Source organism: Bactrocera oleae, chromosome 3 (assembly GCF_042242935.1).
Source record: "Bactrocera oleae isolate idBacOlea1 chromosome 3, idBacOlea1, whole genome shotgun sequence".
Lineage (NCBI taxonomy): Eukaryota > Metazoa > Arthropoda > Insecta > Diptera > Tephritidae > Bactrocera > Bactrocera oleae.
Window position 1 is genome coordinate 3,687,085 of NC_091537.1, and position 144,179 is coordinate 3,831,263.

General features: G+C 35.5%; 8 protein-coding genes and 2 long non-coding RNA genes across 16 annotated transcripts; 4 read left to right on the forward strand and 6 right to left on the reverse strand.

Annotated features, from left to right (window-relative positions):
- Window positions 1–10,149: 10,149 nt before the first annotated feature.
- On the forward strand, window positions 10,150–11,060 carry LOC138856129 (uncharacterized). The gene is made up of 3 exons (XR_011395180.1): window positions 10,150–10,369; window positions 10,486–10,871; window positions 10,934–11,060. It is a non-coding gene; the product is annotated as an uncharacterized lncRNA (long non-coding RNA).
- An 886-nt stretch (window positions 11,061–11,946) lies between these two features.
- LOC118680082 (uncharacterized) lies at window positions 11,947–13,699 on the reverse strand. 2 transcript variants are annotated; one of them, XR_011395587.1, is made up of 4 exons: window positions 13,493–13,699; window positions 13,288–13,414; window positions 12,443–12,565; window positions 11,947–12,379 (listed from the first exon to the last, which is right to left on the reverse strand). It is a non-coding gene; the product is annotated as an uncharacterized lncRNA (long non-coding RNA). The 2 variants fall into 2 exon arrangements; XR_011395586.1 differs by having other exon boundaries at window positions 13,201–13,414; window positions 13,493–13,697.
- A 944-nt stretch (window positions 13,700–14,643) lies between these two features.
- RpL40 (ribosomal protein L40) lies at window positions 14,644–15,551 on the reverse strand. Of its 2 annotated transcripts, none has more exons than XM_014247781.3 (2): window positions 15,444–15,551; window positions 14,644–15,200 (listed from the first exon to the last, which is right to left on the reverse strand). In XM_014247781.3, the coding sequence occupies exon 2, from the start codon at window positions 15,185–15,187 to the stop codon at window positions 14,801–14,803; it is 387 nt and encodes a 128-aa protein (XP_014103256.1). In that variant the 5' UTR covers window positions 15,188–15,200; window positions 15,444–15,551; the 3' UTR covers window positions 14,644–14,800. The 2 variants fall into 2 exon arrangements, with proteins under 2 accessions (XP_014103256.1, XP_014103257.1); XM_014247782.3 differs by lacking the exon at window positions 15,444–15,551 and adding an exon at window positions 15,347–15,443.
- Window positions 15,552–15,846: 295 nt separating this feature from the next.
- LOC106627606 (putative lipid scramblase CLPTM1) lies at window positions 15,847–18,376 on the forward strand. Its single transcript, XM_014247780.3, has 3 exons — window positions 15,847–16,103; window positions 16,171–17,130; window positions 17,207–18,376. The coding sequence occupies exons 1-3, from the start codon at window positions 16,056–16,058 to the stop codon at window positions 18,113–18,115; spliced, it is 1,917 nt and encodes a 638-aa protein (XP_014103255.3). The 5' UTR covers window positions 15,847–16,055; the 3' UTR covers window positions 18,116–18,376.
- Window positions 18,377–19,255: 879 nt separating this feature from the next.
- brun (trafficking protein particle complex subunit brun) lies at window positions 19,256–24,989 on the reverse strand. Of its 2 annotated transcripts, none has more exons than XM_036369272.2 (10): window positions 24,891–24,989; window positions 24,364–24,580; window positions 23,474–24,301; window positions 22,329–23,411; window positions 21,713–22,266; window positions 21,108–21,637; window positions 20,840–21,033; window positions 20,575–20,766; window positions 20,293–20,500; window positions 19,256–20,217 (listed from the first exon to the last, which is right to left on the reverse strand). In XM_036369272.2, exons 2-10 carry the CDS (start codon window positions 24,554–24,556, stop codon window positions 19,947–19,949), a joined length of 4,053 nt encoding a protein of 1,350 aa, XP_036225165.2. In that variant the 5' UTR covers window positions 24,557–24,580; window positions 24,891–24,989; the 3' UTR covers window positions 19,256–19,946. The 2 variants fall into 2 exon arrangements, with proteins under 2 accessions (XP_036225165.2, XP_069963396.1); XM_070107295.1 differs by having other exon boundaries at window positions 24,364–24,606; window positions 24,891–24,906.
- A 291-nt stretch (window positions 24,990–25,280) lies between these two features.
- Window positions 25,281–28,166, forward strand: LOC106627563 (eEF1A lysine and N-terminal methyltransferase homolog). Of its 2 annotated transcripts, none has more exons than XM_036369301.2 (11): window positions 25,281–25,473; window positions 25,551–25,673; window positions 25,754–25,990; window positions 26,058–26,271; window positions 26,326–26,455; window positions 26,511–26,640; window positions 26,712–26,892; window positions 26,955–27,135; window positions 27,192–27,381; window positions 27,439–27,578; window positions 27,646–28,166. In XM_036369301.2, the coding sequence occupies exons 1-11, from the start codon at window positions 25,382–25,384 to the stop codon at window positions 28,053–28,055; spliced, it is 2,028 nt and encodes a 675-aa protein (XP_036225194.1). In that variant the 5' UTR covers window positions 25,281–25,381; the 3' UTR covers window positions 28,056–28,166. The 2 variants fall into 2 exon arrangements, with proteins under 2 accessions (XP_036225194.1, XP_036225195.1); XM_036369302.2 differs by having other exon boundaries at window positions 25,308–25,454.
- Window positions 28,167–28,517: 351 nt separating this feature from the next.
- Window positions 28,518–31,829, reverse strand: Sf3b2 (splicing factor 3b subunit 2). Its single transcript, XM_036369291.2, has 5 exons — window positions 31,721–31,829; window positions 30,324–31,664; window positions 29,380–30,144; window positions 29,063–29,307; window positions 28,518–29,007 (listed from the first exon to the last, which is right to left on the reverse strand). Exons 1-5 carry the CDS (start codon window positions 31,730–31,732, stop codon window positions 28,638–28,640), a joined length of 2,733 nt encoding a protein of 910 aa, XP_036225184.2. The 5' UTR covers window positions 31,733–31,829; the 3' UTR covers window positions 28,518–28,637.
- A 1,043-nt stretch (window positions 31,830–32,872) lies between these two features.
- Window positions 32,873–83,764, reverse strand: LOC118682154 (SUN domain-containing ossification factor). Of its 3 annotated transcripts, XM_036369269.2 has the most exons (6): window positions 83,281–83,763; window positions 82,653–83,165; window positions 41,310–41,491; window positions 38,807–40,983; window positions 35,367–36,855; window positions 32,873–34,387 (listed from the first exon to the last, which is right to left on the reverse strand). In XM_036369269.2, exons 1-6 carry the CDS (start codon window positions 83,337–83,339, stop codon window positions 34,377–34,379), a joined length of 4,431 nt encoding a protein of 1,476 aa, XP_036225162.2. In that variant the 5' UTR covers window positions 83,340–83,763; the 3' UTR covers window positions 32,873–34,376. The 3 variants fall into 3 exon arrangements, with proteins under 3 accessions (XP_036225162.2, XP_036225160.2, XP_036225163.2); XM_036369267.2 differs by having other exon boundaries at window positions 32,873–36,855; window positions 83,281–83,764; XM_036369270.2 differs by lacking the exons at window positions 82,653–83,165; window positions 83,281–83,763 and adding exons at window positions 42,068–42,241; window positions 64,585–65,006 and having other exon boundaries at window positions 32,873–36,855.
- A 363-nt stretch (window positions 83,765–84,127) lies between these two features.
- phr6-4 ((6-4)-photolyase) lies at window positions 84,128–86,071 on the forward strand. The gene is made up of 2 exons (XM_014247711.3): window positions 84,128–84,938; window positions 84,996–86,071. The coding sequence occupies exons 1-2, from the start codon at window positions 84,275–84,277 to the stop codon at window positions 85,931–85,933; spliced, it is 1,602 nt and encodes a 533-aa protein (XP_014103186.3). The 5' UTR covers window positions 84,128–84,274; the 3' UTR covers window positions 85,934–86,071.
- Window positions 86,014–87,406, reverse strand: LOC106627560 (uncharacterized). Its single transcript, XM_014247712.3, has one exon. The coding sequence runs from the start codon at window positions 87,152–87,154 to the stop codon at window positions 86,159–86,161; it is 996 nt and encodes a 331-aa protein (XP_014103187.3). The 5' UTR covers window positions 87,155–87,406; the 3' UTR covers window positions 86,014–86,158.
- Window positions 87,407–144,179: the final 56,773 nt, after the last annotated feature.

Sequence of the window (144,179 nt, forward strand, 5' to 3'; positions counted from 1 at the left end):
AATTTGGTCGTTTTTGTCCCGAAAATTCGACTTTTGATCAGCTGAAAAGATTTGGAAAATCATTGTATAGAGAAAAAATTTGAGTGAACGGATAATTTTTCTTCGAGTATCACTGCAGTAAATTCAAAAAATGCTGTTTCGAGAAAAACACGTTTAAGGGTAAAAAGCGACTACACTTTAAAAGCCTATAACTCATAAAATATTTGAAATATTCATTTAAAATTTAAGTATGGTATTTTTAAAGGTATAGACTGTCGGAAAATATAAAAATAAAAATAAATATTTTTTTCCAATATTTCACACTAAGGACGCGTATACACCATATTGATTAAACATGTATAACTCCATTTTAAAAAAATAATTGCTCTCAACAAATCTTCTAACATCTTTGTACTGTACATAAATAAAACAATTACACTATAAATTTATATTTAAGGCATTGCGTAGGCCAATAATATAATAAAAAGTGAATTCGCAAAAACTTCTATGAATAATTAACGAACAGAATAATTGACATGATGATCAGACGTGCTCTTTAACTGAATTCAAAACTGAATTCAAAACTGAATTCATAAACAAACAAGCCAGACTGTCATCTGCGGGAAAATTACAATTTTTATTTAGAAGGAAAATGAACTTATACTAAAAAGACCGTATAGAAATAGCGACTAATTATTCAAGATACAAGTTTAAGAACTCCTAAGAATAAAACGCTTCATACTAATTCTATATTCTAGAAGCGGGATGTACAGGGTGTCGATTGACACAATTACACGGAAAATAGCACGCATGAGAACTGTCAATGCACTGCTGTATTTTCCTACAGGGTATGCAAGAGCATGATAATTTAGAAATATACTCATATAAATATTTTACTCATCACCACATAGAAATTTTACTACAAAAACACTATTAAACAATAGCTACAACAACATTTAAAATTGCATACAAACAAAAAGTATTTTAACTTCAAGTTAAGAAAAGTACAAGACGAAGAACAACAATATCATGCAATACATACAGACACTGCTAATCAACAACTAAAAACTTGCAAGCATAGAAAACATATGCAACAACAAACCGGCACATTTCGAAGCAACAAACAATGATGACAGGCAGCAGCTGGCCAGCCAGGCTGGTAAAGAAATGAAAGTCACAGCTCATTGCAGCACGACGCCGAACCTTAAGATCGGACATACACGACTACAAGTGTACTTCTAACTGATTACTGCTTTGTATACTTTTATATCAAACTACGGCAAAACTAAACTGGCGAGTCGCTGGTGTGTCGTCCGCAAGCTGAATGTCTCTCACTTCTCAAACCCCGACAATAAAAAGTTGTTATCACAGCTGACATGCTCATGCAATTGTATATTTGGCTGTGTACCCTGCAGTGAAATTAAATTGTTGTTAACTACCTCACAACTAGCTGGAAACTAACGATATTAACTTTAAGGTCAACGAATCACCGGATAATCGTCTCCTAGTATAAGCAAAATCTAATTCATTTTAAACCTAAACCCAACAGCAACTTGAATTATATGCCTCTACATATTCCCTGATATAAACTAAAACCTTCAAAAATAAGGCTAATTATAAATCGATATTTCACAGTAGGGAATCAATGGCTGTAAATACACTCTACACATATATTCGTTTAACGTCCTATAATTGTAGTCTTTACTCTCTTTCTAATACACAAAACATCTTATATGCCTCGTTGCTCAAAATGGAAGGCTGTCTTTATTGCTAATATGTCCATTTTTGCACGAAATTTATCGTATTTATGCTATCGTTTAGTTTTTAGTAGCTTCCTGTTGACTCGGCACAATTAACTTTCACTTTTTTGTATGTGCCATTCACTTCTAACACTTGATCCTGTGCAAAATGATGGAACATTCGAACAGAAGCAGTTAACAGATTTAGAAAGCCATTTATCAGTCATGTTTCGAACCTCCGATACTATACAATATATCTCTTAACATGCACTTCGATTCCGATTGTTGGACATATAGATAGTCAATTATGTTGAGGTTCTTATAACACCTAAAAAAGGTTTCGGCATTAATACCGAAATCGGCATTAAACCAAGAAACATTTCAAAGAAAATTGAAAAAAATCTCATAAAAAATAACAGTATTTTAATTTTGAAATTTTGTTACACTTTCTTACAGGGTACTCTACTGAATACACCTGTAAGCTTAAGCCACGATTTCATATGTTTATACCAGTTTAATAATAAGAATCTACAAGCATAACTTACACACATATAAAAATATACTCTTCCTGTTAATAGTATTGTAAGAGACCGATTCTACTCATACCGTTATATCGTTTTTATTTAGCCTCTCAGCTACCTAAGATGCCACGAAGACTTCCAGCCACACTGCCGCCTGTTTACTCTGTCCTGCGTCTATTTTTCAATATTCTTTTTCTAGCTCAACTTTATTTTCCTTACCAGCAATGTCTGTTAAGTTTCTCTTGTTTACCTGCTTTTAGTTGCAGCAAAGTTGGTACTTTTGCAATTCTCTTAGGGGATTTTTCCAACTCCTCTGTTTTCGTCATTTTCTGCAGCCTCAGTTAAATTCTTACTCAGCAATTTAGTTAATACACAAGCTAGTATTTTTTATACTCTCGCACCATGTTGCGTAGAGTACCACAGGTTGATTGGTATTGCAACTAGGCGAAATGAGACAGTTGCCACGCCCACGAAAGAACTTAAGCCAACATTTGAACACTTTGTTATCTAATAATTAACTACACCTAATACCTATATGCCTACCAATGTTTGATGTCTTAGTAGTCTAGTACTAGCTGTCTTCAATGCTTTAAAAGTTGGTAAGTGGCGAATCGTACAAACAGCTCTCATAAGTTAAAAGAATTCCACAATGAAAGAGAGTAGAGAAATGCCTACCCCTTATATAACTCAAATTTACAAGAGCATCCAATATTAAGTTCCATCCGGTGTAAGTGCTCTCCTACTTGTTATTAGAAGTCAATGGTTACTGTTGTTTCAATGGTTATTATAAAGAACTTTTTTTGGCTTGTACGCCAAGTACATGTGTAAGTGATGCTAGGGCAATTGGTCAAGCTGAAAGTTGCAATTCGTGTTATTGTAGCATTTTAGGAAAAATTTTATAAATTTTAATTTATTGTTGTTTTTCTTCGATTCGCATATTTAAATTTAACATAATCGCTAGATTATGAAAAAAAATTGATATGTTTATCTTTGAGAGTTTCTGCAAAATATTAATGGAATTTCTTATTTTTCGCAACTATTCCACCTTTTCTACTAATCCCCTTTCACTTTGTTACATAATACATGTCTGTAAAGTTTTGAAGCTATCCAAGTCATCAAAAATAAGCTTTGTTGTTGTTTTGAAAATTTTTTTTATAATAACTTTTACTTAACTAACAAATTTAAAATAGATTGGTAAAAGTTATCAGTTCTCCATCATCCATAAATTTTCATTGACAGTGAGCAACAACTACTCAAAAATATCTATTATATTAAGTGGTGCTTAAAAGATTTAAGTTTGAAATACCACTTGAGAATAGATATGATAAAAATAGTTAATTTTAAATTTAAGTGAATTTGCAATAATCAAAAAAATTTCGTTGCAAAAAATACACATGAAAAAAAAACGTATACCAGCTTCTTCCAAATAATAACTTTTTTTCAATATTTTTGTTGTAAATTCATTATTTTTTTACAAGCATTAGAAGAACTCACCCAACGAAATCGCTTTAAAATTACAACAAAACAAGCATGATTACAATAGCTTGAAACAAAATTTAACAATAACAATAATAATAGCAATAAAAATGCTTGCCACAAATTGACTTCCCTTGCAGACAAACTTTCAATTAAGATTACGATCTGGGGTATTGCAACCCTTTTCGACAGCCGTTTCCAGCGATAAGCCAACTACAACTTACTATGTATGTGTAAGCATGGTTTTGTGCCTCGTGCCTTGCGATTGTTCGTCGAGCGGCTGCGAACAGATTTTTGCCAACTTTATTAATTTTCTAATAACTTGCAGGTGACAATATGTTGTATTATATAAACAACAAACAGCAAAGGGAGAGAGGGAGCGCAAGCGAAAGATGTAATGGGATTAAGCACGAATCGCCATTTTGAAATGACGGCGGAAACATATTTGCGCTTAGTGTGTGCCAAAAGCTGTACGAAGTCGAAATTAAGGCAGTGCAGAGTTATGAGCAAAGGAAGGAATGAAAGAAATTGTGAATAAAAGAAATGAGAAGCGACAACATGGCCGCTTTTATGAGATTAGAAGAATCGTAAGCAGACAAAAGGCTACTGTACTCATACAGAAAAAACTCCGTGGTAAACAACACAAAAAAGCAAGCGAGAAGCGAAGTGCAAAAGGTTATAAAATGCGGTAAAAGTATGAAAAGTGTGCTGCAAATTAAAAAAATAACAACAACTTGCGCTCGAAACCAACAGCAACAATAACTTCACCGACAAAAGAAAACAAAAGCAACGGCGAAAAATAGTGGAAAGTGCGCAGAAAAACAGCTAAAGAGAAACGGCAAAAAATAGAAGACAAAGTGGCAAATATGCCGCCAACGAAACAATGCCTATTGTAACCAAAGGAAGATTTTCGGGTCCGTGTTCTTTTAGAATTGTTGCGGCAACAAACAATATGCGGAGGAGTCCGATGCTGCCAAGTCAATACGCGCGGCAAAAAAAATAAGGAAAAACAACAACAACAATAGCCAAACAAGGCACAATTGTTAAGGCGCAAATATGCGGTTGCAAAATTAATTAAAAATCATAACCGACGAGCAAAAACAAATATGGAATGTTAATAGAACAGAAAATTGTGGCGTCGGCAAAAAAGTATGTAACAAGATAATTGTAATTATACAATAAGAAAAACGCAAAAAAACTCTATAACAATAATTTTAAAAAAATTGCATAATGTTAAAAAAAACACTGGTGTGCATGAACTGTATTAAAAAATTAAATTTATGCATTTTTTCGTCAACAGCGTGATTGAAACATTGTCATATTTGATGGATAAAGCTACATGGTGAATAATGAGGGGATCTCTATATTAGATTTTATAATATATATAGTATTACTTTATTAAAGAAGAATTAAAGGATTGGTGTTTCGGCCACGCTTATCTGGATCAATAATCCTTTTAACATAAAAAGTAGAGTATATAAAAATAGAGTATATAAAACGAGCAATTCAAGAATTATATGTTTGAACGAATCAAATGCATAAAAAAGTTTAGACACAAACAATCCTTTTAATACGATGGTAAGCTTCTTAAGGGGTTACATGGGTTTCGTCGAGCAAAAACCGCCCTATATTCAATAATTTTTTCTTCATATAAAAAATTAAATATTATATTCAAACTTTTTATTACTCCGAAGATACATATTTTATAAAGATTTTGTGAAATTTTCAAAGAAAAATATACAGTCTCTCGGAAAAAAGGTGCTTCCGCGTTGACAGCAGAATTTCTACCAGTAAAACCATTAACTAGGTACGGAGACAGGGAAAAATCAAATAAAGTGAAAATTGTTTTTATGGCAGACGTTTTTACAAAAACATGCAAATTTGTTGTAATTGAACAAAAGAAAATACTCCGCGGCAAGACCTTGTAAATTTTTAAGTGACTATATAATTAACCCCGAGCGCGCAACTTTTCAAAGCTGCTTCTCCAAAACCATTAATGATATCAGCTTGAGAATTTAGGACAATATTGTAGAGATGTTGTAGAATAAATAAAACAATGAAAAATAAAATTTTTTAAGCCGCGAAACCCTTGTAACCCCTTAATCAAATTTCGTTGATCAATTTGGAATGTGTTCAAACGAATAGTCGTGGCGTATATACTGAAGAACATTAAAACACCAGTTTTTTTGTCTCGATTGTATGGCGAATTGTTTTTATTAAACAAAATTAACCACTTTTTACGCAATGACTATAGGCTGGGTTTATTATGAATATCATGATAACCTGACTTATTATATTCTGAACAGGGTATATTAAGTTTACCAAGTAGTTTGTAAAACAGTGAAGGAAACGTCGAAAACGATCAGCGTGCTGAGCTGAGTCGATTTTAACATATAAAGCTGCCACTCAGTTTTTGAGATAGCGATCTGAAATTTTGCACACGTCCTTTTCTCTCTAAATAGCTGCTCATTTCACGGAACTTTTTTATTTGACGAGATATCTTTTTTTATTTTTAAGGCAATTTTACCTTCTCCGCACAAATTGTTCAGATCGGACCACTATAGCATATAGGTGCCATACTAACCGATCAATCAAAGCCAAGTTTTTGTATGGAAAACTTTTTTACTATATTTGTTAACGATCTTTAATAATGCTTTTTCTTGTTTAATTATATGTTCGGTATTTAACTAAATTTTTCGATATTGCATACAAGTATTTTGAGAATATTGTGGTTATCTCATGGCAAACGTTATATTCATTGCAAGGGCAGCGATCCAAGCGATGACACGTACATAAACTAGGCAATGATTTGCATTAACAGCTGTGACTACACTAACAAAGCAAAGTAGTTTGTATGTAAATATGTATATATAATATATATTTGTAGATGAATGATGTTAACGAAATCCCTGCAACTTCTTACTAACGAAATCATTACTAAAGCAAAAACACAGCAGACGCAATGGTGGGACCTCAGCCGGCACCCAACTGCGCTGAAGTGAGCAAATGAAGTGGCCGAATCAAGTAGCCACTGGAAATCAGTGAATATTCAATCGCACTAAACTGAGTTAAACTGAAATGAATTGCAATTTCCCCGCTATAAAATGCCTCAATTTGCACGAAAATCAACAACATCTGGAAGCGAGTCAAGGAGAAGACGTGAGAGATAAAAAAAAATAAAATCCAAAAATGAAGTGAAATTCATCTATGTAATGTATAAAATACGTAAATATGGCTTAATACTACTTTTTTGCCATCGGACGCCAGCGACAATTACGTTTGCAACATTTTTAATTTCAGTAATTTGAAAGTTGCACTTTTCAATACCCAATACTCAGCTCAATTCCACGCGCTGCATTCGCTCAATATTGCCAACGAACGCCCAGCCAACTAGACGGTAATTTCGAGATTTTTTCTTCGCACCATTTTTTTGCGCTTTTCTTTTGCTCTTTCGGCTGTGCTCTTCACACAAACTTGCACTTTATTGTTTGTGCAACTTTTAATCCGCGCTCAACTAATTACTGCACTAATCGATTGAGTGACAGCTGGCGCAGCAGTGTACCTAATAGCTGTGGCACTAGCAATTGCACATTGCATGTTGCATGTTGCAAGTATAGCAGCGAATGGCAGCAGCATTGGCAAAACATTAGTAATAGTAGTGGCAATAGTACTTGACAGCAGCAAAAAAAAACGCCACGCTAGTTTCCGTTAGTTCCGACGAAGCGTTACGACTACTACATGTTTTGTTGTTGTTTAGTGCTTAATTGTGTTTTACACTTTTCACTTGCTTACTCTTTCTTGATTTCAACGTTCTTCAATACTAAAAAAGAGCTCAATATTTACTTAGATTTTTAGCACTGCGTAAACTCTTCGGAATTTTTCTAAAAATAATGAAAGAATTATTAAAATAGGTATTAACTGAGCTCCATTTTATTTAAGTGGCAGCAAAGAAAATATTTTAACTCTAAATTTACTTCAACCAAAAAGAAATTGATTTGTTATTCGGCAACAGCAGCTGCCTTTGGGACACAGCAAAACACACAGAATTTATAGAAAATAAAATCAATGCAGGTTTAAACTTTTTTGCCACCTCTTTCCCTTACATAGCGGCGATTTACAACCAAAGCTTGCTTCCTTTTTTCATTTTTACTGTTTTTTTTTTTTTTTTGTTTTGTAAATTACTTCTGTAGCTTTAGTGGTGTAGTGTGTGTACAAGTTTGTGCATTCCCAATGTGCCCACTCCACGTTACGAGTGTAGCGTTGTAGTGCACTTAGCGCAATGGCCATATTTCTTCTTCTTCACTAGTAACTTCGTCGAGTATAGGAAATATATGGCAATCCTTTTGACCTCTTCCATCTGACAGTTTTCGCTTGCAATTTTTTATGTCTATTTTTTTTTTTTTGTTTTGGCTTTCATTAATTTTTCTCTGCCGCTGTTTTCAATTTCTTAATGAGTGCATTAGTATAATTGACCGGGACCACGTACAGCCAGAACGTGCTGATTTTGTTTTTATCATTTTATCTGGTTTTTTTTTTACTTTCTACTTTACCGTTTCCATGCTTTCAGTTTTATTTTATTGTTTTTTACCCCCCGCCGGCCGCAATCAATTCATTGTTTCTCGATATTTTTACAATTTCACACTGTTTGCCCAACAAAAGTGTTTTGTTGTTACAAAAATATTGTTGTTTGTGTATCGTTGTTGTTTGTATTGCTTGTGAGATATTTAATTAATTTCCGTTGAGCATCCAACTCGCCACGCCTCCAAAGCACGCCCACATTCCACCTGTCGTCTCTGTGCACTCTTCGAGCGTTGCGATAATTAATCGTTTTGTATTTTTTATTTCCGATTGAGATAACCGCGAAATCAACTGAGATGGGCACATAAACGAGTGTACATAAGTACGCTTACTTCGCTTACATAAGCATTGCGTTCGGCCCATTGTGTCCCCTCGTTTTTATGTTGTTTATATTTTGTAATCTTTTATTTATTGACAATGCATTAATCACGGTTTTAAATTTTATGTTGCTTCTATTTATTTGAAAGCCATTCTGGGAAAGCTTTAATGAAAGCTCAATTAATCGCTAAATAGGCGAGTACGAGCAGTGATCCTATATAAATCTCTTCGAATTACGAAGGAAAATTCTTTCAGACTCGTATTACTGACACGCAAAGCTTGTTATATTTATTCTTATGTATTTCTATAGCAGGATGTCATGCACATACCATATTTTTCTTGCATACGACTTACCGCCCACTAATACACGATTCAACCACCCAGCTAGCCATATAATCAATGAAAGTATTTTTAAAATAAGCCATAAAAGCAATTTGAAAGCAATATTATGGCATCAACAAAGCTTTTTAAGGATTGGTAATAGTTGTATCCGGTTCATGTATGTGGAACAAATATTTCGTAAAAGCTTATGAAGCCTTAACTTAATAAAGCTCCACAAAGTTAACACATACTTACTCATATAATATCTTATGAAAAATATGACTAACACGTGCCTCAAGCGCACAAGTAAAGACAGTTTTAATGTTTTTCATCATGCTTTTAGTTTTAATGCACACATGTGAGCTTTTCACACTCCCTCTGTCTCTTCCGAGTATATAATTGACCAAGTAAGAAGTTTGTAGTATACGGAGACTATTAAATAGTGGTGGGATAGATTGTTACTGCGATCTTTGGTCCTTTGTGCCTAACGGAGTATTTACACATACCATACATACCTAACCGATAGCACACCGCACTTCACAAGTCGTGCTATAACCAATATTTAACTAGTCACAGCGACGAAAAAACATTTTTATTTAATTATTTTGAAAAAAAAAGTATTGAAGTCTTCATGATGGAAAAATAAGGAAGTCTGTGAAGAGCTGCTTTGGTAGTCGTTGTCATTGCGAAAACAGTAACTTCACCAGAGTATTAGTAGGTAAACAGGAAATACCGCAGTTATTACAACATACTGTTCGTGGTACACATAAAAAATATTCAGAAGCATAAAACAAAGCTTACTATTTCCTATAACTGTAATATTACAATTATTACACATTTTTTGTACAGCGAGATTTTCAAAATGTATTACTTTTTTATATATTTTTTTTTACGAAAGTATAACCAAAACAACAAAAAATATTTATTGTATATGCTTTTATTAAAAGAGTTAATCAATAAAGATATACACCAGATACATACGAGTATACAATAAAGCTTTTAATCTAACATTACAATATGATTTTCAGTGTGAAGTGAATTGATATATATTTTTGAATATACAAAAATCAAAATTTGATTTCAAAGTGGTACTGCATGTCCGAGACTGCCACTAAAAACACCACAATTAAAATACTAATTTCTCCTCAAACACACGCTGCTGCATATATGGTACAGGTACCATTCCATATTTATATGGTAGCTTGTCCACAGTATTTGTACTTGTAAGTAAGTATTGATCTATGGTCTGTAATCCTTCAATTCCTTTTTCGGGCGCAGATCGCTGGAATGACAGTCTTTCTTCCGACAATTGGTGGCCCTGGGAGGCAGACGAGCATAACACTTTCGGCAAATCATTTTATTCACATTATATTTCTCGGCCAAAGCAACCAGATTGGGTTCAATTCGTCGGATCCTCATGTTGGAAGTTTTGCAGAGGTGAGAAATCTAAGTTTTATGTTCTATTATTGAAAAAATTTATTTTAATACACTGAATATAAGTTTATTTTCTTCAAAAACTTTTTAATTTGTTTATTTTTTTTTCGTAAATTAAGTATGAACCGTTTTGCGAGTACTGGCTGCATTGCTGACATGCCTTCAGATTTATACAACATTATTTCGCCATTACTGAAATCACAGATTGTGAAATACCGAATTTCATAGTTTTGCATTAGGCATATGCTGGTGAGAGATGGAAAATGTATGAAGGCCTATTGTGAAACCTTAAATACACCCTACAAACGAGTCAATTAGTTCTAAACTGCTTTTCAACTTGTATGAACCTGAGCCAGCCATTTTCAAATTTTACTATTCAAGCAACTGATATTATTATTTTACGTGTTGATAACCTACAAAGTGACAATTTTCGGAGACCGGTCAAAAAATAGACAAACAATTATTTCTGTCAAGTTGGATTTCAGACAGGAATTTATAGCTATTAGTATGTACTATTCATATGTATATTGTATATTTGTTGACTAAATCAATTTTTCTCGCTGCTAGGTACATACTGCTCCTACATACAAAAATGAAGTACAATATATAGATAGATCCTTCGATTTAATGGAATTACCTTAACAAACTTACAATAAATCTCTCTAGAGTTTAACAATTCGATAATTACATAAAATGGTCCGTTAACATTTAAAAATTAGTTTGAGTTCTTTATTCATTTGTATTCTTATTGATATATCCCTACGTATGCATGTATATAAGCACCGACATATATTATTTATTTGGCTAGAACCAAATTTTAATTCCACATATATACCAAGTCTTATACCAAATTGTTATGCTACCATTATTTCACAATATGCAATCTTTCCCTACATGCGAAAACGAGATAGCTGCTCCGTGTTAAATAGAGGATGACCATTGCTCTCAGTAATGCCAACTCAGAACTCCTCGCATGAACGGCATAATCACCAGCTAGATTAGTGAAAAGAGCGCAAAAACTCAAATGCTCTTTATTTTAAATCATAAGTTAAGAAGCCTAGAGTCAAATTCCGAAAAATCTAAATCCCATCGTACACGAAAAGCCTTTTAGATATATTGTATAAACCAGTAATGTAGTCTACACACACAAATTACTAACACAAGTACTTGAAAAACAAACCATAAAACCACGCCCATTCTAAATATTTTATACTTTCTTAGAGTAAAATTGTATGCTTCTGATGATCTTTTTAGCGAGTTAGTATTTTCAACATAACCTTTGTATGTGTGGTGTACGTGATTATTATCTGATTTCAATCCAATTTTACACTGTATTAAAAAGTCCTAGAAAGAAATGTTTCCAACAAGTTTGGTTGATATTGTGTTTGTAGTTAGTAAAATATGTGCATAAAGCCTATCAAGGAGCAGAGTCCCGCCCACTTTCTAAAAGAAAATATAATCACAGATGCCACTCCCTACTTTGATCTTATGTACGTAAACAAATATTACAGTTTACTATTTATTACAAATCCCAAGACCAAAGGGACTTCCCATTGACACTTTTTATATAAAATATTAAATATTTTATAGTAAAAAATTTTATTCAAAAAGTAAAAAATATACTTATACAACAAGTAAATATATAAATTTTTTAATGTGTTTGTTTGATCACAAATTTTATTCTAAACATTCATTGTGTGGGACTGCCTCCAGTAGTATTTACGGTAGTATAATTTATAATCCCATTTTACACGTGCATATTTAAACATATCTATACGTGTATATGTATCATTCCATATATACATATGTGTATGGTAGTTTGGGCACAGTATTTATAAGCAATTATTTAAAATCCTTTAATTCCTTTTTAGGGCGCAGCTCTTCCGACAATTGGTGGCCCTGGGAGGCAGACGAGCATAACATTTACGGCAAATCATTTTTTTCACATTATATTTCTCGGCCAAAGCAACCAGATTGGGTTCAATTCGTGTGATCCTCATGGTGAAACTTTTTCTGTGATGGAAAATTTATTTCTTATTTTTAATTATTGCAAATATTAAATTCAAAACTTCTTACTACGCTTAAAGTTTTGCTCAAAAATGAACTGTAAACCGTTTTACTCGTACTGGATCCATTGCTGACATGGTTTTGGATTTATACAAGACAATTTCATCATCGAAAATTTGAGTTGTGAAATACCTAATTTCACATAGTTATGGCCGCCATAAATTGCATTTAGGCAAATACGGGAAAGAGATGGAACATGTATTGAAAATCATTGTGAAAATTAGGTTCGATTTGTTTAATTATTGGTCGTACATATGTATATTGTACAATGTCGGGTCATTTGTATGAGTTCGACGATGCACACATATAAACGTAAATTCACAATCGCTCACTATCACACCCTACAGTCGTTTCAACATGGTATACCCTATTTTATAACCTGTCAGTCCACTATCCTTTCCAATACAAGGAAGTGCTATTTTTTAAATGTTGATATCCTACGAGGGACAATTGTCAGATTTCGTTCAGAACCCCGGCCTGTTGTCCGTCTAATTGGATTTCTGACAGGACGATTAATGTTTAATAAGTTGGTATATTTTGACGCTTCTTCGTTGCTAGGTTGGGAGATTAAAAACACTGCTTAGGCTTATACTGCATTTAACATAATGCGTGCATTTCATGCATTTCGTTAAAAAGGAAGAAGCTTAAAGCGAGTGCCTCTCGAATTTTCCAGTCCTCCTAATAAGTGTAGATATTAATTGTGCGTTTAAATTTAAAAATAATTTGCCTTATATTAATTATGACTACAATTTAAAATATATACGTACATATTTATATGTTCGTATATATCTTTACACATATAAGTATGCACAATCATTTGGCCCGAACTTTATTTTCACAAATATTTCACATACATTTTTGAATGTTTATTTCACAACATGCAATTTTTCCTCCATGCGAAAGCGAGACAGCTGCTCGGTGAAAAACTGAAAATGACAGTTGCCCTTAGTATTGCCAACTCAAAACAGCTGGCATGAACGGCTGGAATAATTGAAATTTATTTAAATAACATTAATACATAATTATGGTATAAGTTTAGATATACAAAAGTTCACCTACATTCAACTTTGGCTTAAGATGCATGTCCTCAAATTCTCTTTAGGGCGGATGTCGTAGCAACGACAATTTTTTTTCGTCAATGGGCGGCCATGATAGGCAAACTGGAATAGAATTTTCCGTTACTCGAACATTGAGTATGGCCGTTCAACTAGTACATTATCCCTGACTAGTACTAACGCCATTGCAGACATACATTAGCGTTATGCACCACGATTGTGCGATTGCTCGATTGAAAAATTGTGAAGTATCTTTTGTAGAAGCTTGATTCGGTGTGTCTGAACTTTAGTCATAGATACCTCTGTTTATTCATATGGGAGTTTGACATTGCTACATTCCTGTCTATATGAGCGTCATACCATTTATTAATAAATGTGTTAATAGCACATCCTGCGGCTATTTTATACATACATATATATACACTTGCGTAAAAGTGGAAGCGGAAATAAGCGATATAATATATCTTAGTAAATACATATATATATCTTACTTCTAAATTTTTTAATTTCACATTTCAAGTAGTCGATGTGAAAGTGAGACAAATGAAATGTATTAAAGTAATTATATGTATATGTAATTTTGTATAATACCATACATTTCAGATTTGTGGGCGAAATGTTTAAGATTGTTGGATAAAACATATTTATATGAAATAACCTCACCGAGAAAAAACTGAGATGGTATTAAACCGGTTGTCTAAAAACTATGTATTTTATTTTATTTGATAAGCGGGTAGAACTTACTATATACAATTTTTGTTTTTGAGTTAAGAGCTATATATACATACATATGTACATGTACATATATACCAAGTTTAATACGAACAGTTACAAAGTGGATATGTGTTTGGTCGAATTTTACTACTATTTATGATCCATCTTTTTAGATAGAAATTTTTAAAAGTAAGGTTTGCCCTTCGTCTACCGTCCCTTCACATTTTCAGTGTATCGTCGTACCCCACGTCTCTATTATTGTACTTTAGAGTAAGAGTGCTCATGTTCTCCCATTTCGCATTTATAATTTCGAGCGTAGCACAATCAAAGGATGCTTGATGCCAGTATTTTAGCAGACAGTTATTTAGAAAAACATAAGTATTGATCGGAAACAACTGAACCACATGTTTTCTCTCACTCCCGAAATAAAAACAAAAATACTTATTTTTGGATTTTATTTTATGCTAATTCCAAAGTAAAATTTTCACTTCAATTCATACATAGCTGATGTACACATAGAAAAAAATAAAAGGAGAATGCGTTTGTTTGTACGCATTTTTCCCCCCGCAAACGACGAAATCTTCCATATTCCAGTGGTCTACTTCAACTTCTTCTTGGGGCGCAAGTTGTTGGTGTGTCCACACTTCTTCTTGCGGCAATTTGTCGCACGTGGGTGCAGACGAGCGTAGCACTTGCGGCAGATTACCTTATCGCAATTGTATTTTTGTGCCAAGATGCGCAAAGAAGGTTCAATGATACCACCTCGAAGACGCAGAACCAAGTGGAGTGTTGACTCCTTTTGAATGTTGTAGTCGGACAAGGTGCGACCATCTTCCAATTGTTTTCCGGCGAAGATCAAACGCTGTTGATCTGGGGGGATACCCTCTTTGTCTTGGATTTTAGCTTTGACATTTTCGATGGTGTCAGAAGGCTCGACCTCTAAGGTGATGGTCTTACCAGTTAAGGTTTTGACGAAAATCTGCATTCTGCTCGTCTATCTAAAAATATCACAAACAAATAATTGTAGTTTGATTTCCATTATCGAAAAACGAGTTGTGACGTGTGAGTTTATAGGTTAGAATTGGAATCGTGCAAACTTTTTCACTTTATACCTCAAATAATAATAAAAACACAACACAATTACCTCACACGATTATCGTATGTGTGAAAATATCTAATTTATTATTTCTGAATAAAAACTTATATTAAAACACAAATTTTCCAAACAGAAATAATCTTACCTCCAAAAACGTGTAGAGAAATGCTAGAAAAGAAATAAAAAGGGAAATTTTTGATATGGCAGGAAATTTTTGACATTTTATTTAAAGTACTGCCAAGTCATGAAAACATGTCTCATTCACAATTTACTATTGATATCAATGATTGCTTCATATCTTACAATTATTAGAATTTGTTTTAAAAAATTATAAAATTTGCAATCTTTTGCATATTTTGTGGCAAAGGGCTTCAAATTTTATTCTAATATAATTTAATTCCACCCATTTATTGTTCACCAGAGCAAATATGTAACAGGAATGAAGACTCTACTCATTCATATGTCTTATTTCAATAAATTTTTCCGGAATTTTAGATGCAAAAGAAATGGCAGCTCTATTAAGAATCTTTGTCTTTTAAATTGGAAGCACTGCCTCATTACAAAAGTCAAATTTTTTCCACATCATATTTTCATAGTCGTGGGAATTGATTGAAAAAAATTAACTTAAAAGGTCATGTGGTAAAAAAATCGTACACATATATCCAGAGGAGGCATTTGTTCAGAACTTCTCCAATTGAAGAACATCGTTACTAACACATATCTTAGAAGTTTCGCCTTTAAAGTTTATTTGTTTAAAATGTCAACTGACGCACAGCCACAACCAGCTGCGCAGGGAAATGGCGAGGTAAGAAATCCTACTAATTAAAGATTATATACTATTAATTGATTTATAATTTTGAAAACCAAACTAGCTGGCACCAGCAGCTGATGGTGTTGCTGACCACACCAATCAAGATCAACAACAACAACGGCAACCCTCTAAAATGGAGTCTTTCTTTGCAATGACAAAATCATTGATATTACGTGCTCTTATTATTTATTTCATTAGTTCATTTTTCCGCCGACCTCAACAGGCAACTAATGATGCAACTGAGCAAAAAGCAGCAAATCTTGCTCCGCGCGTGAACGCATGGAATTATTTTGAAAATGGTACTCTTTTTGATTTGCACGTTTGGCTGTCGGAACATGCAGAAGATGTAGACTTTAAACAAAAATCGAATTTAATATGGTTGCAAGAAGATCTTGTATATGGCGATTGGTCATCGGGACCAAAACACGATGGTATTTATACGCATAACTTAAAAGTAAAAGCATCCAAATCGTTGATGAACAATGGCAGCATTTATTTGCACACGTTTGTTACACGTGCTGGAGATAGTCCTGACCCGGACGCAGATAATTACGCTAAAAAAGGAATGATGGGTTACCAGCACAGAATTCTTAATAAATACAAGCGGATACGCGTTAACCGCAACTATAATCTTCTTGGAGGAGAAAAAGAAAGATTGGCTAAAGAACTGGAACAAGCAAACCTTAAAGATACCATAGTTTCACATTGGCATCCAAATATAACTATAAACCTAGTGGTAGATCAAACCAATTGGGCTGCGGGTACAGTGCCACCACCTTTAGATGAGTATGTCAAGTTTGTAGATGGTGGTAAAACGTATTTGCCTATTGTATTTATCAATGATTACTGGAATTTGCAACGTGAATATTTTCCGATAAATGAGACCACCCCCGATTTAGATTTGCATATAACTTTCCAACCTTTGAGTATGTTCAAATGGCAATTATATGCCGCACAACAAATGAAGAACAAATGGGGTGGAAATATGCTCGGTGAACTAATGACAGCTGGCGCTCCTGAGGTAATTTTGTAAATTGAAATATTATATATATATATATCTATACATATGTATATAATATTACACATTAATTTTTTAGGAGTCTGATGAAGATCAAGATTCTTTGAAGGAAACACTCCTTGACACAAATATATATTTGCTGGGACTCACAATTGCTATATCAATTTTGCATTCAGTGTTTGAGTTGTTGGCTTTCAAAAACGATATACAGTTCTGGAACAACCGTAAGTCTCTGGAGGGCCTTTCAGTGCGCTCCGTCTTCTTTGGAGTATTTCAGTCGTTAATTGTGCTACTTTACGTTCTGGACAATGAAACCAATTTCATGATTCGAGTTTCATGCTTTATAGGATTAGGCATTGAAATTTGGAAAATCCATAAAGTTGTCGATATCGATTACAACACTGACCAGAAAATTTTGGGCATACTCCCGAAAATTAGTTTCCAAGATAAAGGTTCATACGCGGACAGTAATACAAAAGAATATGACAATCTTGCCTTCAAATACCTAGGTTGGGCATGTTTCCCTCTGCTAATTGGATATTTTATCTACTCATTAGTGTATAACCAGCACAAGGGATGGTATTCATTTGTGCTGAATATGCTATATGGTTACCTATTAACATTTGGCTTCATTATGATGACGCCTCAGTTGTTCATCAACTATAAACTAAAATCCGTAGCACATTTGCCGTGGCGTATGATGACATATAAATTCCTCAACACATTTATAGATGATATATTTGCTTTTGTGATCAAAATGCCTACTATGTATAGGTTAGGATGTTTCCGTGATGATATTATATTCTTTGTATTCTTGTATCAGCGCTGGCAATATCGCGTTGATTACAAGCGTGTGAATGAGTTTGGTTTCTCCGGAGAAATGGAGGAAGAAGCGTCGAAAAAGAGAGTTGAAGCTGTGGCACCTGCGTTAGAGCAGCAAGCAATCGAAAATACGCCGAAACCAGCAGCCGAAAAGAAGGAGGACTAAGTATTGTATCGCGTATCTGTAGATGTTAGATAATTTAAACCGAGTTTTCCAAATCCACACAGAAGTGGATATTTCATGTATGAATGAGATTTTCTGTGAAAAAGTCATATTTTTGTGTTCTCTCAAAATTTCATTTCCTATATGTTAGCAAATTGATTTAGAGATAAGTTGCTATTCGCAATTGTATATTGAAACGCAAAAGGCAAAATATTATATTCATTTAATAAAGACATACTTACATATGTATGTACTATTCTTAAATACTTGATATTCTTCCATACACTTTAATTCCTTATCAGTAGTTTTGTTTCCTAAAGTTATCGTTTGGATAAACAAGATTAAATTGCTGAGTAAGCAATAAGTATAAGACACTTGTAGATAATAACCGTCGTTATTTAAAAAGATTAGTTTTATCAACTGTTTGAACGGTTTACACAATAGTTAATAAATCTTTGAAATATTCGTTTACAGAAACTTTATGTTTGTTAAAAAATTGTATTTAAATTTTTTAAACCATATTTATTCTTTTTTTGCACACTAAAATATTTCGCAAAATTTTATAAAACATAACCAAGCAAAAGCATTACATTTTAAATAATATAAATATTTTAGCCGCAAATTATACAATGTTCGGTAATAAGCTAAAATTTTTTACTTAAGAATTCTTTAATAATAAAATTATTGCTTACAAACTTCTAATTTCATTTAAAAAAAAAAAAAAAATTTAAATGTGTTAAAAACACAAAAAAAAAAGTGAATCACCCTGCATTTGATTGGCACTACTTATAAAATTTTATATAGTGCTCAAAAAGTTTCAAGTATCAAAGGTATTTAAATAATGTATTGTTTCAAAACATTTGCTACTTAAATATTTGGATATTACTGTTGCTCAAATTATACCTACCATAAAGTAGTAATATATACAATACATTGTTTTATTAGGCATAGGAAATTTTTTCACCCCAACTCAACACAGAGAAAAAAATGTTATCGTTTGGCACACAGCCTAACACAATTTTAATAATTTGTTTAGATATTTCGTTCAGAGAAGAATGTAGCATTAACGTGACGTCTGGCAACGATGCAGTTGTCAACTAATCACAAGAGAATTTTATGCGCAAAAAAAATAACACGAAAAACAAAATAATGCAAAACATTTATTCGCAGCGTAACTAAAAACATTGTTTAATTTATAAAGTTCAGCCTGAACTAATATATTAAGGATATACAGATTTATATACTTTTGATATATACAAGACAAGCGTTTTTTAAACAATTAATGTTGGTTATTGTTCTCTACGAGCTAAACTAATGCTGGACAAGTAATTGACGCGCTTCACAAACATAATTTAATTCAATTTTACAGCTTAAATCCGAAATTTCAATATCTATTAACATTAATAACAAATAACTAAATTAACTTTTACAAAAAGAGAATTCTAATAACAAAAGAAATAAAGAGCAGTAGCAGTTTTCTATATATTTTTAAACTGTGTGTGTTGTTTTATGTAAATAGACAATTATTTCTACACGCATCCAGCTCATGTTGCTAATCGCAAAGCTCACTTATTTTAATTTTCTAAACGCATTCAAGTGAGCACTCTAAATACATACAATTGAAACAAGAAAAAATTTATATGTACATATGTATAGATATATAAACAATAAGCGGTTGATACATATTTCATCGTAATTTTGCGCGAAATGCGAAAGCTTGACTGTCTTGGTCAGCGCGTAAAGCCAACAAACAACGCAGCAACTACCAGTTGTTGGGCACAACCGTAGTAGACTTTTTACCTATAAATACTATTTTAACTATGCATATATTGCATTATTGCTCGATAACGGTAACTTCAATAGGCGGTATAAATTTCCAGATGTGCTCCTGCTGTTCATGATAGCTAGCTGCGCTGCCAACAATGTCGTTTGCTTGTAGAGCGGGCATTTTATAGTCCAACAATTGGCCACGCGCTGATTGAGTTGAGGCCTGTTGTGGCTTGGAGCAGCATTGTATGCTTGCCTTGAAGCGACCAGGTGTAAAAAAGATTGCGGTACATTCGTGTTGAATTTGTGCGTGTTTTTGTAGAAGCGGTATTGATACTCTGTTGACAAAAAAAAAACATTGTAGTCATGACATACATACATTTAAAGAAACTTATAGCAGAGCTTCGACTTACCTGCTCGGACCGGATATGGCAACGCGTGTATCTAAATTGTAATTTTCCATGCCATTCAAGTAATCCTGGTAGAATTTGATGGTGAGCACAAGGTTGCGTAGCGGTTGCGCCGACTGATTGCTTACGCTTACATTCAATATGGCGCTCTGTCCGGCGGCGCAGACAATTTCCGATTGCGGTTGGACGGGTGTGTTTTGGAAGGACACCGCTTTAAAATAATGCAAAAAGTTTATATATAATTTAATATAGGTTTTATGGAGTTGAAAACGCCATCAGTCTTACTCCATTGCAGCGGTGACACGGTTGTCAAATCGATCATGGTTGATGTCAGCACGATGCCGTGTAATGATGCTATGCCCTGTATGTCGGTGCCGGTGAGCAACCAACTGATTTTTACACGCTCTGCTATATGTTCCGAGCATAATTTACTAATACTGTCGCTGAAAGAGAGCAGTTGGGTGCGATAGCAGAGGTCTGCAGATTGTAGATAAATGTTATTTGGTTATTTACATTTCATTGAGTACATTTTATAAATACATGTACATACCTTTCTCCATATTCTCAGCGTATTCAGCTTCACGTGCGGCCACTACTTGCTCCAAAGAGCAACGATCGACTGGTATTGGCACACGGCAACTCTCTTTGGCTTCAATCAGTATACTCTTATTGTTGGTGTAATTGAGCGACATTTCTTGAGCAGTTAAATTGGACACATCAAGCACCAAATAGAATTGTGAAGGACTAAAAAAAAAAGTGTCGTGTTATAAATGTAAACGGCAAATATTATAAAAATATTAAAATATATATATATTTACATTTCTGCTGGTAGCACATCCCAGCTGGTTATTTGCGCGCTCGGCAACAATTCAATATTAAACGATATCGCACATTGACGACAATAGCCCTGCTGCATGGCATCGCCACCTGAGTATTTCACACGAAACTGTGCCTCCACATGTTGTCCATAGCCATTACTGCTGCCCTGCGTACCTGCAGGTGGCAAACTCAACGCTGCCAATGATGGCGCGCCGCCCGACGTTGAGGAGCGAAAACTTAGATTATTTGGTTCATTACGACGATTATATGACGTTTGCTGTTGATTAGGCGAACTAACACGTGACGGCAAGCTCGCGTGACCCGATGATGAAAGTGTCGAGTATTGCAATGAATATGGTCCAGCACCAATTGTTGCGCCCGCATAATCTGCTTGCGAAGCAGCTGTCACTGTGCTATTAGAATGCACTGAGGCAGCGCGTTGACTTACTATGGGACAAACGAAGTCAGCTTCGCCATATATATGCACCGTAAAATCGATTGAGCTATTGGGTTGTATGGGAAGTTTTGACTGTTGAGAGAAAATTTGTTTAAAATTCTTGCTTTTGGCACAATTCTGTGGGTTTTTTTTTATGTGTATACTCACTTGCAAGTCTTTTTCATCGATGATGAAAATTTTCTTCTGCACTTCCTGTTCCACATTCGAATTGATGCTTATCTCCAAATGTTCCACTGGTAGTGGACTGTCATTTGTAATAGTCACTATGCACGTTGATGACTCGCCGTTGTACAGTGTTAAACTGGCGGATGTTATAACAATGTCGGAACTTGCTAATTGGCTGAATGTCGCCGTTTGTGGTAATGAGGTCTTTACGGAAATTCGCGGCAATGCCGGTATCACATCCACTAGATAATTGGGCGGAAATGTGCGTGCGCGCATGTTTTTCAAGCGACAATTGGACTTGACGCCGAGCGCATGCGTGCTGTAGCCCTGTATCTCTAACTGGCCCACCTCAATAGGAGTGCCATGTAGTGTTACAGTGGTTGGTACGTGCGGTTGTAAGATTACCGTTTGTGGCAGCGATTCAAAAACTATGCCATTAGTTAGCAGACGCATATCGCTGACAGTCAACTCGAATGGCAATGGATTACGCAGCCGTAGTGTTACCTCGCTTAGATTGTTTTGCACCCAGAGAAAAGCTGCAAACAAATGTTGTACTAGAAATATGTACCAAATTAGAAATGAGCTATTTAAAACTCACCAATTTTATTCTTTTCTTTTTTCTTTTCACGTCTATCCATCGAGTTAAGATGTATGGGTGTGAACAGGAAAGGTCCACTATCTGCTTTGACGATTTTTATTCGCTGCGGCCGCATATGTGCCGGCAAATCACGCACAACCAAGTCCATGCAATAGGGCAAATCTGTTAGATTGGCTGGTGGTATGACAGTGCCATTTTCTAGCACCAAAGGCACAGGTGAACCTTCACATTGCGCACTTAAATTCTGTAATTGCACAGACAATTCACTCTGCTCCGTTGGCGTCATATGCGCCCACTGTGTTTGCAGCAGGAATGTCATGTGACGTGTAGCTAACGCAGATTGACCTAAGCGGCGTGCCGCTGCGATAACACCTTGCAGCAAATCTATTTGTAAAGCTGGCCAACCTGCGGCATTATCGATGACCTCCATGGGATCGAGCGAAAGTAAATAACCGGTAAAGCTTTCCAACATTAACCGATATGTTTGCGACCAATCGGGATTTGGATTGCCTTGTTGTACATATTTGAGTGCTGCTAGGCGCTGAAAGAAGGCCGCTTTGCGTCTATAGCCGATTTGGTGATACAAATCGGTAATCACTTCGAAACGTTTTACACGCTCCGGTTCGCTCATGCTCACAATTAAATAGAGTATATTTTGCAGGAACATAGCTACATCTAATGGCCGATTTTGTTCAATTGAAATACGCGCTGCCTTTAGCGCCGCCTCAGTCTCGATTACAGCGGCAGTACCATATTTACTATAATTTATAATTGCACGCCTGTAATAACAGTGAAGTTCGTCTGGTTTTAGTATGTTGCTTGGCAATTCACTTGCTCGTGCACCGTGTTGCGCTGCTGAAATAGTTGATGTAGAAGACGACGTTGATGGTGTACCGGAAGTTGAAGAATTTGTTAAAAGGGAAGATACTGAAGAGCAAGACGACGATGCCGAGGTCATTTGCACCGTAGAGGCCATGGCTTGGGCGTCTGGATGCGAATTATGTTGATGTTCAGGCGCATGCACTTTGACTGTTGCATCGCTGGCTCGCCATTTTTCAGGTGTGCTGCGCAAAGGTGAAGGGCCTAAAATCAATTTCATGAGTTATTGATATGTAAATCAATAGTTTATACAAATTAACACTTACCATCCTGTAAGGAGGTGTTTCGATGTAACGTTTCGCTTTCACGTAAATGTGGATATAAAAGTATTGCTGACGCGGAACACAAGCCTTCTTCCGAAGCGCCCACCCATAATAAATCGCCTATGGCACGCAAAGTTTCGCAGGCGCTATGGTATAAACCTAGCGCATCTACCACTAGACCAGCTTGTAATGATAAGTCCGCTAAATTCTTAGTGACACGGCCAACACAGCGTTTGCGATTACTGCGTGAATCCATATCCAGACCAACAAAATCGCGTTTTTCAAAAGGTGCTAACAGTAAACTAACTTTTTCTACTTTTTCGCGTGATCTATCCAAACGCTTTGATTCTAGCACCCAGAATAGCGCATGTATGAACTCAGCTATGTGTGAATCTAAATCATTACAAGAATCCTGTTCTCGATAAAAAAAGGCTTGCGCCTTAAAATTTGAAGGTGTGGTATATTCATCCTCAAGCCTAGGACAATGATTCGTTACACTGTTAGAATTCAAATTAACACTATCATGAAAAGTAGGGTTGCTTGCATTCGTGAATTGTGGATCGCCACCGCCGGAATTAATGTTTTCAGCAATGTGTGCCGATGATGGACCGAAAAATATTGCACGTGAGTCATACAGTGTACCACTGTAGCGAACTTTGAGCGATTCATGTTGCCTACAAAGCTCATTTAATTCTGTTTGATTTTCAAATTTGCCAATAGTAATTAAACCCAGCAGACGACGGTGTGTTTGAAAATCACCCCAATCATTATTTTCTACCGGATGGTCATGTATATAGCGTACCCAAATATCACGTGTAATACCTGTTGAGTCTGCATTATAAAATAATTTGCAAATTATATCAACACTAAATTTGTCTACTACAGTAACTTGCCATTTATTTTCACATTGCTGACGCGGCGAACCTTATCAAACGCCTTCTGCAGCGACCGTGGCTTGGATGGTCCCACGCCCCGCAATAGCACCAATAAACAACCGTGATGTAGCGCATTTTGCTCGTAATCCGGGCGGGACATAATCGGTTCACTAGCTCCATGCGTCAACATCAGACTTACATTTGCACGCATTTATCCGTTTTTTATTTGAGATCCCTGTCCAACGAAAATCATTTGTAGTGCTAAGGACGTTAATGTGAGTGTCAATATAGTATCAGAAGAATGTTGACGTATGTGCTCAAAATTGTTAATTAATGTGGAAAGTTCATGAAAGGAATGCTTTGGCACTTTTCACTTGAACAAAGTACCACTTCCAGAAAACACACACATGCACATACGCCCCTTCAATACTTTCACTAGCAAAGAGTACTTTTGTTTTTATGTAGTACTGCAGTTAGATGGATATTTTCGCTTAAACTTTGCACTTAAGGAAACCAAATGTATTATTTTATATACTATTATGTACCATTGTTATTGCAATAGTTTAATTAATAAAAATTTTAATTATTTAGCCAATCAGTATTTTTCTTATCCGCTGCCACTAAACGTCAAATATTTGTTGTCGTATGTGAATTTTTTTTTTATAATACAATTTCGATTAACATAGGGTGTGCTGTATAAAGAATACATATATATTTAATTGTACATTGTAATATTTGCCCACTGATCTTGTATATAAATATATACATTTTATATATTGTTGTTTATATATCTTCAAATGCCTTTTCTGGGTAAAACTCGGATTGTTTTAAAAATCTTTGTAGCTACGTAATTATTTAAAATGTTATTGCTTATTTAGAAGCATTACTCTGTTCTTTTGAAAATTAATCGATCATTACACATCTCCATAAGCAGCTGTTTCAGTCTATTTGTACATGTTTGGTTGTAAACTTTTTACATTAAACATTTTATTTTAGCACGTGAGGTAAACAAATTTAAGTTTTATAAAAATTAGCCATGAATTTATTGCCAAAATCGCACGAGGAATTCGCGCAACCAGAATACTGGAATTCCTTCTTCACGAAACGCGGTGAGAAGGCCTTTGAATGGTCGGTTTACGTGAATTAACCGCACACCGGTTAGCAACTATAATTAATGGGTTTTCATATTTCTTCCATCCGTGTAGGTATGGCGAATATTTGGAATTATGCGAGCAAATACACAAATATGTAAAGAATACAGATCAAATTCTAATGCTGGGTTGTGGTAATTCACAGCTTAGCATGGATATGTACGACTCAGGTTTTAGGTAAATGTAACTTCCGCTAACGTATGGAGTATTTGAATAGTCAACATAAACTCTTTGTGCTTAATTCTTTTATTTTTTAGAAATATAACAAACATTGATATATCAACGGTGGCGATTCGAAAAATGTTAGAAGTAAATGCGCATAAACGTGCGAGTATGAAATTTCTGCAAATGGATGCCACGGAAATGACTTTTGAGGACGAATATTTTTCTGTTGCTTTGGATAAAGGCACCTTGGATGCGCTTTTCGTTGACGACTCGCCGGAGGTACATGCAACCGTGGAACGCTACTTCAACGAAATTAAACGTACTATGCGGTAAGCATATACTATACATGATGCTTGGTTTTTGAACACTAAAAACTTATTTATTTTAATATTCTAGCAACGGTGGACGTTACTTGTGTATAACACTATTACAAGAACACATTTTAAAATACATCTTAGATTATTTCCCACGTAATGGTTTTATGTTACGTGTGGTGCATTGTGCTGATGCAGATCGTGCCAATCAGGAAAAGAATGCCGATAATCCTGAAGTTATGGCAATGCCCGTCTTTATTGTCGTTGCAACCAAATTCAAGGCATTACCATTACCGGTAATTAATTGTTTTGTTATAATTACGTCATTTTATTTACTTATTTTATTTTAGATACTAGAATTTAGCTTGGGCAAGGACAAAATGCAACGTTTACCAAATGCTAAGGAATTGACAAATGCTGTGACGGCTGTGCAAAGGGCGGCGTTGATATGCAATGGTTTAGCTCGCACAAATATTGCAGGTTCATTAATTTATTTAGAATGTTGAGTCAAAAAAAATTATACAATGTCTTATAGGACATAATGAGGTTGTAATGGATTTGTGTCAACCAGGCGAATCCACGCCACGTTACACTGTTCATGTCCTAGATCAACCACCGGCAAGGGGTCAAGGAAAATTTGCTGCATTCATAGTACCTCAGGGCAGGTAAAATCCACTAGTAATACAAAAAACTTACAACTTTATCATTTTACACCTTTAATACCTTTGTTTTACAGAGAAATCGAATGGCTCTTTGCCACAACTCAGGGCCGTAAAAAATTACAGAGTTCCGCGAAATTCCAGCGCCTAGCCGTTGTGACACTGCATCGCGATCAGGAATATGTGTCATTGGATACCGTTAAGAGTGAACTAGCAGACAGTATCAAGAGCCTAGCGCCTATTGGTCTCATTGAACAGGTTAGTTAACAATTTGCACATTGAAATATACTTTATAGCAAACTAATTGCTGTGCTTCACAGATTCCGTTCCTATCACTTGGCGCTGATGTTGGCAAACGTGAAACTCTAGTTAGTGGATTTTCCAAAATATCTGGCGAATTTCGCATTGAAGAGGTGGAGGGTAATGATGGAAAAGTATTTCGGCGTCTGATCTTCCTCAATAATCAATTTGTAGTACAATCGGAAGCTTTGGTCAAGACAAGTAGGCGCTAAAGTTATACTGTTGAATTTATTAATTAATAATAATTTTTTTTGCAGTAAAACTGAAAGGTAAAAAGGAGCGTAAAAAAATTGATTTCGGTTATTTGGCATGTCAACATCACTTATACATGTGTGCCGGTGTACAATTGGCTACTGGTCAAAAAAATGCTGCCAATGAGTTCAAGGATGTGGTGGTGGTAGGCCTAGGCGGTGGTGGTCTTTGCAGTTTTCTACATGCAGCAGTGCCGTAAGTTGCTATTTTTTATAATCACTATTAATATTTTGTACAATAATTAATTTACAGTAGCGTGCGGTTAACAGCCGTTGAAATAGATCCCATCATGCTGGAAGTGGCGGAACAATATTTTGAATTAAAGCAAGATAATCGATTTCACGTAGTAATCGATGATGGCTTGTCTTTTTTAGAAGTTTGCAAAATTGAAGGTAAAGTTGACTTTGAATAAATATGCATAACTTTTTTTTTTTAATATTATATACATATTTTTTATAGAGATCAAATTCAACGCAGTGCTATTTGATGTTGACAGCAAGGATCTTTCGCTTGGCATGAGTTGTCCGCCAAAAAGTTTTCTTGAACCTGCAGTGTTGAATAACATTAAGTCAATTATTGGCGATAAGGGTTTATTCATATTGAATTTAGTTTGTCGTGATGAAGCGTTGCGAGACGAAGCCTTACTACAACTACGCAATGCTTTCAAAGCGGTTTGTTGTTATAAGCTGGAAGAGGATATAAATGAGATTATTTATTGTTCAAATAGTGAAAAGTACAAAAGTATAGTAGAATGGAAGAAAGATTTGGGCGCGGCAGCTCGACGCTTAAATAATGCGGCAAAAGCGCAAAAATTGCATAACGACGATATGTTAGAGATTACGGAGTTTTTAAAGGAATTAAAGATTTAAATGAAATTTATAAAAACAAAATTGCTTAATAATTAAGGCTTTGTATTTTGATGAAGCATGTTATAAATTAAAAAAGAAACAATAAAACTCGACTTGCTATTTTGAATTAAATTTTGTTTCTTTTTACAACCGCCCCGGGTTCATATCCATATGATTCGTTAAAACTTTTGTGGAACACTTCTTACCGATTTTTCGCTATTGACACAGTTTATAGTTGTTGAACTAATCTAATTTCTTTGCTCATTATTTTGGCTATTAAAACAAGAAAACCCGTTTTCTTCACCTGCACACGTGCATTAGTTCGTCGAACAAATACAAACATGGCTAAAACGACTCAGCGCGTCACGCTGATCATATATAATATGTATAAACCTTATAAGGTTTCCGATGTTTCCTTGTGGGTGTTATAAACTCCGTGGCAAACACAATATACCCTAATCAGGGTATAAAAACAACGATGCGTTTAATATTAGCTACGAGATGTAAATTGTTGTTTATTTTATGCTTTATGCGCCAAATACAAATGCCATCGAACACAATGCTCATATTACTTGGCTTATACAAATAATTGCTGGGAAATATTCAAAATTTAAACTCTTTATATTTCTTGGTTGTTTTGCTAGTGGTGTCGGCTTGTTGCCGTTTACGCTTCGATTTCTGACGTGCCACATGCTCAGCCAACATATCGGAGAGATCCTCCTTCTGTAGATGACTTTGTTGTTCGCGCATTTGTTGCTCATAACGTTGTGCCATTGCCTCATTGTCCAAATCCAATTCGGATGGATCCAAAGCCAATTCGACGGTACCCTCACGATCGACTGTGACAGCGGCACGTGCAGCCGGTTTGTTAACACCACTTATATCGTAGACGTGGGTAGAGCCCATCATGGAAGCACCAACACGATCGGTACGCTTTTCGGGCAATACTTGATAGAGCACTGGAGTGTCATTGCTGCGAGAAAAAAAATATTATTGAATAGTTTTAAGCAAAAAACTATAGTACTTACTCTTCTATTTCGGCTTCGATTTTCTTCTTACGCAACTCAATCGTTTCTGGCGTCTCCATGCCGGCTGGTACGCTAGTTAGACCCGACGGTGTTACCAAACCTTCAGCTGGTGTTACGAGACCGCTATCATCTGGCTGATTACCCAGATCTTCACCATCCTCCTCCTCTTCTTCAGATGACTCCTCAGACTCGGACTCAAGTTCACCCCATTGATTACGCTCAATATCGCCCTCGTCAATGCCACTCTGAAATGAAAGAAAATAGAGAGAATTACAAACGAAAATATATATATATATATACGTTTTCTTAAGGCTTACATCCAAGTCCATTATATTTGTGCCGAATACATCACCGTACAATGGTTTGCCATTTTCATCTACAGGCGGTTTACCCCAACCACCTGCATGGTAGCCAAATGAGGTGCCTTCGGGTATGGGTGCATTCAAGCCGGGTATTTTCAAACTAGGATATGATGGTGGCGGTCCGTAACGTTGTTGGGCAATAAGCCATGGTGGTGGGATTTTATGTGAATTGGGGCCCACCGGCATACCGAGTGCTATGCGCAACTCTTCGGACAAATCGCCTGGTTTCTTCTCTTTCAAACGCGTCTCATACTCTTTGCCCTCATAGTATAGATCACCATGTATGGTCATGCGCGGCTTGGTCTGCCACTTGAAGAAGGCATCGTGCAATTTCTGATAGTCTATATCGATTTTGCCCATTTTAGGGCGTACACGTTCGCGCATTTTCGATTTCAATGACTTGGCATCGTCCTTCTCCTGAAGCGATTCACGCATTTCCATAATGCCAGTCTTCTTGATGAAGGCTGGCAAATCGAACGGTGGCTTCTCTATGCCACGCTTACCTTGCAAATATTTTCGCTTGAAACACCAGTGACGTGGCACTTGCACAGTGTTGCGATAAGCTTTTAGTTGTACAAGTAATTTGGGATCACGCGCAGTGACGTCGTGCATTTCCACAACGTCGGGGCGTGAGACCAATTGTTTTAGCTCAGCAACGCTCAAGCGTGTGAGTTTCTTCAGTTTGCGTTTAGATAGTTTCTCCTTGTCCTCTTTGGTGTCCTGTGAATTGTCAAAAAATATATAAATAATAAAAATATTTAAATAATAAAAATATATAAATAATAAAAATACATAAATAATAAAAATATTTAAATAATAAAAATATATAAATATTAAAAATATATAAATAATAAAAATATATAAAAATGATTGGTTATACACAAATATGAAGAAAATACCTCATTATCTTCGTCGTCATCATCATCTTGCATCTTGTCTATTGGCTTTTTGGGCACAGCTGCACCTTCATTCTCCGTAGTTGTTTTGTCCTTCTCTGGAACCTTGGGTTTATTCTCTAATTTAAATATTTCGAAAACGCGATAAAATTGCCTATACATTGGCGCTAAATCGGCGATTGTTATGCGTTCCGGCACATATTCTATAGTCACATCATCCTCACCGACACCCTCCGATTTATCTTTCCTGTCAACAGCGCTTTCTTTTCGTTTGTGTTTCTCTTTATCCTTATCCCTATCCTTACCCTTTCTGTCCTTCTTATTCCTGCTCGATCTATTTTTTTCTTTTTCATCAATTTCTTCATCCGAGTTCCTTTCATTCGGCGCCGTCTTTGCGTCGTAATCAGCTTCTGCATCATCGGTTTTATTTTCAACTTCGACAGATTGGTCATTGTCAGCGTCATTTGTGCGCTCGTGGTCACGTTGCTGCCTAAGTTTGCGATTTTGCTTCTTTCTACGTTTTTTCTTCTTATTTTTTTCGGCACGGCTTTGTTTACCGTCCTTCCCGGTTATGCCACCATTCATTTGATTCTCACCTTCATCATCTGAGTCATCACCTGCATCACCATAGTCATTACCTATAACGCCAGCATTTCCCACGCCACCACTGTTCGCTTCATTCGAAGTAAAATCTTCCGCATTCACATGGAATTCAGCCGCGCGCTGATCTTTTAATGCTAAAACATCTTCCAGCGCTTTCGGGAGGACCACTTCGGTAGGCTTTTTATTTTTGTCGTCATCATCGACATTATCAGTGCTTTCACCAACTTCACTTACATTATCCGATGCTGTGGAATTGCCCGTTGTATTATTACCGTTACCACTCATAGGTTTCTCAACCTGCATAGACATGAGTGGCATGGGTCGACCGACTGTCTCATTTTTAGCTACCTCCATACGTGATGGTGGCGGCCCCTGATTCCATGGTTGTGGTGGCGCTATTTGTTGATGCGGTGGTGGTGGCATCTGTTGAGGGTTCATTTGTTGTATGGGTATTTGCTGAGGATTTATTTGTAATGGCGATTGTAGAGAATGCTGCGGCGGCGGTGGCAACTGCTGTGGTGGCGGCTGCAATTGTTGTTGAGTTGGTGGCGGTATTTGTTGTGATGGTGGGGGCATTTGTTGCGGCGGCGGCAGTTGTTGATGCGGCATATTAAGTCCGGGTGGAAATATTGGCGGTGCCGGTGGTCCAGGTAACAAACCTGGTGGTGGCCGCATGCCAAGCAATGGTGGTGGGCCGCCTTGCATAGGTCCGGCACCGGGCGGCATAGACATTTGTGGAGGCTATGAATTTTTGTTATTATAATAGTTTTCTATTTAACTAAATCAAATAGAAATACCTGATCACCCATCTGTTTATTAATTAACAACTTTTAATACTTTTACAAACACAGCAAATAATTTTTGCACAGCAGCTAAAAACCTTTTAGAAACAGTGATGGGAAAGTCGGGTTTGAGCATTTACTATGCTCATGTTTGTTATCGATTACCAGAATAATCGATAGCCAATGTAATTTTTACGGTGGGCTAATAGTAAATCCTATGATGCAATCTTCACTATACATACTTTATATGTGTATAAAAGATTAAGTGGTATGTGTAGAAAAAATATTATGGGTCGAATAATTATAAATAATATATAGAGAAAATTGTTATCTAAATAGTTTTTAAGCATACTTACCCGAACTAGTCCCTAAATATTAGAGATACCGTGTGAAATTTTGTACATGCACTTTTCTCTCTATGAACCTGCTGATTTGTCGGAATCGCAGAAATCGGACGACTATAGCATATAGTTTATTAGAAAAGATGTCTTTACGAAATCTGGCATATATTATTGTCCAAGGTAACGCTACAATCTCCGACAAAATTGTTTAAATCGGAACATTATAGCATATAGCTGTCATACAAACTGATCGATCAGAATCAAGGCCTTGTATGGACAAATTTCTATTTGACAAGTTATCTTCACGGAATGTTGCATAGATTACTGGCAAAGGCAACGTTACAATCTCAGACACAATTGTTCAGATCGGATCACTATAACATATAGCTATAATACAAATAAACGGTCAGCAAAATCAAGATAAAGATAGGTCTTATCACAGAACTATGTGTCAATGATCGGGTTTTGTTGTTGTTGTAACGATTATCTAATCCCCGTTTGGGTGATAAATTCTAGATTCGTTGTCGTCGAGGTCATCTAACGGAAGGCCCAGGAAACGAGCTGTTTCGACGGGGTCGGACCATAGGGAGAGGGGTGTTAGATGAGTGGGGGTTTTAGATCGGGTTTTATTTTATAAGGGTGACATGCTCCAATTAACTTTAAAAGCAGCAATTTTCCGCCTGATGGATTTAGAATAAGAGAATGTTAATGAATTGATAACATTGTTAACAGCACTCTCCGTTCAAGCTAAGTTTTTTATTGCCTGCATCTTGCGCCAGAAGCAAACTTCCCAGTAGTCGCTATATGGATTAATAAAAAATACATCTTTAAAATTTATTTGTATTTATTCTTATATGAATGTGGCAATTTCGTAAAGTCCAATGTATATTTATTTTACCTAAAATACTACTACATCCTTTTTTATTAAATACATAACGCCTATAGACAAAACAGCTTTATGGCGTTGCATTATTTTATGCTATAAACGCAATATCTCTTACAAATACATAAATGTACAACTACAAGTTAGAAATATACACATGAAAGAATATTTAAGAGCTTACAATCAATAGCAATTTTAAATAAATTAGCCATTGAATTTACAAATTAATCAAAAATAATATTTGAACAAATAAACTTATACCTATGTACTTACATATGTATAACAATTGCTTTAAAATACATTTCATATGAATAAAATTAGAATTTAATTTACAAACTAATGAATGCATGAAATATTTACGTTATAATGAAATGATATAACAATATTTTATGATTGTATGAAATAATGCAATAAAGGAACTTAGAAATAGTATGAAAATAAATCTCACAATGAGAAAAATGCGAAACTGAATTTAAACAAGCTACCAAATTGGCAATTGCGAATGAATAACAAGTACAATTAAGGCTTATTCCAAATATTTGTATTTATATGCACTTGGGTGTGTATGCCTGGAAAGAAAACATGGTACTGTAAAAAATTTAAAATACAAATGTTAATGAAAAAAAATCTACGTGTATTATTATTGTCAACACAATTCTTTAATGAAAATATGTGTTGATTTATCGTTGTGTTTTCTTCATCTAAATACAAAATAATTCAATATTCTATGTGTAACTACTTACATTGAAAATTTATTTTGCAATAATATTCAATTTTTAAGTAACTAGGTGACTCCATTTAGGTGTACATATGTAAGTCTTGCGAAACGGATACTTTCGATTTTTTTTTACTAAACAGCCTACAAATATGTTTGAGTACATATATGCACTGCACATTTTAACCACTATATACACACAGGTACATATTGGTATGTACATACATTTGCTTATATATAACAATAATCAGGCGATTTAAACTTTTTGTTAAATAATTTTCAAAAATGTACTATCTTTTTGCAATAATAACAATTTTTCGCCTCGTACAATGGCTACTTACAACAGTTCATATAAATAGAATATTTCCTTCATATACATGCTTATAATATTATATATACAAAACTAAAGTATTCATGACATATATTAAAAATACGACAGAAATAGGATTTGGAAAACTTTAGAAAAATATTTAAATCACAAAATTACATTAGTTTTTTGTTTAAAATTTCAAATGAATAAATTTTACATGTTGTCGGGTTTAATTACGAGCAGTTGTAAAATAAGAAAATCGTAAATTTATGCAGCACAGCTTTGAAGCTACATTCCCTTCTCTCTCTCTCTTCCCATCATTTCCATCAAATAGTTGACTTAGTTATATTTTCTCTTATTTATTGCAATCCATCGAATTGTCAAAATTGTTGATCGTAGCCATATAGTTCTTATGAACTCTCTTAACCAAAAACTAAATTAAAAACAAAATTATTTTGTATAAAAATATTGTTGCAACAACAAATAATATTTTTAAAGAAATAAATTTATTACAAGAACATCGGCAGGCAAGCACAAAATGGCGTATATTAAGTGTTTGGTAATTGAACATGCTTGAACTGAAGAAAATGTGCGATAAAGCAATGCAGACTTTTCAAAATATGTAGAATTCTTTAATTATATTTGCAAAATATATGACAAGTTTTAAATTATGCAAAAGATTGTGTTGAAATAATAATGTAAGGATGTTTAATTTCCCTTTGAAAAAAGTAATAGATTTTATGATAAATTCTAAACTAAAAAAAAGTTGCAAAAGAACGCTCTAACATGCTGAATGTTTTGTTTTTTGAAAACTACAAACTGAACTCTCTAAAATTAGCAACAATTTTGTAATTGGACCACCCTATTATAACTTCGTACGCAACTACACGAATATGCACGAAGTGATCGTTATTTCATATTTGTAAATTTGTGTACAATTTCAGACTTTCGGCTTTGCGTTTTATGTAGAAATTATTGTAAGAAATATAGATTTTAGTGGGGTCACAGATTTTAACAGTATTATGCAATATCATGCGACTGAACTCAGACTATAACTACTTTGCGAGTCTATCATAGATAATTATCTGATATCCCTTGGCGCTCTATTCGTAAGCACTTGTGTCGGAAATCATTGCTTAAATGCACTCCAAAAGGCGCTTGAATTTCAAAACTTTAACTACTTCTAACGGTTTCTCTCTCGTTCTCTTAAGCGCACTGCTTTTAATCAAACACTTTATATTAATTAAGAAAATAATAACTACGCAATTACTAAAACCTCAAAATGGTCTAAAATACTTTGCGAAATATTTTGTTGAAGCTGCGATTTTTCTTTTTCGTTGATGTAGAGGATGTGGAGCTGCGATTACTATTGCTAGCGATGCTACTGCCATTACTGTGTGTATTACCATTACCGTTATCTGTGGCACTTGTGCCAGTTGTTGCTACACTGCTCGCGGCTATGCTCTCGCCCGATGAAAGTATGGCCTCTTCGAGTATGCGAAATGAATTCTCTGTACGACTGTTCGGTAGTAAAATTTCCGAGAGTGATGATGAGTCCAAACTAACGGTTGGTGATGCGCGCATAAAACCACCACTTGCCGACACCGAACCACTTAACGGCTTCGGCTCAGCATTTTTCGAGCGATACCATTCCCAGGAGGTGGATTCATGCGGATGCTTTGTCGATTTACTGTTACGTAGTTTGTTGCGGCTCTTGCCAAATGGTGATTTAAAGAAACCCGGCGCTGTTAGACGACTTAGCTTTTTGCCCGATTTCTTGCTATCTGCGTTGACGCCGTCTACAGTCTCCACACCATCGTCCACTTGATAGCCAGACGGACCTTCAGGCATAAATTCGTTGTACGCTAGGTCAGATGTGGGTATGAAATTGTCCAGGTCATCCTCTTCGAGACGTAGACTTTCATCGTATTCAGCTGCACTGTCTATATCCAGGGATGCAGTATTATTTAAATGCGCGCTGCCCATAAAATCATGCGATACGGAGGCTTGTCGGCGCGGCAGTTGCGTTTTTCGTCTCGATTTATTGCCAGTGGTCTTATTGTGGTTTTCACCACCCGACGTAAGTGGCGGTGCACGCGGTGGTCGTCCATTAACTTTGTCCAAATTTTCCATGAGCTCTGCAGCAGTAACGTTTGTCGCATTTAGCTGGGCGAGATGACGTCGTGCCTGCTGTTGCGCATGTTCGGTATTTGGCCAGGAATGTTTTTCGCCTTTGCGTCGCTGCCTGATATTTTGAGCACTCGACTCGCCTTCCGTACGCGCGCTAGTGGCATCATGCGAGAGATTCGTTCCGCCCATATTGTTGCTGTAACAAATGGACATTTTCCGTTCACGCTGTGTTATATTTTTCGCGGTATCGCCAACAGCTTCGACAGCTTTACCATCACTGCTTTCCTTCAGTATCATAAGCGCCTCCTCACTGGGTCGTCGCATTTTCTCCCCGCTCTGCTGATGATCAGAGAAATCTTCAAATGACTTACGTCGATTGAGTTTTTTCTGCATTGCAGCCACCGCACTAGCTGTCTTCTTTCGATTCGCGCTGGTGTAGAGTGCTAGCACTTCCTTAGTTTCACGACGCATTGAACGATAGAAGAGTATACTAACCAGAAGTACGAGAAAGACAAAGGCGCCCACAAAGATTATGACTACGATGCATGCGTGCACCTGTAGCGACAGGTCGTCCAGTTCCTCCTTCAGTTGGGCATTGCGTTGCGCGAGCAATTGTTGTAGCTCGCTTTGGCGGCGATTCTGTTCCTCCAGCGTGCGTACTGTTTGCACCGTTTGCGTGAGTGTGAGTTGTAGCTCTTCAACTTGTTTTTTATAGCGTCGTGATAGTTCTTCCAGGTATTGACCCGACAGGGACATATTCCGTTCAAGCGCCTGCAGAATAAAATAGTGACTATTAAAATTAATTAAATACGTGTTGGAAATAAATTTATGTATGTAGTATAAATATAGTTAAATATAGTGCAAAGGCACCTGAAGTCGAATAGCAACTGAAAACGCAAGGATAGAATTAGTCAAGTTAGAGTGTGTTTTCATCGAAAGGCAAGTTTGAACTCACAAGTAACGAAATAACAGTGTAGCAAATTGTTAAAGACAAAATGTATTCTTAACATAAATATTTTCTTAATGTGACTGGTGCGTGACTTCGATGAAAAATTACGCCTAATTGTAGGCAACACTTTATTTTTAAAGATTTATTGTGGGATTTTAGGGTATTGATCAAAACAAGGGTTGCTCGGATAGACTTCCCAATAATATAAGCAAAAGTTACTGTCTGTACTCTACTCCACTTTTCAGAAAGCTCAAGCGTAAATTATATATATTATTTTAAGATCTTGTTGTTGTTGTAATGACAAAAGTTTCCTGTTTCTATTTGAGGAATTATATCCAAAAGACATTCTTTGAGTGGCGATAAACTCGGATCGGTTACTCTTTCTGTACAAGTGTACAAAAGAATAGTACTTTCTTAAAGCTTAATATGATTTAAAGTGTTTTTACTGATTATTTTATATACTCGTATACCCGTAAAGCACATACCAAGCAATTAGCGGAAGGGTTTGGTCAGCATTTTTTATTTTTATGCTAAGTTTAAGAATATTTGCTAACTTGGCGAGGAAAACGATTATATACACTTGACTCCACTGTTCTCTACCACCGATTAATTTCTAGACCTGCGTAATACTAAGAAAATAAAAATACACCTACGAGTACAACAACCAATCAAACAAAAAAAAAATGGATTACATGAAAAAATCAAAGAACCTTGCGTTAGTTAAGCTAAACGGAGCAACAACATCGAACACGCAAATTCGCCATTATTAATGCCCACCCACTGAAGCCACATCCAAGATATGGCATTAGATGGACGAAAAGCTTGCTGCTGCACCTTGTACATATGTATATAAATTGCAGCGCTTACTAACTTAAATAGACGTATGCCTCTGTACTTCAGTTTGTCGATCAGCTGACCTGACTACAACAATAATAAGAAGGATACTATAGTTAAAAGTAGGAGTCAATCAGTTGGGTTAATAAGTCGCATACACATATATTTTATGTGCAGTTTGCATATGAAAATAATTCTGATTTAAACCCAACCCTTTAAAAGAGAGAATATTAAGTACTATCTAAACTCGTATGTTTGACAGGATAATAACGAACCAACAAGGTTACTAAGTAAGATTTACGAAGACGTTGCTGGTTTATATTTTTTTTTAAGAGCAAAGGCACTGTTTTAACCGAACTTTTAAAAAACATCAGCTTCATGTTTTCTGTTTGAATTTTCTCTTTTGTACTTCAAAAAACCGTTTTAGTAGTGTACACAAGCTTTCCATACAATTGTAAAAGCCTTTATCTTCGGCTGCAAAGGGCATTTCTTATAGCATAAATGGGTGTTAATTTTGATCGGTCAGCTTGTATGGCCGCTATATGCTATAGTGGTCCGATCTTAACAATATGTTCAGATGTTGTAACGTTGACTTGGACAAATTTCCTTAATATATCTTGTCAAATAAAAAAGTTTTACAAGACAAAAACTTGATTTTGATCGGTCAGTTTATACTAGGATAATCTCGAAAGTATCCAAAAAGAACTTTCGTGAAAAACGGATAAACAATCTACTTTATAAGGAAGACAGTCCCGACAGTTAATATTCCAAATAGCGATAATATATTTATAATTTTGAGTGAAGCTTTGAGCCGCTTAATTTGCGAAATTTAATGAGGTCAGGCCAGTCGGTTTGGACGGTTGAAATGCAGCGAAAATTTTTAAATATAACAGTTGAACCTTAATAAATATTTAACAAAAAATATACCCCGAAACATACCTTAATACGATTGGACAGGCGTATGAAGACGCTCTCCGATTGTGGACCACTGGGTATTTTCTGCTGTAGGTTCACGCCAGGCTGATTGCCATGCGCGCTCGCCTCGCCGCCACTCGGCGCTGCTGTCGTAGAAGTAATCAAATTATCGATGTTCTCCCAAGAGGCGGCATCCTCTTCACTGCGTGTGCCCACTGAGGGGTTGACTGTAGTTGTTGGCGTTGGTTGAAGCGTCGGTGGCGCGTTATCGCTGCCCGAGCTGTCGGCAAGCACTTTGACAGTGTCGCCGTTTACAGGCGGTATCGAAGTCGTTGTGCTGCTTGGAGCGCTGTTGTCATCACTTGAGTCACCGCTGCTCTGCTGCTCCTCTGTGTGGCTGCCAATGCTTGGTTCGCTGGGTTGCGATGGTTTTTGCAGTTCTTGTTGTTCTTTATGTGCAGGTACATTAAATATATTTACATCGGGTGTTGGTTCCTTGCTATCGCTCGTATGTGGCGCATGTGTAGTTGTCGTTGCGTCGTCTATGTTCGCTTGTGGTGGACGTGCAATTTGCTCTGCTTCCGCTGTCCCACTTTCCGTTGTGCCTGTTGTTGTTGTTGGTGGTGGTGCACCATCACCGCTAGATGTTGCTTCAGCGCTTTCAGTTGCAATATCGTCACCGAGATTTGTGGTTTCGGTTGTAACTAGCTTCTTTTGCGTGCCGTCGATGATTCGGAAATCGTCTTTTTTCAATTTCTTGTCGATAGTAAGATTTAAAGGCGGTTCCGTAACCACATTTTCGTCTTGCGTGTCGTCTGCTGCAGCTGTTGTTGTTGATTTCGCTTTTGCTTGCGTCGCTAACATTTGGCACAGTGCACCTACATATTCTCTTGGCAGCAAATTCAGGTAATAACTGTTTTTTACGTCCGTTTGTTTGCGCGTACCCAGCTCGCCGATAGATTTCGCTTTCAGTTCAATGCCATAATCCTTGGCACAAATGCGCGTGCGCAGTAGATCTTTCAGCAGCCATGGCACTCTAAGCAACGCTTGCAGAGATTGATACTCACAGGAGAGTGCATTGTTGATGCGCGCCACTAACGATTGGCTACAGTCGACGCAGTTATAAGGTCCCGTTGCGGGTGTACGGCACTGCGTTGTATGTGTTTGCGTGCGCGTGTGTGTCGTATTCTGTTGGTTTGCGGGTTTGACAAGCACTTCGGCCGCTTTTTTGACGATCGAGAGTACAGCGTCCGAAGCGGACTTAAAGAGATTCGTATCAGCACTCTTCGCATGCACTTGTTCTTGCCCGAAATCATCATCAAAATCATCCAAATCGGTGTGAGGTGTATCCTCTGTTTCGAAAGCTTCGAACTCTGATGTGCCGAAAACGCGAAAAAGTGACACGGGACAGAAATGCTCTTTGGAGTAGTGTGAGTGTATGTCAACGCGTACGAATTTGCCAAACAAATGTGGATGCAAGTCAAAACTTTGCACATTCCGCTTATCTTCCGCTATGAAACGACCCACATTCGACCAATCACGTGTGGGAAAACGATTTGAGACAGCAACAGTGAAATTTTTCGGCGACGAAGAGAACAACTCAAAATTGGCTAATTCGACTTTTTGAGCTTGTATCGCCTCGCAGAGTTCGACGACAAACCAAATGCGATTGCCACAGGGACTCAACATGTACTCGTCCTTTGAGGAGCTCAACACTGCACCCGTATTGCTCGCATCTGCATTGGAGGCGATTATTTTGGCGCCACAATCGGGCGATGCATAGTTCTTGTTGCGCATTTTAAGCGGCGCTGCACGTTTGCCATCCCCATTGGTTGATTCTTGATTCTTTTTCAGCGTGGCGGTATTAACTACCTCCTGCTCTTTTGCCTGCTGCTTCTCAGCAGCCTCCATTTGCTTTTGGGCCCATTCGGAGAATACCGGTATGGGCACCTCTTCGACAGTAAGATTTACGGTATTACCGGAATTGTTATCACCAGTCGGGGTGTCTCCTTCGGCAGGGGCGGCAGTAGCTTGGCTAGCGCTCTCATTTTGCGTTGCTGCAAGATTCTTCATCGCCGCTTTGGTGGCATTAACAATTGGAATGTTTTGTGGAATTTCGCTAGAAGTGAGCTCTGCGTCCGTCAGCGTTGGCTGCTTGTGTTCACCGCCACCAGAGTCGTCAAATTTGATGATTTCTTCGTCTGGAAAGAATTTTTAAATATTGTAATTTATTTTTATATAATTAATTATATGTGAGCTCAGAGAGAAGAACTCCGGGGTAACATTTATAGCTTTATGACCCTATGGTTCATCAAGTAATCTAACATAGGTATGTATGTGAGAGGTAAACCAAGTACCAAAATATTAAATCAGTTTTTAGACTGTAGTAGTGACAGCATGCTTGGAAAGAATTGGCAAATTTCATGTTACTTCAGCGAAATAAAAAAAGAATGAGTAAAGGGTTTAGGGTTTACAAAACCTAAGAAGGCTGTAGAACAAATAAAGTAGAAAAACATTTGATACACACCCTTTCTTATAACCTCACTGCTATTCTCCAACACATCCAATGTATGATTTTCATGCTCACGCGCAATGGTCTCTTTTGCGGCATCAATGATGAGTGCTTCGATATTGCCGCGCGTGGGCTCTAGTATTTCCAATGGCAACTCAGTCACAGTGATTGTGGGAATCTCGGTAATATCCGGCAAGCTAGAAAAGCGCAAAGAGAGAAAAAATAATAATTTAGTTTAATTTTAGAATTAAAACTTTAATAAATATATACGGATTTTAGGCTGTCGTACCAAATATAATCTATCTAATATAAAAGCTGCACATCTGAATGTAACGTCGTTTTAGTGGTCTGACACATTTCGGTGGAGTGTTATGTTCGTAAAGTCCGCATTAAAGACAACACCTTTTATTTGTTTTATATATAGAAATATATAACTTTAGTTGTTCTTCACCAAAAACATAGCGATTTCTCTCAGAAAAGAACTTTTGACCGACAGAAACAGCGGTCTTTTGTGGAGTGGTCCATTGAGAACAAACGGTATGTGACCCACGATTGAAAAGCGGTTTACATTTCTAGCATAGGTTTTATAAATACAAAAGCGTATTTGTAATTTTGGGGAATATTTTGCAGAGCAATAAAACCATTTCAAAACTCGTTTCTGTCATTAACGAAGAAATATAAACAGCAACCGATGTTTACTTACAATATCTGTGTGTTTGTTGTTATATACAAAAATATTTGTATTTATAACACATTCATATTTTTTTATTTACCTGAGAAACATCGTCGAGATGGCAATCAACTGCGAGAACCAAATCACCCAGAAGAAGATCAAGAACATCGTCAAATTAGTTTTGACTTTCTTCAATTCACCACAAACGAAATTCGTTACGATTTTCAGCAACATTATGATTTTTGAATTATTTGATTGCTAATTTGCACAGATACTAGGTAAATAAAGCAAGTACAGATATACGCACACTGGTTTAAACTTAATAGTAACCGGGTAGTAGTGAAAAAAATATATTTCTGAGTGTGTTAAATAAATAAAGAATTTTTTTTTGGAGGCGTCTATTATTTTTTGTATATATTATTTAGTAAAAAAAAACATAATCACTCAACAACAACAACACTTAATTTAACGCAATTCGTGTTACGGTGCGTATGTGAATTGTCAATGTCATTACTAATGAGTAGCTTATCGACTACTTTAATGATGCATAAAAACAAATATATAAGAAGCAATAATATGCACCCACTATTTGGCAAACAAATCAATTAAAATGCTAAAAATCAAATTAACAATTCCTATTAGCAAATACGAATTCTACACCGCCTCGTACAACCGTTAGATTTCACATGAGAAAACTGTAGAAACTAGTCAAGTTGCTATCAGCAATGAATACACATTCAAGTATTATTTAATAAGCAATAAAACAATCAGTCTTCGAAACCATTGCGCCAAAATAAAATAATAATAATCACAATGTACAACTGATTATCGTTGTGGACGTTGCGAGCAGTAGTTTTGAAACACGTCAGCGTAACTCTTTAAATGCCAACCTACTGAGTAGATAAGAATTGAGTTAACGAAATTTCGAGTACAAAATTCTTTTCAGTCCACGTTACAAATAATACATATATTATGAATGAACAAATACATTTACATTACACCTATTGGTGCATTGAGGAGTCAAAACAATGATAAAATACACTAGCAACAACTGTTGTTGGTGCAAGATAACAACTTGCGACGCCAAATTGCGGCAGTACATTACCAAGAGACAATGCCAAAAGATATTGAGTAATTTACATGCGAGCACTTGTACAAGTGTTTACATATGTAAATGCCAATATACCGATGCGCATATAGGTGCATATGTTATTGGCAATACAGAATGGAAGAAGCATGCAAATTTAAAGTGAATTTTTAATTAAATTTAAAAGCGGAACGTATTTATAATATACATGTATAAATTATCAGGTGTTACGAATGGAAAACAAGTACTAAAATAGTGAATGCATTTAATTTTATTTCCAAATAAGTATTCGAACGCAAACGGAAACTGTTTAAAAACGTAGATACTTGCTACATTCGTCTTAGCTCGATGGTTTATCGAATTGCCGAGCTCAAGCAGATATTATTCGATAAATGACAGATGGAACAAGTTCTAAGCCGCTTCCTTATAGACCGAGTAATTCAAAAACAAAGCAGATGGAGTGATAGACACGCCTTAATAGTAGAAGAGATGTCATCTGGTTCGACTGCTTTTATGCTAGGATGAAAGACAATATAGCACAACCTTTAGCTCAGATTGGATATTGGTAGGCAGTGCGATGACCATAATGAAAATTTAAAATATCAAAAATCGAATGCTGCTTGTTCACATTTTCAAGGGTTAGATGTTTAAAAATATCTCCCCAAAAGTATTTTTCAAAATTCAAATTATTTTGAAAGTTGTCTATAACTTGGTGTCGTGGCAACTAGACGACGAAACTTTAAACGCGTTTTTATCGTAAGTGCAACACTTTTTCCGATGCGGTCGTTACGATATCTCAAGCTCGATTCCTCGAAAGTCGATTTACTTGAAATTAGTTATAAATAGTTTTTAAATACCTCTCTATGCTATGAACGAACCAAAATTTTAAATTTCTAATTTTTATGTAATTTTCAAATATTTGAGAGAGAAAAAATTGACCTTTATGTTTTAGTAGCTGCTATTTCTTGAAAAATATTACCGTTTTAGTAGTAATAAAGAATCGCCATTGCTTTATTTTTCAAATCACCATAAGTATAGAAATTGTGTAAAAAAAGATTTCTTATACAGAGCGACAGATGTGGTTATAACCGTACTGTTAACCTTATATGCACAGTAAATATAGTTATTAAAAATTATGGTGGACTTGGTGTAGTAGTTAAGGGTTAACCTTAATTAGTCCCTTAGTTAATCTTATACAATAAGTCCAATGGTTTGTCGAATATAATCAAGGCACATACCATAAAAAAGCATCCAAGTAAAAATATATAAAAATTTTCAAAGGAATTCAGTACACATTAATTATTGATCTTGCTTCGACTATGAATTTATAGTTGGTTAGCTTTTCAGAAAAAAACGTCATTAAGTCATACAATTTTATTCAAAAGAATTTAACAGGTAATAAATAGCCGTTTTTCGTCAGAAAAATTTTATGGCACGTAGGGACATAGCAACTTATTGTTGCAAGATTTTACATGGAAGTCATTATTTAAATTACTTATAAATATGATTTTTTATTAATATTTAAAAATAAATATATAGCAAGAATTGTGTGTGGAAATTATGGTAGGAGATTGTGAGTGGTCAAGACCACAAGATTATCGTATCTTAATAAGAATAATATCTATGTCTGTTCTTCCATGATAAAAAGTGGTTAATAATATCGAATAAAATCCAAAATATGTTTTGTATTCTCAGTTTGATAAAAAAAAATTATTTTATTTTGTTTACATTTTTGGTTTCTCTCCTGAAAAAAAAATGAAATTAAGGATGACAAGTTATTTACGACGCATTACATACTGTGTAACTTGGGAATAGAACCATGTAAAGCAGACTGTCTAACTTATATGGTGAATCTCATGGTGAGCATTTTTCACCTGCTTTATAAGGTAAAACTTGCTTCCAATAACTATGATCTGTTTTTTCGAACGCTGCAAGCTTAATAGGGAGTTATGTGAGGTTAGAATGCGTAATGCGGGTGATAAACAATATGTATATGTATTTGAAATATATATTAAAGCTTATAGTTGAAAGCTTCATAAAGTACTATGTAAGGTTAGACTGCATAATGAGGGTCTTTAAAGCTTAATTTATTTCAATGCAAAATTACAAACAAAAAAATTTGCATTCACCATGTGATTGCAAATCTATTTACACTCATTACACCTACTATAAATTAGTTTAAAATAGTTCTAGGTTCTTTAAAATTATACACCCACGCATTTGCAAGTACTGCGCATATGAAGCGTGACATTATTTCCAACTATTTATAACATTTTTGTGAAATTTTCACATTCGCACGTCAAAAGCGCATTGTGTATGCTGGCATGTGAAACAGTTTTGACACACATTTTCGACTGCCCACACAAACATCACAACTGTGTTGACATATAATTACATATTTTTCAGACATTTCCCCACACAATGCCAACATTTACGCATTTCGCGCATTTTCACCCATAAAAAAAGCGGCGAGAGAGATGCATAAAATAGAAAACAAAAATTCAAAGTATTGTAGAATGCAACATTGGAACATTGGTCACAAAGTCATTAAATGTGTCCAAGCGAAATTGTGTGTTTTGTTAAATTTTCTTAGAAGCGTTGTTGTGCATAAAATGCGTAAATTATTCGTTATTGTTTGCACGTTGCATTTGACAATGAAATTTCGTTAGAAAATTTCTTTGTAATTTCGCAATTTGTTTACTGCTATTTTTTGCTTTACTTTTTGTTCCGACTTACAACTGATTGCTTGCTTGTGTTTCAATGACAAATATGTAAATCTACAAGTTTTTGTTTTATTCACCAACGTACACCAAACCACACCACAGCATCACCTGCTGTGTATTAACGAATTACATACAAACACCTTAGCTTAAGCTGCACTTTTTATAGTCACACTTTGCACAGTTTGTTAGTTTCGCATTTTGCAATTTGGCATTTCTTCGCAGCTTACAATTTGCATTCGCGCATAAAACAGTGCTGGTGAATGCTGTGTGCCTAAGTAGCTTTAACGCGAAAGCATTTAATTTGTATGTAGATAAAGAGCCAAGATAAAGCGTCGCTTTTTTTCAAAACACGCACGGTTAATTGCCTTCACCGTCGCGACTTGCGTCACCTCACCTAAAACGGCTAAGCGCCAATTAAGCGCAGCGGTTGTCATTTGCATTTAGTGTTACAATTTTTAATAGCTTTTGCCGCAGCTACATACATACGTACATATGTCAATGCAAGCTTGCAATCTTTATGAGTTGTCACATTTTTTGCGAAAATCATTATAAATTGCATGAATAGAAAAAAGTTGCTGACAAAGTTATTTAAATATGAATTGTTGATATTCGGAAACGTGCAGTATAACGTTATTATTACTTTTGCTCATATTTTTTTAACTGAGTTAATTAAGAATGCTATTTTCTTTATAAATTGTGGATTGAGTTCGCTGAAACCAAAAGCTGTAACATTTTTATTGCTTTTAGAATTAGAAGATGGCTCACAGATCACAAACTCACGTTCCGTATGGCAAACTTATAGAGTACTTAATAAACATTAGCGATTTGGAGTCCAAAAAAATTCTGAAGAGACTCTCTAGGCTCCCTCGCACACCGAAAACTCTATAAGTGAATCCTGTAGAATCGTTCGTCTCTATGGCAAAAAACTGGCACAATCGATATTCACAAACTTTTCTTGAGGTGAATTTTCAACCAGAAAAATTATTCGTCACATTCAGGAACATGTAGTAACCACTTGATGTCAGGTCTGGACTATAAGGTGGATGCATAAGAGCCTCTCCACTAAGCTTCCGCAGTTTCTGGCGAGTCCCTATCGATGTGCGTGGCCTGGCATTGTCCTGATGGACCACAATTCCTCTCCTATTGTTTAAAGTTTTCTGCTTCTGCGCGATTGCTTCCTTCAAATGCTCCAACTGTTGACAGTACAGGTCCGAATTAAGAGTTTGACTGTAGAGTAGCAGATCATACATTGTAGATGAAAATTTCACGTAACACATAACAAAACTTCGCTAACCATCAAGCGATTCGCAGTTAGAAATTCGGTCCATGAGGTTTTCGACAATTGGCCTTACTTGTGCGTGATTGGCTATAACTGTAGCTAGATAATAAAAAAACAACTTTAAGGCTGCGTTTTCGGCTTTATCGAAGAAAATCTGTAGAATATGACGTATTTTCTTTTGGCTGATGTCCATCTTTGACGCGTGCTCAAATAATACCTTATATTTTAATACAGAAGACTGAGCCAACGTATCCTGCATTGGTAGTGTATACGGGAATCCAAGACTCCAAATTTGTACGGTTCCAGCAGGTAATCTAGTTGACTCTAATTTAAGGCCGTTAGATTACTTTTTGTAGATGTATATCAAGCCAATGATCTATGCTGATAAACCGGTAACGCTTGATCAGTTGGCCTCATGGCGTGTTAAGGCCGGCTATAGAATCTTTCTAACTTTCCAGCAAAATTCCAGAAGCAATTTCCTAGGCGTTTTACTGCAATCACATTTTCTCTATCAAAGTCTAAATATTACAGAGTGCACTTTATCTAAGCCGAGACAAATTGTCAACTTGAAGAGCCGAACTTGTCTATTGCCGCTAACTTCAAAATAAGTAAAAATAACTTCATGGCACATAACAGAAAAAAATCTAGAAACTCGGTCAAAAGTGTAACTAAATATATTGTCAGTAAAAATTAATTTTTAACCTGTTATCTTTGAGACAAGAACTGTAATGAAAATGGAAACAGAAGTTCATACAAAATTGTATTACAGAACTATGTAACTAGTATGTATTAAGTTTTAATACAATATAGCGGCGAGTAAGAAGAACAAAGCAAAACAAACTTCAAAAATTAATATATATAAGAAAGCAATTAAATTAAACAAAAAAATAAATAACGAAGATAACATATGTATATATTTTCGACCTGCATTTAGACCTACAGCGCCGGCTACTTAATTCAAAATAAATACTCGCTTGTCATGCTTTGCTATATTTTTATCTCATCCGCTTATAATATGTACAAACAATGTCTTTTTTAAATACATACTCGTACGTATGTAATTCATTAATACTTATATACATATATATATGTATGTATGTTGGCAAAATTTGGGGCATTGACCGAATGTGACGAAAAATGAAATCAAAGAAAACGTGTAAACGTAAACAAACGCTATAAAAAGGCTAAAACACGTGATGGCGGAGCAACAAGTGGCGCCTTAGAAGGCGCAACCTAGCAGGGGGCGACATTATAATGCGGTTTCATGTCGTGCTTCTTTTGTATTGCTTTTCCTCACGCCATTTCTGCAACTTTGTTTCTTTATTATAAATTAATTGCATAATATTTTCATTTGCACAAATTTGAGTTAATACATACTTGAATATAAGCACGTAGCACATACATATGGTTTTGTAAAAAATATGAATTATACCGCTTTTTGTGTTACCTTCACGTTGTTCTTGACTAGTAGCCAACAAATAGCGAAAAACAAGTGCGATTAAAAATATTTAAGTGATTAATATTTGAGGTTATAATTTCTTGATGAAATTATAACACTTAAATTTTAAGAAACAAGAAAAAAACATAAAGTTCGCGACAACAAAGATTTAATACTCTTTACAGGTGCATTTCTTATAACATAAGGATATAAAAAGAGGTTTATTTTGATTTTGAGCGGGAAGTTTGTACGGCAGATATATGCTATAGTGGTCCGACCTAAACAATACAAGTATGTTCAAAGATTGTAGCATTGCCTTGGACAATAATATGTGCCAAATTTCGTGAAGATATCTTGTCAAATAAATAAGATTTTTCACACAAGGACTTATTTTTGATCGATCAGTTTGTATGGCAGCTCTATCCTACACTGGTCCGATTTCGGCAGAGTCAAATGAACAACTTCTTGAAGAAAACAGGGACGTGTACGAAATTTTAGATCGATAAAGACGGACAGTTATATGCATATGTATATACTTTATAGAATTTTCAAACTTTCTTTTTGGGTGTTGTAAAGTTCGTGACAAATTTTATATACCCCGTTTAGGGTATAACCAATAGTATACAGTTAGTGTTCTGCTAAAACAAAAAAAAAATGGAAAACTATAGTATGCAGACATTGCTTGACTAAATGTAAAACCTGATGATTAACGCAATTGTCTCGGAAACGGACCTGCAATACCTGGATTCAAGTGTTAAGCATATTTTTAAACTTTTCTTAGAACTAATCCCAACCATAGACCGACGAAAAGAAGACATATAGATTTCCGACCCAGCGAGATTTATGCAGATCTAACTATCTTCCAAAACTATTCGAATCACGATATCCTTTTCAAGTCATATACAACATTCCGTAGTCTATCACTAGATAGTGAGTTTCTTTGTACACTCTGACCGTAGCGAGAATGAAGAGAACGTTAGATCACTCCGTAAGATTATTAAAACCTCTACCGATTTTTTCCATTGAGGCCGATTAATTAGCAACTGTTCATGGTAGAGACTCTACAAGAAAATTCTTCCAGAAATTAGGTACGATTAAAGTAGACTCAGGTATGAAAGTGGCTTAACATTTTTATAATAATTTAAAATAAATATACTACTCGATTTAAATTATAAGGTTCTGTTCATTGTCTCACAATTCTACATTATCAGCCAAAATAAAATTTCGAAGATTGACTTAAGATTTCGAGTCTTCATTATTTACTAACTACCCTTTCCTATGTTTCTTCATTAGTTCCTAAACTTTATGATCTTATGAAAGAAAAATACATCTGGAAGTCTCTTGTGCAACCCTCAGCTACAAGTGCTAATTCTCCATTTCATTCGTAAGTCAACTAAGGCAATACAATATGAACATATTTCCTCCTAAATGGCTTTTACATAATCCTGAAATTGGAAGCAATAAATATGGAATTCCATTAAATTAATTTTGAATATTTTTTTTGATTTACGCCCAGATTTCTGAGCAAACCATGACAACGTAAACAACCAAGACAGACAGACAGAGCGCGACGTAAGTATATTTCGGTGTAAAAATATTTGCATATCTTGTAAATGTAGATGGAAAGGAAATGACAACCGCCAATTCGGCAACATTCCAGCTGGAGCCCGCTAGGCCTAATGCCGACATAAAGCAGAGAGGCCAGGAGAGGCAGCGGAGTCAATGCTTTTAACACTGAAGGACTATAATTGTATTTGCATTATTTTAGCCACCTGTAATATGCAAATAGCAGACCAATGCGGCAAGCAGGTAATAAGGAACAACAAACAAACAAATTGAGTACAACAACAATACAAATGGAACTATATTTGAATTAGCCAGAGTTTCGATCTTCGGTTGGCTCTTGGAGTCAAGTAAGTATTGGCTGCCACAGCGCGGCGGTTGTGCCACTTCACACCACAAACCGACTGAGTGTAATCTGATCTGATTTTACCCGAAAGACAGACGGCGCAAGTGCAAGTGGTAAAACAATTTGCGTTGGTGTTAAGAAAACAATTGGCATTAAAGCAAAGCAGCTGCGCTTCTGGCGTTTTGCGGAGTGTTGCTGCGTCACGGCACGTACAAAGCAGATAATGTTGGTGTTGTTGGTTGAAAATGGCAGTTGGGAAATTTGTGGTGTGGTGCGAAGTTGTGTTGTCTTAGGCATGCTCTACCAGCAAATAAGCATGAAACTATTACCTTTAAGCAGCCAGCGAAACACTTGTCAACATTTGTTGATATTGCGTGTTGGTGGAGCGACAAGCACAAAGTTTTTGTTGCATAATACGCGCTGAAGAGTAATAAACGTCAAGTTAACTCACTCAAAAACTTACTGAAATAAAAAATAAAAATTTTTTTTCCATTGGGTAGTTTTTTAGAACGTCTTATCTTAAAGAGTTTCATAAATAGTTAAGGGATTGATAAAACCGAGGTTTAAATGTGTAACTGACATTTAACTCAAACGGTTTTTTTTCTCAAACGGTTGTCATCACCTTTTCGGACGACAGTCTTCACATTATGCTCTATAGCAGTGGAACTATGTACTGTCTTAGTAATCTGACGCACCTTCAATTGGTGATTAAAGAATATTGAATCGGTCACGTGGCTCATCAAAAAAGAAGTGCGATCTTGTTGAAACTCTTTAAATAAATGTTTGACGGTTGGCATAGAAGATGGAGGGTACCTTCATATTATTCGATATTGCTCTATTTCCGTATTTCCAAAAGAAGCGGATATATATGGTTTCCTCAAGTTGTTAATATAAAACCAAAAAGCCGTCTACGAAGAATATTTTACCCGGTAGTAAATGTTTCTCATATACCTATATGATCGCGGATATATTAAGGCCGAAATCAAATACATATATCTATCTTTCCAATACTTTTGTTCTTAAAATGTCAAGATTAACAGTCAGAGTCGTGCGGAAAATATAAGCCAGTTTTATTGCACCTATCGCTTGTGTGGGATAAAGAGACGAAACTGATGTTGCAATTAAGCCCACCACTTGCAAATAAACGAAATTTCAATGAAACAAAATTGGAAAAAAAATATCCACAAACAACTCGTAAATGAGGAAACAATTAGCGAAAACAATGTGCGGCAAAAAATTTGCCTCAAAACATAAAATCACGATTTGAGATAAAAATTCAGTTCAAGCGGCAAATTCGTTGAGTGGGTCGCGTGAAATTCTTTAGCGCCTATAGCGCATTGTTGCTACGTAAATCAGCAATCAGCAGCGGGGTAATAATGCAGCTATCAATGTGAGCGTATGTACATATACTTGTATATGTATGTGTGGTTGCTTGTGCGCAATATGGTACGCCTGCGCTGGAGGGACGTAAATAAAGCTAAAATTAAGTTATTTAGAGCAACAGCTGCGCAACACATGCCTTCAGACATATTGTTTGCGGATCATATGCTTATGTACATATGTATATATGAACACCTACATATTTGGCTACGAGTTTTCGTTGTAGATATACAATAGTAAAAGCCGAAATCAACTTGTTGATAAACGAAATGAAAATGGAAGAAAATTATTAGTTGAATGAGGAAATAAACAAAGTAGGTATTAAAAGAACGCAGAAAGATCTAAATAAGTGTAATATCTGAAAGAAATAGCATAAGAAACAGTGTCGTGTGTTGGTGAGATTGCGAAAGATAACCAATTTTTATCTTAGAATCCGGAAACAGTCATATCTTAAGCATGCGGAACATGTCAACATTCATATGTATATACCATATATCTATTTCTCCATGAGACTTTAGCTATAGTATACATGAGCATGTTTGGCCAAATACAGCTAGGTATGCTCTTCAGTACCTTTTTGATTTCGTAATGTCTTTTGTAATTTTATTTCGTTTTCGAGATATCGGTGTGATATTTTGCTCACGTTCTTTTTCCCCAAGAAGCTTCTAAATTTACGAACTGCTGATATTGGACCACTATAGGATATAGCTACCATATAAACTGATCGCCCAAATCAAGTCCTTATATAGAAACTTTTTTTGTTTGACAGTATATCTTCACAAAATTTCGCGTGGATTATTGTCCAAAAAATGCTTCAATTTCCGCGTAAATTGTTCAAATCGGACCACTATAACAACTGCAACTAACTGTAATTCAATCTGATGGATTAAAAGCCAGACAAAAATCTTCATAAAATATCTTTTTTTCTTATTAAGTCATTTTAATTCGACCTCAAGGTTGTTTAAATCAAACAACATGGTTAGAAAGAACTAGCAACACGTTTTCTGTTGGACCGTTGACCGAGTTATTGGTACAGCTAAATGTATTAGCAGACAATAATAGAAGGATACACAGAAGAAATCCAAAATTTTTGGTTAGGAAAACAATTTTGAAGTAAATAACTAAATTATAATTAGCTTATGTATATAGCATAGTGTAATATATCAAGGTTATTGCTGCTATTGAGCTCTTGACCAAGAATTAATTGCCTAATTGATCATTCCTTTGCTAAGGACTAAAAGGTATATTTCCAAAGGTTCTGCTATAGTTCCCACTGTATAAGGAAGGAGCTTTGAATAGTCTGACTCTGTTGGACGACGCTTGACCCTGTTGGAAAGCGCCGAGTAGATAATTTTCGTGAAAAAATATCATTAAATATTTTTAAATATTAATTGCGTATGCGACGATGAGAAGTTGGAATAAAAAAGCAAAATACGTAGAAAAAAAGAGCTATACACAAACAGTGAAAAGCATTGCGAAATAAACACAAATTTTGCTTAATTACCACAAGAGGGCGGTTGATACGCCTTGTAAGACAATAAGCAAAAACACACAATTATTTTTATTAATTTTTTCATGCCGGATACACAAGATTATACAGCTGCAGCTGCCCATTCGAAGAGTAAACAATCAGGTGTTCAAAGCAAGCTCGCTAAAAATCGAATTTCGGGACTCAAAATTACAAATTTTTAGTTATAAGAGGGAAGAAAGTTTAATAAAATTGCTTTAATAAATACTTTGAGAAAATTTACAGTGTTTCTTCGTGATGACACAAGTTAGCGACTAGTCTTCACCAACTCCAATTCCAGTTTTAGAGCTGGAAAAGTAGTATTAACAACCAATATTTTTAAGCAGCAAGTGTTGTTACAGTTACAGAAGAAAGTGGTTTCCGACAGCTGGATCAAAAACAAGGTTTATTAACCAAACACACCTCAAGTTATACTAAAGTCGTAGGAGAGTTACGAATTTAAGTCTGACCAAGGACTGATACATGTCGACAATTTTCCAAAATTTTTTAAGGGTCCATAAAAACGACTACAAAACTGTGTACGCTTATGAAATTCAAAAACATTTTAACACTCAAAAAAGAAAAAAACAACGAAATCCCGGGAACTAATCTGCAGTGCCGATTTCCAAACTTAAACGTACTTCGGTATTTGCATAGAGTAGCGGGCGCGTGTCATTGTGGTGACAAGCGGCATTTGCACGCACATGAGAGTGCATAAACCTAACGGTGGTGATATGCAAATACTCACACGCGTTCACACTTGTGCACGCATATTTGCGCATGCTCGTGTGAAGAGTGCGCCCAAGCTGTACGAGTATATTTTGCGTACGCACACGCGCTGCAAATTCCAAGGAAATGTATATGCAACTGTATACGCATGCTCATTTATGTACCTGTGTGTGTAGCATGTAAATCACTTAGCGACACACTGGCTGCCGGCTGCCTCACTGTCTAGCCCAGACCAATCAATCTCCAGCGACCGCCACCGGCAACGGTCGGCATTGCTGCGGGCTGGCGACTAAGTGGGTCAGAAAGTCTTTACGGTGTATAACAAGTTTCTACAACAACAAACGATAATGCACCTACAATAATGAGTTATGCCAAGTGCTGCATGTGTGTGGTCCGTTGCTCCGTACAGTAGCTACGCGTTGTTGTTTTAGCTTATCGTTGTTGTTGTTGTTGTCGTTGGGGTTGTACAAGGAAGTAGCCAAATTGCATCATAAATTTGCAGAAAACGTGTAGAAAATACGCAGACACGACACGAAAGCATTATTAAAAGTGAAAAATATGAAAAGTGATTAGCAATGAAAAGTTGGAAAATTGTGTGGGAACATTTTTTTGAAATAATTAGCATTGAAGGGATCAAAAATTATGACCGCATGCAAAAGTATATAATTATTGTTAATAAACTAAATGATATGCAGATATTTCGCACCGTCAGTGCCGCGATTATTTGAGTAAAACTTTTTGCCGAAGAGCAGATGCGTGAAGTGATTTCTCCTCGGAAAGAGGTCTTTTACGTTAAGGGGTTATATCCACTTGTGAATTTAAAAAAAATGAATTTTGTGGCATATACGTACATATATCGAATATGTATTTGAAAATGTTCTCCGAAAATTTGAAGTTGATTGGCATATAGTTTCGGAGATATGAGCTTATATTTTATTTGATTTAAAATTTTCATCCAACTTTCTCAGATATATTATATATGTCAGATAATGCTTGAAAGAATTAGATTTTGGCAATAATTTCGAACTTTTAAGCCACTCTGAATTGTAAATTTTTTCACAAAAAAAAACGCCTATTTAGGAAAGCGGCCATTTTGTCAGAAATCATTGTTTTGACTAGTCCTTTGATCTTTATCTCTGCTCATCAATTGTAATAATAAATATTTTTTAATTTGAAATAATTTTAAGCAGAAACAAACATTTTTTTTGGAGGTTCTCCTTGGAAAACGGCGACAGGATCAAGGGAATGCAAAATTTTTCAAAAAGAATTACCCATTATTAATGTTATTAACTTATTCGATCGATGTCTTAAAAACTTAGTTCGCGTATATACAGACGGACTCTGATCATTGATTTTTCCTTCTGGGTGCTACAAACTGTATGGCAAACTTAAAATACCCTGTTCACGGTATAAATGTTCGACCTGACCTGTCGAAGTCGAACACAGTTTTACTTAACAAACATATGAGCCTAAACCTCCTTGTCAAAGCGGTAAATAAATATCTTTTATCAATGTAAAGGCCATTGAAATTTTTAAGCGACCATTTAAAAACTATACTATCGTATTCTCTTCAGAGAAAAAACTCGAATTAAAACCGATCAAACTACAAATTCCATACTTTTTTTGAAGTGAGTAAAAAATAGAACTGCGCTCCGCAATTTCAGAATGGGCTTTAGTGTTCAGTGTTACAAACCAACACACTTCATTGTCAGCGTTCCAAATATCATGAAGAAGTGAACTTAACATTCACTTTCACACTAGTCTGGGGCATATAAACCCGTATGAGTGTGTGCACTCCGCTGCCGGCTGCAGGATCTGTCTGAGCCTAACGATGTCGCGTGGTGAGTGGGTGCGACTAAAGTGATAGAAGTAACGGCAATGCGCCATAAAAAGCGAAGTGGCCATAAAAATGTGCACACGAAATGCCAGAAGAAAAAACACGACGGCGCGCACAAGAGCACCGAAATGATACAAACGTTCAGGAAAAGTGATCTCGGCATATGTTTGTGAAAACACATAAATTACTCATATTGAAATGCTGGCGGTAATGGCTGGCTGCCGCAAAATGCTTTGCATATTAATAGGCCAGAAAGCAAACCTTTATTACCACAATTAAGATGATATTAAATAAACGCTTCGAAAACAAAAACAATGAAAATAATCACAACAACAAGACTTTTGCTTAATTGCCATGAAGATATTGGTAAAGTGAGCGGCGAACGAACAACACTCAGTTACCGCGTCGTCGGTGCACAGGCTTGCTTGCTGGTAGTCGGGCAGCTAGCGGATTTTTGAGCCATTTATTTGACGTTCAACTGGCTGCCGTTTATTTATGGCAATGCCAGTATTTGGATGGAAGTCGTGAAAATATTTAAACTAACAAATGCGAACAATAATTTATTAATAGATAGGCACAATATTTGTATGTGTGAGGAGAGAGGTCTGAAGGCAGATAGTAGATTGTGCTCAAATTCAAGAGTACTTGTCTTCCATGTATTTATATTTGTCGATAGGTGGCGCTGAAATTGGTTCAAAAATGGATTTTACTTAACAATTTGGTCCATAATTGGTAGTGCTCGTATGTGGGTGAAGGTTTGCTGTTTTACAATACTTTCTTATAAAATAAGACTCTTAATTCGAGAACTTAGTACTTGAAATCTATATGCATCTTATAATATATATATGTATATAAAGTTTGGGCATAAATATACCCTGCCAAAATACTTGATGTAGAATAATTTATAATTTATATACATAATTTCCAATCATAATTTGTCAAAAATAATAACAGAAAATTAGAGTCTTTTAAACGCTATTATTTTGAAATCTACGTAATTCGAGCTACATCTATTGGCAGGTAGGTACAGGTCCGCGAGTCATTACCAAAAAATTGTCAGATTCGACGTAGCAGTAAACCTATCTAGATTTTCGCTACAACTAGAGTGAAAAATCATAATTCCGCTAACGAGAAATAGCCTTAAATTATGATAAATGAAAATACCAATCTGATTCGGTATTTGCTGTTACATACTGACCCGCATGAATGAGAACACTAACTTATTCGCATGGATACCATACTTATCTTCGTTGGACATCGAGCTGATTTAGTGAGTTAAAGGCTAATCACAGCTGCCAATGTGTTCATAACATTTATAGGTTATGTAGAAATTATGCTTCGTAAAATTTATTGGTTAAACTTTTTTGATGACTTCAAAACGGAAAAAAAGAAAATTCGAGTGCAATTAAATTCGCAGACACTCGAAACGGCACTCATGAAAATTGAGATTGCTTTGTTTACTTTCAATTCAATGTTAAGCTGAACTTTAATGTGCCAATAAGCGTGTCTTTAACAGTCACCCGCAAGTAAGGTGAACCATTTCGGTGCATAAATATTGTCAGTTGATATGATTTCGTGACGCTTTAAGTGCCAAATTTATGACTGTTTGAAAGAATTTTAATTAACGGAGTTTGCATACGCTTATGAATGTATGTGTGTGGCCAATACGAGGAAAATAGGTATAAAAAAATGCAGTCAAATTGAATGCCAGGAAAAGTTAGTTTTACCTTTCGCTTTAGTGCAATGGCGCATTTGTTTACGTGTGTATTTACGGTTTCCTTTCTGGTACCTTGATATATTTGTGTGTGTAACTGAATTTTCATAATTTTTCCACTTAATAAACTGTAAGATTGTGTTTGCAGTGGTGTATTCATAATTTCCTCGAAACTGATTTAGCTACATTTTATTGGAATTCCGCTCACAGATCTAAAATTTACATGGATATAAGGATATAAAATGATCATATTGATTTTCCCACGAGTGTTGGTTTGCACGTGTATTTTTAGGAAAAAAAAGAAACTTAACTCTTATAATACGATGGAAAATTTTGTGCAAAAAAAAGAGGGATGACGAAAGCTGTCTATCTATCTTTTTTTCTCTATAGTTCTAACCTAAGCTTCCAAACTTGCGTCCTGGAAACAGAAATCCAAATATTTCACTGACAAATTGTAGGGTTCGGCGTAGCGGCAAAATCTTGCACAATATATCTAGATTTTCGGTACAATTAAACCCCTAATGCCACTAACGAGCACTAGCCTAAAATTATGATAAATGAAAATACCAAACTGATTAGGTATTTGATGAAACATAGTGTCGAGATCCGAAGCACAACCTAACCTCAACTGGATGGATCCTTATAATGACTTTCTAATTCAAGATTGTGGACGTATCCGTAAAAGAGCTTCACTAAAGTATCACATCTACTTCAACATAACATAATGGAAACGCTCTAAGCTTTTACCATGCTATAGTAGGCAGAGGCACATCCCTATTAGGTTGGATCTGATTCGGAACATGTTCGGATCAATTTCAAAAATTTTGTTTCTAATAGCTGTGGCCCCTTAGTAAGCAATTAAAAGCCCATGCCATAAAATAAAATAATAAAAAATCATATTATGTGTTAATACTGGCAGCTTATCGTTACGGAATTCTGACCAAAAGTGGATAAGACGATTTCGCGAAATATATATGTAAAGCTAAAAATATAGATCAAGATCCAATTTTTTATTTTGTTTGAAATAGCGCAAATTCCTAAAATAAAGATCGCCCGAAGGAGTTCTCTTTAAAAATATGACTTCGAAGATTGGAATATAACCGCCATTTTGTATCAAAATGCCTTTTTTGCCTTATTAATAGAACAAATTATTAAAATATGATCTTAGTTTTCTGAGGGCTCTAGACTATTTTGGTTTGTGTTCTATTCGACCATAGAACATTTAGAGAATATGTGGTTACTGAGAACATTGTTCCTTTTTCCCTTTTCTGTTTAAGTGGTACTAGTATAGTTAGTTCGCTAGTCTATTACTCTAACTTAACTGAACATATTGCCACTACTCTTCTTTTCTCGTGAAAAAATGAAATCTTTACATCATTTCTCTGAAATGTTTCAAATTAATTACGTTGTCAACATTACAAAACACTTGAACAACTATTTATGAATAATAAAATAAATCCTTATTATATCTTTATATGCAAATAACGCAATTACGATAAAACATCGCGTCACTTAAAAGTTGAATAATGATAAATCGTATGCACTTATCTAAACAATATGCATGTTACGGCAAAACCGACAAATTCCGACATAAATCTTTCAAATCGGCTTTAACTTTTCGAAAAGCAAACGCAACTGGATAGTTAAAATGGGATTGGAAATGGAAAATATAAAATGGAGAGTGAGAGCGCAAATAAAAAAAAAACGAAGAGATAAGCTTCCTTTCTGTCTATTTACTGTTAGCTGTGAAAGCACATTGACAGACATATAAACACACATAAATGATTTTCAATTGTGTATGATTTGTTATAGCTATATTTATTACTGTGTGTTTTCAAATCAATATGTTTTGACGCTCCAAAATGCCTGCAATTATCTTTATGAATATTCACAGTGGGAAAATTCGCATAAAATTCGAAAACTTGAGAAATTTGGTGATTGTAAAATTAAGCGCATTGTTATGCGATAAATAACAGTACATATGTATGTATTAGTTGCGTGTGTGTGTGTGTGTTATTGCAGCAAATGAAATACATTTGCATAAGAAATGTTGATTGGAAAATATAATTAAACTTTAGCGAATGCCTATAGTAGACAAAAATTCAAAGGAACATGTTAAAAAAAAACGGAAAAAGTAATGCAAAAGATAAGAAGAGCTTAATAGCTGGAGGAAAATTTATGATAATGAAGAAAAAGTTGCGACGCCAATAAATGTAATTTTGTGAGCATGATAAACAATATACGTCAGTGAAAATTAAATGCTTTTAGCAGGTAATAAATTATATGATTTCCGCACCGCAGTTTCTCCGGGGCGTATGAGTGACATTAATTGTTTTACCCTCTTCGAACTTCGCCAACAAATAGTGCCATCACTGTGATTGCACATACATATATTTAATGTAAAGTTATTCCATGTCATTATCAAAAATCCCTAAAACACAGCTAACGAAAGTTAGGAAAAGTCATAAAAGATGACAGGTCGAAAAAACAGGTGGAAATACATAGAGCAGACCGCAGCTAATATTTTTATTACATGCCACCCTTAGTAACAGAATTTAGTTTTAGATAATTTTGTAAGGGTTTCGAATATTTTAGACTTTCAAAATATTCTCCATAAATTTGAAATTTTACCGGAAAATTGTTTCGGCGATACGAAGGTATTTGTAATAATTTTTTAGCTCAGTGTGGTCGGGTCCCAAAGCTTTAAATGCGTTTTATCGAAAAGCTGTTTTCGGAGTCGATGAGGAAAAATTCGCCGCAACGAAATGTAAATTTTTTCACAAAAACTACTTTTTTTATTATTCATCATCACCTGTCTTCATGTATTGCACCAAATTTTTATACTCTCGCAACCTGTTGCTACAGAGTATAATAGTTTTGTTCACCTAACGGTTGTTTGTATCACCTAAAATTAATCGAGTTAGATATAGGGTTATGTATATATAAATGATCAGAATGAAGAGACGAGTTGAAATCCGGGTGACTGTCTGTCCGTCCGTCCGTCTGTCCGCCCGTCCGTGCAAGCTCTAACTTGAGTAAAAATTGAGATATCTTTATGAAACTTAGTAGACATGTTTCATGGTACCGTGAGACGGTTGGTATTGCAGATGGGCGTAATCGGACCACTGCCACGCCCACAAAACGCCATTAATCAAAAACAAATAACTTGCCATAACTAAGCTCCGCAACAAGATACAAGACTGTTATTTGGTACACAGGATCACATTAGGGAGGGGCATCTGCAGTTAAAATTTAAAAAAAAATTAAAAAAAGTGGGCGTGGTCCCGCCTCTAATAGGTTTAATGTGCATATCTCCTAAACCGCTAATGCTATAATAACAAAATTCACTGGAAGCAAATGTTTTTAGCACTTCTATTGACGGTGTGAAAATAGTTGAAATCGGGTGGCAACTCCGTCCACTTCCCATATAACGGTACTGTTAAAAACTACTAAAAGCGCGATAAATCAAGCACTAAATACGCCAGAGACATTAAATCTTATCTCTGAGATGGTATAAATTGGCTTTATAGAAACCGCGTTCAAAATTAGTCAGTGGGCGTGGCACAGCCCACTTTTAGGTGAAAACCCATATCTTGAGATCTGCTCAACCGATTTCAACCAAATTCGGTGCATAACGTTCTTTTCATGTTTCTATGTCATAGTGCGAAAATGGGCGAAATCGGACTACAACCACGCCTACTTCCCATGTAACACCATTTTCAATTCCATCTGATTCTTTCACTTTCCACTATGCAAATCAGGTAACAATGATTATATCGGGGTAAAACTTTGCGTGAATAATGCAATTAAAGTATGCCACCCTGCGGCCAAAAATTGTCTAAATCGAACCAAAACTGTTCAAACCCCTAAGTACTAAATATGTGGACCCCAGTGCCTATAGTTGACCCTCTACCGAAAATATCAGTCAATCCACAAAGAAATCTCAAACGAGTATACCATTTGACTTTGCGAGAGTATAAAATGTTCGGTTACATCCGAACTTAGCCCTTCCTTACTTGTTATTTTATATATTTTTTTGAAGGAAAATTAATAAGTCTTCTTTCTAGTTAAGGTAAAAATATTGATATAACCAAATCAGGATGCAATAAAAATACATTTAAATATAAATACATTTAAGGTGTGATTTTAATCGAAACAATAAAACAAAGTTTAGATTTTTGACGTTCTACTTTTCTTATTTATGATTGGAAACATTTTCTTTATCAGACATTCAGCTTGTAATGTATTCTGCACCATTCCCCATTATAAATAGAGGTCTAACACAGAAAGGAAATATAATATAGACATCTCTGGTTAAATAATACTTTTACTTAACTTAATAAAAGGTAAACTAATTGACCAAATTTAAAAGTATGAATATTGTGGTAAGTCTTGTCAAAGAAAGCGGAATTCGTCGACTAACAAAAGGCTGATCAAAATTATATAAAAGGAAAATATACAAATATATTCTAATATTTTCATTGCATTGAAGAGTTTATTTTAATAGTATTTGATGTGTACCATAGCAAGAGTAACGCGTGATCGAATCTTCTGGTATACTTATATATATATTTTTTCGTATGTAAAGTTCATACCGAATCATACACACATATGTAGGTATATGTATGTATGTACATCTGTTAATGAGTTTATTGAATCATTGAATTTTATGAACTCACCGAAAGCAAAAGCAAAGAAGATTACATATATAATAATAAAAGCTTCGCTTAGCTAAATTATTTTGCTAAAACTATTTAATTGTGAATAAACATGCATTCACACATACAGACACACATAATGAATGCAGTAGGCATATTCGGCGTCGCAAATTGATGAAGTGTTGTAAAAAGTGTAAGTTACTACTTTTTTTCTTGCTTTTTTCTCTCGAAGCATTTATTATACGTAATTGGTGAGTTGGGCCAGCGGAGTGCAGATGAGTTTAAATGCGGCATTTTGCTTTGTGACGGCATGCAGCTACAACAAGAATATGTATACGTATGGCAACAACAATGACAGTAGTGGAAACAAACGTTGCCATGCGGCGTGTGCAGTCATGCAACAAGTGGCAACATATGGCGGGCTGGCTGGCTGGCTGCCGCAAAGGCTACTGCACGAACAAATGTGGCAATAACAAAGCAGTGGCAATGGCAATAAGCCGGTTAATAAGCAGATTTGAAGGCCAACCGTTGTATATAACTTTACTATTCGAATATGAGTATAAATGTATATATTAAATATAAATGGTATGTATGTATGTAGCTAAGTACGTCCATATGGCAAATTAAAATGATAAACCAAATTAAATGTTGTAGTTGTTGGAATGCTGTCGTGATTTTCTTTTATTTTACTTTTCTATTACTTTTGCTTTAATTCGAGCTTAAAGCGCTCAAGGGATTTCATTTATAAATTGTGTTAGGTACTAAATTTATTCAACAGCAATTATTGTTCAATATTAAGCAAGATTTTTTCAATTAAATTGCTATAAGGTTTTTGTAAGTTCAGTTTTAAACAATTAACCTTTTCGTGATAAATTTTTTACATTTGATAAACAAAATAAATTTTATTATGAGATATATAATTTTTCTATATATACTTTTCAATTATTTATTTTATAAAATATATTAATCATTCTTTTATTATATAATATTTTTTTTTAACTTCGGGTATATTTTCCCTGCAGAGTAATAAATTTTATAATTTATTATTATAAGATTTATTTAATGTTTTTTATATTATTTTGTAGTAATGTTATGATTTTGTTCGATGCAATATTTTATTTGATAAAAATAAAATGAATATATATATAAATTCAATATTTTATTCGATTATTACAGCATTTAAACCCCTATTCGCGCACTTAGGAAATTGTTAATATTGTGTCAAAATGTAAAAATGCTTGATATAACTAAATGATTCGAAGTGTAAAATAAATTAATATTGAAGATAAAATATTAAATATTTTAGATAAAATGTGTAATTTATAACCAATTTTAAGTTTATTTTTCGAATTTTTTCATTTTCAATATTACATATTTTTGTAACTCAAAATTATTAGTAATTGTGACATTTACAATATAAAACATGTATATATACATATTACCACTTATAAAACCATAAACAATTTTGTTTTATTTTAATGACATATTTGTTCTCTTAAATATTATTTATGATAGCCTATAACACAATTAAATAAAAAATTTTTAAATTAAATTAAATAAAAAAATAGAAACGGAACGATTAGGAGTTTAAGCATGTCATTTTAAATAATATTTTGAACATATTCACTAAGTTTCAGCTTAATGTAAATTAATGTATCCTTGCGTGTATGTATATTTTGACCGGATTATTAAATTGTTGATTCCACTTATATAATAGTTATTTTATAATTTATTTTTTTGACAAAAAATATTTTATTTAATACTTTTTTTTGCTTTATGCCATAAATATTAAATTTTTTTATGTTTTCATATGTTCTACTCTATGAATATTTAAATATTTTCATTCATTGTTTTTTTGTCAACTTAGCTGTTTTTACAAAATTTACTCTATATTTCATGTTGAAATAAAATAATATTTAATTACACTTGTTTTACAAATTCCAAAATAAAACAAAAAAAAAGTATCTAGTCTAGTTACTTGGTTTTTAAAATAAATACATATTTGTATTATTAAAACATTTCTAATTAAAAAATCTATTTCTTTCATATTTCAAAAAAATTTTGTAAGTTTTTATGAAAACTTTTTAAATTTATATTTAATATATTAAGTAAGGTGTTATTAATTAAATATTATTTTTTATTCAAAATTCATTAAAATTTAGTAAGCGTATTTTTTGCAAACATTATAAAGACACAAATTGAGTATAAATATTTATCTATTTTAAGCATAAATAGTTTTATTTTCAACTTGTTTAATTTCGTTGTCCTTTATATTAAAATCCTTTCCTGCTTTAATCATTCTTTAAATAAAAAATATATCAAAAAATAACAATTAAAAAAATAAAATTCTCCATACGCTTTCGTGAAAGTGCACTGCCGGCACTGTATATCACTTAACAAATATAAAAATATTTGAGAAAACAAAAAAAAAAATTATTTTCTTTGCAACTCTGCATAGAAACACGCAAATAGGATGCGTACGGAAACGCACAAAAACAAAACAAACGAACACAAGCACACTTTCTGCGAAACCGAACGCGTAAACACTTGCAATTATCTTCTTCTTTGCAAAAAAAAAATCAAACTTAGCGTCCTTAAATATATACGTAGACGTATATTAATTTATATGGCAGGACATCAAAGCGTCCACTCGTCCCTTGGATGGCACTTGTGTGTGGCTGTATATAAGTGTTAAATAAAATAAGGAGGCGTATGGTGCAATAAAGCAACGCGCGCGTCACGCGGTTTAACGCGACACCAGAGCGCCGCTCGATACGAACGCGTGGAAAACTCAGTGGAAACTGAACGATAATCCAATGAAATTGTAATAATTATGGAGCGCGCTGCGCCACAAGTGTGCAAATTGCACAGCGCTGCCAACGAGTGAGTGGCAACACCGAGTTGACAGATTGGCGGCGGAGAAAACCGCAGAGGCAAGCGGCAAGGCTAAAAGTATGCTGGTAAAAAGTGCGATATACAAGAAATATGCAATGCATACATATGAAGAAACACAACAACAACTGCTGCTGAGCAGTCAATGCATTTTTGAGTAAGTTGCCGCAAAAGCAATAACCAAAACAACAGCAATAACACACAACTGGGTATAAGCCAAACCAAAAAAGTGGGCGACATTAATAACAACAAAATATAGCGAATCGAATGTGAACTGCACATGCACATGCACAACACAACAACAATAGCAACAAATGTGTCTGCAAAGTCGGCGCGTTTGCATTTGCAGCAACAATTGCACCGAACCAATAGCAGCTGATTGCCGACTGCAAAGCGGCGACAGCAACAACATGTGTTGCAGAATCGATAAGAGTGCTCAGCAGCGGCTGATGAGCTTGTGTGTGAGAACGCGCGCGAGAGCAAAAGAGCGCCCAGGTGGAAAAGTGAGAAAAACTCGAGGAAAATACCGGAGTGCAGAGCGTATAACTTTTTTGTTGCGAAAAAATGTTGTCATATTTAATCGACAGCGCAGTGGCAATAAATGAAAAGCAATAAAAAGAAATAAAAATACAACACTGTTACTAACAACTAAACAACAACTAAGCGTAATGCGTACAAGTAAATTAACCACAACAAACATGTAGCCACAGGTGCAGCGCCTGCGTTCGATGCGGCCGCCTTCCCGTTGTCGTAAATGCAAAAACAAAAGTAACAATAAGTAAATACAACAACGTAACAATGCAGCTTGAGGCCCTGTTGAAAAGCAGCTGTCAGTTAAAGCAATATAAATAATGCGTGCAAAAGAAATGTGCGACAAAGTAAAATGTACAACAAATACACGCATGTGTAATTAAATCAATAAAAATCAAATAATTGTGCAACTAACTGAGAGCAAAAGAAAAAGATTGGCTCTGGACCATAGCATATGGCAATTAAAAGTTATTATCAATTTTACTACGGTAATATTCATGGGTACCTATTATGGCCAATAAATTTACTCAAGGCAATTAATATAAACAATTTAGTTAAGCTTTATTAAAAATGTGTACCAGCAGCTCCTATAACTGTGAAAATCGGTCTAACATGGCATCAAAGCAGCCTTATTCTTTTAGATTTGTGCACAATGGATCCGGCATCCTTGTAACCATGTTGCATTCTACTAAGTAACACAGCTTCCAGGCTCTTTCGGCATTTTTTAGTTTTGGAAGTAAATCATTTCCTCAATAATTTGTCAGACTGGGTTTACACACGAAATGTTTTGTTGCTCATTATCAGGAAATTCTCTTTTGGTGTCGCTCAGTGCGTTAATACGAGCTGCACGAGTCCAGCAACACGCAACAAATTTTCTCTTGTGTTTACTATTTGTTTGATCTTCCGACACGATCAGATGAAGGATTCTGCTGCATCGATGACTTTTTAAATTAACCATGCCGTTGAAAGTTCGCCTCAAATCTCGAATTCAGAGATGAGCACTTACTTCTATTTACGAGAACATTTTAAAAATAAAATCACTTATACTTATTCTGTTACCGTCGCATCAAAAGATAAAAATTACTGTAAACTTATAAAATCGCAATAATAAAGATAGTGAAGTAAGAAATAAATCAACATTCGAGCGTGTGTGGGCTGATATGTGGTATAGCAGCAACAACAACTTAAGCCGAGACCCAGCTCAGTCAAACGACGAAACGAATGCGCATTGTCATTGTTAACTTTATATAAACTTCGGCTTCGTATGCAAACGCGTGTGGCTATGGCTCGTGTTTTGACCACCACCACTGCCAAGGAAGTGCTGCGTCAAATTAATGAGTCACTGTCAACATTGCTCCGATAGTTGTAATCATTGCTTTTGCTTTTTCTACAGCGCCTTTATGTGAGTTTCTACGTAGAGGACGGTGGTATGTATGTATGGGCACTTTTTTATTTATTGCGGATCTCCATAACTTTAAAGTAGTAGAATTCCATTCAGTGGATTGCGGATTTGGAAAATGAGTTCTGGAGAATCTAAAATTATAAATAAATTCAATAGCGCTTCGAAGAGCGCTTTAAAATAGCGTAGCTTATTTTGCAGAGCATAATGAAATGATAACAAAAAAAAAACGCACTTAAAGGAACCTGGTCTGAAGTTTTAACCAAGCTGCGATTTTTAAATATCGGGAAATCAAATAGAGCAGTGGTCAATTTGGATCTATTTGCAATACATTCTGAGAGTGGAGTGGCTTATTTCCGCGCCCAGGTTCTTCTATAGTGACCAAAAATCACAAATTCAGAGTTTCTGACAATAGACCTGCTATTCATTTTCAAACTATCGACACAGAAGTCGGCTTGGCCTATATATGTATATCATATGACGATATCGACAAAGCAATTATACAATATTTATCAGAAATACATGCTTCGAGCAACAGGATCTTACTGGACCCGACCACATCTCACTGTCAGTAATGAAAATTTTGAAATCGAATCTGGGATGGCCTTCAGGGCTTTCAGCAAAAATAATGTTAAGATGCTCTGCTGTTCCTCATAAAATAAAGGTTTTAGCCATCTAGAAAAAAAAATTATCGTTTCGTTTTGCACGCGTTGTTTATATGGACCAGTCCCGGTCAAATTTTACAAAAAAAAACTTCATTACCTTACTTCGACTATATTTAGAGAACTTTGCAAAGAATTAATAAATTACTATTCCGAATTGCAACACTGTGACTCTAATGCTTCTAAAGTGAACAGTTTTTGCTTGAACAAAAATTGAACTAGTGTGAGTAATAAACTCACATGAAGTGCAGTTGTAATTGCATTACTGTTATATAACTAAAATATTTTTGACACTTGATTTATTTATTTATTTCATACCGTTTTTTTCGAATAATCGAGCACATTTAAGTGGTCTACAAATATTTCTTATACTGAGTACCTGAACCTGAGGGAAATGTAGAAATATTATGACATTTTAATGCGCTTTGAAGACATAAGGTGATGCAATAACAAATTAGACACGCGTGTTACATATCGAATAAGTACACTTGGCGCTTAAATTCCGTGCCTATGAGTGGAAAAACGCGCATCTATTACTTCCTCCATTGCGACTTGGCACTTCCTTTACACACATATACACACAGAGCGACACACTCGTAGCCACACGTGAGCGCGCTTACTGTTTCAAGACACACTTGAAAAAGACATTTTCTATAATTGCAAACGACTTGAAATATGGATAAACAAAGCAAAGAGTGACTTTAGGCACTTTTCGGACACTTTGAATACTTAAGACTTAAGTCCAGGCACTCAACGGTCGCCGTGCTCAACTGACCTCAAATATACTCGTTGAAAATTGTTCGCTGGCAGTGTTGCGCTTCGTGTGTTGCTTATTTCGTATGCGATCGGAATCGGTAAAAATAACAAATCCACTTCATTAACATTTACATAATAGTTTTTTGTTAGTTTAACATGCTGTTTTATCGCTATTGGCAGCAGCAGCGGCTGTTAAAAGTTGCATATTCGATGTGAATTTGAAATTGAATTTGCGTTCGCGTTTGAGTTGGAAGTTGTTTAAATGCAAATGTAAGCGCCGAAACGTTTGACTTCGACTTGACAGCTACAGTTGAACCGATTGCTGCATTACAATTGCTCTATTCAACGATGTCACTGCAGATAGTGTTGTTGTTACGCCTGCTGTTGGCAGTTTTTGCTGTTGTTGGTGTCATTGAGTGCATTTATCTTAAGAATTGCAGCAACAAGCCTCATTGTGACAGACTTACACACCAGCAGTCAGATACCGGCCACGACGACGACGGCGGAGACGATGATGGCGATGGCGTTGGCGATGACGACGAAGACGACGACTCTGTCGGCTGTTAAGCGACAGACGAGCGCAGATAATAATGTTTTAAGTGTGCCTGGCATTTAAGCCGGCCGGCTGGCTCGCTGGCTGGCTGCTTGACCAGCCAGGTTTAGGCAGTGTTGGAGTGTCTAATTTTTATTCGATGCTTTGTTTACTCGGTCTCTAGCGTATGCGTCGAACAAAAGTGAAATTGTTGGCAATAAATTTTTGGGCAACATAAAACAAATAAATGCAACAATATAATTTGTCCAATGCTATGCTAACGGCAAAGGTTACCAAATTGCAATGCACACACACACATCCACGCTTTCTTGTCGGCATTTCTATCTACATATGTATACACATACTCATGTATGTATGTACGTAAGTGTAGGTTTAAGTGTCGATATACCCACGCTGAACCCCAAACGTAATGTAATGGTCACGGTAATCTGTGCCGGAGCATGGTGGCGGCCGTACGGTATTTTCTTCACACAGTGTTTGAAAATGGGCGTTTTGTTGGAAAATCAATTAGTCAATAACTGAATCAATAAACAATCGACTTTTTCTCGTCTCAATCGAAACTCCGTTACTTGACTATGTCTCGAAATTGACAAGGTAGAAACAGAATGTGAAATAATTCGAATTCAGCCACAAATTTTGAATAATCTAGTTCCTGAAACCCAAGAATCTTTATTGGCAAACCTTTGTAATAGATTAATATGGAAAGCAGAAAAAAGTGGGACGGTGTAAGTGTGGTGGATATGGATTTTTTCAAATATTCGTATAAAAGTGAATGAAAATTAAATCAATTAAAATAAATTATGTCGGTTTGAACGGCTTGTATGATTGAGATTTTGGTCCAAGCGAGAGAGGGAGAGAGAAACAATGGAACTCATTACCTCTAACAGTTCATTATAGCTGGGGATAAATTTATTTCTATATTCTATATTCGCTGTATCTGCGACTTGGACCCGTGGTATAGCTTTTAGACGTATTCGATTAAGGAATAATCTCCTTGATTTCTTACTAGAACAACGCAAGGGTTAAATTTAGAATATGTAAATTGGTTCTTTCTAGGCTTAAAGTTGTATATTCAAAAAAGTTGTACCTACAAGTATTACATATACTTAAAATTTAATCTAGGCCGGATATTACAAAAGGCGCAAAAGAAGCACTAGCTACATTGTCAACAACATAAATCTACTGTATCAAGTCTTCTTTTTCTAAGGTTCAAATAAACTGCAAAGTTGGATTATTCTAAAATTTGGAGTCAAAAGAAATTGGTCCCAGTAAATTAGAGCGTAGGAGAACAAAATTATCATTTATCCCAAATAATTTGTATAAAAAGTCTGAACCACTCAGATTCGTCGACATTACTTTGGTGGAAAACTTCGTTTAGCAACAAGGCGCTTGATCATCGGTATTGTAATCTCTGTCTTTCTACACAGATCTCTCTCTCTCTCTCTCTCTCTCTCTCTCTATAACTAAAGCGTAGCTATTGCCGCTGAAGTATGTTAAGTCGAAATTCCGACTAAGTAGAAGGTGACAGGTTATCGTGGTAGCCGAATAAACAAAAAAACAATTCTCGAGAATGTTGAAAATGTTCTACTTCTGTCGTTGCGATTTCCGTAAAAAAAACTTGAGTTGATAATACTGCATGATCATCTTTTCATACGAAGAATACTATACAAAGTCGAAAAAATCGAAGTTCTCTGAACTCAAAACATTATGACACATCAAACCAATTGGAAACTGCACCACTGTCCAACAACAAGTCATAAAAGTTCGGATAAGGGAAGTGGTGGGCGGCCGTAGGTGTATTCCCATTGGATTGGAATGAATTGTGGCGCTGTGGTGCAGTGGTTTGGTCGTATTTCTTCCACAAATGAAAACGAATTTTCCTTTCGGCCACATTTGCATGTTGATTTATTAATTTATTTGCGACTTTATTGTGCACCGCCGTCATGGCACGCCGCATTGTCTGGCCAGTCGTCCAGTCAAGTAAGTACCTACTGTCCGCTGAAGTCCGGCAGTGAAGACAGACGCCGGTGACTGAGTATGCGAATCTAATCAGATGCCGGTCAAATGAAAAGACGGACAAACCGACAATGTAGATACTAAACAAACAAAGAGTGAAGTCGCCGCTAAATGCGCGACTACGTCAGGCGGGAGTTACGAGAGAAGAGTTGAAAAGTAAACAACAACAAAAAGTGCGCATAACAAATAAGGTGAAACAAAAAAGTGAAAAAAGCTAATGATGATGGTAGGAAGAATTGGTATGAAAAAAACCAACCGGCTGATGCAGGCAGGCAACAAAACCTTACTAACAATTCTGTCCGTCCGTCCACTCGTGTAGTTAACCGTCTACTTGTACATAGCTGTCGCGTCCAGTTCATTCAGCAACTTTTAAAATACAAAGTGGGTAGGCTGCGACGGTGGCTATAAGGATGGCGTTGGTGGCACACGGCAACTCGACTGCTTTGGGAGTCCGCTGCTGCGGCTGCCGGCCTGTGAGTTTTTCAGATTGTCTTTCCGCCGACTTACAAATGAATGAAATGTTTACTTTGCAATGTTTGTGGCGATAACGAAAGGTGGGTATTTTCGACTATTTTTTATCGCGTCTTTACGAAGTTTTTCATTGATTTTTTTCTTCGCGTTTAAGCTTGCGCATATCAATTGCGAATGTTTGGCTTTGCAGAGCGCCTGTGAACTCGCCATATATGGCGAACGGCGCGGCAACGAGTCGAGTTTAAATGGCAGCAGCAGAAAAAAAATAAAACAAGTAAAACGGTTAAAAAATCAGTTACAGCCAGCTCAAGCAGCGGCGCATACATAATGCATTGCCGCCTCCTTCAGTGGCTTACGACGCAGCCCAAAAACACTTGGACAGTTGCAGTTAAGTATCTACAAGTCAGGAAAATGCGCCACAGTCGTAGATCAAAACACCAGCACCATGACTTAAGAGCGTGGAAATGTGTTGTATGGAGGAAATAATGCAACAAATACAGCCATAAATAATGCAGCTGGCAGAAAACGCCGAAAATAAAAAATTAAAACGCTAAATATAAAGTTAAAAAAAAGTCTTGTAGCACAATGGCGAACGTGAAAAATGCGTCACTCAACGAATTCCCAGCGCAATTATTGCCAGCAATCACAAGACTGAATTGCCAGCAATTGCAGCAACGCACTGATTACATCGCGCATTGCGCACCGCTTATGTGCGCGCGAAGCCAGCTAGTATCGACCGCTTGGGATTCACTTTTATTCGTCGGTCGATTGGCGCGCAAGATCGCGATCGCTGCGCAATAAAGTTGAATTCGACGGCAGGCAGCCGAGCTCATTTGCATTAAGCGCAAATTTGTGAAGTTTAAATAAATACGGACTGGCGCGGTATGAAAGCGCGCAATCACACACGTACACGTTTAGTTTCAGGTTCATCTTGCGTGTTGCTGCTGCGCCGATCGCGATCACTGCCATCAAGCCAATCCGCAGCGCGTTGCGGCAGTTCCGTGCGCTGTGCGATCGAATCGGAGTAATTGCAAATTTTGAATGATTGCGCGGCGGCGCTTGTGCTATCGAAACAACTACAATGAAGACAGCATCAAATCATCTCGAAAACGTCAGTTCACGCATAAGATTGTAGTTTGATAGTTGCAGACTTTTTTGTATGCCAACATGCTATACTCCCGCGCGATGTGGCGGCTGTCCGCTTGTCTAGCCTGTCTGTCGCATTTAAACTGTGATCTCGTCATCATGATCCTGACTTTTCGCTGTTCAGCAGCCAATGACAACACAAAAACGACGCTCAACAGCAGCAGCAGCAGCAACACAAGTCGCGCTTACTTGAATAAACAAGATCACACATGTGTCGTGTGCGGCGTCGGCGGTTGCGACGGCGGCAACGTTGATGGCAAATATGTATTTTGTGAGTTTATCGTCGCTTGTTATTTGCAACGATCATCGTTTATTGCTGCGGTATTTGTGCGAAAATTGTTTTGTCTGCGACTTGATAATGAAAGTGAAAGTACTAGCGCGGCTTACATGTAAGTGTCGGGCCTCCGTACTCGCATGTGGGTATATTAAGTAAGCAAGTGCACACGTAAGTACCGCTGCTGCATAAGTAAGTATTTTTTTTTGTTGGTGCGTTAAAATAATCGTAAAAGTTTAGCTAAAGCGTAGGCTATGCTGAATTGCTCACCCGCCTGTGCCTCCCGTCATAACTGCACATGCATACAATGGCCAGTCAGGCTATTTACAATAACAAAAATGTTAACTTATTATAAATCAAATAATAGCTTAATTGTCTTCAATTTAATCCCCTCTTTGTTATCCAGTTCATTCATAGAGTGTCACCGAATTTGTGGTTTCGAAATCTCAGAGTTGTAATTTGACAGCTGTGAAACGAATGAATAGCATAAGAAAAGTGGTGGTGAAATGCGTTGAACTCTTTAAAAATTTCATGATTCTGAGGTTATGAGTGCTCTCAGTATAACCTTAGCAACCTTATTAGGGTTCCGCTTTGCTAGTAATAGAATGGCTTGTGAAAATTTTGTGCAGTCTTATTAGACTAGAGTTTGCGTAAGGTCTCACCATAAACTTTTTGGCATTTCCTCTGAAATTACCGTTACTCATCTTGCGTGTTGTCAAAACCCCTAGAATTGATGCTGTAAAATACAATGTAATGAGGAATTTTACATTAACCCAGTCAGTATTGAAGCTCCGTTGACACGACATTTGACCAAGATCATTGGAGAGGATTGGTCGAAATTTAAAGTAAGGGTAAGTTCTGCACGTAGAAAATACAGAGTAAGTGAGCACGACTAAGTGGTATTGTTCATGCGACAGTCGGAACTACGTAACCCGGTTCGGAAACAGGATTAATACCTGCATAAGCCTAACGAAGCGACAGTATTGTCCAAAACTTTTAGTGAAATATTTAATGCTACCATAAAACTAACTTCAAGACGGAGTCTCAACTATACGTAGTTAGGACGCAAGTGATTCAAAGATACATTAAGACATTTAAATACTGTGAACATAAGAAAAGCTTCGAAAACTCTTGGTTTTTGTTCACTCTAACTACATTCAAACGATTAACGCCTGGGGATGATGGAATTAGATCGAATACCAGGTCATAATGGTAACGAAACAGTGTATATGGTATATGTAAATCCCTAAAGCGGAGACGACGTTATTAATCGTAAGAGAATTACCGAAAGGAAATAAAAGTGCGCAGAACTTTGGAAAATGTAATACCTTCTTCAAAACAAACTAAGTTCGAATTTCGGTATTTTTTCTCAGTACAGCAAACATCAATGCGTCTTTCTCTGCTAGTCAGATTAACCTAAATATTAAAATTTTAGTACGAATACGATATATATATATATATATAAATATATAAAATGTTGACTGCTTTAAGATTTAATAAAAAAAACAAAATCGGAATTACAAAACGCGTAACCCTTTATGAAAGATATTAGTATGTATGCGTGTATTTTTGCTTTTTTATACCCTGAACAGGATATATTAAGTTTGCCGTGAAGTTTGCATCAGCCAGACGGAAATCAGGTCCGAGACCCTATAAAATATATATATAAATAATCAACGTGGCGAGCTAACACGATTTTGCCATGTCCGTCCGTTTGTCTGCATATAGCGAACTTTTCACTCAGTTTTTGACAATTCGATCCGAATTTTTACTTTTTCGCACCAAGAAGCTGTTCTACAAACTAAATGATCAAAATCAATATAAAGATGCTTCTATACCCTTGTATGTTATAAGAAAGGGTATTATTGTAGCTTCGGTGGTGCAGCCGAAGTTCACTTTTTTTTAACTCTTTCTGTCACTTTGTTCGCATATTTCACTCAACTTGCTCTATTGAATTTAATTAAACCATTGTTTTTGTAGTTAGCTTTTGTTGTTTTGTTTTTGATTGCACTTTTTTTTCTAAACATTGACTATTTAACTTACTCTGCTTTTGTTTAAATTAATGCGGCGCACTGTTTACTTGTTGTTGTTGTTATGTTTATATAAACATTGATTTGTTTTTGTTTGATTTTATTGCACATTTTAATTGACATCATTTGGAAATGTTGCAACCCGCAGCGCTGTTTGTCAATACTTCGGGCAACCCGATGTACACACACATACATATACACAGAAACACACACTGCGTCTGCATTGGTACACTTTATGCGTGTAATAAATTGCAACTCTGCGTCAAAAACTACCGCGGCTGGTATGTAGCTGTAGCTGGAGCTTGGTAAAGGTCAATGCATGTCCGTTGAGTATAAATAAATAACAACCACACATACACACACACACATGCTACTTGCATACAGTGTTTGCGTCCACTCATAGAAACATTTAATGCTTCACCTCTTCACTGCTGTCTTTCGGTTTGGCATGAAAAATGGTAGCATAAAGACAACCATAAAAATTGTTTTTGGCATATAAATAACTGTAAATGTGTAAAGCGGCACCGCGACGTACATAGATTCCTTGTAATTAAGGCGCTTGTGTCTGTGGCATTTTCTCGCTTAGCGATTTTAATAGCGCCAAAAGCCATGTTGTGTCTGTGCCGCATAGGACCAACAACAACAACAACAACAAACATGTTTGAAGATCAAACACAGCGCTTGCTGCGCCACTTCGGTCGAGGTCACGTGATTCCAAGCCGTTGTGTGCAAACAAATTGTATTAAGGAAGGCATTAAAGTAAGGGTTTAATTGAAAAATGTTGTTCAGGTCATAACGCCTGCAGCTCGACCATTTATAAATGTTACGAGTGTTAACGTTATGATTTGCTGCGGTTGAAATGTGACAGGTTGAAATGGTTGTAGGAAATTTCAAATATCAAATGGAAGAATTAAAGTTGCTATAATATTATAAAAGCGATTCTTTTAGCTATTAGCAAAAAACTAATATATTTTGATCTTCTTCGAAGGACAGTTGTGTTTTTAAGGCCGTCAGACTAGGTGTGCCCCTTAAGGGGTTACATGGGTTTCACGGCTTCGAAAAATATTAAAAAAAAAAATTTTTTTTAAATTCTATAACATACCTAGAATATTGTCCTAAATTCTCAAGTTGATACCAGTAATAGTTTTGGAGATACAGTTTTGAAATGTTGCGCGCTCTATGTCAGCTGTACAGTCACTTAAAATTGTTAACCCGTTTTTTTCGAAACTGTATTTTCAAAGTCGGTTGTCAAGATTTCTCACGTACTACTTAACCAATCTTAATGAAATTTTATACAGGTTTTGAGATATAATTTAAAAAGTCTAAAAAACACCGTCAGAATGCCTGCACTTGTTTTCTGCACTTATAAGGTGTATGCTTTGTTTAAACGAGTGCTTAAAGAAAATTGTTTGAAGACGATCAATATTATGCATTGGTCCTTCAACTCAATGTGTAATTTAGTCTAATTAGAAGATACTGTAAAGTTTTGTAAAATTATTTGCTCGAATTAAAAGACATTCGTCTAGACCATATAGATAAGATACAGTTTTTACACATGACTTAAATGCCAAAAGTTCTCAAAAGTCTAGTGAGTAGATCCAGCTTTAATTCTTAGTAAGCGTATAAGTCAACCGCTTTAAACAGTATTATCGGCAGCTGGAAATGGAGTATCAACGGAAGCGGCGAGTGTTTTTTAGTGGTTGTTCTCTCGTGTTCTCATCTCGCGCAATATTTTGGTCGGCATAATGTGTCAAAGCTTCAACAAATTACGCGAGAATCCGATTCTGTATAGGACACAAAGGAAAAGCGAGCAAATAGTATACTTTTTTTTAGCAATATGTGAATGATTTCTCACACAACTTTGTGGTTTAATGGCACTTTCGAAAGCACTTGCCAGAGGACATGCGGATGAACACCCCAACGACCCCTTTCTAAAACACATTTCAATACATGCATATAACAAATGAAGTGATAGCGCGTATACAAATGTGTGTGTGTGTATGTGTGGCGTGCAATACAAATAGCGTTGAATTAAAATTAACTACTAAAAGCAACATCAATCACAAAAGATAAACATTTGAATACATGAATGAATGTTTTGTAGAAATTAACAACAGCAGGAGCAACAACAACAATAGCAGCATAGAAAACAAGCATCAATGTGTCTGAAACATATACATCTATTTACCGTTAAAGCTGCTATCGTTAGTTAACTACCACTTGTTGCGCTTGTCGCTCGTTCAGACTCACACACACATGCGCGCACACCGTCGTGCCATATCAATCAATTACAATTGAAAGTGATCACACAATTATTGCCAAATGTGTGCATATTTTTGATTTATTCCTTTGACTCTGCGGGTAAATTGATTTCTGTTTATTGTTGCTGCTGTTTTCTTCTCTTCCTTTTTTGCACTCTAAATTAGCTTAAAGCGCGAACACAATAACTCCTAGAGGTGAAATGTGCATTAGTTTAAGTGGGTGAAGCTGTATTTGTGTTAGTGATTGCGCGCGCGCAAAGTGTTTAAGCCTCGGCTTATATCCATACTAAGTAATATTCCTAACGCGCTTGCTAGTTGAGCTCTAAATTTATCAGCCAGAAGCAGACGAGTGCAGTTGGCGGCCGCATTAAGCGTATTGAGAGCGGTCGGGCGCGCGCGCGTGCGCTACGCTTGGACAGGCCAGGTGTCGACTGTAAATGCGTTTTCAATATTTCATTTAACCGCGGCACGTTGGCGTTTGACATTTTTCCCATTAAATGTGACGGCAGCGCGACGGCAGGCGATTTACTAACTCACGTGGCCACAATGAGGACGACGGCCGCTACCCTTGCCGCGCTATCCAGCTGCTACGTACTACTGACATTTGGTGAAATGCCTTTATAAGGATGTTTGATGACGGTGGCGACGGTGCGCAGCCAACGCAAACGATTTATGCATCAATGAAATGCCCACACCAAGAAAATTAGAAAGTAAAACTGTAGTAGAGGTTATTTTGTGTGCGCCTGTGTGTGTGTGTGCAGCAATGGGGTGGGGGCGGAAGGTGGTGGCGGTTTTGCTTAGCGCGTTGTTGGCAGTCTAGTGGCATGTGGTAGAAGCTGACGTTTGGAAGCGCAAAACTGGAACTAAAGCACGCGGCGCGCAACAAAGGCGCACACATATACACATATACATATATGTTAGCGTACAGTTAGTTATCAGCAGCATGGTTTAAATATGTGCGCCATGGCAGCCGCCATTTATCGTGGGAGCACCACTGCGCGATGCACAGCAGCGCGGGCGGCCGCGCGCAAACGCTGCATAACCAGCGCGCACTAGGTGGGTTGCTAAAAGCGTAGATTTCTTCCTTTACTTTAGCGATGCATATACAATATGTGTATATATGTTTTTTTGTAATAGAGTACTTTTTTATGTTTCACATATTGTTTATGTGCAAAAATGCTGCTGTAAAAATTATGCATTTATCCCTAAGGGGTGAAAATGGTGCGCGATTAAATTCGCTCAGCGCCACCACCTTCCCAGCGGAGGCGCGCTGTTGTCGGCAATTCACATATGCGTCGCGCTATCAATGCGGGCGGATTTAAGCAATTTCAATTCATTTCATGCTAGTGTTTAATTTCTTTTGTTACTTTATTTAGTTTCAAAATATTTTTATTTTCACCGTTTTAATTTCGTTGTCATAAAAAATTACATTTAAATGCGCAACGTCGGGTAATTGCAGGCGTTACTGGTCAAGTGGCAGACTGATAAATTGTTATGGACATGCGCGCGCATTAAGGCGATTTTGCTTTCGATTTTCCGAAACTTTGTGTTTTTTAGGTAGAAATGTTAATTGTTTCTCGGTTGGTGACATGGTGTGGGAAGATGTTGAACGATAGTGTTGGCATGTCAGTGAACTACTCGAAGAGAAATTCAATCAGCACGGCACAGCGCTTGCAGAGATTGTTGTTGAAAGGTGGTGAAAACGATATATAGTATAATAAGGGGATTTTTTTACAGCGAAATCTCGACGCCTTAACGTCTGTATTGCCATAGGTAGTTGGGGATTTTCGATTATTTTCGCTGGAGGACGCTGGATGATAACCCGTAGTTGCTTAAAGAGCTATACATAGAGAGAGTTCGAAAAAAAAAGAACAATCGGGTCTACGAACTTGAGAACCTCCACAATTAATCATCGTTGAAAAATTTTCACTCCAGTTAAGATTCATAATGCTATAGAGTAAACACGGAAGCAGATTTCGTCGGATTTTGTTAGGTCTATCGAATCAACGTAAGTGAAACGGAGTGGAAAGTCAACTCGGTATTCTTTAAATTACTTGAGGAATATTTTTAGCGCTAAAAAAAACAACAAATCTCTATAATATATAAATGTAAATTAATGTCTGCAAAACCAAATTCCAAATAACTATGCCACATTTTTGATATAAAAATAGATTTCAGTCAAATTTTCTATAGAAAGTATGAAAATAGTTTGACACAACTAGGTGGAATTAATTATAAATATATAACACAGGGTATATTTAAATATATTTCAAAGAAAATGTAAAATTCAAGCACATCACAACAAAGGTTGCTAAACACACTTTTAAATGTCGCATAATTTTCATGTTCATGTTCATATTTTTATTATACTCGTATACACATATTTTATTATATACAATATTTTTATTACTGATACATATTTATGAATGCATACTGGAAAACAAATAAATATATAAAAGAATTCGATAAAATATTTTCGAATTTTACGAGCAAGTAGTTAAATATCACATTAGCACACGCAGACAATTTCTATAATAAAAATTGTGAAAATAGGAACAAAAATTGAAAAAAAGAAATATGCGCAATACTTTTTATATTTTAAAACTAAGTACAAAGAAATATGTATATTAACACAGTCTAACATACTTATTGCAAAATACTCCGAAACGCTTATTTCTAAAAGTTTTCGGTGACAGCAGCGACCTTCGAAAGATCAAAATGCACATTAACTCATGAAGTCGAACGGAAAGCCAAATGTGGCAACCTTGAACTTAACACTAAACAAAGGGGAAATTGAGAGCTGCTTAAAGCACATTAATTTCATTGTTGCTGGTGGGCAAGAAATAGAATTGCTGAATAAATAGAGCATTAAATTGAATAAACAGACCTAATTTTTACATACGTTGCGGAAAACTTTAAACACTGTTTAGATTTACTATTTTAATATATTTTTAAATGGGTGTGGGCAAATGATGTGCTTGGCGACAGGCATTGTGTGCCATCGCCGATAGCAGAAACAGTAATAGCTAAGCAAACAAAAAATCGCACGATAAGAAGGCTTTAAATCTATTAAAGTGGCACGAAATAATTATGTACATATACATTTTTCCATACATATAAAGCTTCCTATGAGCGATTTACACACCAGAATTGTAGATTAAACGCGTTGAAATGAATGAAAATGCGTATTAGTTACATACATATGGTGTTGTGAAGATAACAAGCGACAATAAGTAGGGGAAATATGTGTGTACATACTTAAATACGTATGTAAAATACATATAATAACAATAACAAAACGCTATAAAAAATATTATAGAAGTGACGTTTCGCCTTGTTTTTTGTTTGTTGTTTTTCCACTTCCAGCGATAACATGTGATTTAAATAAAATTAATGAAATGAAAGTTTATATTTCAAATTGAAAATTTAAAATGCAAAATTTTCCCAAAACTTTTGCAGTTACAAAATTAAAATATATTAATATAAAAACCATCTGGATTAAATTATTAAATTATTTATGCGCACAGTTTTCACACTTTTTCATAAATATAATCAAAAAATTCAAAATTAATGCTGATTGTGAAAAAGATACATTGTGTTGCTGAGATAGCTTGAATTTCAGTCTGAACAATTTACGTGTGTACATATATATGTATCTGTTTAGTTAACTACACATTTTTATTATAATGTTGTTTTACTGCTGGCAATCTAAAATGACTGATTGTCTGATAACACAAAGAATTTTCACTGTAATTTATTTAAACACGTCATTAGACACTCACTGTTGCTGGGTTAAAGCAAATTTTAAACTTGGGAATTGCGGCCGGAGTTATTATGACATTATTCACTGGAATTACAATTCCATCACTACTTGTATTTAAATAATTTCTATATACATATGTACATTTAAGTGGCTTTTCAGTTTACTATTAAACCAGTATGAATCTACACAAACTTGCTGTTTCGTATAAAATTGTATTATTAATAAATTTTCATTGCTAAGGCAATTAGGATATCAATACCATAAGCATTTTTCAGTTTTTTTTGATTGCCATTAAAAAGGAAAATATACTTAATTTACTTTAAAGCCATGAAAAATAATAGTTTATAAAGCTACCTCATTTTGGCGATATTTGACAGACAGAAATTTAAAATATTCGCCAAAATTTCAACAGTCGCCAATGAATTGTGGCAATCTATAAATATTGAGGATTTTCTGTCATACAATAACAACAGCAGAAATAAGTATTTATAGTATTTTCCTTATTGCACGTCTCTTAGTTTTCACCCCTGTTTGTTAATGGTAATTTTTCGCATTTCATATTTAACTTTTCACCTATATTTATTTTTGTTTTTTGATTTGCATATTTTGAACGAAATTCCGCATTAAGAAATTGTCGATAATTGCGGAGCGTGCAAATATATGTATATAAGTACATATGTGTTTATCTACAAATTGTACTTTAATACTATAAAGATGCCGCACGCCAGACAGTCGTTTTGTGCAAAAAATAATGCACTTTTGAAGTGCGGACGTAAATATTTTTAAACAACTGTGTTTTTTTTTCCAAACGCTCCTAATTAAAATTGACCGAGTACAAAGTGTAGTGAAGTTGGCAATGCACAATGATAAATGTGTATTGTAAATATGTACATACATATATGTATGTATACATACATATAATTGTATATATTTGTGTTATTATTAAACTTTATCAGCTGAAGTTCACAGCGCATACTGGACTTTACCACTTAACCATACAACATTCATATTTAGTTTTTTTGCAAAGCATAAATAAGGCAATGAATTAGCATCTGCAGAAGTAAGGCTATAATAATTGAGTTTCCTCAATGATTTGATACGCGTCGCGAGTGTTCTAAATATAAATAATGGGATTAATTTTATAAGCTTGATAAGAGAGCTTAATGTGAAATTAATATTATAGCACGCACATACAAGCATTTACATTCAAACATAAAACCGTATTATTGGATGAAAAATTATATTCATTTATTGAGGGAAGTAGTTTTACATAAACAATGTGCGTCAGTAAGGCAGTCACGACGCAACCACAACAAAGTTATTAATAAGGAATGTAAACAAGTATTCAGATCAATTTCAAACGCAACCACTTAAGTATTATTTAACATGTATCATTAATGGCTATTTAAAACGTTTAACGCACGTTAACAGGCTATTATATTAGCCCTATTTCGTTACAACTCGCGGATTTGAAAAAAAAAATTATGGATAACATAACATTGGTTTTTCACAATAAAAGAACACTTCTGAGCGCATTTTATCAGTAATCAGAAATTAAATGCAAATCGGAAATCGGAACTAAGGTTTTAACGGGGTGTTTAATTAATGATAAAGAAATTTTAAGCGACAGTGAGAGACCACAAATAGAAATAGATTATAACAGTTTTTACCTTTCCTGACCGCTCGCACGCTCTGCTTGCACATTTTGCAAGTCATCATCGAGCAAGGCAGGTGCTTCTACTGCAACAGCGATCATTTCCTCATTTTCGTTTTGTTGCGCTGGTTCCGCGGCTTCATTTATAACTATACCACTTTTTTCACGTATTATATCATTTCTATCACTATTACTTGCACTATACACAACACTACTTGGCAACAGCCAGTCTTCAACCGACTCTGTTACTGGCTCTGTTGTGCTATCGTCGACAATATTGTTCAGCGTATTGGCAACAGCTGGAGCAGCTGTTTGCGGCGTCTGAAGATGTTCACCCTCATTATTTGTTAATTTTTTCTCTTCTTCATTTATCGGTACAATTTCTGCATGTGCCACTATTGCAGGCGGTGCAGCAGCTGCTTTGTGCTTAGCAGCTGCGCCAGCTTCAGCAGAAAACGTTGTCGATTCATCACTACACGCAGCTACAAATTTAGCATTCTCTGTGAGAAATACAAAGAAAAGAAAACCACTGGAAAGAAAAATATTTAATTTATTTCATTAGTAAACCAGACAAGTAAATATTTTACAAAACATATTTGAATATAATTTTAAATATGTGTGCATGTATGTATTTGCATGCTCACCTCGAAATACACGTCACCGATAGCAGGCCCAAATAAGCTAGTTGCAAGTTGATACGCATATTTTATGCGTTCGCACATAATACACACTTTGCAAATTATATATTTTAGTTTTGTAATTCCTTCTATTTCTTTAAAAACACATATTTTACCGCCTTGCTCCCGCGTTACTTTTTTTCTTGTTTTCCAGTACGCTTGGTACACACGCTCACCGCTTTCACTACACTTTTGCACCCGCTGATATATTCACTAATAAAAACATTTAAAAAGCGAATTTTAGGCACTTTTCTCTCACATAAAACTTGCTGCTCAAGATTTTTAGTGTTATCTCTGCTTAAAATCTACTGCTAAACGGTGTAAACTGTAATTTTTCGATTGAAATATGAGCTGCGGGAACAAGAACCTGTACAAGAATCAACTGGAAGCCGTTCAACGAAAATTAATTTGCAAACAAATAAGAAAACGTAAAAAATACAGAACTGTCAAATCGGAAGGCAAACGTCAAATTCCACCAAACTGATTGCAGAGAACGTATAACAGAGAACGTAAATTGTACGTTTTCTGCTGATTGGAAGTCACGAATGAGCTGCTAAAGCAAACGCCAGTAAATACAAACAGTGTTGTTTTTTTTCAGTTTAGAGGGTTGGTTCAGATAGAGAATGTAAAATATAATAATAACAGAGAATGTAGATTTAGATTTTACATTCTCTGCAATTAGATTACTTCACCTAGGCGCAGCGAATATAAAATAATAATCTACATTCTCTGCCAGGCGTTTTCATTAAAAAACAAACCCGGTGCAGAGAACGTATATCCGTATTTACGTTCTCTGTCCGGAATGTAATGAAAAGTGTAGCCAAGTTTCAAGTACATTTCCAATTGGAACATAAATGCAATTTATAAGAACAGCTGTTTATTTGTTCCGTCATTTGACTAAGTCAAGTGCATTTTTTTCGCGTAAAATTTTTAAATTTGAATTTAATTCGGGCAATTAGCCATGGAGTCCAAAACTACATTGGTACATTGGTTTCGCAAAGGACTACGTGTACACGATAACCCTGCATTAGCGCTTGTTTTCTCCAAAGCAGTAAGTCAACCCACCAAATATTATGTGCGACCGATTTTTATACTCGATACTGCGTTGTTGGAATGGCTGCGAGTTGGCGCGAACCGTTGGCGTTTTCTGCAACAAACACTAGCAGACTTGGATGCAAATTTACGAAAACTAAATACACAATTATATGTGATACGCGGTACACCAGCTACAGTTTTTCCACGCATCTTTAAGGAGTGGCGTGTGAGTTTACTAACCTTTGAAACGGATATTGAACCATATGCATTGAAGCGTGATGCAGAGATTCAACGTTTGGCTAAGGCAGCAGAAGTAAATGTGGATACATTTTGCTCGCATACCATATATAATCCAGATTTAGTAATACAAAAAAATTGTGGCAATGCGCCACTAACATATCAAAAATTTTTAAGCATTATCGAAAAATTCAGTGTGCCATTACCGGTGTCGAATCCCGAGCGATTGGTAGATGAACAAAAGCCACCAAAGGATACCATGGAGCAACAAAACACGAATTGCTATGCATATCCGACATTAGATGAACTTGTTAAGCGACCCGATGAGTTGGGAGAAAATAAATTTATAGGCGGTAAGTACTTGCAGGGCTTGAAAGTCTTTGCTAATTTGCATTAACTTTTAATTGCAGGCGAGAGTGAAGGTTTACGCCGTTTGGATGCTTCGCTGAGCAACGAATCATGGGTTGCTGCTTTTGAGAAACCAAATACCTCACCGAATTCGCTTGAACCTAGCACAACTGTGCTTAGTCCCTACCTAAAATTTGGTTGCCTCAGCGCGCGTTTGTTTCATCAGCGTTTAATAAAGATACTTAAGCGTCAAAACAAACATTCCAAACCACCCGTATCATTGCTGGGACAATTGCTGTGGCGCGAATTTTACTACACAGCCGCTGCGTCAGAGCCGAATTTCGATCGTATGTTAGGTAATAAATTTTGCATGCAAATACCATGGGAAATCAACGAAGTACATTTATCAGCTTGGACGAATGGACGTACGGGTTATCCATTTATAGACGCCATAATGCGTCAATTACGTCAGGAGGGTTGGATACATCATTTAGCGCGTCATGCTGTTGCCTGCTTTCTAACACGTGGTGATTTATGGATCTCCTGGGAGGAGGGCCAAAAAGTATTCGAAGAATTACTGCTCGATCAGGATTGGGCATTGAATGCGGGCAATTGGATGTGGCTCTCAGCCTCAGCATTCTTTTATCAATATTTTCGTGTCTACAGTCCCGTTGCTTTCGGCAAGAAAACTGATCCAACTGGCGCTTACATAAGAAAATATGTACCTGAACTAGCCAAGTACCCAGCAGGTTGTATATATGAACCTTGGAAGGCAACTTTGAGCGCTCAACGCGAATATGGTTGTGTACTGGGCAAAGATTATCCACATCGTATTGTAAATCATGAAACAGTGCACAAGGAGAATATCAAACGCATGACAGCGGCTTACAAAATAAATCGTGAAGTGAAAGAGGGCAAAAGTCAAACCGACGAAAGTGGAAAGGACAAACGTAAAAAGGTAGGAAGTAGCGCACAGTTGTCAAAGAAGCGACGTACCTAATACTACATACGACGTAGTATATATTCTAGTAGCATAGTGTTTTTTTGTAGTAATAAGTTTATTAATAATAAGTATATAGCTTTGTTAAGTTTATTAAACAGTTAAGTTTATTAAAAATACATTACCAACGACATGGTATTAACAAAATGACATAAAAATTTTAAAAACAAAAAAAAAAAGTCTCCTGCATAAAATATCCTCCACAGCATGTGTTGTTGCATTGATTTACTTCTCATAAACGCAAATTTGCATATCGTCCGCTTTGTCCTTATCGTTTGGATCCAAGCGATAACGATAAGTAGAATCGCGCAGCATGCGCTTGGGCATAATGATCTTGATGCCTTTAAATTCGAAGACGTTGTTACGCTCCTTTGGTATCGGTGGCAATTTGAAGCGCTCATCTTCGCCGTAGGTATCGATGTCGACAGTGCCCTGCTTTTGCTCCTGCTCATTGGCGAAAGCGTCTATGTCGACTGGTGCCTCGCAAATTACTTCCACATCGTCGATGGAATTTTTTGTCATAGTTGAACTAGCTGCCACAAACTTCTGCTCGCTGGTTGAGTTATCCACAGTAATTGCTTTAATTGCTTCCTCAGCGTCTATTATTGTCTGCTGTGTGGCCATTTTCGCAGCTACCGCTGCTTCAGCCGCCATTGGCACCACACTTACAGCATCATCGCCAACTGGCTTTGCAGCTGCTGTATCTTCAGCTAGTTTTGCGGACATTTTCTGCGGCAATATCAATTCAGGCCTGTCTTCGTACATCATATCGTCGCCGTAGCCATCGATATTGACAACCGTCGGCATTGTTCGCACCAAAGGCAGCACTGGATTATTGTTTTGTTTAGCTTCGTTAATACGTTCTTCCAAATCCATATGTGCCATGCGATCTTCAAAGTCCATACGTCCATATCCACTATTTATATCCACAATTGTCATTTCGGGTAGCTTATTTTCTTTGATTGAAGTCGGTTTCGCCTCGTCTACTGGCGCAACATCGTTCAAGTCGTTATTATTGTTGCTTTTGCTGGGTGCACTGCTATCCACCATCGCCTCGGATTTCGCAAAAACGTGTAGCGCTTCGGTGGCTAATGGCATTTCGTGGTTGCTGAAGTGCGGGTTTGGCGCCGTGGTGGAAATTACTCGCATCAGCGTTGTTAAGGTGTTCGGCAGTCGATGCGTTTGAGTCCATATTCTCGCAGCGTAGCTTAATCGTGACATTTTATTTGATTTTTTAGTTGAAAATTTGAAAAATATATTTAATTCTTTGTAATTCTGCTGACGTTTATTAAGATGTTTGCTTTCTTTTCTTTCCAAATATTCCGTTATTTTAAATGCAGTTCTTTTACGCAATAATACTAACTTGAAATTTATATATGTATACACACGTACATATGTAAATAAAAAATTGACGATTTGAGAGTAGCTTGTAGCTTTTGTAAACTTCGTTTCAAAATAAATAAATTTTTTACTTTAACGTAAAAAGCATAAAAAAAGGGAAAAGTAAATATCTCAAAGTAGTTAACAATATTTGTTTAAAATATGTATAAATTGAGGTTAGATATACTCTCGGATTAAGCATTTCGATCAGTTCATTTAAAACAGACATTTTGAGGTGCATTATTTATATACCGGCCGATTTCGAGAAGTTCGCGTTAGCCCGTTAAATCAAAATAATTCTCGAACAATCAGTAAAAGCTGTTGTTTTTGTTGTTGTAACGGTTATCTACTCCCCGCTTGCGTTGTAAGCCATAGTTCATTTGTCGTCGAGGTCATCTAACGAGAGGCTCAGGAAACGAGCTGTTTCGACGGTGTCGGACCATAGGGAAATGGGTGTTAGATAAGTGGGGTTCGTTGGGCATGCAAAGAGTTGGTTAGTGTCATACGGAGACTCATTGCATGCAGTACATATATTGGGTATGTCGGTCCGATTCTGGATAAGTAGGAGTTTAACCTGCTACAGTATCCAGAACGAAGTTGCGCAAGGGTTGGGAACGACATGTCTTATAAGTTGATTTCAGTGAAAAATCTGGCAACGACACTAAGGTCGCTGATTGGCGCTATAACGCCCTAAACTATTTTGACCCAATTCACTATAACGTTCCAGTCGTTTCGTCGCTTTGCAATATGGCAATGATTCTAAATGCGATTTGAGATTAAAGAGATCGTCTCCGCTTGGGTGTTTGATTTCAGAGCAAATCTTAGCATGGGGAAAGCTGTCGAAATGAGACTCCTTGACCGAATCTAAATCGCGGTTATTAGCATATTCCGGTTACAAATGGCTATCTCACTTTTGTTGTAGAAAACATTTAGACCTTTTTTGGGGGAACTGTAATCGAAGTGACTTAACGCTGGGTCCAAGAAACGAGCTGTTTTGACAGTGTCGGAACTTAGGGAAAGACGTGAGGTGTCAGCTATACCCACGACAGTCGGGAATACGTAACCTCAACCTCTGTCCATTCATGTAAATATGTCGTTTTTAATTGATTTTTGCCTGTTTATGTATTCTACCACGACGCTTTTCAAAATTCCGACCCATTTATACCATGTCAAAGTAGTCCACACGGTTTTCACTGAGGGTTGATTCTTTCCTTTGTTTTTGCAACAAACAGGAATTTTCATATTCTCTGCTCATAGATTTCGCAGAGCTCTTTAGTCTGTTACTTCATATATTCGCCTTGAAACCCTATGCTGAGCTTTTATCTCTCCAGCGACGTCCTCCAAGAATGCAAAAATGTTTTTCTCTTCAGATACTCTCTCGATGTAAAGTTCCGCACATGTCGTCCAGTCTTCTAACAGGAAGTTGAAGAGAGAGCTATGACATTTGGAAGCCTTTATCGGGTTTGGTTTAGCTTTGTTTCTTCAGCAATTTTGAAGCGTTTTCTTTTTTTTTAATTGATATTCTTCGAAGTTATCATAATTGAGTTCATTTGAGCTCAACGATCATTCCATAAAACGTTAATTGTTTCATACTTGCTATAAGGAAGCTGAAACTGATTCATCTTTGGCCTAAAACCGCAAGCTATATAGTTACAACAGTAAATGCAGTGAGAAAATTCTATCTCACTTCGCAATGCTCAAATCAGCTTAATTTAATCGGCAAGAATAATAATTTCCTACATTACCACGCCTTCACACACACACACATACACACACACATACGTACATACATACACACATGCATTTATGTAAACCTGAGACTTAAGCTTTGGGCATCCAACGGTACCGACAATCCAAACACTCGGGCGACAATCGAAGCCAGAAAGTGGTTATCCTCAGCTGCAGCAAAAGTGCAAGCATTTCAGAGGAAAATCAATTAACACAACGTACATGGTATGCCGAATGGCAAGCGACCGGTGTGCTGGTATGCTTCGAGGCTTTCGAAGTGACACAAATAACAATGGTCCACGAATATGAGAGGTAAACCAAATAAACAACTTGTTGTTGCATAAGCACAGTGGTTCACACTCACACACACACACTAACATAAATAGCGCCCTGTGCGGGGGAGAGAATACAAAAGCAATTGTTGCAGCTTCACAGCTGTCCAATCAACCTAATAATTATCAATTTCTTGTATAATCCGAACAAAACACAGTCGCTCCTATGTATGCAGATATGTGTGCTGTTTGCTACTTGTAGGTATTGTAATTTAGTTTGCTAGTAAATGCCGGACATTTTCTAATTTCCCCAATAGTTGTGCGAATATTTGTTGGACTCGAAATGATGCTGTTGATTGGTGAGCTTTCATCGATGGAATGAAATTAGTTCAATTTGGCGTCAATGAGTTAAGGTTTGGTATTAACGAGAAATGAAAGAGGCTCTAAGAGAGTCTTGCTCAAATATTTCTCTAGAGTCTTTTGGCGATGTGATAGTAGGCGCTGGTTAAATGGCTTTCTTTCATTGCCGAAGTGAGGTTAGATTTGGTTATGGGAAACGAAAGTTACCTCAGACTGGCAGTCCCTGAAACATATCTTCGAACTGCAATTGATAAAAAATGAGATCAGATAATGAAATGTCGAAAGTGTTTGTAGCGCTAAAGACACTTTGTGATGATTTAAACATATTCTAAGCTTGTCTTGAACTGAATCTCAGCAGGTTTAGTTCCCTAATCAGAAAGAAAGAGTATGTGATTAAGAAAAGTTTGACCCGTTGTCGCATTTTTAGGCGTGTGGTTATGGAATTTAGCCAGTTAGAATCGAGTTTGTCCAAAAAATGTGCTTGGAATATTTGTATATGAAAAAAAAATGTGTATATGGAATAAAAACGGGGGAAGCAGGAAACTTTTCCCTTATTTTGGTCGAAAAGTCAACGTCTTTCTTGAATTATTTCTGTGATACTAAAACTAATCGTATTACCTTTGATTAGAATTTCTATTGGAAAGGCTATACACATATCTCTACTTTCTTCTCTGTCTCTCGTTCTGAAATTCCAGTTCAATGTCCAGTGAGAAAATTTAAACTGTGCTTAACTTACAGTTACTTCCTAAAATACTTTTGGTGAAGGAACAACGATATGGAGGCAAACCTTTCAGATGCAAAAGAAATTTGTTCAGAATAACCATCCAATATTATTAAATTATTATAACTCGTATACGAGGGCGGTCCGAAAAGTATTTAGACTCATCACTTGAGACCACTTCACAGCAGGATTGGACGTGGTGTATAAGCGCGATATGAAGCAGTTTCTGCGTTGTTTTGTGACCTTAAACAAAGCATAGATAAATTAGTACAAACCAGAGGCCAAGGAATAGGCGAAGCAGTAGGTTTCAATCGACGAAACTGCTCCGAAGACCACGAAGCCTAGCCTATCGACCCGAAAGTTGATAAACACAATTTTTTGTGATTCACAAGTTGTGATCTACATCGCTTACTTGAAAAGAGGGCAAAACGGTCAGAGAGCTCCATTAAGTCAAATTATTGAACCGACTCAACGCGAAATTAAGCTACGGCCTGCTGCACTATCCACCGTATCCTCAAGATGTTGTGAAGCTGGAAACGGTTCATAAATCGCTAATAAAGCTGCTTTGAGTAGGTTTTCTTATAAAAAGAGTCCAAAAATTTAGCTATATTTCAGAGGATCCATATTCTTACAATTTGCGAGAGTATCTTATATTCGGCTCCACTCGAAGTTAGTCCTTACCTATTTATTCATATCGAATTTTCCATGTAAAGTTATGTGTACAGGCGCACGTGCAACAAAACTACTAAAAATGTTTTTGGTTTTGTTGCAATTTCCTAACTGTACTGCATTGCATTAATTAATATTAAATTTCGTTTACAAATCATATGTTGCAAGCACAAGCTACTAAGCATGCTGACAATAATTCGAAATTATTAATACCTGTGTCTGTTTATGTAGAAACATTCTCTCGCTTGCTGTCGAAGTGTGCCGAGTGTTTATCGTCGTATGTTTGCATATTTTAGGGCGAGTTAGCATAATTTTAGGCGCACAAGCTTGCTACTTTTTGTTTATTCAAATTGTATGAATGAGTGCGTGTGTATCTGTGACATGTGGTGAATGGAATTCAACTAAACACATGTTCACTCATACATATGTAACATAAATGCCTTAAATATCGTGTGCACACACATACACATGTACATCTATTTATATTTGTGTTTATACACACATATTTGTATATAATGTATTTATGCCACTATATTTATGTGTCAGTGTGGTAAAATTTTGTTGTCATTTACATTTTACACTCGACTTGTGATTGTCATCACAACACACACACACACATACATTAACATATTTACATTTAGTATATATTATACATTCATGTATTCCTGTTTATTTATTCACACACATTTAGCCAAATTTTCATAACGGGTTCCACTAATATTCCACTTAAACTCTACCTGTAGAAATTAGTAGAAATTCTAATTAAGCGCAATGACTTGGCGCCTGTTTGTATGCTATTTGTTTTATTAGATGCGTGTAGACCTAAAACAAGTCTGGAATATTGCCACGTCCATCAAAATGGTATCATTCAAGCTTTTAAAATGTACGATAACTAGACGCATCCCCGCGCAGAGAGACATACAAGTATATAGGGACGCCATTCTAGGTATGGCCCAATAGACTTTTAGTAGCGGCGAAGTCCTTTGAGTCTATACAAAGGTGATAAGGGGGCTAAATTTGATCACAACCATGTTGAAGAGTGATTTTCTCTTCAGAAGGCTTAACGCCACTATCCAGCTCTTCACTAGAAGTCCATTTGCCTGTCTTATTCATTCAAAATCGGAGGGGCATTTCGTCTCCTTCAGGCGATTTGGCATTATAAACTTAGTCATTTGTTTTTTGAACTAAATCTGGCTAAAGTTCCTGGTTTCGTTGCAAATCCGTATAGAATATCCACAGGCGGCCAATAAATCTTTCGCAGAATATTTCTCTTAAGCACTTCAAGAGTCCGATTGTCCCTTTCCCGAGTTAAGATTTACTTAACAGATAATTTTCGTATTATTTCATTATGGCTTTATGAGTCCTTGTCCTGTCTCAGTTGTATCAAGTTTCGTAGTTTGAGGAGTCATTTCCAATTTTCAGCTCTTAAGTTGTATGGTATGTCGCTACACTCGAAAACTACCGTAACCTTATGTTTGTTAGAAATGTCCCAAAGTTCCTTACAGTCAAAACACCTTTCGATTAGTACCTACCTCTTTATGCTACTTTGCGAAACTTCCTGTGAATTCTAATTTCTTTAACCAACAAACTTTCACAATATTTCTTCTATTATGCCATTTAATTGATTTCGGCTTCCTTGCTAACCCTTATAAGCTTACAGTTTATGTAATAGATTCATACCAATCCAACTTCAAATACAGTTAACACACACGGACTTTGGAAGAAGTGCAATAAATATCGCCTTTGCACTGCTAACTGCTTACAGCTTTTTTCGAGTCAGACTCACAAGGAAATTTACTTAAATAGCAATAAAAAAAAATATGACAAAAGAATCCCAAAAGACACCGTTCGGCGAATGTCCTTGTGCACAGTCACACATTCCTCGGTATGTGTCTGATGGCACAGCGATGGATTATCTTAATGTTCGCTCACTAACCGGCCATTAATATCGACTGACTACCGGCCTGTTGGGTCCGCTCTGCTGCCACAGCGCACTTCACCTTTTGTTCTCGTTGACTTCCTTTGCCATCTGCCTTTGGGCAACCCAGACTGGCCCAGCTCGACATGCAGCCCGGCTAGCTTTCATTACTTCCTGCGCGGCATAAATCACGTTTCACCGGGCCATCGAAGGAGTTGGCTTGCATTTTTTGATTTTCGGCCATTTTGAAAGTGCGCTTAATATTGTATATCCTTTGGTTTTTCGGTAAATTATCGTAGGCTGTATATTTGTATGTTGTAGTCGCTCTCGGATATTGGCAACGCATATAAATTGCCCAGAAGGTGCATAAAATCATACAAAATTAGCAGCTATAAGATAGTGCCAAAAGGGACGGACCACATTGTATTATTTTTGTGTTTTTTTTTTAGTCTCCTGGCTATAAATTCTTAAATTCTCATTCACTTGAGTGGCCTATGGAAATTACTACTTTTGAATGTGTCAAGGTCATTTCCAGTTGCGAACAGCGATTGATAAATGACTAAATATTTTTAAAGAGTTTTTGAAACAACATTAACCTATTACCAGTCTACCAGTTTGCCAGTTAGCTCTTCGATAAGTATGACATGTTGGAGAGATCATCCGTCATATAACTTCTGAAAGCCGCTGATAAAGCTCAAAAATACTTCGTTTTTCCTACGAGAGTCGGTTCTACATAAAAGAATACAGATTTATGTTCATACTATGTATTTATCTAAAATAATTGGCGGAATATAATACAGATTTGCAAAAGCTTTGAGGAAATCTTTCTAGTATTTGGTTAATTGTATACTTCAGTCAACTCTTGAACTGTTTATGTTCTCCCAACTAGCTTATTATACTCCCAACGTTAGTCACCAGCGTAAGATTCGAATCTGAAACAAACCAATTAGTCTGCATAATTTTTTGTTCTAGCTGGAAACTATTTTTGCTGTCTATCTGGTAACAGGGTCTGGCAGAGTCGATCAGTCTTAGTTTACTTGAGTTATTTTTGAAGAGGTTCCCATGGAAAACGTCATAATGCTGCTCTTCTTGTTCGGTTCGTGACTTTCCGTTATCTTTATGAACTTTAGTAATCTTAGCTAATTCGGTTTTTGTTATTCATATGTATGTCATAGCTACAGGGGTAATATGAACACTTCTGAGTTCTGTTTGTTAGCCGTTCAGTTGGAATGATCTTTTAATATGCATATTTCTATTTCTTTCAGAATAACTTTGACTTCGGAAGTTGAAGTGCCTTTGAAAAAGTGTTAAAGTGGTTATAAATTATAATTTTGAATCACATAATGGAAGCCGAAATGAGCTGACTGCTTTGGTGATCAATCATTGTATAATGGGTAAGTTTTAGATATATATCTTCATATCCTAGTTTTAAAGTAATATATAACAACATATGTTTGGAAGTCTACAGCTCAGAAATCACACCATCTTTTATTTTCAAAGCACCAAAATTACTCAGCGATTTTTTTGACAACATTTATTTGGACCTTATTATCAACTTAGAATGGTCCAGGAAAATCCATATAGTATTCTTTGAGTCACCATCTTTCGTAATTATTCTCATAAAAAAATTTAAAAGAGCTTACAAAATGTAACTTTTCTAATGGTACGCTCAAAACTGTTGTTTCTAACAATTTAACTCACTGCAACTTTTTCTGCTAGATCATCTACTTGCCACAGGCTATTAACTATGTCCAGTACAACTCTGCCTGCATGCATTATTTATAAAAATTATATCAAAAACCTTTTGAGAATTCCAAACACATTCACGTTGAATGGAATGAAATAATCAACTCAAGGTGTTGCGTATTTACTATTTTCATAATTTTTTCTGATTTTTCCATTTAAAGATTACACATTCCTCTCTCTTCTCTCTGCGCACAACTCTGGGATTGCATTCATCTTGGGTAGCCAATAACGCCTTGAAGTAGACTACATAAATTGCACTTTGTCACCGTGTAATGAAAAATTCCAGCAAATGCGTCAATAAAAAGAGAAAGAAATGCATTTATAAAACTCTTGGCGAACACTTGGGACATTTTTCTGAGAAAATTCCACATGCCGGTGTACGGTGTACATAATTCTCACAACTGAGAGTAAATATAAGTTATTTATATACTGGGCCAGATTATATTTGTGTATGTGTGTGAGTGTGTGTTTTTGTGGATATGTGTGTATAGTTTTGTGAGTGGACTCGTAATTGCCAATGGCAATCGATAGCCATTCACAAAGATTTCAATGCCGTACACATAACGGTAGTCGTATTACAGTGACCTTGGGCAATAAATTGCGAATTATTTGCGTTAAAAAATGCGGCAGTGAAGAAAAATGAATTGTAGAAATTGAGAAATGAAAACAATTTGGTACGTACATCCTAGTGAAATATTTTTCACATACTTCCGTTTTGTTAGATGATTAGATGATTGAATAGCGAAATCTTCGATCATATTTCTGTCTAATTCTTTAGTTTCTGTGTTAATTGCAGTTCAAGAGATATCACAAAGGTAGCATTTTTATATATAACTTTGCTTGGGACATAATAACATCGTCCTTAAAAAAGCAACATAATCAACAACAGCATAAGAACCCCCCCTTTCCTGGGTCTGGCATAGCCATAGATACTAGAAAAGTGAGCAACCATCTGAACCACCGGCGACGCTCTCGGCGTTCGTTGTATGGTTCATATTCTAAATATGTGTTAAAAAAAGTTGATATTATTCGAATAGAGTTCAAGTTTAAATAATGGTGTAAAAACCGTTACTACAAACTGAATTTGCTTGGACCTAGGACGAATAATTAAAAGAAATGTGAAAGAAATTTGAAAGGCCCTGGAAAACTTGACAGGCGTAACAAATATAATATTTTATTCCGACAAAATATCTCACCGGCCATGCGCTTGAGCGTAGGTAAGGAGCGTATAACCTCAGCATTAATGGCAACGAGTTACTACACGATAGCTTTGTTATGACTGAGAGCCCACAGTGAATTTGCAAAGCTGATAAGCTTGCAGGGAAAGGTACCGAATCTGTGAGCTATGGGTAAAACGGGAACATGGGAACCCATTGGATCATTTTGCACTGGTTGAGACTCATCTGAGCTTGTCGAACGCTGGTCAACTATTTGTACTTGCGGAGACGCAAAGTTTTTCTATTTAAAGCTAAAACTCTGTAAGAAGTACATTTTACTTTTGGATGGACGAGCATTCCTAAGACCCACTAAATAATTTTTCCACTCTTCGTGTAGCCAGGGTTGCATTTGTAGCCGGATGCTGATTTTATTCATAACACCTTTGTGTAAATAAAAAGTCGGATCATAATATTTGTCCTTTAAACAAATGTTACCTGTGCACATATAAATTTTATTACACTTTTCTTATAATTTCACTAACTACAGTTACTCGCCGTGTGTGACATTTATTTAATTTACACTGAGCACAGAATCATCATCATCGTTGTTATAATTATGGGAGAATGAAATTTTAAGCAGTCATCTCAAAGGCACCTGAGCACTTTTTGTAAATTGAATTACACGAATGCAGAGAAACTCACACACACACAACCACACGCACGCACGCAGCAAACCTCAATGAAATTACACCCTTTTTGTGCATTAGATGCCGTAAGCGCCTCAACGTGTCTGAGCGACTCGCATTTTGCGGTTCCATTGCGACGTGCCCACAAAGTGTAGCTTGCGTGATTTTTTTATGTTTTTATTTTTACTTTTTTGGTTGTAGATATTCTTGTTTTCACTTTATATCGTTTTTTTTCTTTAACTTTTTTCGCTTATGTAAAGCACGTTTGGAGGGGGTGACTCGGGGAAATGTGAAATTCGCACGTTTAAATCGTTTGGAAATGTACTCCAGGGAGTTGTTAGATGTGTGTGGCTTGCCAAAATTTCAAAAGAAAAGAAAAGCAGGTGAACTACAAAAGCGCAAGGCATACTTTTTGGCGCTACAAACCCACAGGTATTGGTTCAATTGCAGTCCGCCACTCGCAGTGACGTTTAAACCAATAACGAAATGGCTGTATGCAAGTGTAGCTCTAACGTTACACTTATATGTATATATGTAGTGTACCTATGTGCATAGCTGAATATATCTGCTCCTTTGTATTTGTAAAATAAACATTTTAGCGGCAATTTGTGATTTCACGCCATTTCCAACTGCCAGTGTTTCACTCTAACGCCGTTTTGAGCGCAAATACTTGAAGCGCTGGTAGCTTTTGTGTAACGATTTGTTAAGCAGCGTTGCCGGTATGTTCGCATATAAGCAAATACTATATATACATTTATACCTATATGCCGAAAAATATGTATGTTATATGTGATAATTGAAATAACAAATTTAGCATTTTAATCCACAAATGTAGGTATATACGAATGTATATTCACAACTACTTTTATTGGTTAAAGGCACATATTTACTAGGACTGCTTGATAAATCACTGACATTTTACATAACAAATACTTTTCTTCGGAGATAATTATATTATTTTTTTAGTTTTATTTTTTAAGATAAAAAAATAACATCTTCTAAAAAGCGTCAAATCTCTGCAGACCCAAAAGTATGACCAGAGAACGTAAAATGATATACGTTCTCTGGTATAAGCTTCGAAAAGTTAACGCTAAAAAACAAGTTATCGATAAAAGATCGGCTAAACTGTGTGAGTTCTAAAATCAGTTATAATCGAACGAACTGTAATTCCTCATCAGACCTGACAATTTCTCTATATGGCTGAAGAAGTGTGTGAAAGTGGGACAGCCGAGAAGAAATAGATTCATCAAAACGGCAAAAATTGTAGTTTTTCGGCAGAATTAATCGGAAAAAATCTGTCGGCACTACTAAAAGTGTTTCTTACTGAGAGCTAGGATCCATAAGAGTCTCACAATTCTCATCGATTAATAAAGACCTAACTATCGCACAAGTATTGACGATTGATCAGCAGCGCGTTCAAGTGTAAAGCGGAAGCTCTGGGTCCCGGCTTCTTTACTAGCTTATCAGCACCTATATAGGCATTTTTAAAATAACTCAATGTCTTCGGAAGAGAGGTGAAGTGTGGTAGCCCCTAAATAACTTTGAGCGTACGTCATGACCTGAAAGTAGCCTCCACCTTACAATACATTATTATATATTTAATTAAATTTTCGAATGAACTACTTTTGAATCGCATCTATTTCCTTAGCTCAATTGCTTTAGTCATTTAGTTCTGGTATTTCATTCTATGAGCGATCTACAACAGTTAACTTGGTACAAAAGTTGTAGACTATTCCGAAAATTTATAGTTTTAAAAAATTAAGTAAAGAACCTATCCAAAAGGGGAAATTCTGACTCTCACTACCTTCATCTTGACATATGACCTGGAAAAATGTAGAGTATCCCATCTTAAAACATTCCGCTCTATTGCTCAAATAGAACTCGACTCGGTGAATCGAAACGAACACACAGAAACGCAATTTGGTAAATTCGCTAGAAGAACATTCCCGAAATTGCTTGCAAATCAAACCAGCCGCGTAACTATCTACAAATATGTGTGATTTCCTTGCTGCGAAACAAAAGTCCTCTGTCAACCGTTGATTTCAGTAAATGAATGGATTTTATGTTTGAAATAACAACAAAAAAAGCTAAAACAAAAATTGGATGAAAGTCTAAAATCTCCTGTCACAACATAAGCTGATATGAAAGTTATTTTTACGGAAGAAAACATTTGGACGCGTGTGTGCTTTAGCTGGTTGAAATTATTTTTTAATAGTTAAAATTGTGACAGGAGTTATTTAAAGATTTAATAAACTAACATTTGGCAGTTAGTTTATGAAAATGTTTTACGTATATTTGTTTTGATTAAAGAATATGTATTTTTTAATTTATTTCATTGGTTGCGTGGTAAAAGAAACTCCCAATCAAGGTCTGCTTTTCCTTTCTCCTCAAAAGACACAACCGTTTGTGGCAAAACTTTGTTTCGTTCTTTGATATTTGGTTATGGGCATTATATGTTTCTTAAAATTTGATACGACTTGTATTCCAATCATCTTTAGTTATTCAAGACACTATTCAATACTTCTTAGCCAGCTCATCGTTCCAGCAAACTTAGTAACCCTCTATTTTTGTTTGTTTACAAGGTTATGTAGAGATCAAGAGTAGTGGGAGTGTAAAACGGTGTAAAAATACTTTAATCTTGATTTTGATAGGGCAATTTGAATGACAGCTATATGCTATGGTAGTCCGATCTGAACTATTTGTTCGGAGATTGTAACGTTGTGGTGTAGAATAATATATGTCAAATCTTGTAAATTAAAAAAGTTTTCTATACAGCGACTTGAGTTCCGACAAATGAGCAGCTTCTTGGGAAGAAAAGTACGGGTGTACAGTTTTAGATCGATATCTCAAAAACTGATAGACTAGTTCACGTATATACAGACAGACGGACATGGTAAATCGACTCAACTCTTCACACTGATCACTTATACATATACTTGTATACAATTTAAAGGAACTGCAACGTTTGTTACTGGGTGTTACAAACTTCGTACCCTGTTCAGGGTATATATATTGAGAAATAAAAGTCCAAAAATTAAAGCAAAGTCAAGCAAATTGTGTCCAATGAACAGTGAAGTGTAATAAACCTGACCAAATAATGTTCTTTCGTGTGTGTATTTATACGAATCTGTGCACAATCAACTCCGTTATTCCAAAACCTATACTCCGTGGGCTATTTACTGTCTAAGAGAGGGAAAATAAATTGCAAGAAAGACATATCATAAAAGAAAAAATAGAAAACATTTCCTTTGCCAAACAGGTTCATTTCAGTTTGCAATTTTCACTAGTTTTGTGTTGTTGTTGTTGCTCAGTGGCAACCTGAAAATCGAGTGTGAAAATTACGCTAATGTTGCTCTGGTGAATTGAAAGTACTATTAAGGTAGATAGGTGAGAGCAAATTAACTTCGTGAATGTATGTATGTATTTACACACAAATGTGTACATATGTGCGTTTGTTCCTTTTGATGATGACCAAATGACTGTGCATAATGTTTGGTTACTTCCAATTTTCCTTAACCTCAAATGCATGCTTCCTGTTTCCTTTTTCCGGTACTTTCTTTGTTGTTGTTTCCATTTTTGTTGCTGTTGCCAGTCTGCAATTTGTACGGTTAAGCATTTCCTATTCTTCATTTCGGCTTTGGTTTTAAATTTTGACTAAGGTTGCTACTGTTTTTGTTGTTGTTGTCGTCATTATTATCACCTTTCTATTTGCTAGGTGTTGTCTACTCGTTTGCGTTAAGCATCGTCGCATATGCTTTTTTTCGTAATCCTTTGATGCTGGAAAAGTACAATTTACCGAAATATTTTACTGTACAGTGTAAAGCTGCTTAGACTCTGTGTCATTAGTTGGAAATTTTTCGGTTGACTTTGTGGTGATGAATCTGAAAAACCGAAGTTAGGAGCATGAATGGTAAGAATACTAAAGTCTTACTTTTATTTGCTTTTATTTTGCTAAAATCGAAATAACGGGATACTTTTAAATCCCAACTCAAAATGCTGTTGAAATGTTTGTTGTCTTGGCTACAAAAATTCGAACTTTTGGTGTTGGCAACATGGATCTGAGAGTATAGTAGAGCTTGAACAAAAATTAGTTACGTACTTCGGGATCCCGAAATAAATAAATCGCTGTCATACGCCCGATATATGAATAATCAATTCAAGTGTGATAGTCAAAGTATGAATGTCTCATCAATTTCACACGAAAATTTCACATAAAAATTACAAAGAAAAATTAAAAAAAAAGAACTGATGGTCGAATGTCTGGTTCTCTAAATTACTATAAATCCCGATATTTTTAATAGTCATGTAAAAATAAAGATCGATATTCTAAACAGTATGCTCATATATATAGGTACGTATGTAGGTGAAAGCACATGGCGTCGTCGCTAATTATAAGGAGGTTTGCCGACTAGCACTTTCAAAGTACAATACCCTAATAAATCCGAATCTAGGGTGTTGAGGTTCTGAAAGTTTTACCTAATGACTTTGAGCCTTAAAAATACGCTTAACCTTACTGAAATAGGTGTATAACATTATATTTTAGGGGCTTATATTTTAGACTTTCGCATAAGAGCACTTAATACGATAATTTCGACTTTAGCATCAACTGAGCCGTTTCCAAGACAACATGTCCATCCTTTTTCAAAATGCGGCACTCAACGCGAGGTATACGGTGTAAGGACCCCCTGAAGTCTAGAGTTTTAGCGTCAGCCCATTGAGAGGTGTTGTTCAAGAAAGCCACAGGCCAATCCCCCAAGAAGTATTGTGGAAATATGATAGAAAGTTATCGGTGGTAGAGGTTACAGTTTTCTTCACTTTAAGCGCATATAAACTCTTCGAATGGTGGCAAGAGTGGAACATCTACTGAAGTTAGGTTAGGGACTTGAAGTTTTGTAATTTGCATTTTGTAAGCATTATGGAAGGGCAAGCGATCTCGCAATGAAATAATATTGTTCAGCCGTTTTGATTTTTGAAGAGACCCGGCCACTTAATAAATAATCGCGCCGTCCTTCGCTACAGCTGAAGTGAGCCAACCGAGCAAACGTAAATCTCTTTAGAATTGCGTTGCATTTTTGCAAAGAAAACAATTTCCAAAAATTTAATAACACTGAAAGCTTCATTTATCTTAAACGTCCATTTGCGATGTCTTTCGCTGACCCAGTGCTACGTTTCTTTGCACATCAAACCCTCGGTAGGTTTACACAAAGTAGTGGAGCGCTACTCAAGGTAGGTATGTTTGTAGTACTTTGACGTAAATCAGCACTTACGTTGATTTGCTCAATGCACACAATGCAATGTTTTGACCAACAACAACAACAACAACTAAATAAGAATTGGTCACATGCTAGCTGAAACATTGTCTACTTGTAAGCTGTCGAACAAATTGCTCTCTTGCGGTGTTGAATGGTACGCATACAGAATGGACCATCTTGCCGCTGCTTGCAACGGTATTTGTGGCAAGAACATTCAAGTATGCACTATTGACATTTCTCTCGCAGCTCACTCTACAATTTACCGTTACACCACGTATTATGTTGCACCTAACAATCGTGTGCGGCTATTTGTTGTACTCGCATTGTCTGCAACCTGTCAGCGCCTTATATGTGGTGCTCTGTGTCCGTGTGTGTCGAACATATGTTTACGTCGTCATTTCCACTTGACACCTTTTCTATTCTACTCTTCCAGCTTGCGACATTCTCCGTTTGGCTTTCGGTGCAACAATGCAGCATTCACCAGACTTTTGTTAACTCGTTGCTTATTGCATTGGAATTGCTTAATTTGGCGCATGATTTAGCTAATACCCGCTGATGCTGAAGCTTAAGCAGCTATTGACGCTATACAATACACCAACGCGGCGTGTGGCATGGCGAAAGATTTGTTTGTTACGAGTGTGCTTTGCAACCAAGTGGCTAAAAACCGCTTGAACGGTTTAGTTCCATATTGATAGGAAAGTGTTTTCGCAGTTGCTTAGAAGAAATGGGCTCCCACAGGTGTTTGTCGTAGAAAATGTTTCGTTTCCGGTAGCGCACATTACTTACTACCCGACGGATGAGTGTCTATTATACATATTCATGAATTCTGTAGGTTCCTACTGAGCTGAAGGAATCTGTGATCGATCGATTAAAGGAAGACTGGAGGGTTAAAATTCAAAATCCACTGACGGATTAAAGATCAGTTGGATATTTATATTGTATTTGCATGAGAACGTGAATGGAGGGCGTCTCGTAGTAGCTCAGATCACAGCCCTTCACCTGATATTCGTTCGTGATTGCTTCGGTATCCACTATTTGTAAGGGTGTATTGTCTACTAATTAAAATCTTTCCTCTGTTGGTTATGGGCTCTGAAAGCTACATAAAAATATGTCGAACCATTCTTGTCAACAAAGAAGAGTGTAACAAATAACATCCTATATCAGTATTGAATCATAGTTTCGAATGATCCAGATCTAAATGAATAATGGTGATCCTCAGACGCACAATGTAATGTGTATGTATGTATAAAAATTCCACACTACTTTATTTCAATTTCTGCAGGTGAAGCAGAAATTGAGCAAATAAACATACACATACATACGATTTGCCACAGTGTTTCTGGTGCTGATTATTTTGAAGTTTGGGATTTGCAATTTGCTGTTTTCTCTCACAGACACTCGCTTTCATTATGTGTGTTAAGTTCAGTTCAGTTGACTTGACTTCAGCAGAATTAAATTTTTTGATAACTGTTGGTTGACGAGCTGCAGTTTGCCTAATTTTAGAAACTCCTTTGTGGGATGCAGAGTATTTGATGCGGTTGGTTTAACTTTGTGACATTTGAAGTGCGGAAGTCGCACTGATTTTGAAGAGTGGCTGCTGAATTGATTAGATATTCGTGCATATAAAGCATAACTAAACTGGCATCAAGCCAGAGTGCCTTACGGTAAACAGTGTGTAGAAATGGAATGAAAGTGCAAGATTGTTTATGGTTACTTTGCTTAAAACACGAAAGGAAAAATAGCACAGAAAATTACAGATTCTAATTATCAAAAGTCAAATTAAGAATCCATATCTTGAGCCAATAAGAAAATGTTAGATGGCTGAAAAGGCAATAAAGAACTCAATATAGTAAAACCCTATCGTGACGCATTTCGAAAACTGGCAGTAGCTTACGAAAAGGCGGTACATAAATCAAACAATGAGGTTATGGCAAATGTTATGATTTCCTTGTTTGTGCGTGTTGTGATAAGTTAACTGATACCTCGGGCCTATCAACTGTCATTTGTAATATTTTTTCATTTATCATCAGGTAGTAGATGTAAAGAATCAAATATTATTTTTCGAGTACTGTGTATTCTGTGTATCTGTTACTCTCTTTACATTTTTAACTGTGCATTTTTCAAACATCTTCATCTAGTTGATTTTTAATTACAACTAAAGTATCTCTGATATTCTTACAACAACAAAACATAATTATGTTTGGAGTTACGCGGTAAATAGCTAATTTCACTTTCGTAACTTTTCTTTACAAGTATATATTTATACTACATTTTTGTCTTAAAGTTTCCTCTAATGTTTCATCAAAGCTCCTTTTATCCTATGTTACTTGTCATATGTCACTTATTATTTTATTGAACATGTATTTCATCAGTCAATTGTCATCTGCAATCCTTGAATTGCCGCAGTTAACTCTCTCTTATTTACTTTTATTTGTGAAAAATCATCTTAAAATCTTTAATATTTTTAAGTTCGTCATCTGCCACCTGTCAAACGTCATGTGTGTATCAAATATTAAGCTTTGGCCCGAGTTAAATTTTCGGAAGCTCAATTTATATTTTTAAGCTTCACTAAGCCGACTCCCAATAGTTTTTCAAAATTTCTGTCAACAAAACCGAAACTTCGGTAGCCAATAAAAAACAAACTGCCGTTGCTAAGAGAAAAGTGAGTGCAACACTTGTTTTGCTGTGCCAAGAATATTTGACAACATAAGCAAACTGTCGCACACACACACAGACAAGCGTGCGGACGTGTCTATCATGTTAGTGAGAAAATGAAAGCAAAGCATCAGTTATTAAGTGCAGGTTTGCATAAAAAAGTAACCGCTGCAAAATGAATTCATGCAGAGTGTCGCATAAAAGTAACGTATACGCCTGGGCGTACATCAGCTACTAGAATTATATACAGTTTCAATGGCGCATAAGCGTGTCACACGTGCATAAATCATACAATATACATGACGCAATGCTTGTGTGTAGATAATTGTACACACACACGCTTATTACAACACATTTATATGTTTGCGCACGTGGCTGGTTGTGTGTGTTTCTAAGCAGGCATTTTTATATACGTACAAGCAAGTTTCGCATTCGCATAAAAATGTCAGTTGCGCATAACAGTATATCAGTTAGATATAAAAATAACATATAACATTTAAAATTCGAAAGTACTAACCACAATATATATATTTCTAGTTATGCAGGGCTTGATGGTTTACTCTAGCACCACTTGAGCAGCAAAATAACACAACCAAAAATGTTGAAATAATGGAAATTTTAGTTTCAAATCTACGTGTTGTCTTATGCTACCAGCTTAATGGAGATGTAGCATAAAAGAGCAGCAAAAAATCAAAAAAGTAGTTAACTTCGGCTGCATCGAAGCTATATCCTACACAGGCGCATTTCTCATAGCATGAAATGGTAAGCAAATATCTTTATATTGAGTGTGATCGGTCAGTTTGTGTGGCAGCTATATGCTATAGTGGTCCGTTCTAAAATATTTCTTGCACTGTTGCCTTGGATAATAATCGATGCCAAATTTCGTTAAGATGTCTTGTCAAATAAAAAAAGTTCTCTGTACAAGCATTTGATTTTGATCGATCAGTTTGTATGGCAGCTATAGTGCTATAGTGAACCGATTTGCTGTTTCTGTAAATAAACAGTTTCTTGGGGAGAAAAGGGTTCCAACTTTTTTTAATGAATTTTGGTGACATCTATGCTCCTTGCCGACCGTCAATTCTGGCTTGTCATATTTCATTAGTTAGTCTTCTGATTCATGTCTCAATCCTTAACTTGAAACTAAAAGTACCACTAAAAAGAATTTCCTTTGCATGGCATCGGACTGCAAATTCTAGATTTTAATTCGGGTAGATTTTAAATTATGATTCAGCTTTTCAGATTTATACTTCGAATCGTGACGTTAAGCAATGTAGTTTTTGTAACTTTTTGCTGCTTTTCCCCACCTGGCAGGTCGAAACTCGATACGGAGCAGTTAGCTCTCACGAAAAATATATGTAAAGTATCAAAACAATTGCTGAAGTGACATCTGCAAAAAAATATATTTTTCGAAAATTCAAGGAAAACTGTTTATTAGTGTTGGTAAACACATGAATATTGAAAGTGGGTACCAAAATTTCACATAAAGCCTCTCTAATCCACCCAATTATTAATACTGCCTCGTAAACCCAATATATACCGGCAATCTCACGTATCGCGTATTTTCCTTATTTAATTTTCTATTGTTGCATAAGAACAATAAACTTTATCACACTTTAAAAGAAAATTTCAACTCCAAAGTGCGCCATCATCCACTAAATGCCAGCATTTTTGCATTTCCAAGTAAAAAGTGCTTCACAAACTTTGCACAAAAAATACATAAAGAAGTAGCAGCAGCAGAAAATGAAATACGATTAAAACACTTAAAAGAAGAACGTCAACAAGAAAACAAAGAAAGTATTAAAATGAAGCATTTAAAACAAAAAAAAAAACATGAACGAAATTAACACCTACGCGCATAGACCTATGACAACAACAGAGCAATGTTGCCAGGCAAACGCGTTAAACAAGCGATTTATTCATTAACTTATGCGCCGGCAGTCGACATTGGACTTACTCCATCACTTGTTCACCTTCGCCACTCACACACAAGGTTTCACTTGTCAGCGCTCAGCAACCGTTTCACATTTCTGTCAAGTGTTTTTGTAGTTGCGTGAATATGAAACGGTGAGACGGCGAATTAACAAAGGATTCATGCACCAAAAAGGGGGTTTTGTTCGGAATCGAATACCACCATAGTATAAAAATAATATTTCGTACGCATAGAGCCTACCGAGTTTAGGCAAGTGAGGTTTGTCAGCACTAAACCCAAATAAAGAGATGTATACTCTAAAAGCACTAATTAGTATCAGAGCCATTCAGGGATTATTAGTAGCTATATAGTACTGCATTAGATCAGCCCTGTCTGCGTAGAACATTTCGCCCGAGTCTTAATAAGTATGTCTGCAGCCTCCCTCGCTAGAATAAGGATTATTGAAGCATGTTAGGAGGTTAGCTAATTTGAGTTCTTCTGTACAGTCATCTCCTTTTTGATAAAAATACGTAATAGAAGCGATTCTGAAATCCTAGCATAGTCTTGGATTGGTTCCAGCTATTAGATCCTAAGTATTGGGAGCATTCACATAGCTGCTACGGCTCTTATTGGTTCGTTCCTTTGACTACAGCCGGCCAGTACTTCGAGCTGAGTAAACAGAACTGACAAAATCCTATTATTGTATATACGAGCTTGACGCCGAAATAACTTCGACGAAAATTGTCAATTATTCACCTGTTTAGTCGTAGTTCAATATTAGTCTTCAAAGTGTGCATCTACAAATCAGCGCCTAAGCCTCTAAACGTTGTAACGTGTACGAGCAGCGCAAGCGTGGAATACACTGTCAAGGTTATGTGGCATCAGGGTCACTAAATTATAAAAGACTGACTAGACAGATGGCGCTGCTAAAATGTGTTTGTTACAATCGACTCGTCGCGATTGAAGCACCCTGTATAAGCATTGTGGAGGCCTGCGATATCTGACGAAAGGAATTCGCGTTTAAATTTCAACTGTAAAATGATATAATTCGCTTACGCAAAAGCTGTACGATTATTACGAACAGTTACGCATCTCATACATACTAACATACATATTAATGTTATGTGTATATTTGTGTTTGTATAGTGCACATATGAGCTTACATATTAATAGCAAGTGTTCATATTCGGAAACAGCTGTATTATTACGTATTGCATTTTTTGTTCTTGCTGATCATCTCATCTGCGCAGAATTTGTCTTTCCGCCTGCACTTATGTAGGCGTGTGTGGGTGTAAGTGTTTGAGCTGCAGCTGCAATGCGTTTGCACCTCAACCGTGACATGTTGAAGTTTTTTATAAAAATAAAGTGAAAAAAACACACGCTTTTGAAAAAATCCAATTAGCACTTTTGCGCTCAAGCTGTGCGCTGTGCACTGCCTGCTGCTCGCCATTTTCGCAGCATCACTTTCATTTCAGCCATTGAAAAGTGTTGTTGTCCTTCAGTCGAATGTGCGTTCGTCGAGTATGCGAAAGTGACTTACGCCTGCCACTTGCATGTGCAGTCATCAGCGATGGAATATACTCCTGCATTTGTGAATATGATTTATATATATTACGTATGTATTTGTATGTATATATTATATGATATTTGCATATTCATATGTATTATATTGTTTGTATTTATCCAAATTGCCATTCTTATACTTTTATTAACATACTTTTCGGCGCGCAGATATGAAAACTTGCAGAAATTTCATTAAGAAATAAGTACGAAAAAGTTCGAGGGGAAGCGAATATTTTACATTTTCCCAAATCGTAAATATTCAAGGCAGCCGAAGTAGTTCGAATTGTTTTCAACAAAAAAATGTTGCCACGTATTTCAGTATTCCATATTAGCCGTCGTAGCCTAGGGCTATAGCAAATAGGGATGGTTGTGGTCCGAAAGAGCCCCTCTCAACTGTACCAAGAGACCTCGTTTGAAGCGTCACAACCGTGGCGTGTTAATTTAAAATATCATCCTCCTCTTCTTTTGTACCGAAAAAACGTTGGAGGAAAAAATATTCTATATCCGCCAGACTTGGGATCACATGCTGGATTGGGTATATAAGGTGACACAATTGTTAATTTAATTGCTCCGTTTTCAATAACGTTTGTTCAGGATACGTGTTATTGTTTTCAAACTACTACGATCACTCACATAACCGAAGTTTATCAAGGAACATATATTCCCGAAAAAAGTGCTCAAAGATCATTTCGAGTGTTTAGAATAGAAAAAGTAAATTGTAGTGTTCGAACGTGTTATAAGCAGGTGAAACCAGAAAAGTCTTGTGCTGTCTTCGTGTACCTCGAGAACCATTCTTATAGGCATCATTTGTTTCTATGTTATCTATGTTACGAGCTTCACAATTCGCATTATCTAATCCAACATTTGCCGGTTGAGAATACAGTGGTCTTTATGAAAAGTTTTGGTTTTGCCACGGCTTCCAAAATTGGAATTATGATTTTTCAGAATTGCTAATTCGTTGTAAGATTTGAATAGCCTGCTACCTGGCTATACTTTACTCAAAAACAACTGCATCCGCTTTGTGTCTTTGGATTTGATCTTTCCTATAGTCGTGTATTGAAGTCCCAATTTCGTGTCCACAATTAAGTGTTCGAGTTCGTTGTAACCTTCAAACATTTCATCGTAGTGTCAAATCGATAGTTTAGAGAAGTTATCCCATCATAAATGAAGTACAAATACCAGAAAGAAATAATTAGATAGACTTGATGATATGGTAGTCGTTGTAAATTTTTGGATGAAATTTATTTTAAAAATTGTACTTCAGCCATGCTTATTATGTAAGTTATGTGCTTAAAAAAGTGAGAGAGCACATATATCCCAAAGTTTTATAACCCATATGAGAACTGCAAGGTTTACGAAGAAAATGGTTAAAGGTACATAGCAGTAATTTTCATTATGCTAATCCAAATTACAATCGGTTTCTAAATAATGGCTTTAATTAAATTGACAGTCAAAAGAATGGATTAATGGTCTTAAATTTAAATTAAATATGGACTTTAATCTCTTTAATTGGAATTTCGATTTAAATATAATATATCAAACTTAAAGAGATATGGGTATGTTAACTAATTTTCTGAACTAATACATCAGGCTTGCTTCTCCTCTTAATAAATGTACCAGTATATAGGGTGTACTTTTCAGATAGTTAGAATTTACTAAAAAGATAGATGACGACGACGGCACAGCTGTCAAAATAAACTGTCTATCAGTCTATCTTGAAAATGTATGGTGCTGTTCAAAGCTTTCTATCGGAAAAAAAATCAGACCCTAAAACACCATTTTACTTGGACGATCTTTGGTTGACCGAATCAGAAGTGCATCTGTCAGTTAACCACCTGGTTCTCGAAATTCTTTTAGATATTTTTTGTGGGGATATGTAGATGAAAATATATATTTCTCTGAAAACACACCCTTTATTTATGCATATACTATATTATGTATCACCTAGAATAACCACAACCACTAAGTAACTTGATGAATTATTTAATTTCGACCATTTAATGTGACTAACTAAAATGTGCACAATAACAAAAGCAACAAAAGGAGGCTATGTGAAACCAGAGAAAGCGGATCTTAACGAAAAACCCATATCAAAACGGAAACGCGAAATGCTAAATACCATCTTACAAGGAAGAGCTTTCTTTGTAGACATAAGGGTTGAACAAAGAAAATGCTTGAATTCACGTCGAATGTATGTTCGTCGTTGTTGTGCGCGTAAAAGTATGCAAGCTTTAGGAACGGAAGGAAAAATCATGGTATAGGCGTACAGAAAGGGCGTAATACCATAAACAAACAAAAGAATGTGTGCGGTAAAAATAACAATGTAAAAGTGCAAATAAAGTAAATGAATGAAGCTAAGAAATGCGCAGTGAGCCAGAAATGTCTACAGAATTGGGCCAATCGAGCGGCCAAGCAACACAGCGCCTTTTGTCTGCAGCGTGTACACGTGCGACGGTTTTCCTTACAATGGGGCACTTGACAAAGCGTGTGCTGCGTTATTTATGTTGGTACATACATATGTTGGTGTGTACAGGTATGTATTGCCGACTTGTAGCTGATAGAGTGGCTGCGAAAAAGCTTTGGTTCGTTTATAAGTCAAATATGATATAAGCTAAGGGATCCAAATGGTACTTGATAAAAGTGATGTTTTATTTAGAATTTTTCTTAATTAATAAGCATACGTATGTATATGTATATCAAAAATATAAATTATGTATGCACCTATTTTCGGAGTCTCACCTATTACAGGTATTACTATATACATTATTTCGCTTTCGCAAATTGACTGATGAGAGGGTTTCTACGAGAATGGAGAGAGTGATTAGAAACAAATTTAAGAAAAGCAGTAAACTAAAAAATAATTTCTAGTCATCCTTTGTTGTTGTGTTTTTTTTTCAGATTTTCATCACACACACTCATTAAAGCGAAAATCCTTTTCTCCATACATAAGTACTTACACTTCATCGAACGAGTTGAACTTAAGCCACCTAATCGCCACAATTTGTTTAGCATACACCAAAAATAACAACAACAAACCCCCCCGTACGCGTCGACATACCTTTTTCAGTATATTTTTCCGGTTTTTCGTACATTTATGTTGCCATTTGTGTTCCCACCGACTGCATACTTATGTAGTAGCCTTATGTAGGCAATTTCATGCCAATTTTGTTTTTTGTTGTTTTTTTTTTGATTTTTTATATTTGCTGCTATTTGCGTGCAAGGCATGATGGTCCCAAATGGATATTTGCACCATTAGCACAAAGTGTGCGATTTTATTGTTACACATTTTGTTGTTGTTATTACTGCTTGTTGTTGCTGCTATTGTTATGTTTATTGTTTGTTGCTGTTGTTATTCTTGTTTATTTCGCAAAAATTGCCAATTATTTTGTGCAAATGTATATTAATCGCCCTCCCCCCCTCAACTGCCTTCTGCAATTGTGCGCCGACAATTCAACGGTTGTGCAACGGTGCGTATGAGTAATACGTTGGCGGTGGATTGAGTGCTGCGTTTATGATGCACAAAAAGTGGCTGGAGGCAGCAGCAGCGAGGCTATTGTGTGGAATATATGTAAATGACAGTTATGTTTTTATATATTTTTAATGGTTATGAGCGGGTGTGTTTGGGTGTTGGAGGAATATTTATTTTTATTTCTTAAATTATATAATCTTTACTTGTCATATCTTTTCCATAAAATTTTAATTTGTTATCTATATTCGTATTACAATATTATTTTAATTTATTTGGTTTTATCTCCCTTATTTCTTATTTCTTGTTTTTTTATTTTTATTTTCCTTTAATTCTTATTTGTTTTTGTTGTGAAAATTCGTTCTCCAATTCCTTAGCTGCAAAAATGTCTAAACAGCTTTGTGTATTATGCCGCAAAATGCTTGAAAATTGCCAAGTGAAAGCAGCAGAAATGCATGCGAAATGAAAATGGAAATATTTGCAAATGCGAAAATGTGGAAAATAAGCTTAACAACATAAATAGATGCACGCATTTACCTTCAAAGTAGATTTGTGTTACAAAATTCGTACTCTCGTATACTATAGCTTCCATACATATGTGTACATATTTATGTTATCCGACTTACTTTTGCCCCTACGCATATATTTTCATTCACTTCCACTACGTATTTGTTGATTTGGCAAAAAATAAAGTACACATGCATCAATTTGTAATTTGTTTGTTATTGCAAAATATTGCTGATGTCAAATAAAATCACAAAAAATAAAAACAGTTTCAAAATAATACGGAAATAATCGAGTAGAAGAAACAATTATGAGCGCCCGACCATAATCCGAATCTACTAAGTTATTTATGCTCGTATGAAGCATTGTGGTTTTTTTATGGAGTTTTTAATAAGTGGGTGAACAACAAGCTTATGTAATTCTAATATGTTTCATTGAATTCAGCAATTGCTGCTCCGTTTTCATCTTACCAATTCGTGCCTTAAATCGCGTGCAAAGTCATGAATGAATTCATTTCGTTACCACCATTGTTGTTGTTGTCCATGCTAATCACGTACATTCTAGTTGCTAATGATTCTGTTGTTATTCGTATAGGGCGGCGTAATGAAGCTGTTTACAGGTAACGCCCAAATGGCGTGAATCGCATGGACGTAAAGTGGATTAAATTGTATTGGCGTTGCTAGAATTTAGCGCCTACGATTACGGTAATTCATTAGCGCCTTGATATCATTAAACTCGGATCAGTACGAAAATATGTTAAAAGATATTAGTGGAGTGGAATCATACGATCCCGTGGTATGGGGGAGGTAAAGGTTTAAAAGAGGAGAATAAAGATTAGGAAATGGTATACTTCATCTACAATGGGAGTCGATTAGAAGGGTGAAGGTAGTTGAGGGTTATAATTTTTAAAGTAAGCGCATATAGTGCACAAATTCTCCGATACTGATTGAATAGCATTTTTTAATGCTGGTGTGCTCCAACTTGATCTTTATAGGTGTATGTCAGTTAGTAAATTTATGGAAGCTGTGTATTTACGATGGAGATGATGATATCAAAATCTATGTATGTTAAATAACAGGTCTTCTTCGTTAAGAGCTCCAGTTTTGTTCATAGAAAAATTATCGAAACTCCAAAGTTCGGCTTAAATAGATCATGAAATACCAACTGTTCAAGTTTGCGCTCGCAAAACGAATTAATAAAAAATTTTGTTATTTTTTGGTACAACCTTTTTTATGTTAGTGTGATCCAACTTGATCTTCATAAGTGTATGTCAGTGAGTATATGTATGGCAGCTGTGTATTTACGACACGAAAAGTTTGTATGGTGATTTTTATCACGTCGCTGCTTTATACTTTTATTTGACACAACTTGCAGCTTTCTGGTTTAAACATTTGCACTTTGCAGAACTTTAGACTTTAGCGATATCTGGCTTTTAGAGGAATTTAAAGGCGGATGCTTTTACTAAACCACTTTTGTTCAATTCTCACAAGCCAGTGGCTTTTACTGAAACTTAATAAATAAATTGTCAAACCTAAAACAAGTCTGATTTTTAACTTGCCTTAAGCGGCACACCTAATGTGAAATTAAAAAAAAAATTCGATTTTCACATTTCCATAGCTTATACCCTTTAAAATAACATACTCAAATTTCAAATCGATATCTCAAATTGTTTTTGAGTTACAGCCATTTAAAGAGTAGCCGCTCAGTTCAATGAGCCCAATCAGTCAGTCTTTCTCAAAACAGCATTTTTCGAATTTGCTGCAGTCGATCATCATGATATTTATTTTTCTGCACGTTTTATATATAACCTAATTTTACATACAACAACCTATCAGCTTTTCGATCTGATCAGAAATCGAATTTGGCAGGCCAAAAACGACCAAAATTTGAGGTAAAATTCAACTTTAACGGAAAAGGCCGAAGTCATAGCTGCAGTGTAGGCCCTTTTTTAGCGCCGTCTGAGATCTCGTATAACTCAACAAAAACCAAAAACACTTCACTGCAATATTGAGCGATATTAATTTAATAAAATAATTCTACAAGGTCATCATTGCCTTTAAGTTGTACTTTCCGCCTTCGTTGTCACACAATTTACAGTAATAATTTATTTTCCTCGCATTGCTTGTTGATTAATCAAATAAATTAGCCCTTTAATTACTTCAACGATTATTAGTATGAAATTAGAATAACTAGACATTATGCTCACAATCACAATAAAGGTTTCTACCGGTTCCTTCTTCTATGCTCAAAACAGTAGGGTAAATGGTAGGCAACGCCAACGCTTTGAAGCGAACTTGGCTGCTGATTAAATTTACATAAAGTAAGCAACGGTACTTGTGTGTAGTGAAGTTCTCATTACTGCTGATAGACTTTGTAAACGTCAAGGCTACGAGTCCATCATTTATTTACTTAATCGGAGATTATTAATTAAATACACAAGACGAGCAAATTGATAGTGTCATTCATCAGTGAGTAACAGGAAATGATTTTGTAGCCAGTGAACAGGGCGCTGTGCGAGTTGCTGAGATTTACTCAAGATGACAATAAAATAATATTAAGACTTGGCCAAAAACTGCATATCTAGTAAATGGTGTTAAAAATAATATATATTTGACCTACAAAATTTAGCAAGTATTAGTAGTAGACAATATTAAATTCATGTGTCATGTTCATCATGGTGTTCCACTTGTTCAGAGATATATCATATTTTTAAATAGTGTTTACATTTTTTTTTTCGAGCAGGTATTAAGCTTGTAATTCCTAAACTTATGTAGCTTTGTTGGCTTTACTTCCGTGAAAATCAAATATATAATAAAATAGTTTTGAAATGAGATTGTACTAGTTCAGTTGAGAATGCAATATTCGTTTGTTCAGATATAAAAGGGGTGTAACTTGGACCTATAACCTTAGTTGGAGGTAACTCAAAGACATTTGTGGAAACTAGGTAAAAAAATATAAAGGGAAAAGTATTAGAAATTCTACTTCTTATACTCAAACGTAAATTTACTTAGAGTGTTTCACAAGTTCAGTAGTGTGAATATAGCGTATTTGTTTAAAATAAGTCAGCTTAGAATTTGTACTATGTTAAGGATAAACAGTGTATGAAAATATAAATAAAAGCACTAATATTTTCTTAAAATATTCGCTAATTGTTGCGAATTGAATTGATGCGTTTATTTATTAGCGTAATTGATAAAATATTGAATAACGTAATTTCGTGGTGCTTTTTTGAAGTGCCAATATATTAATTTGATTTTCATCATGTTTTTTAAAGATGAAACTCGAATTAATTTGCGCAAGAGCTCATTTATTTTGTGCTTTTTCGTACTTTCTGGAAAAAACGGTACTCAAATTAATGGTAATTCAATTTCGGACTCATGAGTTCCACATAAAAATACTGAAGGGGCTGCATATGACTAGCTGCATTGACCAATTAGTTGAAAGAAAACACAAGAAGTTCACGATAATTTCTACACAAAGAACCCTGCAGCTTAAACATAAGTATGTACGAGTAATATATATTATATTTACATTTGTACCTAAGTACCTATGTTTGTATATTCAAGTACGTTTCTTTACCCAATTATTACCATTTTGTGGTTATGTGAGTTACTCGTGATTTATAAATATTGATATTTATTTGCTGTAATCCATATGCTGACGATTATTACTATAATGAATATTGAAATTAATGAGCGTATGAAATTTCAATGAATCACTCGTGCACTCGCATATAAATACAGTTAGTTGGCATTCCAAAATTGAAGCGAATTAGTGAAGAATTATGCTCTTAAGCTGGAAAATATGCAATCTCGTTTGATTAAAAATTAAAAAATAAAAATAATAATTAATATTCAATAATGTTAAAGCGCTTAAAGCTGGATACTAGTCCATTTAATTATAATATTGTATATTCATGTTATTATACACAGTTTACATACTATTTTGTGTATGTGAATTATAGATTTTAGTAATGTGTGGTTTAACTAATGTGTTCATCATAAAGCCTTAAATTCCCAATACTTTAAAAGTTCAAAATTTAATTTGTCTTACAGTTCCATTTTCAAAAGCTTTATACCATACACATATTCAGTTTTATATTTGGTTCCACATATCTATCTGCTGGAATATCCTTGCAGAATTTCTATATTTTATGTCCCTCGGCAAACTTTCACAGCAATTTTAACACAATGACTTTAAAGTTGTTAGCTTTGTGTAGGCTTTAAATTCGAAGAAATAGCTGATTATACGCTTTATTTTTCAGCCAGAAAATACTTTGTCTCGTTTTTAAGACACACATCTCTTTAGAATCAAAATTTTGACTTATCCTTCGATCATTACCTGTATTTATGTATTGTAATAATATTTGTTTTTTGTATTGAAATAGTTTCAAGCAAAAAATGTTCACCTATTTTCGGAGAAATTCCTGGAGGACAAAATTTTACGAAATGAGTCGCCAATTGTGTAAAGTATATCAAATTCTCAAATGTGTGTTATTTTACTTTATTTATTAAATAAAATGCCTAACCCAAAAAAGTTTTCAAAAAATATTTGTACCTTTTGGCTTGCAAATGTATATAATCCTTTTAATATGATAGTAGCGGAGTATAAGTGCCTCATTATTCGGTGTTATCCAAAATATTATTTTTTTGATACTAGGTGATAGATCTCCAGCCTTTTTTCATGTAACGTGATAGTTGAAACTGGTCTAACATTGAATCAAACTCCTAATATGAATAACTAACGTCGAAGTATATTAATGGAAATATGTCGATCACTACTAATTATCTAGTCTACACAAAATTCACTAGTTTTCTCCTGCCGTTGCGGGTTCATACATACATATGTATGTGATTTGTATTTGTCATAAGCTTTTATGGCAATTATTGCCTGCTCTCGACAGTATTGTGGTACACGTCAATTACCTTGTCATTTAAACCCCTGCCTATACATCAAAATATGATATATCTTATGTAAACACGAACAAACACACATATGCACAAACACTCAGTCACGTTGAGAAACATAAACAATAATGTCAGTAATAAGAACATACTGAAACACACGCAAACATCGCTTGATGAGCTTTTAAAGCAACCTTAGCTTTTCGACTTTCATTAACGTTTAACTTGTCATATCGTAGACGAGGATACCCGATTGGAAAAATAATTGGTAATATGTACCTTTTGAATTTACGATTCTCCATTAGTTATTACCGGTTTAGAATTTCCACGATGTCAGATTCTTTTTGGAAAATTTTTGCCGCTATTACCTTAGACAACCAGAAAATTTGATTGGAGTGTTGTGCCTTTGATTTTCTTTAAAAATGAAGTATACACATTACTTAGTTTGATTTGAACTTAACTTAATTTTGAATAAAATTAACTTAATTCAACTTAATTAAATTTTTTTGACCTAACTTAACGTAAATTAACTTAACTTAACTTAAGCTAACGTATATAGTTGCACTTAATATAGCGTAGTTTAACTCGGCTTAAAGTTATTGAACTTAAATGAGTCACACAGTGAGAATCCATAATTCTACACAATTCTGAAAATCGATCATTAAGTTATTTAAGGTAGGAGTTAATTAATGGATTGAGGTACTGATTCCTCTTCTGTGCACCTTATGTTTCGATTCGTGCCTAAACCTCTGCTAATGACTTAAGATATATCGATAAAAATATTTATACTTTTCCTACCTTACGATATACTTTCTTTCGTCATCTTCATAAACATATTTATTATACCTTAAACACTAATGCATAACTCAAATGAGTTCATGCATCATTTAAACATGATTTCGCCCACCAAAGCAAGCGCGTGTGTCAACACTTATGTAGGCTATGATATTCCGGTTCGGGCGACACGCGTACCACACATGCTTTTGTCTCTAACAACACAAATTATACATACTCCCAGGCATTGAGATCGGCAACGCCGCTGTGGGTACATTTTTTCAAAATAAAAAAATATCTAATAAATATGTTAGTGCGCGAGGTGAGCAATGAGCTGAACTGAGCTGTTGCAAGCTCGCACACACGAAATATAAAGGTGAGCGTGCTGATGACAATGATTACTTCCGTTTCCGTTATATCGCAGTGACAAGACACTTTTGACGTTGCTACCAAAGGGATTTGACGCCAGCGTCGGCACACTGTGCCAAGCGGCAGAAAAAGCGGGCAGCGTGTTGGCGGTTGAGTTGTCAGTGCGTTTGCCTTCTGAACTCTACTTCCCCTAACAATTTGCTGTTTTTTCTTGCAGCTCATCCCTCCAAGGATTTGCTTTGTTTATTTTCGTTGTATTTTGTTGTTTACGTTGTAGTTGTTGTTTGATTGCTTCTCCCGATATTCGTCGGGTGGGTAAATATTATAGTATTTATTATGTGTTGCATTGTTTTTGTTATTATGAGCTGCGAGCTATCGCATAGCTAACTTACTTATAAATTTTGTTGTGGTTGTTGTAATTTCATAGCACTTGAACTCGAACCAGCTGGTAGCTTTGTTTTTCATGTTTTCCTTGATTTTCCCTTGACAGCAGCTGTGTCTTCGTTCAACATGTTCCTTACAACAACCACCCACTCTCCGCCGCAGCATCACTTCTATAGCTTCACCAATTTGCTACTTCAGATTACACCCTTTTCTTGGTTCTAACCTACTCCTCTTGTCAAACTGACACTACGTTAGCGGTAACAAGTAAATGTTACAAAGTCCCCATTGTACGCGACGAATTTCAAAGACGACTTTTAGGCGCATTCACCGTTATATGTAGTCATAATATAGTCCAACAGCTGGGCAGGTGATAGTGGGCAACATTTCAGGGCCGTACAAAACAAAAGACTTTTCATATATACATACATATATAGGTATGCCTTGTATTTTGTACATATGATATTCTTGTATTTTCCTTTGTTGTTGTTGCTTAATAATTGACAATCAGTAGCTACGTTGGTGTTGTGTTGAAATGTTGTCCTTGCACAGACCTATCACACCATAAATTCAAGCAGCGAAGTTAGGTTAGCGTCGAACTCGGGGGAAAACCAAGCATAGTCATGCATGATTGATTTTGTTTGGTTAAGTGTGTTTTTGTTTTTGTATGTTTTTGCTTGTGCGAGGGCTCTTGATTGTGCGTATTAATGCACCTAGCTACATTTTGCTTGGGCTACAATAACAAAGAGAAACTTGTGTCACTTGCTTTGTTTTTTTCTAGGCAGTTCTGTTGAATTAAAATCCAGGTGCCGGTATCCAGTACATACATGTGAAAATTCAGAAAATAACTAAAGTTTTTTTTCAAACCCGGTGGGAGGGTTGGTAGTTGGTAGAGTGCTGAATTTAAAATTGCAATGTAAAAATGGTTCCATGAAAAGGAGTGCCAGCTTCTTCAACTTTCACCTGCAAAATCAGTTGTCATAGACAGGAATTGGTAATAATCGCTTAGTGTCCGACCTAGAAAATGGATGCATAAGAACCTCCCACCAAAGCTCCACTATCGATGTACATATGTGGCCTCACGCCATTAGCTGACCGCTTTTGGGTTAATGCTTCCTTCAGACGGTTGACAGTATAGACTTGAGCTAGGAGTTTGACCGTAAAAAAGCAGCTCATAGTAGATAATTCCTTGCCAATCTCAGAAAACACATAGCAAAACCTTCCTCACCGTCAGTCCTGGCTTCGCCACTGTTTGTACCGGGTCTCCTTTTGCATTCGGCAGAAGTAGCAAATTGGTGAAGCTATGGAACAATGACTGTTTTCGCTTCACGTTGTTTTACCACAAGTCACCCGTTTTTCACCAATAATAGTAACCATCTGCTCCAAAATGGATGATTTTGTTGCAATTCAGCAGAGATTTGCAGGTGGAACTTCGGTCCATATGGTTTCTTTGCGTTAACTTGTGTGGTATTCTCTTTCTTCTTATTATAGTCAGCCTTATTTGTATGATTCAAAATGGGTTTACGTGCAGTGGTTAGCTCCTGGGCAATCGAAACAGTGACTTGACGATAATTGGTTTCCAGAGCGTGGTGCATCTATGACATCAATATTTCTGGAACGAAAGCGACACAATCGATCAAAATTGGGAATGATTGACGCGTGCTCTAGCAATACTGGGTCCAGCAAACAGAAAACTGTTATTTTTAGAACGAAATCTTATCTTTCTAACACGATATAACCTAAACCGATCGCATTTATACAACACAAGAAGCAGAATACTTAAGCCATCTATTGGAAAAATAAGGAATTTCTCTTTAATAGACCTGACATATTGTTTAATATTTATTCTAAGGACAAGCGCAGCACCGAATCCTAAGAGAGGCTTCCACTTATCATTAGATCTATATGTCTGTAGATATATATGAAAAGTCTCTTTCTTCTTATTATAGTCAGCCTTATTTGTATGATTCAAAATGGGTTTACGTGCAGTGGTTAGCTCCTGGGCAATCGAAACAGTGACTTGACGATAATTGGTTTCCAGAGCGTGGTGCATCTATGACATCAATATTTCTGGAACGAAAGCGACACAATCGATCAAAATTGGGAATGATTGACGCGTGCTCTAGCAATACTGGGTCCAGCAAACAGAAAACTGTTATTTTTAGAACGAAATCTTATCTTTCTAACACGATATAACCTAAACCGATCGCATTTATACAACACAAGAAGCAGAATACTTAAGCCATCTATTGGAAAAATAAGGAATTTCTCTTTAATAGACCTGACATATTGTTTAATATTTATTCTAAGGACAAGCGCAGCACCGAATCCTAAGAGAGGCTTCCACTTATCATTAGATCTATATGTCTGTAGATATATATGAAAAGTCGGTGTAGATTCGCTCCAATTTTTAATGAATAGTCTTTCTGTTTATTTTATGAACCAAAACCAAAGCGGAGATATCCTAATAATGTTTCTGAGAAAGCTTTACATTTTGTCGAGTTGTTTAATTATTTGCTAAAATTATATATTATATTATTTATACCATATCTGTCATAACTGTGAACAAGATCTGTGCTTGCGAGTATTATACAATGAAAATAACTAGAAATAGCAACAATTTCAACTAAACTTCAACTATTCATATGTGATGGCATTTATGTTAACTCACATACCGTAAATATACATATACTATTGTATATGCTGAATGGTATTGTGTATGCTGAATGGGACCTTTCAAAGCCTTTTTGCTCCTGATTGGCAATATGTTACGTATACGTAGTGCGTGACATTAAAAATAACTGCTCAAGCCATACTCTGGTATACTGTGTTATACATTAAGTTTTATTTGGCTAATTTTTTGCATGTGTATTTTTTTTTTGCTTCACCGCAGATTTGCATATTTCCAGCTGTCAAACGAATTGAGTTCACTGTCACAGCTTACTGTGACAGCTAATGAGAATGGCCATCACATTGAATTAGCGGCTGGTCAGTGAGAAGTGCTGCAAAAAATGTATAAAATATAATATAAATATATATTTATTTATACACTCATACTTGTGCTTACAAAATAAATATACGCAAATGCACTATATTTCCTTATAACATCACAGTTGATTTGCTTATTGCTCAACGGTATAAATAAAAGCTGACATGCACTGGGTATCAAAGCTGACGTTTGATTTACGTAAATAATGATAATATATACATTAACATACATATTTGCATTTGTGTAGTATATGAATAGACTTTATTTAATTTGTACAACTAATGTGTTGCATACACAAGTTTTATTTCATATCCGTTTACTTTGTAGAAGCTTATTCATTCGTACGGCGTAAGCGCCTTGTGCAGCATATAAGGTGGGTTAAGACAATAGTCTCAGCCCTCTAGTAGAGTCTTTTATATTCAAAATGCATGCAAATAAGTAATCAGCGTGTGATTTTGGGGTTATAAGTGTTTAAAAGAACTACTTCTCACGATTAAGTCTACAAATGTAGCTTTCCAATAGTTTACATTTTTTGATAAAATCGTGTTTTTTGCTAGTCCCAAAACAAGACTGCCAAATACTAAGATTGTGTAAACCCACTCTTGCTTTCCCCCATAAGAGATTGGGCCAGTTTAGAGCAATCAAAAAAGACCTATATCTGACAATTTATTTTGTGAGTATGGATAAAGTTATCGATATTCAGTCTCTCTATAAACATTTGTTTTAGTGTTGTTTTTAATATTTTGAATCGTTTGATGCAAAATTACCCCTATTTCCGTGAATCGTTTAAAAAAAAGTTCCAAAACTAACAAAGAGTTCTACATAGTGCTGCTATGAAGCTACAGTTATAATTTCAAGTGGACACGTGTGATAGTGTCTGAGTATCATCATCGACCGACTTGAAAAATACAGTTTCGCGAAGAACGTGTTCAAGATTTTATGTGTCAACGCATCGACTCTCCGGCGAATTGGACAGAGAGGTTTATTTTTCACTATTCTAAAAATTTAATTATGTTTTCCGGTTACTAAAGTGTAATAAAAAGTTAAAATTTTGGTTTTTTTAAGAAGACTGTTCTAATCCTTTAAGTAAGTTTAGAACTTACGGTGTGTCAATTAGGCTGAAAGTCGATTTCAACATTAGATACAACACATACATATGTATTTAGATATCTATAATGGAGATATCTTTTTAAATTGACCACAAGTGATCATGGTAGGAAGAATATCACACCTGCTTGCCACATACCGGTAGGTTCAAAAGCGCTAGTAAGATCAATATTCAGTTAAAAAATTAATGTTCCATTAACCTCTTTGTTTTATCTTTTCTATGGCTGGATCAGATTTATATCACACCTCTCTTTCTATTTAGATCTTCCTTTTTTCCTTTTATGTATTTATGTCTTTCTGTTATTTTCTTTCTCTGTATATCTCTCTACTTCTTTCTCTCTCGCTTCTCTCTCCTCTACTTTTTTGTCTATCTCTTGTCTGTCTGTCTCTTCTCTATCTCTTTCTCTCTCGCGTGTCTCTCCTCTATTTTTTTTCTATCGCTTTTGTAAATCCATTCGCCATATAACGGTTATTTTTTGTGCTACGGAAAATATAACAATTAAGCTGTAGAGTTCAAAACTTTCAGCCCTTAATTATACCCTGAACAGAGTATACAAGGTTTGCAACACCCATAAGAAAACGTTGCAGGTCATATAAAGTACTTACATATATAAATCATCAGCGTGACGAGCTGAGTCGATTTAGCCATGGCCATGTGTCTGTATATACTCGAAGTAGCCCCTTAGTTTTTGAGATACCGATCTGAAATATTTCTGAAATATTGAAAACGTCCTGTTCTCTTCAAGAAGCTGCTCATTTCTTGGAAACGCCGATACCGCCCCACTTTAGCATGTAGCTGTTATACAAATTGTTCGACCAAAATTGAGATAAAGCTCTTTTTATGCTGTTTTATGCCCGAAGTTAATCCCGTTTTCTTGTTTTTACTCAAACATGCCAGTCGAAAAAGTTTATAGGGCCTACATAACGATTTCTTTGATAGGTGTACTTCTCAAGTATGGAGTCGGGTATTTAGGTAATATAATTTCCTGGCTGACATATCCAAATAACATATTTTCTTCAGGAACGTCTGTACATACATCTACGCACATGCATCCGCCAGTGCCTACATACGATGTGCTAACTCAATTCAATTGCAACGCAATAAAGTTACAACTTTCACTGTTCCGCTTAATTCAGCACAGCTTGACTTCATCGGCAACGGCGCTGTTCAACTCAACTCAATTCCATTTGACGTCTGTCCTTTTCTGCCTTTGCATCATTCATATACTTCACTACGACGCTAACAATTTGATTAGATTGACGGGTAGTCGCTATATCCTTCTGTGTGTGTGCGTCACGTGTTTGCTGCCATGTCATATATCCATGCGCTTGCGTGTGCGTATGTGTGTCGGTGTGCGTATGTTAAGCTACTCGACAAAAGTCAATCGTCGAAGCCAATTTCTACGACTCAAAGCTTGAAATCAGTACAAGACGATGAACTACAGAAAAAAAAATGTTGAAAATAAAATGAATCACATCAACTCAACTTAGTAGCTCCGTTAGAGCTGCTATTTGTGCTGTCAAAATGGCAACATCACTTTTCTATTTCCTACAACAACGCATATGTAATTCGATAAATGAAGTAAATAAGAGTGTTGCCACTACACTTATGTATGTATGTAGATACATACATATATAAACATGTAAACACTTTCCGTAGTTTTAACTTACTGAGCAGCATCTTCAATTTGGTTTTTTCTTTTTCATGCTTTCACTAAAATTATCACTCACACTCGCACCCATACATACATATAATATAATAGCACTGACTTCGCTGCAAATATAGTAAACCTTATTTTCAACTTATTATTATTCTCTTCTGCGCTTTCACTATCAATTCGACATACTGACAGCGAAATCTGGTTACTTGAAGTGCATGGCAGCCCAGATTATACGCATAGAAACACACATACATGGTTATATTTGTATGCTATTGTGGTAAACAACTCCTCATACCGTTATTTTCCTACAGTTCCACGCTATTTGCCACACACAAATAGCCCTGCTTTGCTTCTCGCTGCGCTGAGAATTACACCCTTTTCTTGGTTCTAACCTACTCCTCTTGTCAAACTGACACTACGTTAGCGGTAACAAGTAAATGTTACAAAGTCCCCATTGTACGCGACGAATTTCAAAGACGACTTTTAGGCGCATTCACCGTTATATGTAGTCATAATATAGTCCAACAGCTGGGCAGGTGATAGTGGGCAACATTTCAGGGCCGTACAAAACAAAAGACTTTTCATATATACATACATATATAGGTATGCCTTGTATTTTGTACATATGATATTCTTGTATTTTCCTTTGTTGTTGTTGCTTAATAATTGACAATCAGTAGCTACGTTGGTGTTGTGTTGAAATGTTGTCCTTGCACAGACCTATCACACCATAAATTCAAGCAGCGAAGTTAGGTTAGCGTCGAACTCGGGGGAAAACCAAGCATAGTCATGCATGATTGATTTTGTTTGGTTAAGTGTGTTTTTGTTTTTGTATGTTTTTGCTTGTGCGAGGGCTCTTGATTGTGCGTATTAATGCACCTAGCTACATTTTGCTTGGGCTACAATAACAAAGAGAAACTTGTGTCACTTGCTTTGTTTTTTTCTAGGCAGTTCTGTTGAATTAAAATCCAGGTGCCGGTATCCAGTACATACATGTGAAAATTCAGAAAATAACTAAAGTTTTTTTTCAAACCCGGTGGGAGGGTTGGTAGTTGGTAGAGTGCTGAATTTAAAATTGCAATGTAAAAATGGTTCCATGAAAAGGAGTGCCAGCTTCTTCAACTTTCACCTGCAAAATCAGTTGTCATAGACAGGAATTGGTAATAATCGCTTAGTGTCCGACCTAGAAAATGGATGCATAAGAACCTCCCACCAAAGCTCCACTATCGATGTACATATGTGGCCTCACGCCATTAGCTGACCGCTTTTGGGTTAATGCTTCCTTCAGACGGTTGACAGTATAGACTTGAGCTAGGAGTTTGACCGTAAAAAAGCAGCTCATAGTAGATAATTCCTTGCCAATCTCAGAAAACACATAGCAAAACCTTCCTCACCGTCAGTCCTGGCTTCGCCACTGTTTGTACCGGGTCTCCTTTTGCATTCGGCAGAAGTAGCAAATTGGTGAAGCTATGGAACAATGACTGTTTTCGCTTCACGTTGTTTTACCACAAGTCACCCGTTTTTCACCAATAATAGTAACCATCTGCTCCAAAATGGATGATTTTGTTGCAATTCAGCAGAGATTTGCAGGTGGAACTTCGGTCCATATGGTTTCTTTGCGTTAACTTGTGTGGTATTCTCTTTCTTCTTATTATAGTCAGCCTTATTTGTATGATTCAAAATGGGTTTACGTGCAGTGGTTAGCTCCTGGGCAATCGAAACAGTGACTTGACGATAATTGGTTTCCAGAGCGTGGTGCATCTATGACATCAATATTTCTGGAACGAAAGCGACACAATCGATCAAAATTGGGAATGATTGACGCGTGCTCTAGCAATACTGGGTCCAGCAAACAGAAAACTGTTATTTTTAAACGAAATCTTATCTTTCTAACACGATATAACCTAAACCGATCGCATTTATACAACACAAGAAGCAGAATACTTAAGCCATCTATTGGAAAAATAAGGAATTTCTCTTTAATAGACCTGACATATTGTTTAATATTTATTCTAAGGACAAGCGCAGCACCGAATCCTAAGAGAGGCTTCCACTTATCATTAGATCTATATGTCTGTAGATATATATGAAAAGTCTCTTTCTTCTTATTATAGTCAGCCTTATTTGTATGATTCAAAATGGGTTTACGTGCAGTGGTTAGCTCCTGGGCAATCGAAACAGTGACTTGACGATAATTGGTTTCCAGAGCGTGGTGCATCTATGACATCAATATTTCTGGAACGAAAGCGACACAATCGATCAAAATTGGGAATGATTGACGCGTGCTCTAGCAATACTGGGTCCAGCAAACAGAAAACTGTTATTTTTAGAACGAAATCTTATCTTTCTAACACGATATAACCTAAACCGATCGCATTTATACAACACAAGAAGCAGAATACTTAAGCCATCTATTGGAAAAATAAGGAATTTCTCTTTAATAGACCTGACATATTGTTTAATATTTATTCTAAGGACAAGCGCAGCACCGAATCCTAAGAGAGGCTTCCACTTATCATTAGATCTATATGTCTGTAGATATATATGAAAAGTCGGTGTAGATTCGCTCCAATTTTTAATGAATAGTCTTTCTGTTTATTTTATGAACCAAAACCAAAGCGGAGATATCCTAATAATGTTTCTGAGAAAGCTTTACATTTTGTCGAGTTGTTTAATTATTTGCTAAAATTATATATTATATTATTTATACCATATCTGTCATAACTGTGAACAAGATCTGTGCTTGCGAGTATTATACAATGAAAATAACTAGAAATAGCAACAATTTCAACTAAACTTCAACTATTCATATGTGATGGCATTTATGTTAACTCACATACCGTAAATATACATATACTATTGTATATGCTGAATGGTATTGTGTATGCTGAATGGGACCTTTCAAAGCCTTTTTGCTCCTGATTGGCAATATGTTACGTATACGTAGTGCGTGACATTAAAAATAACTGCTCAAGCCATACTCTGGTATACTGTGTTATACATTAAGTTTTATTTGGCTAATTTTTTGCATGTGTATTTTTTTTTTGCTTCACCGCAGATTTGCATATTTCCAGCTGTCAAACGAATTGAGTTCACTGTCACAGCTTACTGTGACAGCTAATGAGAATGGCCATCACATTGAATTAGCGGCTGGTCAGTGAGAAGTGCTGCAAAAAATGTATAAAATATAATATAAATATATATTTATTTATACACTCATACTTGTGCTTACAAAATAAATATACGCAAATGCACTATATTTCCTTATAACATCACAGTTGATTTGCTTATTGCTCAACGGTATAAATAAAAGCTGACATGCACTGGGTATCAAAGCTGACGTTTGATTTACGTAAATAATGATAATATATACATTAACATACATATTTGCATTTGTGTAGTATATGAATAGACTTTATTTAATTTGTACAACTAATGTGTTGCATACACAAGTTTTATTTCATATCCGTTTACTTTGTAGAAGCTTATTCATTCGTACGGCGTAAGCGCCTTGTGCAGCATATAAGGTGGGTTAAGACAATAGTCTCAGCCCTCTAGTAGAGTCTTTTATATTCAAAATGCATGCAAATAAGTAATCAGCGTGTGATTTTGAGGTTATATGTGTTTAAAACAAATGCTTCTCACGATTAAGTCTACAAATGTAGCTTTCCAATAGTTTACATTTTTTGATAAAATCATGTTTTTTGCTAGTCCCAAAACAAGACTGCCAAATACTAAGATTGTGTAAACCCACTCTTGCTTTCCCCCATAAGAGATTGGGCCAGTTTAGAGCAATCAAAACAGACCTATATCTGACAATTTAGTTGTTTAAAATATTTTGAATCGTAAGTTTGATGCAAAATGACGCTTATTTCTGTAAATCGTTTAAAAAAAAAGTTCCAAAACGAACAAAGAGTTCTACATAGTGCTGCTATGAAGCTACAGTTATAATTCCAAGTGGACACGTGTGATAGTGTCTGAGTATCATCACCGACCGACTTGAAAAATACATTTCCACGAAAAACGTGTTCAAGATTTTATGTGCAAACGCATCGACTCTCCGGCGAATTGGACAGAGAGGTTTGTTTTTCACTATTCTAAAAATTTAATTATGTTTTCCGGTTACTAAAGTGTAATAAAAAGTTAAAATTTTGGTTTTTTAAGAAGACTGTTCTAATCCTTTAAGTAAGTTAAGAGCTTACGGTGTGTCAATTAAGCTGAAAGTCGATTTCAACATTAGATACAACACATACATATGTATTTAGATATCTAGTATGGAGATATCTTTTTAAATTGACCACAAGTGATCATGTTAGGAAGAATATCACACCTGCTTTCCACATACCGGTGGGTTCAAAAGCGCTAATAAGATCAATATTCAGTTAAAAAATTAATGTTCCATAAACCTCTTTGTTTTATTTTTTCTATGGCTGGATCAGATTTATATCACACCTCTCTTTCTATTTCGATCTCCCTTTTTCCTTTTATGTATTTATGTCCTTCTGTTATTTTCTTTCTCTGTCTGTCTCTCTACCTCTTTCTCTCTCGCTTCTCTCTCCTCTACTTTTTTGTCTATCTCTTGTCTGTCTGTCTATCTATCTCTTTCTCTCTCGCGTGTCTCTCCTCTATTTTTTTTCTATTTCTTTTGTAAATCCATTCGCCATATAACGGTTATTTTTTGTGCTATGGAAAATATAACAATTAAGCTGTAGAGTTCAAAACTTTCAGCCCTTAATTATACCCTGAGCAGAGTATACAAGGTTTGCAACACCCATAAGAAAACGTTGCAGGTCATATAAAGTACTTACATATATAAATCATTAGCGTGACGAGCTAAGTCTATTTAGCCATGTCCATGTGTCTGTATATACTCGAAGTAGCCCCTTAGTTTTTGACATACCGATCCGAAATATTTCTGAAATATTGAAAACGTCCTGTTCTCTTCAAGAAGCTGCTCATTTCTTGGAAACGCCGATATCGCCCCACTTTAGAATGTAGCTGCCATACAAATTGCTCGACCAAAATTGAGATAAAGCTCTTTTTATGCCCTTTTATGCCCGAAGTTAATCCCGTTTTCTTGTTTTTACTCAAACATACCAGTCGAAAAAGTTTATAGGGCCTACATAACGATTTCTTTGATAGGTGTACTTCTCAAGTATGGAGTCGGGTATTTAGGTAATATAATTTCCTGGCTGACATATCCAAATAACATATTTTCTTCAGGAACGTCTGTACATACATCTACGCACATGCATCCGCCAGTGCCTACATACGATGTGCTAACTCAATTCAATTGCAACGCAATAAAGTTACAACTTTCACTGTTCCGCTTAATTCAGCACAGCTTGACTTCATCGGCAACGGCGCTGTTCAACTCAACTCAATTCCATTTGACGTCTGTCCTTTTCTGCCTTTGCATCATTCATATACTTCACTACGACGCTAACAATTTGATTAGATTGACGGGTAGTCGCTATATCCTTCTGTGTGTGTGCGTCACGTGTTTGCTGCCTTGTCATATATCCATGCGCTTGCGTGTGGGTATGTGTGTCGGTGTGCGTATGTTAAGCTACTCGACAAAAGTCAATCGTCGAAGCCAATTTCTACGACTCAAAGCTTGAAATCAGTACAAGACGAATGAACTACAGAAAAAAAAAATGTTGAAAATAAAATGAATCACATCAACTCAACTTAGTAGCTCCGTTAGAGCTGCTATTTGTGCTGTCAAAATGGCAACATCACTTTTCTATTTCCTACAACAACGCATATGTAATTCGATAAATGAAGTAAATAAGAGTGTTGCCACTACACTTATGTATGTATGTAGATACATACATATATAAACATGTAAACACTTTCCGTAGTTTTAACTCACTGAGCAGCATCTTCAATTTGGTTTTTTCTTTTTCATGCTTTCACTAAAATTATCACTCACACTCGCACCCATACATACATATAATATAATAGCACTGACTTCGCTGCAAATATAGTAAACCTTATTTTCAACTTATTATTATTCTCTTCTGCGCTTTCACTATCAATTCGACATACTGACAGCGAAATCTGGTTACTTGAAGTGCATGGCAGCCCAGATTATACGCATAGAAACACACATACATGGTTATATTTGTATGCTATTGTGGTAAACAACTCCTCATACCGTTATTTTCCTACAGTTCCACGCTATTTGCCACACACAAATAGCCCTGCTTTGCTTCTCGCTGCGCTGGTATAAATCGAATAAGCGAAAAAGCTGGAAATGCATAACGAAATCGCATAACGTACAAGTTATCCGGTGCAAATCATAGTCAATTCGCATGCAAATTCTGTCAAAATATATACAAATGTATGGATGTGTGTGTGGACAAACTGCTGAACTGGCAAAAATAATATTTCGTAAATTGCAATGTCAAATTTTAAGAAAAGAACCCTAAAGTTTGGAAAATTTGCTTGTATGGGGAAATTTTTCTGAAATCATTTTTCACATTAAACTGTAAAATTCTTTTTTTTCTTCCTGTCTCCCTCGCTTTATCTCGACATCCCTTTCTCTCTCTCTTTCTAACTCTAAAACTCTCTTTTTCTCTTTATATCTCTCTCTTTCTCTTCCATCTCAGAACAAATTTACTTGTAGGAGGAAAATGGTCTTAAACATGTGCCACAATGAACTCTAGCACTCTCTTTTATTTTCCGGATATCGCCTTTTCTCTCTCTAGTGACCTCTCATACTGATCTTTCTTTTCTCTGCGTCTTCTAGACTGAAGTGGCAGAAAATGGGAGAGAGTGTTAGAGTCTCTCTCCCATTTTCTTGAGATCGCCTTTTCTCACTACCTCTCATACCGCAACTCTGCTTTTTCTATTTCTCTCTCTCTCTCTCTGTCCTTTTTCTGTCTTTTCATTTATATTTTCCCTGCGTCTTCTAGATGAAAGTGTTATATACCTTCTTGAAACATCAAATGGATTGTACTTGACGATAGTTGTCAGATCGCTTTTAGAATTTGAAAAAATATTCAAACCGGTGCTAAAACCTTCTGGAAGTTACCATAACTCCTCGTAGAATTTCACACCATCTGTCATGCCAGCAAGCAGCTCAAGCTCTTCACAAACACTTATTTAGACTTTGACTAAGAAAACTGTACTTTTTAGTAACCGCTTCAGTTCAAGTTCTCATTATGTTTCTTCCAGATGGATTTTGCGATTTGTAATCAATCATACTAGGGACTTGTGAAATCGGATAGATTTTGAATTTTCCATGAGAGAGCTTGGTATAGTGGGAATAAACATTCTTTATCTGCTATCATAAATCAGCTTTTATTCTTGATTTTTATTATTGATAGATTGATTTCTTGTAGTACTTACCAGTGAAACTACATCAAGTATAGTCGTCAAATTTCAAAAGATGAAGAGATGTATGTACAGCAGTTGAGATCGAGACGGACCACAGTTCAGAATATGAAATGCTTAATTCTCTTTCACTCCATTTTCGCCGATGTCCTTCCTTACTTGCCACCTTACCTCACTCAAGACAAAAGTTTTGTTTGAGATTATCTATATTATTATATAATATATATCTTTTGGAATTGAGACATTTGAATAGAATTTTATGTGATATAGAATGTGTTTCATTGTTGTTTTACAAAATTGGTCTTCTAACCTCTCCTCAGTAAAGCTTCCATCTCAGAAAACTTTCATTCACACTTCACATCACTTAAAGCGAAAACAAAAAAAAAATTTCTAATCTCTCCACCGAGTGCTATCGCAGTGCTTCTCTTTTTCTTCCTTCATTTCCAAACGACCAATTCAATACCTAATTAATCTCTGAAGTTAAACTAATATTTTCTTACACATTTGCACCCATGCAAACGTGTGTGTGCGATTGCAGTAGATTTCCCAAAAGCAATATTGCCACAGCTAAATCGAAAGAGGGAAGAAAAGAAAATCTAATTTCATCCGATTGATTTATTGCGAAGTGCAAATAAATGCTTTTGTCTGTGGTGAATGCACAACACTCCAGTCGGATCGGTTACGGCGTAAGCTTCCACTTTTGCCTCATGTGTTGAAAGTGACTATGTGTAAAGCTTCAATAAAAACGCGTTTCCGGTTACGCAATGCGCTTCCGGTACTCAGATATGTACAACTTAGAGTGAATTGTGCGCTTAAATGCAGTTCTTTAGAATGCCATAGGAATCAGCAAGCGCAGAGAAAAGAAGACGCATGAAAGCACCTTGAAGAGTAAGTCCCTTTAGGGGAAGAAACTGGGTATTATGTACTAATCGATATGTTTGTGAAAATATGTGACATGTAGGAGGGCCTGAACACATGTGCTTACGAGTATGTAACAGATAGTACCTGTTATAGTGGTGGTTGTAGAATTGAGATCAGGAAAGCTCTGAAATAAATTTTAAAATATTAAAATTTAGTAGTTGCTCTGCCTAAAATTTGATATGTTGTTCGCTTTTGTGTATATTATAATTATAGAAATTAAATTGGTTGTGGGCCCTATAATTTTGAAAGCAGACCAATAATGGAAAAAAGTTATATTTTGAAGCTGAGTTTAAGTGGGGTTACCACTAAGTTATGTGTAGAATTGGTATTATGTACCTATATTTTGTTTTAGTTGGGTTGCCGTTAATTGGCAATTTTTTGGGTCTATAAAATAACTATTTAAAAAAATTGTATAAATGGCCATTCCATTTGCAAAAAAAAAATCGATTTGGCAACGCATTTAACTAGTATTGAAGAAACAAAGGTTATCAAAAATATTTTCCGCGTAGGGTTACCATTTAATAATGTTATGAAATATATTCTAACTGTACAATCGGAATCAAGTTTTCTAAGAAACCTTTTGTTTTTGTGAAGAGTATAAAAGCTTAGGTTAAACCGAAGTTAAGATTTTTCTGTTTTTTTTTTTATTAAATAAAAGCTAATGGGAACCCAATTTGAAATATTTACTTTTGAGTGATATCTTGCCTAAACAAAAGCTATTTGAAGATTTATTAGTATTAATTTTTTTATTTAAAAAAAATCAATGGTAACCCTATTTTGCATTTTCAACACCTAGATTGTTTTACAAATATTATTTTTTTTTACAATATATTATTTTTTTTTACAATATATTATTTTTTTTACAATATATTATTTTTTTTTACAATATATTATTTTTTTTTACAATATATTATTTTTTTTATATTATTTTTTTTTTTATTATGTTTTTTTATGTAATTTTTTTTTATATTATTTTTTTTATATTATTTGTTTTTTTTAAATTTTCTTTAAATATTTTCTTAAAAAATATAAGTTTTTTTAAAAATATTTTCTTAATTTTTGTGCTTGTATTAATTTTTCGTGCCGCTACTGTAAATATGCATTAGCCTTTGCAGACAACATGTATGCATTTGTTTGGTCGTCCGGCTGTCATTGTATGAGCACAATCCGAGCATATTTACTTCGCCGGCTGTTGGCTGAGTGGGCCGCAGAGTTGCTCTGCTAGTTGTTGTCGATCGCGAGTGTTGCAGGCGCATTGGCAAGGTGCTTGCAGGTTTGCGGCTGTGTGCCGGCGCATTGCCACCGCCTTCAAGGCCATTACTGCAGACACACGCGTACCAACGCACATACACGTCCGCACACCATGCATTCGGCTGCCAAGCACGGTCGGTTGCTCGCTTGGCATTCTGCTGAGCGTCAAGTGATTTATGACTGCCAAATGAACTTCGACATTGACAAAATAAATTCCATCAGCAGTGCAGCGAAAAAAATCGAGAGTGACACAAAAAAGAAGCGGAAATTATAGAGTGAGAGAGAGAGAGATGAGTTAGGAGTAGAACTAGATAAGGCTGTGATAAGTATGCGCTGTGCAACAACGTAAGTCTTTTACGAGTATGAGCTTGCAGTGAAAATAACAGTTACAAAGTAGTCAGCGCTGATAATTTGTTTTTCATTTGGCACAAAATGTCATGCGGTACGCCAAATATTTTACTGCAGGCATTCGGCAGTGCCGCCAGTGATGCGGTGGCTACTTTGTCAGCCAGAGACTCGTCACTTGCCACAACAAAAAATGCCAAATCACATCTACACAAACACACCCACACATGTTTCTATGGATCAGCAGTGCCAATCACAAAATTTGTTTCTATTTGATTCTTTGTTTCATAATGTTGGTCTGTGTTTGCAGTTTTTGCTCGGCATTCTCTAATAAATTGTATTTGTAAGTGCAGTTTTTTCCTTTTCTCTGTTCGTTGGAATCGCATCCATCGGCGGCCCATCACCGTCTCATCATCAACAACGGCGTCAGCGTCAGTCGATTTGAAGATTACTTATAACCCTCGCGTGGATTGACAGTAAGTGACACATTTCTTAGGGATTATTGTCATTTTCTGTTGTGACTTTGCGTGCAACAACAAAAATGGTGTCCCAAGTGTGAGTAGTTCTCTATATTGTTGTTCCACTCTGGGACAACTTCTATTAATAGTTAATGTATTCCTGTATTTAATTATTGAATTGAGCCGCTTGGATAATTGCAACGTTTTCATTTTATTTGGGACCATTTCGTCTAGTCTAAGTCTGGCATGACAAAGCACATTTCATCAACTTCGATTACCTCTGTTCAATTAAAATATAACCCACACGACTTGATCAATTTGCTACTGTCCCAACTGTCTCGTTCATCTTCAAACGAAGGTCTGCCAATACGTGACGTAGGTTTTTGTCTCGTTCTCATCCGAGGTTTATAGATTTAATGATCAAATTTAAGTTCGAAATTAGTTGGACACTACATATAATGGGTTCCATTACTGAGTCCATAGTAAAGCGAAATTTCTTGCGCCGACGATTCATTTTGTGATATAATTATTTTGTCGGGCTAAAAAACTAGATTAGTTAAAAGAAAACAGACATACTAGGTGCTGAAACAAATGGGTTTTACATCATTATTTCGAAATTACTCTAACCTAACGGTATATTAGTTTTGAATTATAATATATACAAAAAAGTTAGAAATATAAATTTTTCCCCACAAAACTGGTCAGTTGCTAAATCATATAACATTGTTGATCTCCACAAATTACATCAAACAAACTAATCAACCGACGCCATGGCGTATACGCAACCCAATAGCTGTGAAAGCAAGAGTATCAGCTTCTCTCACTAAAATCACAAACACTCGCTAGTTGTGTGTAGTCTAACAGTATTTAAATGCAGAATTAAAGTAGACCCACTAATAATACAACAAATTTGCCAGCAATCACCGTTGAATGGCATTCAAATGGCGGGAAGTGTGCTCTTGGTTAAAACATGAGCCTAACACATGTGAAGTGCATTGAATTGCGATCACGTTGTCACAGCCATAAGCTCACTCTGGCAAATGCAATTGTTTGTGTTGCACTAGTTGTTGCCGTTATTGCTGCTGTTGCTGTTGAATTTGTTGATATATGTCAGCTGCGCAAATGAGGTCAGCAATGATGTGGAGTCAATGCTAGCGGCAACTTAGTGGCAACAGCAGCAGCAGCAGCGCTGAATTACAAAATGAGAAAGCGCAAAAAACGCTATGAAAACAAGAAAAACAAAACAAAAACAAACCTAAATTCACCGCTTAAATGAAACTGGCTTAGCAGTGGTGGCAACAGCAGGCATTATTGCATACATTTATGCTATATCCTACATCATGTTGCATGTCACATATGTATGTATGTACGCAAGATACCTACATTGAAACGGAATGAGCGCTTTTGTGGGTGGGTAGCAGATACTGTTGTCACATTTTTTGATTCTTGGTATTATTGTTGTACTGCTTGAAATAGTAAGCCAGCTCCCTTGTACTACTTTGCGTTTTCTCCTAATTTTTTCAATATATATGTATACCCTAAACAGGGTATGCTAAGTTTGCCATGGAATTTGTAACACTCTAAATGAAACGTCGGACACCCTATGTAATATATATGTACATATACCATATAAATGATCAGAGTGACGAGCTGAGACAATATCAGACCAGTAACATATAGCATATATATATATATATATATACTATAAGAAATGCGCTTGTTGAGGGTATTAACATGAAGCTCCGATGCAGCCGAATTAACATTTTTTTCTATTGTATTTTATTTACTTATTTAAAAAAAAAATTATTTTGTTATTGTTGTTTTTTTAAATTAAAATATTATAGTTTCTTTTCGTTTGTTATATTATTTTTTTCATATTTATATATTGCTCTTCATCGCTCATTCTACTGTGCTCAAACTGTCGACTTCTGCTGCCACATACCATATACCACCGTTCGCTGAGGTTAGCTCTTGGGGCAGCTGGCAGTCAGTATGTTAGCGTAAAAAGTACCGTTATTATGTAGAAAGTGTTTTTTTGCATTCTTATTTGTCACAGTTTACTGTCTTTTTTTTTGGTCGTCCATTGTTGTTGTTCCTTGTTGTTTGCTTTGTGTTGTTTTTTTGTTTGTTGTTGTCGTTGAACGATTTTAGCATTTCAAATGTGTCGCTGACATTAGAAAATCAGCGTAACTCATGTAGCCGCAAGCATAAAAGAACTAAGTGGAATACGAATGCGCTAAGTACTTACTGCACGTGTATGTGTGTGTGTTTTAGTGAGTCTTTTTAAAAAAATACTTGATTTTATTTGTACGAGTACTAGCAGCAAAAACAAATACAAAAGTACATATGTAAATGCTTTATGAAATGGATAGTTGAAGCACAAACAAAAAGCCGAAAAAAAGCGAAATATGTGAGAAGCAAGAATATGAAAATGTGAAAAATTATGCAAAATGAGTGACGAAACGAAAATGGAGATTTGTGTTTAATTTTTTAAAGCGACAGCGAATGAGTGAGCGTCTTGAATATTCGCGTGTTTGCGTTTGTATGCGCGTGTAAATACCGTTAGATGGCACAATGCGCCCAATAAGAAATTTATCGAAGTGTTTTGGGGAAGAAATCGTGAATGAAAGCTGTTATATATATATATAGATATATGTTATTTTCATTTCATGAGTTGAAGAATTCTCCAGCTGTTTGTTATTTTCCATTTAGTTATTTCTAAAATAATCTTTATCGATTTCGATTCGATAATATTGTGTGACATCAAAAAAACCGATTTTGTTGTGTTTTTTTTTATCCTTTGCCACGACAGTCAGGTCGACGTAACCGGAACGGACTCGGATTTTTATCCGCCCAAGGACTGTAAACTCGGCAAAATTCTGCCGCTGCAACAACAACAGTGTTTTTTATATTTTTTCCATATTTATTGTAATACAATGGTTCAACACAAAATAAAATTAGAGGTTGCCAACTGTTTGAAAATTTTAATAAAGCCATTTTTTTTTGTTATAACAATAAATGAATAGACGTAATTGGAAAAATTTCCTCATCAAATTGTGGCGTTTTAAAAAAGTTAAAGATATTTCTCGAGCAGGGTTGCCAACCGTTCAAAAGTGTTAGTGAAGTAAAATTGTTAATTGTTGTTTAGTGTGAGTGGCATCTTTCGAAGAAAAATTATATGAAACAATATTTCAATGTGTAAATGAGGTAAAATATCTATTTTGGGATTGACAAGTTACACATTCCTAATTGTCGGAGAGACTACCAATAACAGCTGGAGTAACTGCTAAGAACTGTGATAAGGTAAACCAAACCTATTACTAATTTTGAATGCTGGACAAATTCATAACTCACCCGCCTTAGTTTTAAAAATCACCATATTCCAAACCCAAATTGATGCTGGTTTGGGCTTAAAGTTTTCTGATTGTTCTCACTGGGTTTTCGAGTAATATTCTTATACTTATATTTATGTTTTGCGCGAATTAGCACAAATAATGAGGAGTTTTGATTGATTGAAGCGTAAACATTTTTGAGGCATAAAAGAAGTTAGAAATCCGGAAGATGAAAATAATAGCTAAGATTACTAATGTCCATTGTGTTTTTTTGAAATATGAGTTATTTGAATAATACCTATTTGCCTGAAACTTGAAGCTGATGTGACTTCAGCTGAAGTTTAAATTTGTCTGTGTGAAAAGTAAAGTAATGATTTCTAACCATTAGTATTCGTATTATTCTTATTGTAACATACATTTGCTAATAAGAGGTTTGAGGACTAGGCACTTTCAATTAAGTAAGGGACGATGAACTCAATTAATATTTTGATGTGATGATTCCAAACTGTACAGGTTAGTTTTTGGTAGATATTAGATACTATTTGGTTATACTTTGGGGAGGGATTGGGAAAATCGTATTTCCCTATATCTTTATATTTTTGAGGTGAAGAAAGAGCGTAAAAAGGACTTCACTTGAAATCGACTAGGCTGTGGTGAAAAAAATGTAAAGTCTTAAGAAGAGGCTTTCTTTGAAGTCCCGCTTCAAATACTTGATCTAGGTGGTATATATTTAATCAAATATGATGATAATTTAATTTATATACACATTCTTGTACAGTCAGACCACCAGACTCAATCCTGTACTAAGCATATTACAATCGAACTCACTTTCAAAGAAAACTAACTAATAAGTCCCCCAGCCGAAACCACCACCAATCCACCAAGCGTTTCTTTAAGCCTACATATTTTCGGAAATGCAATTACAAATTAATATTCCTTTACAGTTTCAATAGGACTCTTAACAAAGGGAGAAATGTAAATGCGTAGCGGACGGAAGTGGGAACAGACGGAATGTATAAGAAGCGTTGCTGATGTTACAGGTAACAGTGGTATGCTAAGCGTCTACAGAGTACTGTTAAGTAGCAATTCAAAGGAGGTGTGTGCGTTCGGAGGTGTGAAGAAAGTGTGTGTGTGCATTTTACAGTTGTTTCTATAGAAATCTTTATGAATCGTATTGCATGACACCGCTGCACTACTAAAGTAAAGTGTGCCGCAGCAATAAATGCTAACTGGCACAATGGAAATTACCGGAATTCCAACCTATACTTAAAGACTAATTTATGTGCGTCTCGCGATCTAAAGAGAAAAAGCAAAAAACGGATGGTTTGTTATCAATGTGTTTAAATCGAAGTTTTTGTTTTAATTTCGGAAAAACTTTTTACTTAGATTTTCTTTTTATCTTATCCATATAATATTTTATTATTCAAATTTTAATTTTTCATAGTTTTATTTGATTATTATATCTATTGATTATTAAATTTATTTATTACTTGAGAATTTTCTTAAAATTTTTTAAAATGTAGTTTTTAAAGTGATTCCTCTCCTCCCTTAAAAAACGTCTCTCTCAGAGAGCAATCTTTAACCTGTTTGGCGTCTGCATTTGTATCTTATATAAAAAAAATTAATGAAGAAATAGCAACCCTTCTCAAACTAATTTATATACGTTTTTTACTTGTTTTAATTCTGAACACTTGGTAACGTTTCTAAAAAAATGTATTTAACATTTAATTATTATTTTTGTTTATTTCTTAGTGGAATATAGTGTTTCTATTTTGATAAGTGTTTTTTTGAATAAAATTAACATATAACCAGTCGCAACTCTTTTCAAAAATATCTATTATTCCTAATCCTGCCTAATTAGATGCTCATACGGGAATATATTTACAATTCAATTGAACTAATTTTTTTTCAAATATTTGGCAACCCTCAACAACAAATATTTTGCTTTTTGTTTCTTTTAAGTTGTAATAATGTTAAAAAATTTTTTTTTATTTTTTAAAGATATGGTAGCACTATTTAAAAGTAATATTTCAGTTGAGATTCCTTTATTAGCATATATTTTGGCTAAAAGTTATAAAATTTCTTAATTGAAGACGGTCTGACCTTTTTCTTTTCATGTTCGTTCTATGTAAGATTGCCTAAGTATAGGCAACATGCTTGCTTATAAACGTACGGTGGAAGTAAAGCAAAGTCTTTAGTTAGGCGTGTTGTTAAATATGCATGTTATGCTAAATTATTAAAATAAACTAAAATTTATAGATCAACAACAACCCAAACCCTAATTGTTAATATTTTTCGAAATATTTCAATATTGATATTACTTTGAAAGACTGCTAATTAAATGTAGGTCCAACCAATATGTTCTAATAATTATCACTTCTGTAAAAATTCAAAAGTTTTACACTCTTTTACAGTTTATGCCAGCAATGCCGGAAAACTTATAGTGTGATTAATTGAAAATCCTCACCAGTATTTAGGCTCGTAAATATCAATAAATAGCATTTTAGAAAAAAGCTTAGTACAAAATAACACCGCTTTTCTGTTAAAAAAATATATCATCAATAATTATAAAATTATAATAATTTTATGGCAAAAGCAAGCTTTGATTACAGACTATAGCGCCAACAAACTTTTGGGACAGCTTTTAAGAACTGTTATACTGTTAACATAATTTCTGTTGTTAACATCTGTCATACTTAAAAACCTAAATAGCGGTAAAAACCTAAAAGTGCTGAATAAGCTGTGATATACAGGAATTAGTACTAAGTAACTCGCCCACAACCATTTAGTAGAACTTCAGTAGACTTTACAGAAAGCTGTTTCTTTTCTAACGTCATGGGATTCTTCAATTTACTATAAAATCATTTCATTCAGAAAGAACATCCCTCAACGCGTTATTATTTTCATCCCTTCAAAAGCTGTGTAAGTAAACAGGAAGCTTAACCTAGCATTTAACAGGCTGTAAAGGGCATTCTTCTCTATAAAAATCACCCCTGCTTTTAGGCGATGCTTTCCTTAAAGGTACATTTGTGTACATTTATGGGTTTGAGTCCATTTTAAAAGTTTTAAGTATCTGGAGTTGCATCACATGTATCTTTTAGAAATGCACCAATATTAATAACACTATTTATAGTAAAAGCTGTACAAAACAGCTTTTATTTATTGAAAGCTTTTGCGTAAAAATAGTACTATGAAGTGATAACTTTTTAATTGTCTTATTCTTTAATGACCTGAGAATGAAAAAAGGGAGAAACTGTTGTAAGAAGATTCCTCTTTAATGTTTTTAGCATAATTCTAAATTTATAGGATTCACAAAATATTAACAAAACTTGAGGTGGAAGGACTATCTCGACCCTAACCAATGTTTAAAATTGTACTATATTATATAAAATAATATATATTAACATCAACATCTCAGCTTGAATACGAGGATTGTTGAAAATTTGTCGTATCGGTCGGTTATTCGGCTTAAGAGCTCTTGGATGCTGAATATGATAACTCTTCTTGTGGTTTTGATGATATCACACATATGCTTCGAAAACAGCTATTACAGAAGGTAACATGTACAAAGTTCAGGATCTTTTATTGGTCAAAGACCAAGGAATAGTCGAAATGTTGGACTTAACCCCAGAAACCTTCCCTGTAGAACGGGAATCCTAAAAGCCGAAAATGTAAAGACTATTATGTTTGGGGATTGCCGCTCTGTGATCCACATCGACGAACTTTTAGACCCATTTGACGCAGAACAAATTTTTCCATTTGGCGCACAAAAAAGTGGGAACAGTTCTACAAAGTAACGGTTTTTAGTGCCGACACCAATTTTAAAGCATGCTTGTTACTCTTCTGTTAAAATCTTGCAACATGCATAATATTTACAGCGATAGAGCGCTGGGAAGAGTAATATGTTACTGTTTAAAAAATGAAAAGTTCCTGCTAAAATCAACAAATTCGCTCTAACATTTTCGGAGTTCTGTGCCACCCATCCAACATCGGTCACGCACCTTAGCTGGCAGCAGTCGGTCGGCTGGCAATTCAAAGAAGCAACAAACTTCAGTCCTTCCCATTGCCTTAGACATTGTCGTTCAACTTGTCGGCGGTTCCGTTGATGGACAACGACGACACTTTTGTTAGTGGCAACAGTGGCGGCGGCGACGGCGACAATGCCAGCGCCTGATTTCGCTATTGCTGTTGTGCCAGTGCGGTTTTGCTTGCGGATGCCGATTAACGACCGGCAACGACCCACCAACCGATGCAGCAGCAGCGGCAGCGTTCACGTTCGGCACCCAACAGTTGCCGCGATCTCGCTAGTTCAGTGTTGGCATTCAGAACGTGCGGATGTCCTGACGCTTATCGATATACTTGTACGTTCCAACCTAACGTTATACGCGCACCGAAATCGGAACGCGTGAGTGTGTGTGAAAAGCAAAAGTTGTTTCTAAAAACAAATAAAAAATTTATAAATACGTGTGTCAGCATGCAGGACGCGTGAAGTTTTGAATGCGTCGCTTCAACACTCACACACACACATACATGTGAGCGTCGCCATGTGGCAGGCGGATGTGCAATAAAAAACGCGCGATTTTGGTGCGTGATGAATTGGCGTCGAGTGTGTGTGCCATTTTGTGTGAAGTCCGTGCCGGATAAGTGATATGAAGTGCAAGAAGCAACAAAAAGAAAACGAAAACAAAAACAAATATATGCATGTATGTGAAAAAGCAGATAAAAGCAAGGAAAATATTTGTAATAGGAAAAAATTGCAGAGCGAAAGCTAAATCATAAATTCACACGTGAATGAGTGAGGAAATTGTGACGATTTAATACGAGTGCAGGCGCTTACCACGCATACACATGCACGTTGAAATGTTGGCAAGTGTTTGATATTAAAATATACCGATTTAAACTTAAATGAATGCGTAAAAAAGTTGCGAAAAATAAACTTTTCCACTTTTCTTTATATGGCGTGGTTTTTTACAGCAAAAATTAATAAATAAACGACAAAAACATAAGTAAATACAGCAGCAGAAAAAGCGCGTGTAATTTGTAGTGAAAAGTTGGCAACAAGCGGAAATCGCTGCTGAAGTGTAAACAAATGTGACACACGCCTTCCTGAATTTCCAAAAACAAATACGAAAAATACTAATGAATGCATGCAGCGGCAATAAAAAGGTAAATTTCGAGGACGAGTTTGCAAAATAAAGAGGTGAAATAATAATAAAAGGAAAAAACTAACAAAAAATAAGGAACAATAAATAATTATAATAATAAAAATAACAATTATATGAACAAAAATAATAAAAAAAAATGAAATAAAAAATATTAAAAAATAGGAAATAGATAAATTAAATTAAAAAAAAAAATAAATTAAAAAATTAATAAAAAAAGAATTCAATGTAAAACATATGAAAAATAAAGGCAATCCAATACTAATAATAATTAAAAAATCAAAACATCAACAAAAAAAAAATTAAAAACAACAACATATATATAAAAGATTTAAAAATTAATAAAAATATTAAGAAAAAAAATTTTAAAAAAATTAACTGAAAAAATTATGAAAAGTGCTGATAAAAAATGAAAAGCAAATATTTATTTACTTATTTAAATGTGAAAAACATATATGTATATATTTATCTGTTTTTATTGTTGTATTTGTTTGTGCGAAGCTTTTGAGCAGCTGCGTTCTACCCTAGCTGTCCAAACTAGGACAGAGACCATATTTATTGTGTAACTTGAATACAATAAAAGCAAAGCTCTGTCAACATTATATTATTACAATGCAATTTTTTAAGTATATAAATTAATTTGCATATTGTAATTAATATATTGCAATGCACTAATAATTTAATTATAATCGTCAGTTATGCCTTCGTTTTAGGCAAAAGCAAAGACGCAAACAAAAAAAAAACAACAATTAAAGTACACACGCCCAGCTGTGATAGATTTTAAATAATGCACTGCAAAGGCACGTTTTTTCTAAAGTAAAAAATAATAATTCTATGATAAAATTTAAAAAAAAGTCTTAATATGCTTTTGCATTAATTTGTTTCATGTAAACGGATAATTTTATTCGTATATTACAATAGTTAAAAAAATAATACCAAATAAATTCGTATGTTAATTGCTCAGATAAAAACCAATTTAGAAGCTCATGGAAGTTATCAAGTACATCAACAATACATTTTCATGCCCAATAAGCGTGAATTCTTTTTAAAAAGCAGAATTATTATTAAAGTAAAATTCTTTAATAAATAATTCATTAATGATAAATACACAATTAATTAATTATTAGGAAATAGTATTAATTTTTTTCAGAAGCAAAAAGCTTAAAAATAAATAAATAATACTTAAAAATTCAAATCACATATAGTACAGTGTAAATATTGCACAAAAATAAATATAATACTATTTCTAAAAATCGTAATATAAT

What these genes read in the sequence shown, in the direction of transcription:
- phr6-4 (XM_014247711.3), top strand. Translation starts at nt 84,275, where the DNA reads ATGGAGTCCAAAACTACATTGGTACATTGGTTTCGCAAAGGACTACGT. An exon ending in AGAAAATAAATTTATAGGCG is followed by an intron (nt 84,939 to 84,995) that starts GTAAGTACTTGC and finishes TTTTAATTGCAG; the next exon opens with GCGAGAGTGAAGGTTTACGC.
- Sf3b2 (XM_036369291.2), bottom strand. An exon ending in CAAATATAATGGACTTGGAT is followed by an intron (nt 29,308 to 29,379) that starts GTAAGCCTTAAG and finishes CTTTCATTTCAG; the next exon opens with AGTGGCATTGACGAGGGCGA. An exon ending in ATCGAAGCCGAAATAGAAGA is followed by an intron (nt 29,008 to 29,062) that starts GTAAGTACTATA and finishes TTTTTCTCGCAG; the next exon opens with CAATGACACTCCAGTGCTCT.
- brun (XM_036369272.2), bottom strand. Translation starts at nt 24,556, where the DNA reads ATGCGTGCAAATGTAAGTCTGATGTTGACGCATGGAGCTAGTGAACCG. An exon ending in AAAAGAAAAGAATAAAATTG is followed by an intron (nt 22,267 to 22,328) that starts GTGAGTTTTAAA and finishes ATTTGTTTGCAG; the next exon opens with CTTTTCTCTGGGTGCAAAAC. An exon ending in GCCATATCCGGTCCGAGCAG is followed by an intron (nt 20,218 to 20,292) that starts GTAAGTCGAAGC and finishes TTTTGTCAACAG; the next exon opens with AGTATCAATACCGCTTCTAC.
- LOC106627606 (XM_014247780.3), top strand. Translation starts at nt 16,056, where the DNA reads ATGTCAACTGACGCACAGCCACAACCAGCTGCGCAGGGAAATGGCGAG. An exon ending in CTGCGCAGGGAAATGGCGAG is followed by an intron (nt 16,104 to 16,170) that starts GTAAGAAATCCT and finishes AAACCAAACTAG; the next exon opens with CTGGCACCAGCAGCTGATGG. An exon ending in TGACAGCTGGCGCTCCTGAG is followed by an intron (nt 17,131 to 17,206) that starts GTAATTTTGTAA and finishes TTAATTTTTTAG; the next exon opens with GAGTCTGATGAAGATCAAGA.
- RpL40 (XM_014247781.3), bottom strand. Translation starts at nt 15,187, where the DNA reads ATGCAGATTTTCGTCAAAACCTTAACTGGTAAGACCATCACCTTAGAG.
- LOC118682154 (XM_036369267.2), bottom strand. Translation starts at nt 83,339, where the DNA reads ATGCGTATCAACTTGCAACTAGCTTATTTGGGCCTGCTATCGGTGACG. An exon ending in CGTGCGAGCGGTCAGGAAAG is followed by an intron (nt 41,492 to 82,652) that starts GTAAAAACTGTT and finishes GCGCTTTTCTAG; the next exon opens with CTTGCCGGATATTACCGAGA. An exon ending in GCCTGTCCAATCGTATTAAG is followed by an intron (nt 36,856 to 38,806) that starts GTATGTTTCGGG and finishes TTTATTCTGCAG; the next exon opens with GCGCTTGAACGGAATATGTC.
- LOC106627560 (XM_014247712.3), bottom strand. Translation starts at nt 87,154, where the DNA reads ATGTCACGATTAAGCTACGCTGCGAGAATATGGACTCAAACGCATCGA.
- LOC106627563 (XM_036369301.2), top strand. Translation starts at nt 25,382, where the DNA reads ATGAATTTATTGCCAAAATCGCACGAGGAATTCGCGCAACCAGAATAC. An exon ending in TTCATAGTACCTCAGGGCAG is followed by an intron (nt 26,641 to 26,711) that starts GTAAAATCCACT and finishes TTTGTTTTACAG; the next exon opens with AGAAATCGAATGGCTCTTTG. An exon ending in TTTCTACATGCAGCAGTGCC is followed by an intron (nt 27,382 to 27,438) that starts GTAAGTTGCTAT and finishes ATTAATTTACAG; the next exon opens with TAGCGTGCGGTTAACAGCCG.